General features: G+C 37.4%; 18 protein-coding genes and 1 pseudogene across 20 annotated transcripts; 13 read left to right on the top strand and 6 right to left on the bottom strand.

Moving 5' to 3' along the window:
• Positions 1-2,359: 2,359 nt before the first annotated feature.
• Positions 2,360-4,117, top strand: LOC125218045 (translationally-controlled tumor protein homolog). The gene is made up of 5 exons (XM_048119641.2): positions 2,360-2,490; positions 3,123-3,196; positions 3,272-3,400; positions 3,478-3,635; positions 3,839-4,117. Exons 1-5 carry the CDS (start codon positions 2,463-2,465, stop codon positions 3,954-3,956), a joined length of 507 nt encoding a protein of 168 aa, XP_047975598.1. The 5' UTR covers positions 2,360-2,462; the 3' UTR covers positions 3,957-4,117.
• Positions 4,118-16,088: 11,971 nt separating this feature from the next.
• LOC125223501 (kinesin motor protein-like protein) lies at positions 16,089-22,057 on the top strand. Its single transcript, XM_048126677.2, has 14 exons — positions 16,089-16,285; positions 16,387-16,497; positions 16,620-16,869; positions 17,186-17,413; positions 17,512-17,700; positions 17,814-17,918; positions 18,072-18,149; positions 18,241-18,322; positions 19,483-19,645; positions 19,913-20,251; positions 20,493-20,711; positions 20,811-21,420; positions 21,492-21,557; positions 21,645-22,057. Exons 3-14 carry the CDS (start codon positions 16,663-16,665, stop codon positions 21,825-21,827), a joined length of 2,469 nt encoding a protein of 822 aa, XP_047982634.2. The 5' UTR covers positions 16,089-16,285; positions 16,387-16,497; positions 16,620-16,662; the 3' UTR covers positions 21,828-22,057.
• A 143-nt stretch (positions 22,058-22,200) lies between these two features.
• LOC125219564 (ubiquitin-like-specific protease ESD4) lies at positions 22,201-26,004 on the bottom strand. Of its 2 annotated transcripts, XM_089062343.1 has the most exons (9): positions 24,986-26,003; positions 24,821-24,900; positions 24,647-24,740; positions 24,445-24,543; positions 24,178-24,270; positions 23,951-24,070; positions 23,704-23,807; positions 23,199-23,271; positions 22,201-22,756 (listed from the first exon to the last, which is right to left on the bottom strand). In XM_089062343.1, exons 1-9 carry the CDS (start codon positions 25,745-25,747, stop codon positions 22,694-22,696), a joined length of 1,488 nt encoding a protein of 495 aa, XP_088918469.1. In that variant the 5' UTR covers positions 25,748-26,003; the 3' UTR covers positions 22,201-22,693. The 2 variants fall into 2 exon arrangements, with proteins under 2 accessions (XP_088918469.1, XP_047977533.2); XM_048121576.2 differs by lacking the exons at positions 22,201-22,756; positions 23,199-23,271 and having other exon boundaries at positions 23,717-23,848; positions 24,986-26,004.
• Positions 26,005-28,039: 2,035 nt separating this feature from the next.
• LOC125222591 (BTB/POZ domain-containing protein) lies at positions 28,040-35,333 on the bottom strand. 2 transcript variants are annotated; one of them, XM_048125293.2, is made up of 13 exons: positions 34,802-35,333; positions 34,540-34,723; positions 33,876-33,944; positions 33,696-33,794; positions 33,486-33,565; positions 32,588-33,386; positions 31,523-32,226; positions 31,087-31,171; positions 30,921-30,972; positions 30,778-30,827; positions 30,206-30,253; positions 29,929-30,116; positions 28,040-28,854 (listed from the first exon to the last, which is right to left on the bottom strand). In XM_048125293.2, the coding sequence occupies exons 1-12, from the start codon at positions 35,134-35,136 to the stop codon at positions 29,940-29,942; spliced, it is 2,682 nt and encodes an 893-aa protein (XP_047981250.2). In that variant the 5' UTR covers positions 35,137-35,333; the 3' UTR covers positions 28,040-28,854; positions 29,929-29,939. The 2 variants fall into 2 exon arrangements, with proteins under 2 accessions (XP_047981250.2, XP_088918771.1); XM_089062645.1 differs by lacking the exon at positions 28,040-28,854 and adding an exon at positions 29,544-29,753.
• Positions 35,334-36,590: 1,257 nt separating this feature from the next.
• Positions 36,591-38,046, top strand: LOC125222753 (ARM repeat superfamily protein). The gene is made up of 5 exons (XM_048125538.2): positions 36,591-36,908; positions 36,986-37,092; positions 37,176-37,320; positions 37,404-37,598; positions 37,679-38,046. Exons 1-5 carry the CDS (start codon positions 36,684-36,686, stop codon positions 37,907-37,909), a joined length of 903 nt encoding a protein of 300 aa, XP_047981495.2. The 5' UTR covers positions 36,591-36,683; the 3' UTR covers positions 37,910-38,046.
• Positions 38,047-38,089: 43 nt separating this feature from the next.
• LOC125222752 (ABC subfamily C protein) lies at positions 38,090-40,547 on the bottom strand. The gene is made up of 4 exons (XM_048125537.2): positions 39,315-40,547; positions 38,806-38,972; positions 38,523-38,717; positions 38,090-38,442 (listed from the first exon to the last, which is right to left on the bottom strand). The coding sequence occupies exons 1-4, from the start codon at positions 40,528-40,530 to the stop codon at positions 38,311-38,313; spliced, it is 1,710 nt and encodes a 569-aa protein (XP_047981494.2). The 5' UTR covers positions 40,531-40,547; the 3' UTR covers positions 38,090-38,310.
• Positions 40,548-41,910: 1,363 nt separating this feature from the next.
• LOC125217756 (uncharacterized) lies at positions 41,911-45,792 on the top strand. Its single transcript, XM_048119283.2, has one exon. It carries the CDS (start codon positions 42,065-42,067, stop codon positions 45,638-45,640), a length of 3,576 nt encoding a protein of 1,191 aa, XP_047975240.2. The 5' UTR covers positions 41,911-42,064; the 3' UTR covers positions 45,641-45,792.
• A 216-nt stretch (positions 45,793-46,008) lies between these two features.
• Positions 46,009-51,314, bottom strand: LOC125224111 (putative histone-arginine methyltransferase 1.3). Its single transcript, XM_048127458.2, has 15 exons — positions 51,030-51,314; positions 50,434-50,496; positions 50,016-50,118; positions 49,554-49,697; positions 49,263-49,366; positions 49,085-49,183; positions 48,926-48,995; positions 48,667-48,763; positions 48,151-48,205; positions 47,865-47,948; positions 47,244-47,321; positions 46,944-47,047; positions 46,686-46,858; positions 46,444-46,595; positions 46,009-46,253 (listed from the first exon to the last, which is right to left on the bottom strand). Exons 1-15 carry the CDS (start codon positions 51,201-51,203, stop codon positions 46,194-46,196), a joined length of 1,560 nt encoding a protein of 519 aa, XP_047983415.2. The 5' UTR covers positions 51,204-51,314; the 3' UTR covers positions 46,009-46,193.
• A 4,125-nt stretch (positions 51,315-55,439) lies between these two features.
• On the bottom strand, positions 55,440-57,298 carry LOC125222266 (xyloglucan 6-xylosyltransferase 2 pseudogene; annotated as a pseudogene).
• A 1,258-nt stretch (positions 57,299-58,556) lies between these two features.
• On the top strand, positions 58,557-59,690 carry LOC125221435 (F-box protein At1g11270-like). The gene has a single exon (XM_048123555.2). It carries the CDS (start codon positions 58,557-58,559, stop codon positions 59,688-59,690), a length of 1,134 nt encoding a protein of 377 aa, XP_047979512.2.
• Positions 59,691-75,121: 15,431 nt separating this feature from the next.
• On the top strand, positions 75,122-76,255 carry LOC125221436 (putative F-box protein At3g21120). The gene has a single exon (XM_048123556.2). It carries the CDS (start codon positions 75,122-75,124, stop codon positions 76,253-76,255), a length of 1,134 nt encoding a protein of 377 aa, XP_047979513.2.
• Positions 76,256-80,316: 4,061 nt separating this feature from the next.
• LOC125221437 (putative F-box protein At3g21120) lies at positions 80,317-82,151 on the top strand. The gene is made up of 2 exons (XM_048123557.1): positions 80,317-81,331; positions 82,003-82,151. The coding sequence occupies exons 1-2, from the start codon at positions 80,317-80,319 to the stop codon at positions 82,149-82,151; spliced, it is 1,164 nt and encodes a 387-aa protein (XP_047979514.1).
• Positions 82,152-82,887: 736 nt separating this feature from the next.
• Positions 82,888-86,945, bottom strand: LOC125218068 (putative disease resistance protein At1g50180). The gene is made up of 3 exons (XM_048119664.2): positions 85,875-86,945; positions 83,980-85,789; positions 82,888-83,166 (listed from the first exon to the last, which is right to left on the bottom strand). The coding sequence occupies exons 1-2, from the start codon at positions 86,899-86,901 to the stop codon at positions 83,991-83,993; spliced, it is 2,826 nt and encodes a 941-aa protein (XP_047975621.1). The 5' UTR covers positions 86,902-86,945; the 3' UTR covers positions 82,888-83,166; positions 83,980-83,990.
• A 10,433-nt stretch (positions 86,946-97,378) lies between these two features.
• Positions 97,379-102,836, top strand: LOC125221438 (expansin-B4-like). Its single transcript, XM_089062255.1, has 6 exons — positions 97,379-97,408; positions 98,336-98,493; positions 101,863-102,008; positions 102,094-102,206; positions 102,284-102,474; positions 102,653-102,836. Exons 1-6 carry the CDS (start codon positions 97,379-97,381, stop codon positions 102,834-102,836), a joined length of 822 nt encoding a protein of 273 aa, XP_088918381.1.
• Positions 102,837-104,650: 1,814 nt separating this feature from the next.
• Positions 104,651-105,864, top strand: LOC125221439 (expansin-B4-like). The gene is made up of 5 exons (XM_089062219.1): positions 104,651-104,747; positions 105,050-105,162; positions 105,255-105,445; positions 105,611-105,741; positions 105,833-105,864. Exons 1-5 carry the CDS (start codon positions 104,651-104,653, stop codon positions 105,862-105,864), a joined length of 564 nt encoding a protein of 187 aa, XP_088918345.1.
• Positions 105,865-107,137: 1,273 nt separating this feature from the next.
• On the top strand, positions 107,138-108,918 carry LOC125222150 (xyloglucan 6-xylosyltransferase 2-like). Its single transcript, XM_048124629.1, has one exon. The coding sequence runs from the start codon at positions 107,321-107,323 to the stop codon at positions 108,692-108,694; it is 1,374 nt and encodes a 457-aa protein (XP_047980586.1). The 5' UTR covers positions 107,138-107,320; the 3' UTR covers positions 108,695-108,918.
• Positions 108,919-111,223: 2,305 nt separating this feature from the next.
• LOC125219503 (heat shock factor-binding protein) lies at positions 111,224-113,179 on the top strand. Its single transcript, XM_048121493.1, has 5 exons — positions 111,224-111,312; positions 112,157-112,204; positions 112,481-112,504; positions 112,597-112,639; positions 112,841-113,179. Exons 1-5 carry the CDS (start codon positions 111,310-111,312, stop codon positions 112,978-112,980), a joined length of 258 nt encoding a protein of 85 aa, XP_047977450.1. The 5' UTR covers positions 111,224-111,309; the 3' UTR covers positions 112,981-113,179.
• Positions 113,180-113,871: 692 nt separating this feature from the next.
• Positions 113,872-115,421, top strand: LOC125219386 (small ribosomal subunit protein eS21y-like). The gene is made up of 4 exons (XM_048121358.2): positions 113,872-114,016; positions 114,277-114,356; positions 114,519-114,651; positions 115,183-115,421. Exons 2-4 carry the CDS (start codon positions 114,307-114,309, stop codon positions 115,246-115,248), a joined length of 249 nt encoding a protein of 82 aa, XP_047977315.1. The 5' UTR covers positions 113,872-114,016; positions 114,277-114,306; the 3' UTR covers positions 115,249-115,421.
• An 800-nt stretch (positions 115,422-116,221) lies between these two features.
• On the top strand, positions 116,222-119,814 carry LOC125221441 (putative protein phosphatase 2C 40). The gene is made up of 4 exons (XM_089063287.1): positions 116,222-116,811; positions 117,694-118,745; positions 118,837-119,101; positions 119,464-119,814. The coding sequence occupies exons 2-4, from the start codon at positions 117,696-117,698 to the stop codon at positions 119,592-119,594; spliced, it is 1,446 nt and encodes a 481-aa protein (XP_088919413.1). The 5' UTR covers positions 116,222-116,811; positions 117,694-117,695; the 3' UTR covers positions 119,595-119,814.
• Positions 119,815-137,658: the final 17,844 nt, after the last annotated feature.

The following is a 137,658-nucleotide window of genomic DNA, read 5'->3' as shown; positions in this document are numbered from 1 at the left end:
AAAATCCCACCATAGGGGTTTGACAAAATATAAAATCACAAATCAGGTTTTTTCGGACAATAACACCCTTATGACCTGTAAGGGCATTCTCGCCTATTTACCGACGCCGCCAGTGCAGAGCTGTCTGCATACACCTGCAATATGCAGTTTGGCTGACATCCACCCAATGATGTGACTGAAATATCATGTCTTCTCTCCTCTCTCTCCCTTGAAAATAGTGTGTACCTTAATTGATATTCTATAAAAATTAAATCACATATTTTTCACTTCTCTCTTATTCACTTTCACTTGTAGTCATTTTCGCTCTCTCATCTCACTCCACTCCTGTTTGGTGCTGTGATTTTAGACTTTATATGTTATATTTGTTTGTTTAATTTTGGTATTTATATAATTTTCAAATAACCCTAACAGGAGCATTCCGAGAGGTTTTCCGAATAGGAAAGGACGACGGAGGTGGAATTGGCGACTTGCTTCCTCGAGGAAGGGTGGAATAACGAGCGATCGAAATTGGAATCGCCGGAGAAGAAGTCGTCGTCGAGGGTTCCAACGCGGGAGAGGTGGAGGAAGGCACGACGGCTGCGGAGAGGGGGTGGTGGCGGTGGTGGAGATGGGAGGAGGCAGAGAAATCGAGGCGGGAGAGGAGGGATTTCAAGGAGGGGTCGTTGTCGATGAGGAAGGAGAGGTAATAGGAGGCGCTCTGGACATTGGAGCGGAAGGTGAGGAGGAGAGAGGAGAGGAAGACGAAGGTGAGGAGGTGGGAATTGAACAATGGTGAGGTGTGGCGGAGGATTTGCGCGGTGGTGGTGTGGCGGAGGAGCGACGGCGGATCGCGGTGGCCGTCCATGGTTGAGGAGGGTTTCTGGATTTGGGGACTTTGGGTTTGTGGAATTTTTCAATCTTCAATCTGGGGATTTTGAAATTAAAACAAAAACAAAAGAAAATAGGAAGCTCACTCTCTCTCTCTCCAAAAAGCTTGATTTGCTTTAGTTGGAATTTTATACTAATAAAATAAATGCTGATTTGTTTTTTTTTTTTTTTTTTTCTGTTTTGAAATAATATATTTCTATTAATTGTCACAATAATAGTATTATGGTTGCTTATTTTAAATAATTTTAGCTGTTGGTGTTAATGGATTAACATTTGAGAATGTTGGGGTCTAAGTTTAGCTAAAAATATTAAAATAAGAATATAAGTAGGTTTTTGACTGATAATTATTGTTGTACTATAAAATAATGAATCAATTTGTGGGAAGGCAAAGGCTTTGCTGTCAAATTTCGATACAGCAAGACAACAAATTCAAATTCAAGTCACTATTAACATATAAATTAATGATTTTTATATTTCAATGGAAACAGGTAGGTGATTCAAATAACTTGTTTGATTTTTGACATCTCTTACACATCAGCTTGTAGTCAAAGTCTAGGTGTGCAGAATTCTGCATGTTTGAAGCATATCTAGACTAAATTGCCCTTCAAGCCATTTGGGCATTTTCGTCTGGAAAAATGGCAAAATATGCAAGGTTTGTGATTTTATATTTTGTCAGACCCCTATTATGAGATTATTTTTTGTTAGGGATCAACGGTGCAACAAATCAAAAAGTTAGGGCCCTTTTATGCAGTTCAATCTTATAAAAAAAGTGATACATGTGTTATTTTTCTATAGTAAATAAATTTACATGCATGACGTAACGAAATTTGATAATATATCGTAAAGTACATTGGTACTGGATATCAGACCATTAGTATGGTATACTGAAGCCAGCATGGTAATAATATTGGAAATGCTTCGTATTAAGACTTTGGTATATTGTGATTCGATATATAATTTTTTTTAATAAGATAACGATATGGTTATACCTACATTTTCATTATGTTATATGGCATGACATTTTTGATTTTATATACAATAACTTTCTACTCCTAGAAATTAAATTGTAATTTGGTGAATAGATTATAGATCCACACAAAAATATGAGGAGGATAAGATAACTCAAGGAAATTGAGGTAATTTGACATTTGTTATTTAGGTGGGAATTTTTATGCAAAACATAGCAAATTATTCTTATAATTCTGCCCATCGGAATCAACTGTGATGCCCTACGGGCTAAACCATGAATATATATATGTAGGGGTTGATGATATAATAAGAGTTATCAGACATTCTAACGAAATATTACTAAATTTAAAAGAATTAGACCATTGAATATTTTTTCCATAAATAATTCAAGATTATTGAGAGTTGAGACATCCACTGATACCAATCGATAGAGAGGCCCAGCCCAATATTATATTCAGAAAACGGGTAAATTTGTAAATAAAGGAGAATTCATGTCTTCAATTGTAATTTAGATTGCCATAAACCCTCGCTCTCCATCATCTATAAATATTAACTCTCTCTCCTCTTTTACTTCTCTCGCTCTCTCTCGCAAGCTTGATCGATTGAGAGCTCAAAATCTTGAAATCATGTTGGTCTATCAAGATTTGCTCACAGGTAATTTTGTTATATTGTTTCAATTCATACATATATATTGATTTTATATTGAACTTGAATTTGCTAATAGTGTTAAAGTTTTCCGTGGTCATGTCTAGATCTGTTTTTCAGCCGTTAATTCTTTCAAATTTAATCGGATATTGCCGCTCGATTTCCTCTTTTTCGCTGGTTTTGGGGGAAGGGATTAAGGTTTAAACTAAATATTAGATTTGAGCTTGATTGTGCTTTGTAAATCAATTATTTGGGCTAATGCTATCATTCAGATTTAGGATTCGATGATTCAAGAGTTTTAAAGATTGTTTTTTTGCTGCTGTTACTGATTTTTAAGATTTATTTTACTAACATAAGTCTAACTTTTGAAGAATTTGCCTTCCATATCTTGGCCTATTTATTACTTGTGGTGATCTTGACTGTGCTTTGTAAATGAAATATTTGGGTTAATGCTACAATTCAGATTTAGGAATAGACAATTCAAGAGTTTCAGTGATTGAGGTTTGCTATTGTTAATGCTATCATTCTGTTTTTAAGTTTTATTTTACTTAGGCTAATTGTTAAGCTTATGCTTGTTTTAGTGTTATATGAATTTGCCTTGCATATGTCTTTGGTTGTTAATTGAGCTATGTTATTTGTAGGTGACGAGCTCCTCTCTGACTCGTTCACGTACAAGGAAATTGAGAATGGTTGTCTGTGGGAAGTCGAGGGAAAGGTTTGACTTGTCCACTTTCTGTGATTGATCTATATGTTTCAATTTTCATTCTGATGTGTATTTTCTTATACACAGTGGGTAGTTACTGGAGCTGTTGATGTCGACATTGGCGCCAACCCCTCAGCCGAAGGTGGCGGTGAGGACGAAGGAGTTGATGACCAAGCTGTCAAAGTTGTCGACATTGTTGACACCTTCAGACTGCAGGTTTGTTTTATTTCTATAGTTATTATATTGACAATGGTTTTGTTGGAATTTACGGTCTGACCATATATTTTCTGTAGGAGCAACCTCCATTTGACAAGAAGCAATTTATTGGGTATATCAAGAAGTACATCAAGACTTTGACTCCTAAGCTCGATGCTGAGAAGCAAGAGGAGTTCAAAAAGTCGATCGAGGGTGCAACTAAGTACCTGGTCTCTAAACTCAAAGACCTTCAATTGTATGAATCCTCTCTCTTTCACTTATAAGATTGCAATTGGTATAATATCATTTTTATGTCTAGGAACATACATATACACGCACGCGTGCACACACACACATCATATGTCTATATTTATGGTTGTAAGGTTACAATGTTTGTGCATTCTTTTTCTCAAGCATATATGCTAGAATGATGAATGTACCTTTTCTCTGTGCTCTTAGCTTTGTCGGAGAGAGCATGCACGACGATAGCTCTTTGGTGTTTGCATACTACAAGGAAGGTGCTACCGATCCAACGTTTTTGTACTTCGCCCATGGCTTGAAGGAAATCAAGTGTTGAGTGTTTCTTATTACCACATATTTATATGTTGTTGTCCATTATTATTTGTTGAGACATCTGAATTCGTGTGATTTTCAACTTAAAAACATTAGTAAGGTATTGCAGTTTTGACCTTGAGACAAACATGACATACTTATTGTTTATTTTGGGCTTATTGTTAATTTCTTATGAGTTGCAATTTGTCTATCTATATCCATTAGATTTGAATTATTTTGTTCTAGAATTTAAGCATCTGTGTAGCATATGCTTTTGATTCTCTTTCCTCCTCTTTGAAAAGTATGAATTATTTCTTTATTCGCCTATCCCAGAAAAATATGAACTTTCTAATTTTTAAATATAGAACAACACACCTCCATCGATGACTATGGAGGGAGGGTCACACATAGGACAAAATAAAAATAAATAAAAATAATTCTAAACTAAGTAAACCCATGTCACTCTTCTGCCCAACACATGGCTTTTTCCTATCGGTGCAATATTGAAATACTTTTTACTTTTGTTTCTTTACTTTTATTTATTAATTTATTTTATTACTTCGTGAAGTATATCTTTCTTACTATCACTTTTAATTTGTCATTTGGTTTGTTTATTTTATTTAATTGTACTGTATTTTCTTTTATTTGTGTATTTTATTATATATTAATTCAATTATAAGAAATGTGTAATAAATTTTGTTATAAATTTGAATTATAAAATTTATATTGATTAAAAATATATAACAAAAGGAAAATATTTAATGGGGTTGAGTTCGGATCATTGATGGAAGTAAACAATTAGTAAGTTTGGAGTTGTATATATGGATTAGTGAGAAATGAATATTTTATTAAAACGTTTATTGGGATTGGGTTGAATGGGGAAGGGATCCTTTGCTGTGTTTTTTAACACAGCAGATCCAGTGCTCAAAACGCAGTAAAAACCAAATGAAACGCAGCTTCAAATCCTTTTATTCCTTTTCATTTGATATGCATAATGCATATATTTTATTGTTAAATTACTTTTTCATTTGAACACTCAGTGGATTCTAAAAAATTTGATTGACGATAACTTAAAATACTTTGCTTGTAATTCCAACAATGATTTCATTTTCTGTTTTATAGTATTTCATACTTTGAAATTCTCTTTTTTAAATATTTTTATTCTGTTTTTTGAAATACTTTTATTTATTAAATAATGAAAACTAAATTGTTAGTATCTTTTTAGGATTAAGGACAAGCAAAAATCCCCTCAAAGCTCGGTGATGATATTCAAATTTACCAACCAAACTTAACTGTGAAAGATGGATAAAAAAGTAATTAAATAATAAAATAGATACATATCAAATGAAAAGGAACAAAAGGATTTGAAGTTGCATTTCATTTGGTTTTTGCTGCGAGGGCCCGCTGTGTTTTTTAACACATCAGAGGATCCCTTCCCGGTTGAATGAGAGTCACTATGAGGATAGTCTAAACAATATGAAGTAACATTTAACACTACAATGCTAATAATGTGGAGTCCAGTTTTCTTAACTATTCACACTATCTTTTCTCTCTTTCTCTTTTACATTGTTAATTACTCTCTCCATCTCAGATTTATAGTCACATTTAGTTATGGCACGGGTTTTAAGGAATTGGTGGAGTGTGTAATTAATTAAGTGAGATGGTGGAGTGCGTAGTAAATGAAGTGAGTTAGTTGAAGGTGGATCCCTTTTTGACCTTTTGGTTTTTTATTTTTGTTTTAGTTTATTTTAATGTAGATAATAACATTTTGATGTAATTTTGATAAACAATGGGGTAAAACTAAAATTCTAAATGTGACTCTAAATGTGGGGTGAACTTTTATGGTAAAATGTGACTATAAAATTAGGACGGAGGGAGTATATATTAAAATCCATGCCAAACTAAATATTTATATTTTTAGGGAAGGAGGGAGTATAATTTTTAGGTACCTTTCTTTTACATATTGCCTACAAAACTTTTATTCATGGCATAAAGTTTGCTTTGCTTTTCTTTTCTTTCTTTTTTTCTTCTTTCCTTTTTCCACTGTTTATTTGTCCTCTTTTTTTAGCATAAAGCATGCTTACTTGGAGAACCACGGTTTACGGTTTTCCGTCGGTTTTTTGCGGTTTCAACACGATTTCGGTTCAGAAATTTTTGAACCTGAATCGAACCACGGTTCTTAAACCAACGATTTTGGTTCGGATAAATTGTCACAGTTCCGGTTCAGAACATATTAATGCATTCGAACAAAAGCATTCAAAATACGCTTTGTTGTCGGTGCATCCACCTGATGGAAAAACGTATGTAGAGAGTCAGAGATGAGAAATTACCAAAGCATACTGTGACAAAGGCAATAAGTAGAAAGGTAAGACAAAGTGCAGTTTGTATATTTAAAGAAGTTGATCTCTCTAGCAAAAGAAGGAAACAATGAAATAAAGGCTTCATATACAAGAGAGGTCATTTTGGCTTACGCAGTACGAAGGAATTTCTATAGTTGATCACAATATCATATGCATATTATTACGTACGGAGTAATTAATTACACCATGATTCAGATTCAAAGTTTAGTAACTTTGACAAAATTACCAATGTTAACATTCTGTTTTACATTAGAGGCATAAATTGTACTCCCTCCGTCCACCATTTAAAGAGTCATTTCGACTTGGCACAGATTTTAGGAAATTGTTTAACTTTGTAAAGAAAAGTATAGGGGGAAAGTGAGTAGGATGTGAGACCCATTTAAAGTATTACTCCCTCCGTCCCGCTTAAGATGACACGTTTTCCTTTTTAGTTTGTCCCAACTAAGATGACACATTTCCTTTTTTTGGTAACTTTCTCTCTCCAATTAATACACTCAATCACTTTTTCTCACTCCTATTAAAATATTCATCTTTCTTTATCTCTCTACTTTAATACTTACATCCACCTTCTCTCTCTCCAATTAAACACTTTAACCAATATTTCCTAAAATCTCGTGTCGGCTAAGCAATGTGTCATCTTAGCCGGGACGGAGGGAGTAGTTATATTTCGGATTATGAGTGTGGGATGTGTTAGGTTTGGTATACTGAAAAGCATGTTTCGAGCAAGTTTCGCTCGAATAGAATCTTGCTTGTATACGTAAAACTCTATAATCCACTTTTAACCCGATTCAGTATTATTCGAGCAGTTCCGCACGAATAGAATCACTATTATTATTACATTGTGTTTGCTTGTGCATTTATAAGATGTTTTACGAACATTTAAATGCATAAGAAGTAAACAAAGTCTAAGTCTTTTGCTTAGTAGACCGGTTGTGGGCGTCGTCCACTTTAAGGTAACACGGTTAGATCTATGCAATGCTTTGCAAAAGAAAAAGAATAATTTCACAACCTAGATAGGCTTTGGCTACCTATCGTGAAAGGTTGCAATGTCAGTCCGCATATTTCTAAGCCTTACTGAAATAATTTGACATTGGTGTGGTATAGCACTGAACGGATCTACCAGCAAGATGTGTCTTTATGCTATCTACTGAAAGACTAGGTCTTGATAAAATGTTATTTCTTAATCTACATATGTTAGCATTGAGCATACGGTATTGATTATGCACTACTTTGACTTATCAAATGGTGCGGGTTTTTCGCAACCCAATAATCCTGATATATTGGGTAGTGGTGATTAATATCTAGCGGTGCTAGGATTGCTATTATGTTGAAGCGTGCACGAGGTGAGTCTCGTTTGATAATGTCCACAAGAGGAGCTCGAACAAGGTTTTATTATTCGGAAAACTGGCCAGTTGGAGTTTTATTACTCTATGAATAATAAATAAGTGTTTCTTGCTAAGTCCACTCTTGGAATTAATAAGATATTAATTAATTAAGTCCATAGCAGACATTAATTAATTAATGGACATTTATATCTTAAGCGCGGGAAATAAATAATAAAAGTGGAAACCCGGATTACTTATAATTTCGGATTTGGATGGGGAGAGTTCAATATTACTTCTGTAGTGGCTGCTCGTAATATTCCAATATAAGCTTGTATTAAATTGTGGGTTCAATTTAATTAGTAAAAAGCTAATTGGGCGAGCCCATATCCAAAACCTTCCATAGATCCCTGTCTGGGCCCAAAAGGAACTTAATATAAATAGGAGAATAAAGGAGATAGAAATCATTATTATTATTACTCATATTTTTCGTCTCCCTCTACCTAGAGGAGTTCGAATTTCTCTCCTAATTGGAGTAGGATTTCTTCTATCTTCTTTATTTAAGTCCTAGTATTTTGATAAGATCAGCCCACCTTGATATCGAGATACAGTTCGGGAACCAGAGAGAAGATCCGTGGTCTAGTATTGAAGTTCATCGTGGAGAAGGCGCGAGCAATCGACGATTCTTTGGAGAATCAAATCGGTAACTCTAAACCGTAGAATTCATGTTTTAGGATTTACTTTTTTTGAGCATGAATTATTTGCGTTCTAGCATGCAATTATCTGTTTAACATGTGAATTGATTAATCGCATAATCTGTCAAATAGATCCGTATCTGATTTATTTGTTTTGTACAAGTCTTCCGCTGTGCAAGAGGCTCCTAACCCCAGCAGGATGTGGGGTCCGAATACTAAAAGTGGAATAAAGTAAATGATTCTATAAATCGTGGACAAACCAAAACGGCAAAAAGATTCTTTAAATCAGGGACGGAGGGAGTAGTAGAAAATTGTACAATATATAATGTAGTTGACACATTATATCAAACATGTTGGGACTAATAATACATCTAATAGTAAAAACTAAAATAAAGAGATCGGAAGTACCTTGTCGAAGAAAATTATGCATGGAGAACCTGTCGTTGCTCGACTGAATATTGTGCGGACTTCCCACTCGGTCCTGAGTTCGGGAGATAAAAACAAAATTTTAGTAAAATACTCCCTCCGTCCCCTATTAGGAGTCACTCTTTGACCGGACATGGGTTTTAAGAAATGTAAAGAAAAGTTGGTTGAAAAAGTTAGTGGAATGTGAGACCTATTTTTTTATATTGGTTTTATAATAAAATGTGAGTTAATTGAGTTAGTGGAATGTGGGACCTACTTACTATTTATGGTAAAAATGAAGTGTGACTGTTAATTGGGGACGGACCGAAATGGAAAAATGTGACTCTTAATGGGGGACGGAGGGAGTAATATTTTTCTCCCATTTATATTTATGTACATACTAACTTAAAAGAACCTTAATGTGTGGAAAATTGGCTCCCGCTTCATTAGCCATGACCTTGGCAATCAACGTCTTTCCACGGCCAGAAGGGCCATAAATCAAAAATACAGTTGCTAAGTCCAACCCAAAAGCCTACAACAAGCAGGAAAAGTTTTACAAAAACAGCATACTAGTATGATATACGAGGATAAAAGACAATTAGGAAACAATCAAAGTAATCAAATTTCACTCGTATAACTCAGTTTACGCAGCTGAATAAAGTAGGACTACGAAATAATACAAATTTACCGCATAAGCTTCAGGAAACTTTATACGTCCAACTATATGACGGTCAAACTCCTCTTATTGTATGCTTTTCGGAACAACTCACTTATTTTCCCTTCTGATTCACCTAGAAAGATTACATAAAAACATGAAACCTAAGAAAAGTGAACTAGACGCATTGAAATTCTATAATATTTTTTAGATTCTAGACTACAAACAAGTACCAATAAACTACAAAGTTACATCAGTACTCACAGTGGAGCAGTAATTTCTAACTTAGCAAATGAGACTAAAACTAGGGGTGATGCGGTACGGTATACCGCACCGAAAATGTCATACCGCATACTGTACCGCAAATTGCGGTATGAGAAAATGTCGTACCTATACCTTATCGAATTTTCTGTATGATAAATTCCGATATTGTTACCATACTGTTTATTCGGTATACCACACTTTTACGGTATACCGAAATGATGTATGGCATACCGAGTACGGTAAACCAAAATAATGTATGACATACCGTTATACTTGTATTCCATACCAAAAAAATCATAATTTATAACCAAATATATAAAATAAAATATCACCTATTTTAATAATGTCCAAAACATTGAAACTACAGCACAATCAAATCTTATTCAAAAAATTTTAATAATCAAAACTTCAACAATCAAATTACAATTGACTAGATTTGCATCTCTGCGTGAGTGTGTTTAAGGTTGGGGGTAGAGGAACTAAAATGTGAAAGTAGGGTTAGAGATTTTAAATATTTAACAATTTTTATATAATTTATAAAAACAATATATATACCAAATTTTTGGCAAATACTATATATGCGGTATACCGCGGCATACGCAGTATACGAAAATCTATACCTTTACCGTACCGAAATATATCGGTAAGGTATCATACCATACTACAAATTTGGTATTTTTCGTACGGTAAGTACGGTATTTCGGTATATTTAGCCAACCCTAACTAAAACGTGCAAAAATCCACACAAATACAAACTATAACAAATAAAATTGAAACGGTTTCATACCATAAACTCCGTGAACTCCAGATATCAATTCATGGACACTGATTTTGTATAACGACACTCCCGCCTCATTGGCAATGGGCTCAGCCAACCTCGTCTTCCCACACCCCGGTGGCTTGTGCAATAAAATACAGTTCTTCTTCCCCTCGAAGTGGTCATCTAGCTGCGGATGATAAATCGACATCAAACACTTCATCTTCAATTTCTTAATCACTTTACCAATCCAACCAAAATCCTTAAACATTGGCCTCTTTCCACCTTCCATGTTGCTAACAAGATCTAAACTCAGAAAGTGTGAGGTGGATACACCAAAATCCAAACTCAGAAAGTATGGTAAGTGCGGTATTTTGGTATATTTAGCCAGCCATTTTCAATCAGATTTCCGCTCTCGAACAACAGATCAATGATCATGAAGGAAGGGTCGACAATCAGGTTGAGAATATGAAGTGAGTAGATGTGGTGCTGCTGAAAGATATGGACGAGGTGTTATTCTTCATCACCTACCTTCCTGAGTTCCCTGGTGTAGTTTATCTAAGAAACGATGATCAATTTGTGATGACCGCTTATGTGGCTTTGAAGGAGGTTGAGCAACCTTGTCGCTTGACAAGGGCCGTCGTTGCCCGCCTAAGAGCCTGGGATGCTTAGTTTATTTACCAGGCTTTTACTCGGCTTTCTTGGCACGTGGCTATGTTGCTTTAATTTTGTTTATAGTTTCCAGTTTGTAGTTTTCAGAATAAAAATGTGTTTCGGTTTGTAGGCTTGTGTTTGTTTGTGCTTGTTGGGCTTCAGTTCATGTAGGGGTGTTGTGTTTGCTTTGTTGTTGAGAATTTTGCATAAATAAGAGCAATGTGTTTTGATTAAAAAAAAAGTCAACCCTAACTAAAACGTGCAAAAATCTAAACAAATACAAACTATAGCAAACAAAATTGAAACGATTTCATACCATAAACTCCATGAACTCCAGATATCAATTCAGGGACACTGATTTTGTATAACGACACTTCCGCCTAATTGGCAATGGCCTCAGCCAACCTCGTCTTCCCACACCCCGGTGGCCCGTGCAATAAAATACAGTTTTTCTTCCCCCCCGAAGTGGTCATCTAGTTGCGGATGATAAATCGGCATCAAACACTTCATCTTCAATTTCTTAATCACTTTACCAATCCAACCAAAATCCTTAAACATTGGCCTCTTTCTACCTTCCATGTCGCTAACAAGGTCTAAATTCAAAAAATACGGTAAGTGCGGTATTTCGGTGTATTTAGCCAGCCCTAACTAAAACGTGCAAAATCCACACAAATACAAACTACAACAAACAAAATTGAAACGATTTCATACCATAAACTCCATGAACTCCAGATATCAATTCAAGGACACTGATTTTGTATAACGACACTCCCGTCTCATTGGCAATGGACACTCCTTGACTTTTTTTAAATAATAATCATGTAGATAATATAAGTTATAATATTCAATTCAATTTAAAGTTTTTGGTCGAACCAGTTCAAACATTATTACTTACTTCACTACATAAAGCCAAGAAATAACACAAATCAATCTATTTATAAAAACAGTAGAGAGAAAACATTTCTAAAATCGTCCACAGCTAATACTGGATTTATAAAAACAGTCTAAGAGAAAACAATATGCATTTGGCCCATTTTGAAGTTTGTTAAATTGGAATTTCCCCTCATTTGTTATTTCACTGCAAGATAACGGCGGGAAAGAGAGTTTTGTTTTTTGTTTTAATTATAGGGTCATGAAATGCTACTACTTCATTTATTTGTGTATATGATTAGGCCTAAATTGGGCCTTGAGTTTAACTAAATAGTTGATAAAATTGGGCCGATAATTTAATTAATTGATTTGCCTAATAAGTTTAATGAATTGACTTATTCACATATAAATCTTTCTTTCACTAATGTAAGCATCGAATTACTGAAATTTTCATTGGTTGATAAAGAGTGATAAGCAACAAAGTATTAGCTATGGTATTTGATGAAATCCATATGATCCCTAATGAATCTCGAAATTAATGAATGAGAATTGAGGCCTAATCATATGTAGTACACAGATGTTATTTGAAGAGAGAAATGTAATTAAACCGATGATTGATGACATGTTTTTCTAATACCTTTTGCTATACTTTGCTATAATACCTTTTGTACAACTACAAATAAAGATCACAGTTATTTCAAGATACCATGGGAAACCGATTATTGATGACATGTTTTTCTAAGTAATAGTATCTACGAAATCCCATCATGCCCTACATCTATACAAATCAAGCAAAATAAATCAAACACTAATGACCATTAATGAGAGCATGAAAAATTAAATAAAATTGATTTCACCAAGTACGCTACAAGTATAATAATTATATATATCCATGTACAAAATTGTAGGAGTATAACAATGGAAATAATTTTTTTTTATATACTTCAAATTGTGAAAATATAAACAAAATATGGATGTGAATGGAAACTAATCACAGGTTAACTAAGTTCATGGAATGCTAGCTAGGAACTACTGTATAATTTTATTTTCAAATACTTATATTTAATGGTTAAATTAGAATATTAGATACTTTTAGTCAAAGAAGTACTTCCTCCGTTCCATAATAATAGAATCATTTTGCCATTTTGATATGTTCCATAGTAATAGAGTCATTTCCCTTTTTAGTAAAAGTTAACACATTTTTCCACACCTATTTTACTCTCTCTTACTTTATTCTCTCTTCATCTCTCTATCTTTTTCATTTTCTATTTTACTTTCCCTTTACTTAACACACCTAACACAATTTTTCTTTATCTCCGTACCGAAAAGAAACGCCTCCATTAATATGGAACGGAGGGAGTAGTATTCTTTAGTTAAGAAATAAGTGTACTGCAAGGCATGACTTGTTAGGCTACATCTGACGTGGGCATAACAATATGAAACTTTAATTCACTTCAAAATAAATACTAGGAGTAGTACTACATTTACCTCTTTTTTTTAATCATTTAACCATTCAATTAAATTTTTAATATTTTTATTCCATTAGCTACAAAAAGGGCGCATTCATAAGCTTCCACCACTTAAGCTAATTCATTGTAACATTTGCCATATAACTGTAGAGTAAATATCACTACTTTTTTTTTTCTTAAATAAGATTGATAGTAGTTTCCATTTATGAAATATATCAAGATATATAGTCACATCCCAATTGTATAGGAGTTAAAAAACACACTAAAATCCAAAACATGCAAAATGAAACTCATTTATATAGTTGAAGAAATCAGAGAAATAATTTTGTTGGGTGTAAAAATTCGTACAAAATATTGATGATTGAAAAAACAAATAAATCACATCACAATCAGCAGAAGGATCCAATGTGACAATTTGTTGGGGTAATTATCCTATGCAACTTAGAAAAGCGATTGTTGTCTGCTCCAAATTCTTGGACTGTGCTGGAATTATCATTGAATACAGGGACCCAACATCAAATATGTACGTATTTAATTCGACTAGGGGTAAATTTGTAATTTTCACTCGGATGGAATTAAATATTTGTCCTTTTATTTATACCATATACTAAGTTGCCGCCTAGCACTAATGATGAAATTCATGGCATCTTCGATAATTTATTTAGAAGTGTATTTGTGTACATATTTTTATTACGGAGTATATTTGTAATTTTATGAGTAAAATGACAAATAACAAAGGGGAGGTTTATCGCGTGCACGCACGCACGTTTAGCTCCTAAGGGCGGAAAGAGAGGACAGCAGCAATGAGGAGAGGATGTGGCGGTGGTGGAGGGGGTGGCGATGGAGTGGGAGAGGATGATCGAGGCGGCAATGGTGGCATCAGAGAAGGAGAGAAGGTGTAAAGGAGTGTGTGGATGCGCTTATAAAAAATGCAAAAATAAATTGGCCTTAAATTGCGGATGTCATAAAATAACAAAATGTGTTATAATTTCATAGACAGAGGGATTATAAATTTTGGGTGCTTTCAAGTGGTAGTACCATTTCTTTAACTATGCAAAAAATGTGATTTTTATTATTTTCGTCTGCGTATAAAAACTATGGTGTTTTTATTTTTGATACATATTCCTTTCTACTCTTTCTGTCCCCTAAAAATAGGGACTTTGGAGATATAACATGTTTTGATGCGAAATTGGAAAAATATAAGAGAGATAAAAATAAATTTTGATTGGAGTATTATTAGTGAAGAATGAAGTCGACCTTATAAAAGAGAAGTTTGCTAAATATGAAGTGGACTAATTTTATGGGAAATATCAAATGGTAAAATGAGAGAATTGTTTGGGGATGGAGAGAGTGATGGAGTATATTTTATTGGCGAATACTTAATATAGAACAACACCGTTAAACGTCCACAAAGCAACTATGTATAAGTTTTTTTTTAATTGGTAAGAACGAGATAACTTGTTTTAATTTAAAGATGCCATTTATGGATATTTTTGAAATAGTTTATTATCTCGCGTGTCTGAAGTGATTTGTTTTGTCTAAATTGAATTTCTACATTTTATATATCAATTGTTCAATTTTGAAATCACAAGATAACATGTTTAGAGATGCAATTAATGGGTCTTTCTAAAATAGTTTATAATTTAAATTTCTGAACTTTATAATTATAACCACATTTATACAGGTGCAGACCCTTTAATAATGGTTTTCAAATTACTTGAGGTAAAATAGGAAGATTAAAAAAATGGCCTCATCGAAAGATTTACAGAGGGAAAGTGAAGTTTGGTGGTAACAATTATGAAAGAAATGTTAATGTTGTGTTGCTATTCGTTATGATTAGTAGGGATGCATCAGTTGCAAACTGCATCTTTACTGCAAATTAAATCTCGTGCATTAAATTTTCAGATTTTATGTCAACAGATGACAAGTATAGCACTGTTAATTAGGATTAAAATATTGTTTTGACATTTTTATGAAACGAGTTGACACTCTTATATTTTAATCCTAGATCATGCCATTTGTCATTTGTTGACATCATATCTGAAAATCTAATAGACAAGATTAAGTTTGGAGTGTAATTTGCAGTATACAGTATAGTAAAACCCTATGATTAGTATTTCTAAATTGTGACCATGCCCAGCAGTTTAGAATCATAAAGTTACAATTACTACATGTCTAAAAGTAGCATATTCAATGTTGCATGTGATATCATAATATACATCTTAATATAAGAATTATCAATATTAGGAGAGGCTATCTATAAGCATGTTAGCCTACTTATACCTACAAAAGTTAAACCTCATACCCTAAAAACATAATCTACACACATTTCTGATTTTTAAATTTAATACATACTCCATTGTAAATATAAATTATGTTTCCTTAATATATTTAATGCAAAACTGGTAAAATTCCTTTCCATTATTTATTTGGAACACATGTCATATTAATTTTATCACACCCATTCCTTTACATTATTTAAAATTCATTTCTAATACCTATAAATCAAAGGGCATAAATGTCCGATAATTAAGTTCCAAAATGAGCCGTTTATTTAATAATAGTACTACTACTTTATTTCGAAAAAAATCACCACACATTTTTGTGAGATACACTTTTTTACAGGTATAAATGTATACATACAAACTCATATACGTATATCTGCGTATATTAAAATCCATAAAATGCAATGATGAATAATTTATTCGCCAAAAAAGTTATTGCAAATACACATCAATGTAGCTATACATATATATAATCATCATATATCTGACCCTCCCTTCCACTCTCTCAAGCAATCTCAGAAATCTGCAGAAAATTTCGACCGAAATTGCTCGTGTTTCTGTTTTTCAATAGAAATCTCAGATCTGTCTGCATTTCATGTTCTATTGATTTTGTTTCAGGTAGGATGCTGCGGATTTGTTTTTTGCCATAGCATTGCTTGAATTTGATGTAATTCTGATTGAAATGCGATTAATTTTTGTTTCTGCGATGATCTATGTAGGATATCGTTAGGAATTCGGGAAATTTGTGAGTGAAATAAAGGGAATTGGAATTGGATTGCTGATTTTGGTGGCGGAGCGCGTTGCCTTTTGTTCCGATTTCTCCCCTCTTCGTACGATTTCTGAATTTTGAGCTGTTTTTGTTGTTGAATTCGATTTCTCGATGATGATTTGGTGGTTGGAGCATCGAATTGTTATTGATTTCTGGAATTTTGCTGTGTTTGTTTGCTTGAAGTGTGAAAAACTAGATCTTGAAATTGGCTCCCCAAAAGAGATCGATGCGCCACGGTGCTGGCCAGATGCAGCAGAGCAGCGCGGCTGCGGCCACCACTCTCTATGACAATGCAGGACCAGGGGTGTCCGGCGGAGATGCGGGGGATGCTGTGATGGCGCGCTGGCTGCAATCTGCTGGATTGCAGCATCTGGCCTCTCCGATGTCGTCCAATGCAGTCGATAACCGCCTGCTCCCTAACCTCCTGATGCAGGTGAAGATTAGTTCTTTGAAAATGTTTGCTTATTAATGATTGAGCTATGGTTTTTATCGCATAAGTGCGTGGATGTGGAAATGAGAAGCTTCGGCATCCGTTGCTTTTGTTGGGATTAGTGGCACCATTTGCTTAAGTTAGTTTATAGAATTTTGAATGAATTTCATTTTTTTTACACCATTGAGTGTGGACTAAAACCATATGGTACCACCACCACTCCGTATCCTGTTAAGGATGCCTCTGGGATTGTGATATATAACACTCTGTCTGTATTGGGTGTGTTTATATTAATTGGGAGGCCTGTTGGTGTATGAAGGGCTATGGACCGCAATCTGCAGAAGAGAAACAGAGGCTCTTCAAATTAATGAGGAATCTCAATTTCAATGGTGAAAATGTGTCAGAGCCTCATATCCCAACCCCAACTGCCCAGAGTTCAGGTGCATTTACTCCAACAGAGGGTTATTACGCTCCTGAGTTCAGGGGGGATTTTGGAGCTGGACTTTTGGACTTACATTCTATGGATGACACTGAGCTCTTATCTGATGTATGCTACACTTACTATTGACATTGGAAATTCTATTCTTCCAGTTGTATCTAGATATATCTACTTAATAGTGAACACTTACATTTGTTTATTTTCAGCATGCTATCTCAGATCCATTTGAGTCATCTCCTTTCATGCCTGCTGTGACCAAAGCCTTTGAAACTGATACTGTTGGGGTAAGCAACAAGCAGCAAAGGGGACAGATGGATGCAGAAGCCCCTGTCGGGTCTTTTAATGAAAAAGAATTGAGCACAAGAGAAAATAATGTGGCTAAGATTAAAGTTGTGGTATGATTAGTTTCCCTGGTTGATTTAAATTACCTTCAATTGTGCTTATATGGTGCAATAACTTTACTGATAATCAAGTACAAAGTAAATGTGTTTCTTTCTTTTGATTTTAGGTTCGTAAGAGGCCATTAAACAAGAAGGAACTTGCACGTAAAGAGGATGATGTTGTGGCTGTGTATGATGATGCCTATTTAACAGTCCATGAACCCAAGTTAAAGGTTTGGATATGTTTTTGGCATCTAAAAACATTATTATTATTATACTTGTTTGTGTTGCGTTGATGCTGGTTAGTTAGTATCCTGGGTTTATTGTTTTTTATTTATTTTTTCTTTTCTGAGATTGGGAACTCACTTTTGAGAGTTACTATGAAGGTTGACCTGACTGCATATGTAGAGAAGCACGAGTTTTGTTTTGATGCTGTCCTGGATGAGCAAGTGTCAAATGATGAGGTAATAATATGTTCTTGGATGTAAACTCTTGGTCAAAATTGGGATGAAAATTGTATACATGCACTAAGGTTCTTTTTACATGTGTAAGCAGGTATACCGCAAGACTGTCGAGCCAATAATTCCTATCATTTTTCAACGTACCAAAGCAACATGTTTTGCATATGGTCAAACAGGTGCGAATATTCTCACTGACCTAGCAATGCACCTATTTAACCTGCTGAACCTATTGTGTGATTGACTAGTATAGTACCATCGTTTTATCCATTTGCACAGTGTTTAGACATTCGTCTCGATGCAGTCTAGCTTAGTTATATGTTTTCATGTCAAACATGCTATATTATTGTACTGCTGTATATAAGACCATATCAAATCATATTAAACTATATCATCTTTAGGAGATAATGTAATAGGTGCTTTTCGTAATATTGCATCATTATTGACGCATCTGAAAGATAATTGATAATGGGAAAATGGTTTTTTGTATGAAATTGAACACCACTGATAATTGGTGTATGTGTAGGTTCCCAGATGTAATGTGACGTTCACTTAAATGTAATCTAGTCTTGCCTTTGTTTCATCATTATTAATTGTACAAAGTCCAACAACCCCAGCTGTTAATTTTTCTGTTTATGATCAAATGTCAGGAAATGCGCTTTTTTTTAGTGGGCTGGGGGGGGGGGGGGAGAAAGATTTGTTTGATTGAGTTAGGAAAGAATGTTGCGATGTATAATCATAGAACTATGCTTGGACGAACCAATTCCAGACTATTATATTATCCTTAGATTTCGTGTTCACTGGCCGGCCATTTGGCGACAAGCTCTTGTTGCAATTTTATACACTCTACGACATTAAGATAATTATTAGTGAAGGTCTCTATGTGTGTGTATTAAGATAATGAATGGAATATTAACTATATTATTTATGCTTATAATAATTGATGTATGCAATTATTTGTATATATTTGAATATCTATGATGATTGGAACTTGTAAGGTAGAGTAAGATGACAGAAGAGATTTGAGAACATGCACACCAAACGAAAGTTGAAACCAAGCACAACATGTTTAAAATCTATAGTCATGAAATAATTTCAAGATAGAAAGAGACACTAAGAGTATTTGTTATTGCAGAGCTAATCTGAGGAGCACTTTGGAACATCTTTTTCTACAAGCCATTTTACTTTAGCGTGCTTTCCAATTGTAGAAAAAATGAACTCTCTGAATCTATTTATGCCTGATTTATTGAATATATTTATGTCTGCTTTATTGTAGTATCTGTTTCTGTAAGAGCTCTTATAAATGCTGGTAGATAAAATATGTCTCCCATTTTACCAGGAAGTGGCAAGACATTCACTATGCAGCCGTTACCTCTTCGAGCTGCAGAAGATCTTGTGAGATTGCTGCACCAGCCAGTTTATCGCAATCAAAGATTCAAGCTGTGGCTGAGCTATTTTGAAATATATGGAGGAAAACTTTATGATCTTCTGAGCGATAGGAAGTTAATACTCTTACTTGGTATCCCTTGTATTGAAGTAGTGAATCTTTTTACATTATGTGTGAGAATCTCATTCCTTAATTAACTGTATTTGAAAAATGCTTCTGTTATAAACTAGGTATGACAAAATGACCCTTGATGAAGTTAGCTTAGGCTCCCTTATATCCAAAAAATAAGTTCTAAATATTATCATCAAGATGCAAAATCTATCCTCATAAGTTGGCTTTCTTAAAATAAAATGTTGATTGATTTTGGATTCTTCTTATGTAGGAAACTATGCATGAGAGAAGATGGCAGACAACAAGTCTGCATTGTAGGACTGCAGGAGTTTGAAGTCTCTGATGTGGCTATTGTAAAAGAATATATTGAGAGGGGAAATTCCTCTAGAAGCACTGGTTCTACGGGTGCTAATGAGGAGTCTTCGAGATCTCATGCTATTTTGCAACTGGTTGTGAAGAAGCACCCTGAGGTGAAAGAATCTAGGAGGAATAATTACAATAATGATGGAAATGAATCCAGGGTTGGGAAGGTTGTAGGAAAAATTTCTTTTATTGATCTTGCTGGTAGCGAGAGGGGTGCTGACACTACAGATAACGATCGACAAACACGGTATTAATTTCTTCTGTTACTGGTGGTGCTTCTTTGTATTTTATACATGCACTTGTGTATGCCTACCAACATGAATATTTATCCACTTTCACCATTAGACTCAATTTACATTATTTCTGATGTTCGTCTGATGAGTATCTTTGTTTTGTGCAAAATTTATCTTCTAGGATCATCTTGTAGTTACGGAATTCAGTATTCGGTGATAACTTTTTATTCAGATTGTGTCTTTGTTTCTGTGCAGGATTGAAGGTGCAGAAATTAACAAAAGTTTACTGGCACTCAAGGAATGCATTCGTGCTCTTGACAATGACCAGATTCACATTCCATTCCGAGGAAGCAAGCTTACTGAGGTTCTTCGTGACTCCTTTGTGGGCAACTCAAGGACTGTTATGATCTCTTGCATTTCTCCAAATGCTGGCTCATGCGAGCATACTCTCAACACTTTGAGATATGCTGATAGGTTAGCCCCCCCTCTTGCTGGCTGTCATTTATCCTTTTATCAGTGTGGCCCGGGTGTCCTTTTCACATGATAAGCTAACAAATTGCCATCGACTAACAGGGTTAAAAGTCTTTCAAAAAGTGGGAACCCGAGGAAGGATCAGTCTAGTTCATTGCCGTCAAGTGTCAAGGAAACTTCATCAGCTACAACTTCATCTGCTGCTGCTGCTGCTGAGGCAGAGGACTATTATGAGCAACTTCAAGAATCTAGAGTGATGGATACGAGTAGAAGAGTTTCTGAGAAGGAAACTTCATCCTTCAATAATTCTACTGAGGAAGATAAACCGCCTTCTAGTTTCTCTTCCAATTTTAACTTAAATGGCCGTGATGAGAGCGGGATGGCTGCTGTTGGTATGGAAAAGGAACGGTTTGATGTAAAAAATTCTTTGAGGGGCTCTACCAGTCAGAAGACATTTTCTGCTGGATACCCTCAGAGTTCGACCAATGTAGAAGAGAAGGTGCAGAAAGTATCTCCACCTCGGCAAAAAGCTTACAGGGAGGATAGGCTCGAAAAGCAGGGGCTTGGAATGAGAAGGGACTATGACAATATGGATGTAATGTCGCCCACCAGTTACAAACAACAAAATATGAACACCTCTAATGCAAGTACCCCTGTTGCTAAGCAGAGCGAACCCGAGCCTCGTGATGGAAGTATCAATGAGATACTAGAGGTCGGCTCTAAACTCTTCTAAATACATGACGAGGGCCTTACCTCAAAATGCTAATTATTTTTTGAATACAGGAAGAAGCCGCCCTCATTGCAGCCCACCGTAAGGAGATTGAAGATACTATGGAGATAGTTCGTGAAGTAATAGCCGTTCTCTCTACTTTCTTGTTTACTTTCATCTCTAAGCAGTGAAGTCGAGATACTGAATTTGTATGCTTTGTGTGGCAGGAAATGAAACTATTAGCCGAAGTGGATCAACCAGGCTCCCATATTGACAACTATGTGACACAGTTGAGTTTTGTGCTATCACGCAAAGCAGCTAGCCTCGTCAGCCTTCAAGCTCGCCTCGCCAGGTTCCAGCACCGGCTAAGGGAGCAGGAAATACTCAGTCGGAAAAGGGTGCCCCGCTGAAGCAGCACCATGAAACTTACATTTGTTCTTGTTTATTGTACCGACTATAGCCTACCTTTACTGTCAATTATACATACGAATCGCCCGGTTGAGGTTTGTATTTGTGAAGCTGAAGAAAAGCGACTTAGATAAATGCTAAGAACTGTTGAAAGAAAATATTGTGAAACTAACAAAACTTTGGAATTTTGGGGATTGTACATTTTCTGATTTCTTGAGGTTTATCTCTTGTATATCTCAATGTTGTTACTCCATGATTTTGAGCTTCAGCAGACGAGTGTCTTACCGTGCTGTGTGACAAAGCTTGGCTTAGACATTTTATGAATTAAATGTGTATTATTATGATATAGAATTAGACATTCAAAAGTCAGACAGAAGCCATGCCAATAGTAGATGAAATATCTCCATTAACAGTATCAAACTTTTTCTTTTTTCTTCAATTATGTAGTCTAACTTCCTGAGCAAAAAGGGGAAAAACCGCCTAAGATTTCATACACTTTATAACCCTACAAAAGAATTGTAACAAAATTCTGATAGCTAAGCTGCAAAATTAATATGAACACACATTTACAGGATGTAAAGTGTCAAATCATAATTGATTCATAATCAACCAGGTGGCCATCGCTCAGCACTCCAGTTTCGGTGCTTTTGCTGAATCTCACAAGCAAGCTTGACGAACGAGGCTGGGAACTCCAGCAACTGCAGCGCAGAGTCGAACTTGCAATAAATTACAGCAACGTGAAACCCATCTTTGTACTTTACGGAAAGAGCATCTTATAATATGATAATTCGACATTTTCGATGATCTTCTGCGTTGGAGCCAGCGAAAGTATAGTGTAGGCTAAATGAAAGAGTCAGATCTCTGTTCATCAGTCTGCTCTCAATTTCAAAAGCTCCTTCGCTGTCCTCTGCCTAAAATAAGGCATATTTTCCTATTGCCAAAAAATAAATCAATTAAGCATACTTAGAAAAATGGTTTAATAATTGTTCAGTTTTAGAGGACACTATGCTTTAATAAACCAAGTAAACGTCCACTTAAAAATCAAAGTGAACTACTACACAATGGCGAAGTAAAGGAAGGAAATGTGATGAATTTTACATTGTATATCTATAATGGCTGATGAAGAATACCGTTTAAAACAAAGGTAAACAATAATAAGCTTACTTCTTAAAAGTGTATCTCATGGAAAGCCCAATTTGATGTGCATGAACATGGCACAGAGGACTAGAGGATTCGTGATAAATTGTGTCATATTACTCTGCCGAATGGCAAACAATTCTACTAAATATACCACTAGGCAGTTTTGAGACAAGAACAAGATGAATAGCAAACAAATGCAGAACCTTTTTTACAAGTTACACCGGAATGTTTACCTGGCTAAAGCAGAGTCCAATATCCCTGCTATAGAAGTCGGCATATTTAATCATGAACATGCCACAATCAAACCTGTCCAGGGAGCAATTTATCATAATTACAAACAAAATTAAGTTTTACATGATTCATCAACTAAGAAAGGAATAATTTTTTTTGTTATCTGCGCATAGGTAATAAAGTTCCAGAATTTTGTCCAGCTAAGCTTTTACCTCATTTCTACAGCATATTGACCAATAGCATATCATAGCAGTCTCATTTCACCATGCAAAATATAGTAAAACTATTTATAATGGAAAAACAGAACAACAGAAATCTGAGCATATTAATAGGTATTGGGGACAAGGAAGGACTATATTTTTTACGGATTAACTAAACAGCTAGTGCAGTTCACATTAACTCAGCACAGCAGAATTAACTTGTTCCTTTATGTATATCAATATAACATTCAAGTTTTCACGTTCACAAGCACAAAAATTAAGATACTTGTAATGTTTTGCAAGTTACCCATTTAACTGCTGTGGAAGTTCTGTGACAAATTCTTTCTCCCATGAGTTAAGGTTGATATCCTTTCCACACTTGTCCTTCACCTCATCCTCAAAATACTTGGCCTACATTTAGAACTTCCAAAGAGTCATGCCATAGCAAAACACTACAGAAACCAACAAAAGTTATCTACGAATTGATACATAACATCACTAAAAAATTAAAGACACTAAGAAGTCCAGTCAGCTTAACAAGGAATTAAGCATACCAGTGCATTCAGAACTTGACTGTCACGACCTCCGAGTGGATCAAGATACTGAAACTTTTTATCCTTTTTGTTGATAACTGCCAAACACCAATGGATTTCTTGGTGGATAGGCACAAAAATCTAAAAAAAAGTAAGTAACATCATCATGAATGGACAAATTCAAAGGGATAAGTGGAAACATTGACAAAGAAAAGCTTATGATGAAATCTAAATCCCCAGAAACATACTTTGTCACACTCTAAAAGACTATATCCGAGCTTTTTCTGTGTAGTCCATCTCCGAACTGATTGAAAATTGTAGCCACCACGACTGCTCATAAGCTGAGAAAGCACCAAGTGACTATTAGACTTGAAGTGCACTTCTAAATGTTAGGTGCAGTAAGTGCTTTCTTATCATATTGAAGTGTAAATATAACGTGTATTGGGCATGTCAAGCTAATAATTCAACAAATGGGATATGGTGCTAAAGAATGGATATCCGAGCAATAAGCATACCTTCTTGTAAAAGAAGGTATTAAAGAAATGGCACTTGAGAAACTTCTCTGGTTCCCTCTTTTCCCTTTCTTTCAACAACTCAAAATACACATTAATAACCTGCAATACAATAATATTTTCAATCACAACCTCCCAATGGAAGATACAGCATCTCCAACCAAATTTTATGAAATTCATGCAAAACAAATACAGAAAAAATCACCTCATCATTAAGCCATGCTCGGGGCCCCAAACACTGTAATATTTCTCCAGAAATATCAATGCCAGAATTCGCATGAGAGACCAAAACCTTTTTCCTGCAAATGTTGAGCATATATAAGATGCTGATAAAAGAGTGGCTCACAGATATCCAGTTCAAATGAAGAGGAATAACAACCTGTGGGAATTAGACAAAGCGCGAGAAACCATAGCCCTTTCCTCACGGGTAAGAGGCACGAAGCACTCCTCTGCCACATACTACAAACAAACGCAACCCAATTAAAACATACGACTGAAAATGCAACTGCACAAAGGATAGAACAGTGAAACCAAAGGTGGCCACCTTCTGAATAGGCTCTTCTTTCTTTGTAGTCCGCAACAACCGCAGCCCTTGAATCTGCTTTTCGTGTGAATCTATACGTAAACTAATGTTGACGAGGCCAGAATCCCTTTTGTTCGCCTGATTGTGCAATTTCTTATAAAATGGCTGCTCCAAATCACCAGCCGCAGGGTCCATCAACGACAACCCATTCTTCTCCGTATCATCAACCTTTGCAACTGCATCTGTGATCACATAAGAATCTAAAGACCTCACTTCTTTCCCCACAGCCCCTTCTCCCCCCTTCCACCTTCTCCGTTGGGAATCCACAATCTCCACCTTTCCTATGCTAGAATCTTTCGAGGCAGGATCACAATCACAATCCAGTTCATCGCTGCTATCAATCCTAATCACCTCCTCCTCCTTCTGCTTCCCCGAACCCACGTACCTCAATGATCTCAACGCTGATTCCTTAATTTTTTCGTAGTTCCGATAGAAAAAACCAAATCTCCCCATTTTATCAGCTGGGGAATCCCTAGAACCAGCAGCTAATCTATGACTAACCGGGGCGTGAACTGTTCTCGGAAACCCCAATTTCCTCTCCGGATACTTAGCAATTCTAGCAGCAACCGAATTCCCCACTGACGGCGGCGTAGTTGGACTCATGCAAGCTGAAAGCTTCGGTTTTTTGGAAATGTGGCCGCACGATTTGTCAATCGGGGCCGGAGATGAAATGTGTTTGAAGTAATCGCCTGCTCCCTTCCTGTTGCTGGTTAGAGCCCCCATTATCCAAGCAGCTAGTCAGGTGAAAGCCCCAAATGTTGAATCATCGAAACGCTCGGAAATGTGCAGTAACAGTAGCCTTTTGAATTTGGGGGCGGAGATGAAATTGATCGGGAAATTATGGCGGATTTGAGGCGAATTAGGGTTTCCAACAATCAACAATCAAGTCTTTTGCTTTGTTTAGAAGATTATAATGCTGACATATAACAGAAATTTGGACTAGCATTTTCAGTTCAAAGGTCACAGAGAGCTAATGATTTTATTCCAACTAAACGTATTTTTAAAATTTATTAGACTATAGATTTAAAATATACTGTAATAAAAATTGAGAAATGAATCAGACATAGCATTGGGCTCCGACATGGAACAAATACTCAATTATCAAATTTAATTATTTAAATAATAAATAATGTTTTTAAAGGATTATCATCCTTAAAGTGGTGAATTCATCGGTTTGAGTCTGATTATCTCTAAATCTGATGTGAGAACTTGAAGTATAGACTTCGTCGATAAAACTTATCGCACCTACGGTCCAACCAATTGGAAGAGAATCAATTGATTTCTTTCCGGCCTGCGGGAGTAAATGAGTACTTATGGCAGAACGAGTCAACCCGATATTTCAGAGTAAAGTGATGAACGAAACTACTACTTCATCTGAGCGAAAAAAGATTTTTTTAGAAGATTTAAAATGTAAAGTATAAGTTCTAGATGAAGTTTGTAAATAGAAATGATTCTTATCTGACAATCGGCAAGAAATTTGAATTCATAATCCAATAGGCGCCTTTTTTAAGAATGTCAACTAAGGAGAAATGTTATTCTGGGAGATTGAATTTGAGCGACAGGTGAGCACTTCCATTCCACGTCTGAAAATTCCTTTTTTATCTTTGAATTTCTCTCTCATCAACCTCTCTCCCTCCGTGAACACCGCTCACCATCACTTCTTTTTTACAAAAGCTCCAGATCTCGTTCTTTTCTTCATTTTCTCTCCATTATTTTCACATATATAACCTAGCAATTGCAACATCGTTTTTTTCACTGTGAAATATGAATTCTCAGCACCTGTATTCCTTTCCTTCAATAATGTATCTATTCCTTCCCCAACTTCTCGATATTTGCTACCCCAATTTAATAATTTCATTGAAAATTTTAATCATCTCAACTAATTTCAATATAACTTTATTTTAGATCGCAGTTATTCGACCACCCATTTTTCACTCTTCCATCTCCCCCACATTCTAATCCTTTTTTGTTTTGATGACAGACTTCTACCTCTTTCTTTTCTCTTAAAAAAATCGTTAACATCATAGTTTCTATGTTCATAGATTCAAATTTGAAGATTCGGATATTTGGGGATAAGTCTAGTGGTCGGCGGTGGAATTCCAAATTTGGGAGAGTTGGAATTATCGAAGAAGCATCGTTGTCCTTTTAGAAAAAATGATGGATTGTGGTTTAAGAATTGATAAGAAAGGTTGGAATTCCGCAAGAATGAAGAGCAATTTTTGCAGCTCATTTAGGGGAAGTTAAATTTAACGGAACTTTGTCTATTTGCCATTTTTTCACCTTTTGAGATAAAATTTCAATTGAAATAGTAACCTGAATTTCCCTTGGTGAGCTTTGTTAGACACCTATGTAGTCAAAACAATGGAAGGATAAAATTACGCAGAGTTCAATTTTATAAAAGAATGGTGGAGAGAGATTATTCGATGAATTTCTTTCTCAATTGGAAAAAACAGAAGGAAGTGGAGCGGTGTTGACGAAGGATTGAGGTAAGATAATTTAATATTGATAATAAACGCAAAAGAAGTAAACAGTTGTTTGACGTGGAATGGCGCTCATCTAGCGCTCAAATTAGTCGCCTAGCATAACATTTCTCGTCAACTAAGTATCGTAAGTAAATTGCTCTTGATTGTTCAATCATTTGTGACCATTAACAATTATGGTTGAATGATTAAAACACTCAGCTCATAATTGGGACATTAGTAGTATTTCTTTATTTTAAGACTAATATCATTAATAGCATTAAGTCATGGATAAAAAAATAAGTTTAAAATTTTTGTAGATACGCGTAATGTTGATTCATTAATGTTGCAGAAATACAGAGTTATACTATAAATATCCTAGGTGGGATGTCTTATTCTTTAACATAAAATATCGACAAAAAACATCATGCTATTATATTGCTAACACATGAATTTGGATTTGTTTGGTTTTAATATGTAATTGATCCGAAAATACAAAAGTTGCCAAAAGTTTAATATAATTGAAATAGAAATCCGAAAAAATCCCTACGAAAAGTTTAAAACCCAAAATTCAACTTGATTAAGAATTAATATCGAATATTCAAATTTCGGATATTTTGCTAATCCCTAATTTTACTCTTTTCTTCAAGAAAATCAATGAATCTGGTGACTTAGCCACTCAAATCAAGCATCTAAGTCTTCATCAACACTAGTGCTACGAATCCCAGTTGATCCATTCATGGAAACTAAAAACAAAAAAGTGTTGAAAGGGAAGGTGATCAAGAAGAATATGTCATCCACTTCCATATCTTGATCATCACCCGATACTAGACGAACAAGAGCTGTTGCAGAAGACAAGCATACGAGGAAGAAACTCGAGCTCCAGTACACTCGGACAGGGGACGGGTACGATGGCGCACCCACAGATCTTATTTCCGTGATCATAAACAGAATCACTGCATTGGTCATTGCTTGAAAGAGACAGGACAGAAGATCCACGCCACTCCATTCCGATCCCACTCCTCGACTCAGTGCCGATAGGCTGAGAGCAGCGTAGCCTAGAGCCAAGAGGGCTGTTACATAAACTGTGGCTTTGTAACGAATCGTGGTTATTGAATGAGTACGAGGGCGGATAAGAGGCTCTTCGAGAGGGGTGGTGGGGGCAGAGACGAGCAATGTTTTGAGCCATGGAGCGAGGAGGGATAGCAGGAAAATAAGATCAATGGCCATGAAACGGATCCTCAGCAGACATGGTGCTAGGAAAATGAATTCGAGCCACTGTAGTATCGTTGAGACGAAGCTCCAGCTGTCGAAGGATTGGAAGATGGAGATGGAGCATGAAAGAGACGTAATCCATTCCATGATTTATATCTACGTGTAAAATTGAACTGTTACTATGATAGGAGTTGAACAACAAACTGACGGAAAAGAGAACAGACGAATACTGAAAATAATACTGTAATTGAACTGAAAATACGATTACGAGATAACGCCTTCAAAAAAGCCACACCTCAAATAAGGACAACACACAGTTGGCAAGACTCCACGTTTTGCAAGATCCAACTAAGAAACTTGAAATAAAACTCTAACCAGCGAAAGACTTCTAAACATACTCGAACTAGGAAGCTATGGAGATTTCGAAACTAAAATCCTTCAAATTATCATTGCTCATAGAGCCATAGCCAATGTTAAAAGAGAAGTGAAATCCACGAGTTACTAATTTACAATCTCTTTTGACTGCAATTAATTACCTTTTTTCTGTCACCTTTTCTTCATGAAGATAACTTTACAAAAATAAAGCCTACACTAACATTTCTTGATCAGGAGAAGGTGAAATCTTAATTTTGTAACAAGTTTGGGGTATGATAAATATGGTCTCATGTTCGTAGATAATTACTATGGCATTTATATGTTATATAGTGCAGCTTCCTACATTTGTTGACAACTCAGCATCAAGATCAACGACACACAAAATGAAAAAAATGAAGCATTAATTCGTGTTTTTTTAATTAATCGAGGTCAAACATGCATGTGGTATTTAAAATTGTTAATTCTCACGCTGAGCACAATTTATATAAATATGTCATTAATTAATATACTAATCTTGCAGGCCTGTCACAACATAAAGGAATGAATTTTTTATTTAGATATTCTAATTCCACTATTTCATTCTATTTCCCTCCCAGCACGTTCTCTCTCTCTCACCATATGTCATGATATCTCCCTTGATCTCTGATAGCTACACCATGGCCAGCGATGCAGCAGCCCCCCTAAAAGAATATTCCAAACCTATATTATATGTTTCTAAATAATTTTTATTTTGAGTTTACTACTAAGTCGAGTCAACTAGGAAATTCTAGGCCAACTCAACTTAATTATTCAAGATTATGATGCCACTTAATGTGGTGGAAAGTTCAAGCAATGCCATGAGAAGCTATTAATAACCTTAAGAGGATTCAGATAAGCTGCACTACAGCTGCAACTCGTAGGGTTCCATTTTGGAGTAGATCACCGAGCTCATCAAACAACAATGCTGTACGCCAGCCCCATCCCTTTGGAGCTTTTGGCAGAAGCGTGCCCGTTTGTTTATAGCTCCCAAAAACCAACACCTCTCTCTTCGACGGGCATATCAACTGAAAGTCCAAAAGAGAGAAACAGCTAGTGAACAATGCAAGCCAGTTAATTAGTGGACATTATCGTTGAAACCACCTTGTTACTTCACCTGATATCTAGCAGTAACCTTTTCCCTAGAATCAACGTACATATGGACCTGAGATCACAAGACGGAAACAGTATGAATTGTGTTGTAAAACATATCATCATGATACATTACTTAGAGAAAAGAAAAACGAATTTAAAATGCGAACAAGCAAGACACCTTATCATAAGATTGTGTCAATCATTATTGTGATCATCAGTGACAATGAATTTATTTATCATGAAATACGTAAGATACTGAGACCATAATGTTCAGACCTCATATGAATACAGCAACAAAGTGTTTATTCAATCTTTTCTAAACAGCACATAGGGAGGGATGGTATGAAAGCTCTGAACAATATGACGCAGTTATCTATGTGTATCATTGTTAATTTTTTTTATTGGCATTTCGGAGAATTTAAGGGGATTCTATTTTAGATATGATGTTGCCTAAGTTCTTATCAGAACAAGCTTCTCCAAAATAACTAAAATCACATTTCAGCCTATGATATGGTCCCAGTAACAGAGTACCAAGTGTGTTTCAGGATTGTGCTTGCAGCCCAAAATGCATCATACAAACATGACTTTGAGTACCTTTCTGTGTGGATCGTTGATTTCTGCCTTCCGCCGATGAAGAAACAAGCCTAGTAACATACAATAAAAAAGAGAAAAGCATTGGAAAAAGGCGTTCCTTCAAAATTACAGTTTACTCTAATACAAAAGGTTTAAGAATATACCAAGTGTACGACGACCTTGTGGATCTTCATCACTAAAAGCCTGGACACTTAACTTTAGGATCAAAATGATAAAAATACATAGTTAAATAAATAGCCAAACGTTACTAATTGATGAAAAATTATAAATCAATTTTAGCAGAATTGAGAGAAAGTGTATTTGTCAAACCTTCCACAAGGAACCTGCATAAAATGCTTCAGGGGAGTGCTTGACTTGGCCATCACAGAGTCTATGCACATCCTGGAATTCGACCCTGAAAAACCAGCAGGCAATGATCAGAAACTTACAATAACTCTATCTGATAAACTACAAACTATCAGACATTTAGATATTTCATAAGTTATAGTAGTACATTAATTAGATAAATCAGACACGGAACACATTTCTTCTACTGTAATGCATAGGTTCATCTTCACTCAGAAGAAAACTGAAGAGAAATATAAGGCTCCAATTTTCCAGAAAGTATATGAACTAACACAAAAGAGATAGGACCAGTTAGACAAGCATCATTGACTTTTGTAGCATCAGTGAGACTGTATAACCATGACGGTAAGGACATTCTTTACAAAGCAAAATGGATATGCCAGAACAAGGTATGACTTACGCAAAACGAAGTGGCGGAAAGTGATTCAAAGGTGTTTTCAGGTCCAATGATATAGAACTATTTGCATTCTCCCACTCAACCCCCATAGCATGCTCCGATGAGTCTATCATTTGCATGGGAGTGCCATTGGTAGTTAACCCAGTTGACCCAGTGGCTAAAGATCCCACCTGCCTGCTCTGCTGACCTGTCTCAAATTCTCTTCCTAGTTGTACCTCATGCACGTTAGTGGCATCATTCGATCCCATACTTAGCCCAACCAAAACAGTTAATCCATCCCCAGCAAGGTCCGCATTGCTGTCAGGTCTATTATCTGGTCCATCGTTGGCAGGAGCTTGGTGACTGTTTCGGTTGCCAATACCAAATGGAACACGAGAAAAGACATAACGAGTTGGTGGCCAAGTAGCTACAGGCGCAAATGTAGTTCCGCGACCAATGCCTGCCAGTCCATCAATCGGGCCCCTGTCATGTACACGAACCGGCCTAAAGAGGCCGTTTCTTTCCCCTTGAGCAGAACTATTGACATAGGCATGTCCAATTTCATTTTGGGGTAGATTATTGTGCTCGTGATCTTGCATGTAGTATCCAGGTGCAGTAACTCCAGTTGAGTATCCAAATGGCTGTCTGCACATACATGCAATACTCACGCGGTAGCAATTTCTGCATGTATCAGCACCAACTTCTTGCACTCTTTGGCTTAAGAGCGTCTATAAAACGCAGATGATCATAAGAGTAGTTCATGAGGAGTGAAACTATGTCTAAACAATAATTAAAAAAAAAAATCAGCTTTTCAAAAAATTTAAAATCAAAAAATTCAGTACCCTGGAAACATAAATAAATTACCAAAAGTGGGTATCAAACAAATTCAACTTCCAAAGAGGGATGCAAAAAAGTAAAATAAATGTAGAACGTTACATAGCTTAAACAGCTCAAATAACTAAATGAAATAAGCTGAAGCCAGCTTAGGCAATAAGAGAAGTAAGTGCGCCAGAAAGTACGGGCAATTCACATTGTCAACTGAGTATCCACTTTGTTAAATGACAGTGTATGCAAGAAACAGTAATATACCTGTAGCCATAAACCATCATTCACTGCTTTGCTAGGGAAGCCCAGTTCTTCAAGATGTTTTCTTGCATTTAAGAGGGCCTCAAAGGACATGTTACAGTATAAAAGAGAGCCACCTTCAAACATGTTAACAAAAGAATCATAATCTTCTCTGCTCATCCCACAATTCCGTTTTAGGCAACCATTTACCTCTCTTCTGCCCACAGTCCTACCACCCCATGTCAAAGGTGACATGTTACATCGTTCCCATTCATTAGGCATCAGCATATTACTGGAAGAGTTCATCGAAATGCAGTGTATTTGATTTCCTGGTGCCCAGCTCTTGTTTAATTGGTAGCACGGATCTCCATCTGAAGGCCCTTCTGAAGCCAAATCACTGCTTGCCGATTTACTCTGTCCAACAGTTGAATAAGAACATGAAGCACTAATGTCATTGGTATTAAGTTTATTGCTTGATGAAGGTTGTTGGCCGCTACAATCATAAGCTAACTCCAAACTAGATTCGCCATATAATGTCCGGGCTTCACCAAAGTTGTCAACGCTAAAATGAGAATCCACTATGGAGTCAGCCAGCTCCACCAAAATTTTACGAGCAGTGTACTCGCCTTCAACTTCATCTTTTGATTTTCTGCGCCCCTTTTCAGTTTCCAGCAAATCATTAGTGCTTTCATCGCCCACATATTTTTTGTTTACTCTAGTTGAATCAGTACTGTCTATGACCTCAAAACCTGCACTGTCCTGCTCATTATGTTCTTTGCAAAGTGTGCCTTTTGCAAGAAGAGTGTATAGTGCCAGTTCGAATCTTCCAGAATTTAGGAAGGAAGAAAAAGAAAGATTGAGAAAATTAGAAAATATTTAGCTTTCCTAATAACTTTTAAAATACTACCGCAGTTCTCCTCACCGTTTCTCTTCATTGGGCACCCATAACTCATCTGAGGTAAGTAAAGCAAGCAATGTTTGAGAGGAAAGTTTTGGGAGGACCTGACACAGATAGGAGAATCTTAGAAAATAAAAGGCGGACAAACTATTATATTCTGCCACCATTCTGAAGGTAAAAGAAAATAAATCTCTAAATCTAACAGCATTACAAAATAAGAAGATTGGTACATACCTCTTTCAATTCCTGAGCACCACTTTGACAAAGGTAGCCCCAACAAGCGTTTCTAACACGTTCCCCATGAAAGCCATAATCTTGGCTCTCGGCAAAGACCTACATAACAAAGAATGTGATTCCATTCTAAATGCTTACATCCAAGTGACTGAATGCTTTCATAACCAGAAGGATTCAGACCTGATAAGTTAAGAAGTTGGTAGACCACAATTCAGCAATAATGAAATCTGTGCAAATAGCGCATAAATCCTGCACATAAATATATTATAGAAAAGGGTAAATGCAGTGAACAAAGCCAACAACCGATTGTCAATGTAGGTCTAAGGAACAAGCATAAAAAATGCTTGCATAGCAGATAGTTAATAGAGAAACAGCATTTGCCAGCAAAATGTCTGCAAAAAATAATATTGACTGTAAATCTGTGCAATGAGAAGGAAGATCAATCAAAGAGCTATTTCCAACGATAACAGCTTCAAGTTCATCTATTCGACCCAAATCAGCCTGACCAACAAATTTACAAAATTATGACATGGTCAAGACATTCAAGTGAGCAAGTAGATGCTTGCATTCCTATCTGCTGACCTGAATTCCACAGTATGACAACTGTAATAAGTGACGTCATAGATAAAGTTCTGACAAAATTTACCCAGCTACACTTCTACACAAAAGGATTGAAATGCCATATTTGGAGAACTATGCATAAAATTTACCAGGGCATATTTTGGTTCTAACAAAAGAGGTAGATACCTAAAGGAGCAACTATAAATGCTTATCACTCTTTATCAGCAAGAGCAATTGGTATTGATTAAAGATGAGATTCACAAATTTGGTTGCCATTAGTTACCTGAAGGTCAAGAAAAGAAGCAGCAGCTAGAACTCGAAACGCGTTATTGTCATTAAGCTTGGGATAATGACCATAGAGGTAGGTCAAAGCTATCTCCATCGCTTCACCGTTTACATTGCTATCATCCACATTCAGAGTCAAAACTGGAGCGTTGGCTTCTTTCCAAGGTCCCTGGAGCATATTCCTAAACGATCAAGTGCAGAACTAAACATTAAATGATAGCAACTTCAACAGATTACATAATTCTGGAATGAATGCGAACCGAAAGTAAGAACTCCGGGAGAGTATGAGGCGATGGAGGTGATAGGTGGATCCCATGGCTTTCAAAACGACGTCGGAGAAAACGCCGTTGTTAAACCCTTCCAATTGGATGTGATCACAAAGCGACGCCAGGTTGCAATCCAACGCAGCGCGGCGCATCTCGCCTCCGCCGCGCCTCTCCCCCGAGCTGCTGCTCTCGCTATTCTCCGAGTTGGAATGCTCCTTCGTCATCTCCATCGGCCCGCCGCCCTCGCCGCGGTGGCTGCGGTGGTTGTATCGCCTGACGGAGAAATGCTGCGGTTGCGGTGGCAATAATTGAGGCGGAGGAGGCTCCATAGCATATGCACACGATGAATTGTGTATGCACGGATGCAAATTCAGTGGATGATTTTGAAGAACGAGGATGCAATTGCATGCGATTCCGAATTGATTTGCAGATTTTTTGCAGAGTAGATGAAACAGAAAGCTGTGGGGGAAAGGAAAATTTGGAATTTGCGGGAAAAGGCTCTAACTTTTGGTGTCTTCATGAATTAGTCCATGATTCTTGTTTTATGACTCATTCTCCTCTCCTCTGGACTAAGTACTAGTTCTCCGGTCGTTCGTAATTACACGTCTCATTATATTATTTTGATGCATCCATTAATACTTATTGAAAGCTTATATGGGAATTTGTAAAGGAGAAAGCAAAGCTAAAGGATAATAGAAATAGCCTAGTGAAATTTCATGTTTGATTTATTGAATAACAAACTGTATTACATCAAGAACTTATAGCACTCAATCGAAGGATCTAGAATTCATTGCTAATACATGTACCGGATAAAGTAAGCAAGCTTAATTACAGAACTTAATCACAACAGAAAGGGCTAAGCAATCTTCTTCACTATCTCATTCATCAACACATCCCTCCAAGTACCTTTGTGGTCCTACTCTTTGTCTGTTGAAACATCAACGAATTTCTCAACATTGCAAGGTGGTGCACGCACTATCTTAGCCATCTCTCGTGCTCCAATCGACTTCACGTGATCACCATCCTCCACCATTTCATGCACTCTCACATTATATGCGACCTTAGTATATGCGACCTTAGGTCAATTCTCATTAAGATCTTTGCAAGCCCTCTAAGACTTGCAACTTTTAAAGATATACTCATCAACCAAGAACTAGCTTGGAATCACTTCAAGATTCATACTTATCAACCATTTTCACTATTTAAAATAATGAAAGTTGATGTGGTTTATATATATTTATGTGCTAACTATGTAATTCATAAATATACTTATGTCTAATACTTTTGTTTCAGTAGACAAGGTGATTAGACACAAATGCCCTCTATAGCATGAGATATTTAGATTTGAAAATAGTTAAAAAAAAATGAAGAAGAATAAAAATGTGATTACATCAAAGTCTACAATTCATCCAAAATACTAAAGTCTAGCAATAGTAAAGATATAAACAATAAAGTCATGAACCATTTTTATAGTTCACTCAATCTCAAAATGGATTTATGTGAAATATGGGGCACCCTAAAAATTTACTACTGATACTATTTTATCCAATTTATAGTTTCCGATAATACAATTGATGACATCCAAATTTGAATTTGCCAAAATATAGCTAATTTGCAATCTTCTTTGTGCGACTTCAGCGTTAAAACACTCAACCGGAGCAAACGGCACCGCAGAGAAGCGCGCATTCTAGAAATGACCGTTTCAAAAGCCAAAAATTCAAATTCACAAATGACCGTTGCTCGAATCATTTCACTCCCCTTTATATTCATCAAACCATTTTCACCTTCAATTTAATCAATCTTGTATCAGTATTCATCCCTCTCTCTCTAATTTAAAAATCTCTTGCGAAATCTTGAATAATTTTTTTCAGAAACAATGGCACTGAGGTCTCTTGATAATGCGCTGCCAATCGCCGCCGAGAGGCCTAGAAAGGCAGCGAAGATCGCAATCTCAGATCAGAAGGGGAAGCAGCAGCCCGATCATGTCGTCAACGATGAAAATCAAGTTCCCGTGCCGGTGCCAATATCGACGGATGTGTCCATCGATTACATTTCCTCGGAAAATCTCAAGCCCTTTGAGGACCCTAATTCCAAAATTCAGGTAATTTCCTGCAAAATCAGAGTCCTTTTTTCGATGAATCCGCGGCTGTGGCTGAATTTTTGAAACTCTCTTGTTAGGGTTTGGTTGGGGGGTTGGAGTCGAAGGATTGGTTGAAGGTGTGTGAATCACTGAATGATGTGAGGCGATTTGCGCTCTATCACTCTGCTCTTTTGCAGCCAATTCTGTATGTCCCTCTCTCTCTCTCTCTCTCTCTCTCTGTGTGTCTCTCTAGATTGTGTGGTTTGATGAATTGTGTGGTGAAATTAGGGAAAAAGTGGTGCTGGTGATGGTGAAAGCAATCAAGAATCCAAGAAGTGCACTGTGCAAGACTTCAATCATGGCTGCTTCTGATGTTTTCAATGCTTTTGGTGAAACCCTACTTGAATCTGCTTCTGATGCTTTTAGCCAATTGGTACAAAATCATACCTTGAATTCAATTCCTTTAGCCTTAAAACCCTATGACTAAACTCTCCTTTCCTCTCTCTCTGTCTCCAGTTGTTGCAGCTACTACTAAAAGCCTCACAGGACAAGAAATTTGTGTGTGAAGAAGCAGACAAGGCACTATTGGCAATGACAAAGTCCATGGCTCCTCTCTCTCTCCTCCATAAGCTCAGTTCATACGTCGGGCACATGAACCTCCGAGTCAGAGCAAAGGCTGCGGTTTCAATCTCCAACTGCATCTCAAACATGGTACAACAACTTCACCATTCTTGAATGCACTTATAACTGGGCATTGTGTATAGCTTAACTTTGTATGGAATGCTCCTTAGGATCTGAAAAGCATGGAGGAGTTTGGCTTAGCGGCATTGATTCAGGTGGCGTCGAAGCTGTTGAATGACAAGCTCCCCGAGGCAAGAGAAGCAGCTAGAGGAATTGTGGTCTCACTCTATGGAGCAATGACAGAAGGTGAAGAAGAGAAGCAGGAGTTTTGGCAAAGCTTTTGCCAGTCTAATCTGCCAGCTATTCATGCACAAGCTATGGTCAAACTTGTTTCTTCTTAATTGTTTAATGAGGATCAAGTAGAGTCTGGTTTTTTAGCAGTTTCAAGTTTTTGTTTCGCTGTTATGGATACTTTGATTGCTTTCATGTAAAGATCACATTTACATGAATGTATAATAATGCTATTATTTGATTCCAATTAGTTTCTACTTTCCAACTCTATTTGCCTTCTGTCCACAAGAAATTCAAAGACTTTGTTTACATTCAAATAAACTCCCAAAATAGTGGAGAAATAAGCTACAATAGTGGAGAAATGGAAATAAGCTTACAACAGTGGAGAAATGCTATCAAAATCCAAAACTTCAACTACTCCAAGGAAACATAAATAGTCCACTATTGTATCAACAACACCCAGATGCTGGATTGTAGTCAGGCCGCAGAATGGCAAGTTGCAGTAATCTCATCAGCCTTGCTCAATGATAGCTCGTAATGCCATCTCAACATCGGTAAGTGGCTGGCCTGCATAGAGCTGAAGTTGCCCTCTCTTCACGACAAATGCCCTCAAGGAATATGATTTTACTGCCTCTTTTAGTTCCTAGAAGTTGAGCTCTATCTCAGTAAAGTGTGACTCATCAAGAAATTTGAACTAATACAGTGAGATCCAAGTTCACTTACTTTGACAGTTAGCGGAACAACATCAGCTTTGAAGTCTCCCAAATCCTCAAAGAATGATTCCAGAAGATAACAGAAGTTGGCTGCATCAACGCGATCTTCAAAAGCAACAGTGTACGATGTCTGCTCGTCAGTGCTTGAAAGGCTTTTCAACGTATAAAGCCCTTCACCACCAGTGCCTCTTTGCATAAAAATAGCCTGAATAGCAAAAGTGGCACTATATAACAGTGATGCCAAGCCAGTAAAAATACAAGAAATGAGCACAGGAAGGAGTCTCAGGACATACAAGAACGAAAGGAAGATTGAACCACCAGTGGCCAGTATCTTTTTTGCTTTTCATTGCTGATTTAGCATTTCCAAATCCTTTGCCACTGACAGTACCATTTCCAGTAGACAGCTTATCACTAGCTTTTCCTGATTTCATAGCTTGACTAGCTTCAAGATTTATTTTTCCTGTACATGTGATGATTCCATGAAAACACTTTGGCATTTATACATGAACATTTTGACTACTGGAAACATATCCAGCAAATAGTTATCACTGATGCAGTAGATTGGGTGTTGAAATAGCATATTCAAATGATTTTTGGGTCCCGATTAGAATAGGAAATCAACGCAATCTTTTAAAGAACTGAAAACTTCCAATGGCTACAATATAATCAGATATAAACTTCATAACTTGGAAAAGTAATATAGTATCCGAAACACCAGAAACAACATAACTCGAAGATATAACTATTTAACTATAAAAGACCATCAAAACTCAGATAACGCAAGAGTTTCCAGGGGCACTACCATCTATCACCTTGGGTTTTGCCACGCCCTTTGTCTTTCCTTGCCTGCTCGTCCCCCTTTCTTTCGTCACCTTACTCCTTGTATTCCTAGTGGACTTGGTTACTGCAGACACCCCTTTCTTGTTATCCTCTTCCACTACTCGAACTGCATCAGATACCTTTGAATCATCATTAGACACTTCAGTCTGCCTCTCTCCATTATGATCACCATTCCCACTTCTAAATAACCCATTCCCTTCCTCTACATCATCTCCAATAACTCTACTATCATCTAAACCTACAAAACCTTTGGGTTTCTCTACCGTATCACTAGAAAAATCTTTGAATCTATACTTCTTTTTATATAATAAAGCACCCTTTGCAACCTCATCTCCTCCTCTCTTCGTCTCCCCACTTGAATGCCCAACCAATGGTGTTTTTAAGCGCGAACTCCCTAGCTTCTTCCTCAACTTCACCATTGCACCATCAAGCTCTTCCTCTATCTGACTTTTTACATGTTTGCCCCCATCAGTCCCCTCATCATCCTCATCATCCTCACCATCACCACCATTCCTCTTTGACTGCAATCTTTCCTTTTCCCTGGCCTCCCTCGCCATTACCCGAATCTCTTCAATTTTCCTCTCCATCTCCAACTTTTCCACATCAACATTTCCATCTCCAATAACAACACCTCCCAACCCCTTTTTCAAAATCCCCTTTTCATCCAAAACAGCCCTCAGTTCACTACTCCCATTCACAATTTCCCTTTTATTTTCGGTATCATCCAGACCATAAAAAAGAACAGCTAGAACTGTCTGGAACACGAAAGCTCCAACAAACCACCACCCATATTTCAAGATTGAGTCTTTACCGGCTACACCAATTCCTCCATCAATCTCAACGCCGGCAGGCGGTGAAATCTTAACCTCCTCCAGTTCTTGCAATTCTCCAGCTTCTTCAAATTCAGCTGATTCTGAGTATTCATGCTTCTCAAATTCCTGCTGCTTAGTCTCTTGAGGCGGGTTTTCAATTGGGATTATTGGGTTTGCAGGTGATTTGGGGATAATGGGGTTTTGAAGGGTTTTGAGGATTTTTGGGCGAAGGTGGTTTCTTCTTTGGGCGCGTTTAGCTGGGAATGAAGCGGAAACGAAGAAAACCGGTTTAAGCAGACTGATATTCTCGGAAGTAAATCGACGGCGGTGGAGGCCTGCGGCGGCGTCATGGTGCAGAGCCGCCATTTTGCCATGGGACGGACGATAAACGTGGGATAAATTATTTTTTATAACCTTTTTATTAATTTTATAAATTTAATCTAAACCCAATTACTGAATTCTAATTAGTAATGTTAATCACAAAGGTGATTGAAATTTTAAAGTAAAGATTATGAAATGTTTTCTATTTATAAACGGTTTTAATATATCAATTTCTTATATTTATACAAAAAAAATATTTTATCATTTCATAATATTTTGTTTAAAAAATATCCAGCCTAAATGAATTTTAAACGAATTTATTTTTATTTCTTTTTCTATATTTAAAAATCAATATATTTACTAATACTCTCTCCGTCCACGAATAGGAGGCTCATTTTTCCAATTTGGTCTGTCCACGAATAGGAGTCCCGATTTATAATTACCATAAATAGTAAAAAGACCCCACGTTCCACTAACTCATTCCATTCACATATTATTTAAAATTAATATATACAAGTGAGACTCCTATTTCACTAACTTTCTTCCATCCACTTTTTCTAACATTTCTTAAAATCCGTGCCAGTTAAAAATGAGACTCCTATTCGTGGACGGAGAGTAATTTTTTTAGTAATAAAAAGTTGTGCTCTTTAGTTTGTATCAATAAATTTGAATTTGAATGAGTACTTATTACATCACCTAAATTTCTATTGGATTATTAAGTCATATGTAATATGTATGCATCCAGCCATCCACTAGCATTATCTTTTTGAATTTGAATCCATTGGAATTATATCCTATTTAATGATCGAAATTTAAAACTAATTTATTTGGTTGACTCAATTCGGCACCAGTCCACCACTTCTTAAATTTTGAACAATTTAATTTTCCTTTATATTTTTGGAACTAGGTTTAGATTTCCACATATGTGTAACATTGTTCATCGATTGTTTTTTTCTTTTTGTTCACATGTGATTTTGAATAAAGTACAAAACTAAAATATCAAACAGACATATACAAAAGCACAAAGTAGACTTCTAAAACCTCATGTAACATAGTACTATTTCATTGAAAATTATATTCATTTCATCTAATACTTATAATGATCGACCACCTATTTATTCATTCAATGTTCCTCTAAATTCATTATCAAAAAATTAGGAACATGACTAACTAATTAAACAAATGCTAAATTCATCCTATCCAAAGTCCCAACACAGATCTATCTCTGAAAAATACAGTCTTTAATTAGCAGTAATTTCGAAATGATTGAATTATATGCCGCAGATAAAAACAAGGCGAAAATGCAACCACGACCACTCCCAACTTCCAAGAAAAAAACATGAATCCATGCCATAAAATCCAACCTATGATGTCTCTTCACAACCACACCTAAATCAAAACAAAATTCAAATCCCTACAAAAACCCTCCAAACAAAGACAAAAACTCAATCTTGAAACCCAAGCTCAAAGCACTCTGCACCATTGACCTACCTAGTTCTTTATCAGCATTTTCAAACAAGCCCACAAACAAAACAGCTGCATAACATACACCAAGAGCCTAAAGTTTGCAGCTTTCTTCATGGCCTCAAGCATCCAGGGCGTCCCTCTTTCAGGTATTAGAGCACCTCTAACTTTGGATGACTCCGACTTTGAATCTTCTTTTTCGTCGAAGAGTGGTAGCTATTACAGTGATAGCGAGCTTGAGAATGTTGAGGGTGATGAGGATATGTTAGAAGTTGGTGGTGTTGTTGAGGAAGATGAAGGGGTTTTTGAAGAAACTGAAGTCGTTAGTGAGTTTGTGGCTTCTGGTGGTGCTGTGGTTGGACTGAGTGGAGAAGTAGTTGAGAGTAGTAAGAGCAAGGAGCGAAGATTTGTTCAAGAAAGTGGTGATTTTGATGATTCAGGGTCGTTGTTGAGTGAGTCGAATAATGATGAGCTAGTCGTAAAGTCGGAGAATGGTGCGAATTCGAGCAGTTTTAGGCCTATTGTGGCTGTAGCGGATGAGGGAGTTGAGGAGGTTGGGGAGGTTGAGGTTACACCAGTTATGGGACCTAGAGTTTTGTCAGCAAGAAAGCTGGCTGTTCCTGTTGCCAAGATTTCCGGGGACAGTGATGACGACTCTTATGGCAGCGTGGTTTCGGATGAAGAGGGTTCCTATGCTGGCGTTGCGAGGGTTCCTGGCATTGAAGTGCTGCATAGGATTGGTAGTGCACCGATTGTTAGAATATTGGAGGATGATGATGAAGGGAATGAGAATGAGTCACAAGGTGAGAATGTTGTGGATATGGAGCTTGATGGGAACTTGCCAGATGAGATGGAGCACTCTCTGATCAAAGATAGTGATGCCCTTGATTTCAATGAAGAAACTATGGCTCACTTGTTGGATGTGGACGAAGAGTTTAATCCCACGGCCGAAACAAGGCATGATGGAGAGCTTATTCATTTGGATGAGGATATTAAAGAGGTTGATGTTGTTGAAGAGAGGAAGGAGTGTCTGGAATTGGTTGGCTCCAGAGAGGATGCTGATTTTTCCGAGAGCATAGTTTTGCACGATGTATCTTGTGTTGCTTCGGTTGAAGAAGCTGCAGGAAGTAATACTGGTTTAGAGGATAGTTCTATTATCAATCAGGAGAGTTTGGAATTGGATGGTTCTATAGAGCTTGCTGATTTTACTGAGAGCATAGTTTTGGACGATGTGTCTTGTCTTACTTCGGTTGAAGAAGCTGCAGGAAGTAATATTGGTTTAGAATTAGAGGATAATTATATCTTCAATCAGAATTATGAGAGTGAGAATGTGGAAGGAATGAAGCAGAAAGTTGAGTCCTCTTGCTTTGAAGCTGACCATGAAATTAGCTCCCCTCATCGTTGTGTTGACATCAACGAAGATGCTAGCTCGATATGTGCAGTTGCTGCAAGTCAATCTGTGTTTGATGGTTCAAAATTAGATGAAGAAGAAGAAACTGGGAAAGAAGTTGAAGCCAGTGAAGTATTGTCTAGTGACGTAGAAGAATCGAGCTTTTACTTGGGCATTTGTAAAGCTGAAATGGATGTGATACAAGACTCTACTACTCCTCACACAGGAGGGGTTTTACTTGATCATTCAGAAGAGATTGATAGTGAGGTTCTTGTAGATTTTCACGACGAGGTGGATGTAGGTGGCGGGATGAGTAATGAGATACATACAATTGATGCTGCTGCTCTTTTTGAGGATATAAATAGTGCTGCCTTGGGTGATGATGATGATCTTATCAAAGTTGCGTCAGTATATGGTGTGGAGAATATGTCCCTGGGTACATTCGACTCTGCAAGAACGAGCATCACAGCTGAAACTCATGGGATGAGTAGTGAGACACATACAATTGATCCTGCTGCTCTTTTTGAGGACGTAAAAAGTGCTGCCTCGGGTGATGATGGTGTGGAGAATTTGTCACTGGGTACATTAGACTCTGCAAGAACGAGCATTGCAGCTGAAACTCATGGGGTGAATCCTTCCTCTACCATTGGTGAAGCTTTAAGTGAAAGGGAGAAGATGCGTATCAAGAAAATACAAATGATACGAGCAAAATATCTGTGCCTTCTAGAGAGATTGGGCCATTCCCCTGAGGATTCTGTAGCTTCGAAGGTTTTATACCAGCTGACACTTGCTGCTGGAAGTTTGCATCTTGATTCCTGCAAGAATGCAGCCATGGAGGTTGAAGCACGAACAAAGGACAGTCCGGATTTCCCGTTGACTGTCCTGATTATAGGAAAGACTGGAGTTGGCAAGAGTGCTACTGTGAATTCCATTATTGGAGAAAACACTTCTGCAGTTGATGCATTTAAGCCTGCAACGGCTCGTGTGAGAGAAATTGCTGGCTTGGTCAACGGAGTGAAGCTAAAGATCTACGACACCCCTGGTCTTAGTACTTGTTTGACAGACCAATCCAGCAACAGGAAGATTTTGTCATCCATCAAGAAAGTGATGAGGAAATGTCTACCTGATGTTGTCCTATACGTGGACCGCCTGGACACCAGAAGAGGCGGCCTTGATGATTTGCCTCTTCTGAGGCTGGTCACTTCATCTCTTGGTTCATCAATATGGAGAAAATCCATTGTTGCTTTCACACATGGAGCTGCAACACCTCCAGATGGGCCTGATGGATGTCCTATAAGCTATGAGGCGTTCTTATCTGAGCAGTTGCAGGTCGTTCAAAGCCTCATTTGTCGTTCAGCTGGGGAGCCAGAGCCACTGGTGATGACTCCTGTTTGTGTTATTGAAAATGCAGAAAAGAATGGAGATGGAGAAAAAGTTTTGCACAGTTGGAAATCTCAGCTGCTGCTGTTGTGTTGCTCAATGAAGATTCTATCAGAAGTGGGGGCTCGGAGCCCTCTTGGATTGCTGAGCCGTTCGCCTCCTCAATCTCCCGACCTGTCTTCATTCTTGAAATCCAATGTTCATCCAGGACTATCTAGTGGTCAAAGTGGTGACATTGTTGGATCAGATGCTGAGCTGTGTGATCCATCTGGATCCAATCAGGACGTAGACGTTGAGCACGACAATCCATTCCCGCTGAAGCCACTCGACTCCTCACAGACTACTACTCAGCTCAGCCGTGACCAAAGGGAGGCTTATGGGGATGGAGAAGATCAAGACTCAATGGCCTGCCTTTTCACAAGGTCGGTTCTCACCCCACATGGATGGGACCACGGATGCAGCTACGAATGCCTGCTCGTTGAAGACAGAATCAAGACTGCCAATGCAATGATCTCAGCTTTACTCACAGAAGACAGAAAAGAACTCAAAATCCAGCTGCATTCATCAGTTGGGAAACGAGCAACAGTGGTGGGAAACACCGGCATCATTCAATCTCAAGACGATGCAGCATATGGTGCAAGCTTGTTTTTCAATCAAGACGAAGGCACTGTCGGGATATCGGCAATGAGATGGGGAGATGAACTTATCTATGGCTGCAACCTGCATTCTTGCATCCATATCAGCATGGAATCCAAGCTAGACATCACAGCTGCTCTGGACAGCAGGCTTAGGGGCAAGATTTGTATGAAGATGAGTTGCTCGAATCAGCTTCAGATCGCGGCTCTGGCTTTATTGAAAAACAAGCTTGCACCAATTGCCAGAGCTGCGGTCAAGAAGCTTTTTCGACAGATTGATGGATGATGTGAAGGTAGTTGAGAGTAGAGAATGAACTTATGTATATAGTGAAAAGAGTAATGAAGCAGCTTATATTTGTGAATTAGTAAAGACTTGAACTTGCTTCTTTTTTTCTTTTATAAATTAAAAAAAGATTTAGCCATTGATATATTTCCTTATGTTTAGAACTTTCCCTTTAGTACCGGAGTTTCGAAGTTGTTTGAAGTCTTCCATATCTCTTATCAATAATTTTGAGTTTTTCTTATTTAGAGAATGTTAATTCATGACAAAATTCAATAGTATATATATGCACACCATGCATTGGCTAAATTGCAAGCAAATTAGAAGACTGATTCCTAATTAAACCCTTGCTAAAGTGATAAAAAAAACATAGATGCCCAAAATTTGTAACTTGATAAAAGCAATAATTTCTCAATTTGGTGGAGGATACAAATTAGTAATCCATGTCAAACTAACAGCAAGCTGAAACAATTACAAGAGACATGACCGGGTTCTCTCTCGTACGAGCTTACAATAATATGAATACAATCTTTCGTCGGATGAACTATGGATGCAGAGATCACATAGATTGTTGCAATAGATCTGAGGCCTCTTCATCATGTGATTGTATTTGTAAATCCTGCAACAAGCAAATCCAAATGTTACTATGCTTTAAAAACTGTGTTTTCCTCAAACGATGTAACAGCTGATGTTATGTATAAAAAACTAGGAAGAAACCGAACTTATGAAAAGCATTTCTGGAGTCGTAGATTACTACTCATCATGTATATGTTAAAAAACTAAAGCAGCATGTGTCACAAGTTGCAAACCTGCGTTTGTAGTAATTGATTTGGTTGTTGGTCTTGGGACATTGGATAGGCCTGTGGTTGAGACATCCGATAATAAGGCTCTTTAAGATCAAGCTTTCCTGATGATGTCTGGAGTATTCCTCCTTGTTCAGCACCAGGGCCCCACATTTTAGCTATTGAAAACAAGAACTAGATAGTTAGTGAAGGAAACTAAACATGTACAGAAACAGTGGTCACGCTGAGAATGAAGTTTTAGGACCCACCAGATAGTGTTAGGTTAAGGGTATAGCTCTGAGCTTTATGTGCCACCATATGAAGTCGGCCCGTTATCTCTTGGCCAGGCATCACATATATAGGTTGGGCCAGAACACAACGGAGCTGGTACCAGTGTGTTGTAGGGGCTCCTGGAGCAGTGGTTAGCCACCTTTGTACAGTGCTGCCAATGAGGTAACATGATTAAGTAAGAACATGAGCCAGACTTAAAGACACTGATGTGCACTGCTGTGGTGGTGAAGTATTACCTCCCGTCAAACAATACATCGAACCAACAGGCCAGTCCATGCACTCTGGTGCCGGTTGAAGATACAAATCTCAGCGGAATGTCAAATTCATACAAGTCTTCCTCCTGTTAATTGTCATTTCAAACATCAGCTTAGAATTTTATTAGGCCACATAAGTACTATTTTTTTGTGGGTAGAGAAGATTGCCGGAATGAGGGGGGGGGGGGGGGGAGGGGGAGGGGGGTAGAGAAGATTGCTGGAATGCAGGATTATGCATGCAAATACAATACAAAAGCAGGTAGAGGAGCCAAGAGCATTTACCTTGGCAGAAGTGAAATCTATGACATGTGAGATTGCAGGAGCCACCAATAACCTAGGATCAAATGCATCCACAACTGGCTGCAATGCTCGGAGGAGGCAAAGTAGATTACAGTCAGGTATATTATATGGATAGCTGATGCCCAACTCTTGCGAAACCAAATAGGTGAAAGATCAAAGGATGATTTACAATAGAGAAGATACTTTAACTGTGTCACTTAGGGAAAAGTATGGTTGGTTTTGATAAATAAGTTTGAATAGCTTAAGGAAAAGTTGCATCTCTAGCATAGTCCTTTGTTTTTAGTACTTATATCTAGAACATGTAGAAATTTAGGTGCGCCCTTTGTTTTTATTACTTATAATTCTCTGTGATTGGAAACAGATTTCATTGATATATCTCATATAAGGAATAATTCTAGAGAAGAATGCCATACTAAATACTACTACTATAAAGAAATGATAAAGAAGGAAAACAATTCATACTTGAAATATCTCATCGATAGAAGAGAGTGAAATCAAGAGCACGTAAATGGATTTTGGTAGTGTCAAGCGATAGAATTTGTATATCATAAAAAGACACACGGTTGAACAGACATTAGAGTGAGAAACGGAGTGAGAATGAACCTGCGAGAAGTATCCTTGAAAGGCAGTTCCATGTAAAGGGGTCAAGTTAACACCATAATAATTTTGTTGCTGCCAAAACAAGGCCTGGATTGGGAAACAAAAACAATAAATGTGTATCTTATATGAACAGTAAAAAAATACTGATACAGAAAAAATAAAATTTAAGCTTTTACAACATATTCAACCTTCACATATAATAAAAATTATTCAGGATATTTTCTGTTGATCATTGTAAGCACATGTCAGCAGAGAATTATAGATAACCATGGCAGTAAGAGATGCTTACCTTATTTGCAATTTCTATGTATAAGTACTCATCACTAAATGGCGCCATATGTATTCTACAAGAGCAAATAGTAACAAGTATGAGCACAAGAAGGTATAGAAATATAAATTCAATGGATTACAAATATACCCAAATACATGGTAATTTATTGTTAAAATAGATCCGAAACATGACTAAGTTGTATAAGAGATGAAAATGCAGGCACGAAGAACCATCTATAATTTGAAGTAAGTCCTGTTAAAATAGATCGAAAGAAAAAAAAATGGTAATAGCCAGTCAAACACATCCAAGAACTCTGGAGAGAAGTATCTAAGATTCTAAACCGTAGGTAATATCTAGGAAAGAAATACACAAGGATGGTTTAGTTATAAACTAAATAAATGCATAATCAGGACAAAAAATGGGCAACTTCTGCAGTACAAACTCTCTTTCTTTTGAGAGAAAAAGCATATTTCTAAACAAAACCCCTAACAAAAGCAATTAGCAGAAGAAGGTAGGATCTTGGGAAACCCCTACCTTCCTATTGTTGGAAACATTTTCCCTTTTGGCACAAGGAACCTATCTCTTGCAATTATGTATGATTCTAGCATCCTCTCATTTATTAGCAATGTTCCTGCAGAACAAAGTCAGTTTTCAGTAAATGTGTTCGAATCACATGCTGGATAAAGAGAGTGCTTCACTAGTGTTTCTTCTTTATCTTATCTAGTTAGCTGCATCTCCAATCATCAAGGCCTCATCATAAGATGGTTAACAGAAGAACAAGAATCAAACATACCCATTGGTTCAGATATCAAAATATCTGCTTTTTCAGGTAGTTCAACATCTTCAACTTTACCCTTAATTACCTATCAGCAAAAATATGTAACAGGAAATTGATAGGAGAAGAGACAAATTGGTTCACAAACAGGTGAAAGTATGTAAAAACAACACTTACTGTTATTCTTTCACTGAGTGAAGGGTTTCCAGATATGAGTTGGTTTGCATAATCTGCCATGTCTGATGCTTCTACAGCATAAACATGCTTTGCACCAGCCTGAGAAAAGCATATTAGAAACTATAAATTTCTGATATTTATGATGCTAAGGTATTCAAAAGCATCACATGTATCACACCTGAGCAGCAAATAAAGACAAGATGCCACTACCGGCCCCGACATCAACTACTACACGATCAGTGAAATCGATGCGATTTTCAAGGACTGCAGCATAATAAGATCCTGGAATAGAAATTTCAATCATGTCACCAGATAGGGTTCCCAATTTACTATAGCAACAAGAAAATGCAACAAGCGCTTATCTGCAAAATTTCTTAACATGAAATGAGAAGGCCACAGTTTTAAAGATCTTGGATGTATAATGACAAATAAAACGAGTATTGCAGAACAGGTTGAATAAGTGTGTAACCTGTCCTCACATAGTCCTGCAACATATTTTGTTGATGAAGAAGCTGCCCGTAGTAATGGAAGTACATTTTGGCAGAAGATGCCTCTATTTTATCATCAAACTTGCTTGCAGATGATGACACAGTTCCATTTGGCAAAGATGACCCTGGAACAAAGGAATTGACATATGAATCAGAGCATTGTTTCTTAATGTACACTTCTTCCACCTCAATATTTTATAACACACATTTAGAATTTTCTAAATATTCAGGAAACAAGTTGTTCGACTAAACTTTCTATAAGAATTAGCTTTAATCACATCTTTTATATGAAAAAAAAATAAACCAGTACGTTCCAATAGTAGCATGGTACCAAACACATAGTGATGATATTCATCTCAAGCAAACAAGGTAACAAATACGTAGATAATAAATTAAGAGGCCACATGTGCCATGGCAAACCAACAAAGATACTATATACCAACCTTGAACAGCCACTTCCTTCTTCCATTGCTCAAATGCACGATGGAAGGCCGTACTTTCCTCCTCATTTCTAAACTCTATAGTGATTCCTCTGGAATAGCTTTTCTGATTCACAAGATAAAAGCCAACAGAAAATGCATCAGTTCATACATTAGCATGTAGCAGCAAGTGCACTGTGATATATGGCTATTCACTCTTGAGGCAAAAAAATATTAGAGCAAGCCACATGCCATCACATTACAATTCCATCATCTCAGATAATACTCTATAATTTTTTACATTAATGGAAAACAAAAGAGATGGAAGTCCAACGCAAACATTAGTTTTGAACCTGTAAAGATAAGAAAACTAGTTCCTTCTCCATTTATATATAATCCAGAGGCTATAAATATGATCAATAGGCAATGATATATCTCATACCTCCTTATTTGTATCGGAAGCTTTAGACATACACAAGGATCGAGCCGAACCAAGCTTGTAAAGCTGGAAGGAAAACAAAACATAATAAAACAAACCATCACAACACATAAAAAAGGAGAATAGACATAGTTCAATAACTACACATAAATTGAAGCCAGTGAATTCAATGCGTACAAGCCTGCAATATTGATCAAAAGAAAAGGTTTTCCACTAGATACCCCCCAAAATAGAAAAAAGGCTCAATAGTAGAGAGAGTCCACTCACCATTTGAGATAGAAAACTGCCAACATTTTCAAAAACTGTACAAATACTATTCTATACATAATTTTTCTAATTCTAAACTCAACCTAGACAAGGAAACAAACAAGCTTTCTTCCATTTTCCCCACATTCTAAAGTTTTTAAAACTCAACTCTATCTAATCATCGAAAATTCTCTCATTTCAATAACAAACGGAAATAAATTCACCATAATCGTCGACGAAACACATTCCAACTACACAGCAGACTTAATTTCCACCACCTCGAAATCAAACCAACCAGAAACCGAAACCCTCGGGACAAAATTCAATCACCGCGATGCAGAAAACAAACGAACCTGGCAGTTGCTGAGATCGAACTGAACCGCGCCTTCCGAATCAGACTCGGAGCCGAATAAAAGCGAGTCGGAGCGGAACCGCGCCACCACCGGAGGCGAGGCGCTTCCGGAAATCGACAGCTGCGAGATTGAGGCCACCAAAAAGTCCTGCTCCTTCAGCTTATTGTTCTCCATTTCAGCAAGGACAATTAAGCTGATTCTACTTTAAAAGGAATTAAAAATCGGAAGAAGCTAGGGTTTTCAGTGAGAGTGAAGGTTTTAGTGCGCAGTGGCTTTTGCTGCACTGGTTTTTGTTTGGAGGCGTTGTTGATGAAGGGTTCCGTGATCCACTGCGGCGATGGTGAGTGCGCCGCGTGCAACCGGTGACGTGTCTCCCTGTGATTGGATTGGGCTGTTGTACTTGAAACAAGAGCGAAAAAGCACACACTCGTGAATTAGTAGTAAGATTTTTGGTTTATAGAAAAAATCAAGAAAATATATTCTTTTCTTGAGATAGATTGCTTATCCCCAATCGGGAAATGAAGTCGGTGAAGTCGGATAGCTCGGTGCCGGCATCGGAAGATAAAGGCGGTGCAACGAGCATCGCCGATAATGTACGGCGAAAGCTATAAAAGTCGAATTTAATGGAGTTTTTCAGGATCGACGACGGGGTAGACGATGAAGAGGTTGCGTCTCGATTTTTTTTTAGTATTTTTTTACTTTTAATTTTATGAAATTAGTGAAAAATGAATAGAATATTCTATAAAAACTATAATTTGAGGAGTGAATATTAAAATGACAAATATATAGAAGAAGAAAAAAGTAAAAATATTTCTCAAATAAATATAATTTTTAATTATATTAAGAGTGAATTATACCAATAGTCCTTGATCTTGTCGAAAAATGAATCAATGGTCCTTAAAAAAAATTTATATCATTTTTGATACGATAGACTAAAGTAACCCTATGCATCACTAGTGTTCAGAGGCATTTTGGTACGATAGACTAAAGTAACCCTTTTAATTTTTTTAATTTTCCTTCCATCGTCATTTTCTTTTATAAACTCAATTATACTTTCATTTAAATCATAATCATTTTCTTTTATAAACTCAATTATACTTTCATTTAAATCATATTTGATGCTTTATGATTTCAAAATTTAAATAAGAAACCAAATGTTTAAATTATGCTTTATTTATTTTTAAAATTAAATATGATTTATTATACAACTTAATCTGTATGTTTGCAAAGAAAAAATTATATTTAATAGTAACATTTTTTAATATAAATATTAAAGTGAATTATAGAAAATTATTTGTGGGATTTATTTTTACATAAGAATTTTATTTAAATTTTTTAATTTAAAAAGAAAAAATATTATAGTGAACTATAGTAATTTTTTATTTAAAAATTGTTACTTAAATATTTAAATGTTACTATACTTAAGTGAAAAATAAATATTTTAATCACGTTAATTAAAATATAGTATAGTGAAAATATTTTTTTTAAATATAATAGTAATTAAAATTTAAGTGAATTATATCTAACGTAAATTAAAGCGAACTCTTGCAAGTACCATTTTTTCACTAAAAAATTAAAGTAATTAATTTTTTCATTATAAAGCTTAATCTATACGTTATTCAAGTAATTATTTAAAAAAATTAAGTGAATTAATTCAAAAGAAAATGATATTTTTTTTTTGTAAAATGTGATTTTATGTATGTCCAAAATAATTGCATGATTGAAAAGGTACAAAAACTGTAATTTCCAGATATCAAAAATGCCCTCCATGGCATTTAGTAGATTTTTTGAATGCAGAGGAGTATAAAAGATTGACAAGTACCAAAAATGTATTTTTAGGGATCAAATAGGCTATAAAATTAGTGTAGTTGACCCTTATATTAATGTATTGTACAACATGTTTACTATTTATGTCCTCTGTTAGATTTACTGTACTTATTTAAGTAAACTAACAAATCAATTTAATGGTATTTGAAAATGTTAAAAAGCTTTATTGTTGTATTGACAATATATAGTTGGTCTTAAATATCATTAAAAGAGTATTAAGATGGTACACAAAAAAGTTATTGATGTGGTGTAAGGAATAAATCGACATAATGTAATAATTTTGCATTTATATAGAAAAATAATTCACAATTTATATAGTGTAAAAAAAGGTACTATGTACTATCATAATTATTTTTATTTTATATAAATACCGTAATGCGAAAGCTACAAACAACATTTTTAATTATTCACTAAATATGTCACAGTAGAGATTTGTAAATTCATAATTGTATTCAGATTATATTTTCTTTGTCTAATTCGAAGTGTTTCACTTTTCTATTTAAATTATCATTTTTTAAATTGCTGTAAGTTTACTGCCATACATTTGCCTTTTTTAATTCAAGCCTCTGAAAGTTGAGACTGAAACATTTTAGGTGGTATTCTACAATGATTGAAAACTTACTCATTTTAGGGTTTTCACTCTTTATGGCTCATGATTTGGTCGAAAAGATTCGGTCTCTCATATTTTATCTCAACCAAATTTAATTATTTTAACAATATTTAATTTATTATAAAATGAAAATATTATGATCTAACATAGTACTACTCATATTTGCTTTGAAAAAATATAATCTTAAACATTTAAACTATAATAATCAATTTTTATCTAATAAAAGTGATGGTAAATTTAATACTCTAGTAATTTGACATTTCCATGCTTATGTGGTTCAATGTTAGGAACCAATGGACAAAATCACATGATGCCAAAAGCAGCAACTTATGATTCCTATCTGAAATATCAAGTTTAGCAAAGAATATAGCTATGCTAAAAGCAAAAGCATGTGCTGCCCATCTTTTGCTTTTTCACTATAAAGTGCCAAAATAAGATGCTTCATTCAAACTTTCCTCATTGCCAACTCAAGAATCAATGTGTGTTTAAGAGAGTTCAGAGTTTTATAGTGTGCAAAATTTACAGAAAGTGGTATAATTAGGTGGTATTCTTCAGTTTGATTGATGGATTAAATAAGACCGGGTCTTAAGGATGTTATTCGATTGAGTAATTTAGACATGATTCTTAATCTCGAACAATGCTACATAGAAGTAGTTTTAGCTAGTGAGGAAAATCCCATAACAAGTGGAGTAATAATTGAGCAACTTAAGATTCACAAAGTTTGATCCATTATAACTTTTCAGCACTCAATCATATCTTAAACAATATTCTTTTTGTTCAGGATTAAAAATCTCATTTGCTTTCGGCACGAGTTTTAATGAATTCGTAGAAGTTTTAATGAATTCGTAGAAGCGTGAGTGAAATGTGAGTTCACTTGTCAAGAAACATTCAATTGTAAACACCCAAAATTTGTTTAAAAAATGAGACTTTTAATCATGGCAAGAAGTATATCTAATAAGCTTAAGAGGCTTACACCTTATTCCAATTTTAATCATGGTAAGAAGTACTATATCTTACTAAGCTTAAGAGGCTACACCTATTCCAATGTTCATGGTTCAGTCGATTGGACATTGGACTGATTTCACCACTAGTTGGGCCAAAATATTGTAGCAAATCATTTTAGAGTGCGAGTCGTACGTAACAGACCAAGCACCGATTTGCAAAAGAAGTGCCTTATTCCCTCAGGGCGATGTTGAGCATCTGAATCCGAATCTGAATACTTTCAGACACCCATGTTTCTTGGCATCATCTTTAACAAATATGGAATATGTAGCACCTCATTCCCTTGGGGCATCTGAATCTGAATCTTGCAGCCACCCATGTTGCTTTCCTGTGCAAGCGTCAATCATCATCTTTAGCACACACATGGAATCTATAACGGCCTTGCCTCTCGCTCCACGCCCCAAAAGCCCGTTTTCCCCTTTTTCGCGCAAGTAGTAAATGACACAGAATGCAACTCCACCATTGCAGACATAAAGACAGAGGAGATCAACAGGTAGATGCTAGAACACAAGCTCCCAATACGGTAGGCTGAAAATCCTAAGACAAACAATCATCTCACAACGATGCTAACCCTCGACTACGTTGTCTTTTCAAATCAATCAACACAACCTAATTCATTATTGCATCAGAACTCCACAGAGCAAATAAGAGAAGCTAAGCATCATAGATTAACAACTAGGATATACAAAGCTTTTCTAGTTTTACCTGCAGTGTGAAAAATGGCTCCAAAAAGCAAGCTGCAAAACAAAGAAGATCAAACACTCAGCAACTGTGAGTGTTCTTGTACATAATTTTACCAACTGGCTTCACTGACCTACCAATTTAAAAATTCAAGCAACCTTCCGGAGACGACAACTCAAAGCCAACATCAGCAAGTGATAATACAACAGAAAAGGCATAACCAAAGATCCAAACTACAGTCAAATGTTCAAATCATGACATATGTGGTAAAATTAGATAGCATGGTATAATTAAAGCTCAAGGTAAACTTCCATGGCTAGTAAAGAATTTGATTTGGTGCCTGACCTTTTAAGGCAATGTGGAGAAGAACAATCACCACAAACGTAAAATTACACTATGTCACAAAAGATATCGCCATAATTAAAGGAATACATCAACGGTAACTCTAAGATCACGTGATATAAGTAAAAATGACATGTATTATAACTTAAAAATACAAACCCCAGCACAAAACCCCCTTTTTTCTATGTGCACTCAAGAAGAACCCGTCTTCACAGCCTTAAACGAGGGGTGAAGCAAGCCAAGCTCATCCCTCACTTCAAGAGGCTTGCTCGTCTCATTCCTAATCCTCACCACCTTCCTACTAGAAAGCGACTTATGCGTGAAGCCATACATCTGCAGAATCTGATTATCCCCAAAGTTGAACGCACGGTCCATCTGCTTCAAGCACCTCTCAACAGGGTAATCCCCGAATTTCCCACAAGGCTTGCAACCCACAAAGTGAGTCACAAGAGGCCACCTGTGATCACCAAACCCGGGATGGTAGCTCTCAATCATCTGCTCATACTTATCCACCAAAATCCCCCAATAACCGTGCAGATAATAGTGGTTCTCGAGATAAACCTTGTCACCCCACTTCTCCTTCTCCGTTGCCAAGATATACACCATTGCAGACTGATCATCCGCCTCAAACACCGGCCTGCCAGTCAGCTCCCTCGTCAGAATCTTCCCCGCATCCTCCCTAACCTTCCCCTTCGGCCCCATTGGCGCCCACGTATCAAGAATGTCCAACGACCACTGGCAATTCCTCAACAAGAAACTACCGGTGTTCAATCCAATCCAATTCTTTTCATCGTAAATCATCTCATCCCAACCGTGCATCACAAAGTTGTGATCTTTATACCTCTCCCACGGCACCTCATAAGCCATATCTGTAAACATAGCATCACTATCCATCCACCACAGAAACTCCACCTCAGGGTGAGACAGCAGAAGCTTCCTAATCAAGGGCAATTTCGCCCAAAAACCAGCCATTTCAGCATCAAGCAATGCCATATTATAGAAGATCTCAATCCCATGAACCCTTGTGTAATCAATCTTATTCTTGATCGATTTCAGCAAGTAATGATCCCCAACCGGATTCTCACACGGCGTCGGCGACGAACCCGTCACCAGCAAAACCCTAGGCTTATTCTCAGCGACAAAATTGGGGTAATCCGGATTGTTCTTCAGCCACTCCGATCTCTGCTCATCCCAATCCGAAATTTTTGGGCCGAGGGAGTAAGGCTGCAATGGATCTCGCTTGAATTCGGGGAAGCCGTCGTCCTCATCCTTCAAGATCTTCTTGATATCGAAATCGGCGTAGTTTTTGCTACCAGTGTCCGCATTCCCGGTCGATTTAAGCTCAGAAACCTCCTCCAAGACGCGGCGCGGCTCGGCCCGCTTGCGGATGTGAGAGAAGGTCTCGCGGATGTCGTCGAGGTCCTTCTCCGGCGTGCCGTACTTCCCGGCGCCGATGTTGGCGCGCAGCACGATGAGCGTGAGGAAGAGGCAGAGCACCGTCAGCTTCGCCTTGCGGAAAGCGCGGTGGAGGCGGCGCGCGTTGAGCGGGCCGAGAACCCGATCCAGCATCGCGATTCGGGCCCTCTTTGAGCTGGAGCGTTGATGACTCGGAGAGTAGAATGCGGGATTCGCGAAACCCAGAAATCCTCAGAGCTTTGGATGGAAAGTGGAGATCGGAATCTGGGATCTTCGATGGAGGAAAATGGGGATCTGGGAGTGGATTTAATCGGGTTTTTTTTTGAAGGGGAGACGTGTCGGTGGAGAGTGTGATGAAGTGGTGGAAGGCGAGATGGATGAGACGAGAAGGTGCTTTCAGACAGGAAGTTTTTAATTATAGTGATTAGAGTTGTTAATTGTGTGTTTAATCGCTTTGTTAAGATGCAATTGCGCGTGGAGCCCACTTTCCAGTCAAGGGATGGGACAATCTTTGCTTGCACAAAATGGATATTTTTAGGATATTTTTATAATTTAAATTATTTGGTCATATTCTAATGCTTATAGCGCCCTAATCCAAAATCAAGACCAAATTTTCATCTTTAGATTTTAAAATAAGTGGATAAGATTAAATCTTACGAATCTCAATAAATAATAGATAAAATATCAACAAAAGGGTAATATCGTCATTATATTATTATATGATAATTTTTGTGAATGTTTTTTTATATCAACATAGTGTATTGCAAATATCAACAATATGACATAATAATATCAACACTAGTACAAGAAAATATCAACACATATTTATTGAGATTTTTACATGGTTTTATTGTGATTTTTTGATGTATTTGTTGATAAAAATCTGGTTATCAACATTTACGAAAACTAAAATAAAAAATATCAAATTTCATCATCCGAACGCCGTCGGAACATATGCAATTGAGATCTCATTGGAATCCTTATAAAATTATCTTTAATTTGATATATTTTTTGCGAAAAAATAATTTAAATCGAGAGAGTTACGTAAATTTAAAGTTTTAAGATGATTTTAATGAGAGAGAATTGACATTAATACGCTCTAATTTTATTTATTAATTTTTTTAACTAAAAATATAATTCATGTGGTATTATTTCAATCGCTAGATTTTCTATGCTAAGATTTAGTGTTAGGTTGAGATTGCTAATTAGTTAGCAATTGATGACTCCTCCTTATGTGGTGTATATTTATTTTATTTTTAAAAAGTTACAGTTCATTTATTTTTAAATATTTTCTGAAGAGGGTGAAAGAGAAGTTTGTATTTTATTACACCATTTAGTAGTGGAAGCTTAAAATTGGAGTATTTGGTTGAGTTCGAATGGATTAATAATCTCTTCGTAGTCTTTCTTCTTATATTTGACTCTTTTTTTTGCGTGGAGTAGTAATTTATTGCTGCTCTATTTGTTTTGGGATGAGATCACGGACCCTATAAAATCATTAAATTAAGGTAGGATAGTTTCCATCATTAACCCTCACAAATCTATAAAATAAATAAATACTACTCCAAATAGATTAGTGAAACCTAAAACTCCCTGATCCCCTATCTCTCTATTTATAAACTGAATTCCATCAAACATCAACCATAAAAAAGATGGATTCCAATCTCCTCAACCACGACGTTGTAACAGAAATCCTCTCGCTTTGTCCATTCACATCCCTCTTGAGATTTCGAAGCGTCTGCAAATCATGGCGCGATCACATCGATTCTGAAGCCTTCAGAAAATCGCACATTCTCCACCATGCCGACGACGACAGAGACGGAGAGACGCTACTCATGCAGTTCAGTTTCCGAAAACACGGAGTTCCGGAACTGTCAGTGTTTAACGGCAGCCTGCACAGCAACTCCCTGCCAGCTTCCCAGGAAATCTCGGACTACCTCGCCACGGACTCTACCTGTCACGCTCAAATCGCCGGCCCTGCCAACGGCGTGATCTGCGTCTACTACAGGGCCTCCGACTCACCCGTTGCAGTATGCAACCCTAGTTTAGGCCTCATCGCCATCTTGCCAATGCCACCAAACCCTAGCTCAGAGACCCTTGAGCCAAATCACCATAAGGCCTTGTCTCGTGACCTCGGGATTTGGTTCGATGAGGTCGCACAAGATTACATGGTTGTGCAGCTGTTGTCGTGCCACATAAACGGCCTCTACTTTATGAGCTCACACTTGCACACTTCGGTATACTCAAGAGCCACGAATTCTTGGAGGGAGATGAGCATTATTGATCTTGGCTTGTATGAGTTCAGCCCTATAAATTCACGGTGCAAGAACAGCGCCTTCGCGCACTGGCTGGCGAAAGACAATGAGAGGATTGAGTTGATCTTGTCGTTCGACTTCAGGAACGAGGGCTTCCGTGTCCTGGAGATACCGAATTTGGAGGTTTCGAAGATGTATAGGGATAGGAAGATTTTTGCGGAGGGTGATGACTCTTTTCTTGTGTTTTTTTCGGGTGACGGGAAAGGGCCTGATTGGTTGAACATATTTTGGTTGAGGATTGAAGGGAGCATGCTGCAATGGAATCACATGAAGAGGGTTGGAGTTGGACCATTTGATGGCCTTGTCATACCCAAGGCTTTGTGTGAGAGGGGTTATGTTGTTTTGCAGTCTAAGAATAATGGGTATTTGCTAATTTATAATTATCGTGATGAAAAATATGTTAGATGTTTCGAGATGAATAGGGATGTGCCAGAGATTTTTGAGTATAGGGGAAACTTTGTTTTGCCTTAGGAGTAGAGAAGTACTAGTGTTTGATTTTCTCTCTTTGATAATTAGTACTTTATTATATTAACTTTAATTAGTATCTCAAGTTATTTAATTTACTACTAGTCTACTACTAAATCTTTTGGCTTATGTGATGAGATTTTACTACTAGCTTTTATTTGCTTATGTATGGTGTCGCACAAAGGTTTATGGCACTTATCAAAATGAAAGCTCTATCTACATGTCATCTCCTTCCCAAGAAATGATCTTGCTCGCCCCTAAATACAATTCTCTTAAGGAGGGAAGCTTTAATTTATGCTTCACCTAAAAAAATATATAGACTAGTTAGGATTTTAAGCTTTAATCAATGCATTCTTGTGCAAATAATACCATCACCTGGCGAGGAGATACGTTCGGCATTTCTTTGTAGCCTTTTGTAGGATTGAGGCTAGCGAAGAAGGAGATGTGAAGTGTCTAGGGCCTAGAGAATAATTGTCATCACGCTCGATAAGATTGAACAGCTCGCACAAGACGAAGAGCGGGACTTGATTCTCAAAGAGCATCAGATCATGCACGCTGTTGGCTGTTGATCATGCATCCAGTCCATTTGTAAGATTGGATTAATGTGATGTGACGCAAACTTGCGAAGTAGTTGGATGATGAAACAACCATCTAGAAGAAGATGTTACACTGATATGCTTGTGACTCTTATCCGATCTCCGTTTGTACAGATGCTTCTGCTAGATGGTTGTTGCATCATCCAACTACTTCGCATGTTTGCGTCACATTTTAGTCAGGATATTGATCGAATTTTACAAATGGAATGGATGATCAACAACCTACATCATGTTCTGATGCTCCTTGAGAATCAAGTCCCATTCTTCGTATTGTACAAGTTTTACAATCTTATCGAGCCCCATAACATATTACTTATAAATTATACTATGGAAAAAATAATAGTAAATGTCAATTTGCATACTGTGCTTATTCACATTCAGCTTATTTTTTGTCATTTTTTGAGATCAACTTACCTAAAACTTATATCAATTTCAGATACCACCTATTTATCACATGGGAAATTTAACTACTCTGATCAGGAAAAAAAAGTCTAAACCCAAAGAAATACTTAGGAGATGAATATATTATATAGATATATATAGAGAAATATTGGCATTGCATATTATATTCTTAAATAGTTATATAGCGTATAAATTGATGGAAAACTAAAAGCAATGAGGTGAATTTAGGGTAGCAAAACAATAATACTCCATATGCTAATATATCAAAGAAAAGACAATCCTCAACCACAAAATAGTTGGGCGAGCGAATCGGGGATACAAAACTAACATTAGCAATAGACAAAAGGGCAAAAGAAGCATTCAGAAAACTAATTTCATTTAAAAAAAATATTGTTGAAGAATAAGAAGAATACCTAAAATGGAGAGAAATGGACTATTTGCTACCAAAGGGAAGTATTATATTGCTAACTCAATGCTTAATTGCTAACTACAACTCAATAATAGCCATTAGATATTCAAATTAAATGCCTAGATCATCAACCACGAAATGTCAATACGATAAAAAAAAACGTCAATAAGGCTATAAGATTAATTCCAATAAAAATCAATAGGGGTATTAATGTCAAGTTAGTTATAACTAACTTTTAAAAGAAATCCCAAAACTTTAAATCATATAACATATATCAAATTAAAGATAATTTTATAAGGATTCCAACGATATACTACATGCATATGTTCCTACGTCAAGATTTAAAAAAATTTTGAATTTTTTTTTGAATTTTCGTATTTTTGACGAACAGATTTATGTCAATACACCTTAGAGCACTCCCAATGGTGCCGGCTAAAAGTCGGCGTTTTTTCGCCGTCTATCGCCGAGTTATCGCCGACCAATGGGAGAGGTCGGCGATAATTCGACGATTTTTCCTCCCGTTTTATCGCCAACTGGCGAAAATTCGCCGGATTATCGCCGACCACTGTGGGCGATAATTCGGCGATAAATATTTATATATATATATATATATTTTTAATTTCCCCCCTATAAATACACACATTCTCTTCATTCTCTCCCCATCCACATCCCTTTTCTCTCTTCATTCTCTCCTCATCGAGCACTACAACACGATATGATCGAAAAATTGTGGGCAAATAGAAACCGCGCCCACCGCCCTTGAATTTTTTTACTTTGAATTTTTTTTTCCATTCCTGTACTATTTTTTTTATTAATTTTCGTCGTTGTAATGTTTACCCGTGTTTAATACAACGAACTTTATTACTATTATTTGTTTTGTCTTATAAATTAAATTAGCTAGCTTTATTATATACAAAAATAAAACAATTAAATTAGTGATGATGTAAAAATGAAATGTTGAGTTAAGGAGAAATAAGGGAGAAACCATTGGAGCAGTTGGCTAAAAGTTGGCTAAAAACTGGGGATAAATTATGGTGCAGATGTGGCAAGAGTTAGGGAAAAATAAGGGATGGTTTTAGGGTAACTGTTGGGAATGCTCTTACATAATATGTCAATATTATGTTTGTAAAATGTCAGTATGAAATTGTGTTGACATTATTATGTCTTCGTGTTGATGTATTTCATACACTGTATTGACATTGTATTTTTAAACCCTAAATTTGATAGTTGCTATTATCTTTTTAATATTAAAAATGAAAAACGACATTACACATGGCAAATTGTACACCACAATATTTCTAAAATCTTATGGTTTTAAATTAGTTGTAATTAGCAACTAAGGGATGAGTTAGCAATTGATCACTCCCCTGCTACGAAATGCATATATTTATAGAAAAAAAAGAAGAAGAAGAATTAAGTCCCTCTTCTAGAAATTTATATTTATAATGTAACGCCCCACTTTTTCAAACCCTAATTTTTGGGTTATAAAATTTTTGCATTAAATGCCTTAAATGCTATGATATGTGAATTATCGAATGATTGATTAATTGCATAGTGTCTATGTGACCTAATTGCGAATGTGAATTTTGATTGAGTTGAATAGTCAATTTGTTGAAATGTTGACGTGGCTATTGAATAGTAAAAAATGTGGAAATATGACGTGGCCGTTGAAAGGTCAATACGATGAGAAAATGATGTGGAAGTGAAGAGATGATTGAATTGAATATGTGAATATTTGATGTGGAGAAAGATAATTGTGGGAGAATTATTATTTATTTTCCTAAGGGATGAGTGAGAAAAACAATAGGAATATTATTTTAAAAGCATGTGGAATTTTCGGCCCTTTCACTTATTGGAGAAGAAATAATATTATTCTTGGATTTAATTATTTGTTTGGGATAATTATCCAAATTAAATCCAAAGTCCGGATATACCTAATTTGCTTCATAATTTTCGGCCTCCATGAATTATTCTTCATGAGATTTTCGAAAATCTCATAGGATTGGGAAAAGGGAATTATTTATTATTTTATTGATCCCTTATTTATTCTATTCCATGAATAAATATAAATATGCTAAAATATCCTAGCATATCTACCATATCTTACCATATCCTAATTAAATTAGGATTTGAATTTAATTCTTTGGGAGAGTTGAAAAAGTCACGGTACTTCTCCTTTTAATTTGGGGAGTATTTTATTTTATTCTTGCTCCGTGATATATTATTCTACTCCGTGAAATATTCAAATTAAATCATAGGCTATTAAAATAGCCTACAAAATTCGAAATCCTCATTCTCCTCAACTAATTCAACGCCACTTCTCCTCAAATCTCTACCATATCTTCCAAATATTTATTTATTTAATTATTTGGATATTATTATTTGGAACTCTATAAATAGGAGAAGAAACCCTAACCCTAGAGATCACAATCGGCGCCCCCACTCCTCTATAATTTTCGAAAACTACTCCCCCACTCTCTCCATATTTTCTTCAAGTTTTCTTCAAGATTTCTTCATCAATTGAGAAGAATTCAAGTCAAATTCAAGAAATTATTGAAGAATCAAGACTAGTTCATTGTTTCTACCGTTCGTTCTTTTGGAAAAGGTACTTTAATTATTGATCTTCTCTTCTTCTACCGATTAATCGGTGATTCTTGAATCCACATGCATCTAGAACGAGTGAAAGGGTTTTAATCGGTGAATTTTGAGAAAACAAGGATGTGTGTGAAATTGTGTGTGTATGTACGATCGTGTGTGTGTGTGTGTGCACGCCTCGATCGGCGTGCACATGTGTTGTGTTCGTGTGCATGTGTTGTGTGTGTGGAACACTCATATGTGATACGAATTGTTGGTGATTTTGGAATGATTTTTGTGAATAAAAATGGTGAATTAATCATACTTTGATTTTGATATTTCGATTTTGAAAATAATCAAGGGGAAAAAGGGAAAACGTGAGATCATGCATAATATTGATCCATGATTGAAACTGATTTGTGATACGCCTAATTTAAAGGTGATACTTCACGCTCTCAGCGTGATAAACGAGGAGAAGAGAATCCTATCGAGCTAAACCTGCGAGGTGGGCTTTCTTTTAAAATAAGGACATTGTCCTAAAATGATATTGATGAGAATGAAAGATGTGTTATCATGCCTGGATTTGTTTTGTCGTGCCTATCCCTCGTGGCTATGCCACTATTGTTATAATCGAATTCGGATCCTTGTAGAGCCGCAAACTCTACTTGGGTTAGTGTACACCAATGTTAGACCGAGAGTCAGCGTACGGGTTGGCCGGTCTAGTGACCTGGATTGCGGCCGCATTCCTTGTCATGTAGAATGAGGATATGGTAAACGTCTATGAGAAAAATGGTTGCGCGACCGTGATATTTGAGAAAGAAAGATATTTTGATGCCTCGGGTCTTTCTAAAGTTAAAACCCCGATGGACATCCGGAAATGGCATGATAACTACTACATTTGTGATAAAACTGTTTTCGGCAATGAGCCCATTGAGTATGATTTATCGTACTCAGCCCTGCATGTGTTTTCCTTATGTGCAGGTTGAGCAGTGACGAGCGGCGGCGGTGTTGATCGGGAAAAATAATAAAGATGATATGTTGGTACTTAAAGTGTCGTTGTGTCTTCATACATAGCCTCACTTCTTTCTTGGTCGCTTCCGCTATATTCTTATGAAAACTTATGATCTTTGTTTGGGATAAATGCTTTTACGTTTGTGGGTATGTTTTGGATAATGAACAGTTAGAAACAGTTATTTTTGGGAAATGTTTGAGGATATTTTTGGGAAACATTTATAAGCTTTCATTTCGATGACCTTTGATTAAAGATCTTTTGCTAAGGCATTATTCTTGCTCTACTTAATTGTTCTTTAAATGCTCTAGTTAAAACCTCTTTCAAAATGAAACCCTAGTCTATGATCTTTGTTGCATTTATGTCTACCTAGTTAACGAACGCCGCATTTATTATACCCTAAATGGGCGGGTCGTTACAGTTGGTATCAGAGCCTCAGTTCTTTCCGCTCTGGACCCAAGAGTCTTGTTGAAATAAAATTTGAAAGTTGTATAAAATTGATTAATGGATAATCGTCGAAGACTCAACACCGCAACTCGTCTCCGCTCAACCACGATGAAAGAGGTAACAAGTATCTCTTGAATATTGATTTGAATATATGAAACATTGGAAGTTGAAGCGAATGGGAGAATGTTGATATATTTGGAAATTTGTGTTGGAATATGAAATGCCGATTTTGCGTGCATGAGAAATTGCTATTTGCGTTTATGCAAAATGAATTATGAATATACATGAAAGTGAAAATTTCTATTTGCGACTATGCAAAATGATGAATGATGTGATGCAAGTGATTTTGTGACTAAGATCGTTACGAATCGAATAAATGAGATTCTATATGATTTGTGATTTTCGTGATGAACGACATCTATGAGTATTGATTTGAATTGTGAGATGTTGGAAATTACGATGGGAATATTACCCTGGTGAAAATGAAAATATTTCAATGGTAATAGAAGTTAATATGACGTCTTTGAAAAAAAAAAATATTGCTTGGGAGTGTGAAATGATGTATATGCATGGATATGAAATTGCTAAGTGCGATTATGCCAAGAAGGATGAAGGATGTTGTGTAAGTGAACTTGTATTTTACTCGATAAAGAAAATCGGCGAATATGTGTTAAACTTCTATGTGCTTGGATGAATGAAATCCTATATGATTGTGATTACTTGACTGCTACTAAGCAACTCCTATGGGAAATATGAAGTAAATGCTATGGCTTTTGGAAAATGTTGTGAAGATATGAGATGAGAGACATTATGAGAATATACAAATTGATTTTTTTTACAATGAGGCATGAATGCGTTGAATGTGATGGATATTGAAGTATGATTGTGAACTTGTATTGGTTGATGTTGAGATTTGTTATCACTTCTGCGAAACTAAAGAATTAACTTGAAGGAAATACATGTTGCTTCCATGAACGACAAAACTTTGTGCCTATGTGGTTGAAATTTCATGACTATGAAACTGTGAAAGGCAAAGCATGATACGCGTGTAGTTGCGAGTTGTGATTGTGATGTACATGCGCATGAACTACATGATTTATGAAATGCGATTCCATGAATGATTGATCGACTGGTGTTGCTATTTATATATATATTGACGTACGATGCTTGTTATGCTATGAAACACCAAATGGTTTATATGAATAAACATGTTTGATCGTTGAATATATGGATGACGTTTGATGTGGTGAAAAATTCATGACCGATGAAATACGAGGTATCGTATAGAATCAATATGAGAGTGAAATGTGAAATTTGTGAACTTTGTTGCGAACGTGGAAGCCCTATGAAGCTTGAATAGCATTTAAGTAACGATCGAATATATGTTGAAGTATGAGACTTCAAGCTATGCTTGAAATTATAGGGTGCCTAAGAAGTAGGCCAGACTGGACGTGCTAGAACTCAGTTGCAAGTTGACAACTGCAATATCACTTTCCTGAGTGACAAAACTAACGAAAATATATACATGTTGAACTTGGTGTATCCTTACAATGATGAGATCATACCTAAGAGCTAATAAAACTATGCAGTCTTGCATACCATGCGAAAGTGGCGACGCGACACAAATACGACGACGTTTATGACACATTAAGACCACGTGTATAATGGCAATCGAAAATGACCATGTGGCATGGCAAGAAGAAGACTTTGAAGATGCGACCATCAAATATAGTTATTAATTTCGGTGATACGATGAATCTCAACTGGAATCCACGGTATCATAGAACGATATTGCCATGTTCAGGCTCGGAAAAAAAATGTGCGAGGGAGTGCGACCCTCGTAGCTAGAATGAACGATTATTTTTTTTTAAATCAACAGTACTTACTTGGATCCTAAGTTCTTTTCGGGACGTTTTGAATGACCGTGAGCCATTGTCTATTTAAACTTGGTTGATTCACAATTTGCAAGTAATACTCATTATTTCTTTTCTTATATCGAGTCATGAGTCACTTGACTCGAAGGCTGGTGTTAGCCTTGGTAACTTTGGATATATTGATTGAGTAGTCTCCTTTGATTCATCATAAGGACGATATTTTGAGCTTCCGTCATTGAACTTTGATCCTAAAGTTGTTTGCAGTTATGACCTTCAGTATGATCACATCTCCAGACCTGTTTTCCTCAAATAATGGAATATTCTTCTTGGAATTTTTGTTCACCTCTACATTTTGCCAGTTCTTTCTTGCTAAAGTGAAATTCTTTTAGCACAAGGATTTTTCTTACGCCAACACCAAGTTGAGGCTATGATGCTCTCTTTTTCGTTAACGGGTTCGATTGTGCTAATTTTCTGAAAAGTTCCAATCACTTTGAGTCGCCCTCAACAAACCGTGAATCCATTGATGTAATAACATGATGTCGTTGAACCATTGTTAGTGCTACTTCATGACATTTGTCTATGTTTCTAAATTCTGCCACGACTGATTGTCTTGAGCTTTGACATGATTGAACAATATCATTCGATGCTGTCCGAAATTTTTGCAAATTTTGATCGGGCAGTCGCTATGGAATTTGAGGTTTATTGCAATTTCATCCTGTTTCCATGACCTATCTCATGTTCTTTCGAACCCTCGTCAGAAGTAAACTCTCAAGCTCTATGGGTTTTACTTGATCCCTCTAAAACCATTTAAATTCTCAGACGAGTTAAGTTCAATGGAACTTAGTCCTTGCTTTGTTTCGAACCAATCATCAATGATGATATTTGAAAGTGTCGAGCTAGAAATATTATTCTTGTTTCCTTGATTAAGTTTGGAGCCTTCCAATGAAAGACATTTATGGTGCCTTCTCGAGTTGAAATCAGTTTCTATCCAAGTAAGACTGTTTGATCAATGTTCGAATCATCGATACTAGACTCAAGGAAATGTTAGAGTTGTGCTTTCGGATACACACGAGGGATAAGTTCCTGTTGCCAATCACGCGCGGAAATTTATATACCAACTAAAAGCGTCGACATAAACGAGACGTTAGATATTCTGCAACAACGAAATACCTGCCACGAGCTGCTACAAGATCGAACTTCAACAATAATCTCTTGAGGAAGGAAATATGTGTACGAATAGCTGATGATCAATGCATGAACAGCGAAGCAGAAAATCTAGATATTTGTTGTAATCGGATGCTTGGAGAGAAGATGATGGTGTCCTCACCAGTCGGAGGAATGATAGAAATAGCTAGAACGTGCTCGAACGTCGAAATTGCTATGGGAGAATTTAAAATAGTTGCTCACGACTTGCGAGTCATAAAAATGGAGGATATCGATATAATCTTGGGAATGGACTGGTTGACAACGAACTTTGCGACGATTCGTTGTAAGGAGAGGCTGATATCTCTACAAGCTCCGGGAAGCGAACCCACCGTATATCACGGAATCGCGATGAACCGGCGAACCGCCATCATATCCGCACTTCAAGCGACTACGATGATGAGAAAAGGGCGAACTGCCTATCTTGTCTACCTCCATGGAGAGGAGAAGAACGAAGAGAGGGTGGAAGATGTTGCTGTTGTAAACGAATTTCCCGACGTTTTTCCAGAAGTGTTACCTGGACCACCGCTAGATCGGCAATTGGAGTTCACGATTGACCTTGAACCGGGAGCTGCACCTGTATCCAAGGCACCATATAGAATGGCGCCAAAAGAGTTGGAGGAATTAAAGATACAACTCCAGGAGCTTATGGACTTAGGTTTCATTAGACCTAGTGTTTCGCCATGGGGCGCACCAGTCCTTTTCGTGAAGAAGAAGGACGGATCGATGAGGATGTGCATCGACTATAGGGAGCTAAACAAGTTGACTCTTAAGAACAAGTATCCACTACCAAGGATAGATGACTTGTTTGATCAACTTCGAGGAGCAGGAGTCTTTTCAAATATGGACTTGAGGTCCGGATATCACCAATTACGAGTTCGAAGAGAAGATATACCGAAGACTGCATTTAGTACGAGATATGGACACTACGAGTTCGTGGTGATCCCGTTCGGCCTAAAGAATGCCCCAGCAATATTCATGGACTTGATGAATCGAATATTCCATCCGTATTTGGATAAATTCGTTTTAGTTTTCATAGATGACGTTCTAGTCTACTCAAAGGACGAGAAGGAGCACGAGGAGCATTTACGGATCGCTTTAGAGACTTTGAGAAACGAGAAGCTATACGCCAAATTCAGCAAGTGTGAATTTTGGCTAAAAGAAGTGAACTTTCTAGGACACATTGTGTCAGCTGAAGGAATTTGAGTGGACCCCGCCAAGGTTGAGGCGGTACAACAATGGAAGTCGCCGTCTACACCAAACGAAATTCGGAGTTTCTTAGGTTTGGCAGGATACTACCGAAGATTCATTGAGGGATTCTCCAAGATAGCGAGACCAATGACGCAACAACTCAAGAAAGGAGTCAAAGTGAATTGGGCTCCGGAGTGTGAAGCAAGCTTTCAACTCTTGAAGGAAAAGTTGACAACCGCGCCAGTTTTAGCTGTGCCCGAGTCTGGAGTGAATTATGTAGTCTATACCGACGCTTCGAAGGTTGGATTAGGATGCGTATTGATGCAAAATAACAAAGTGATCGCCTACGCGTCGCGACAATTAAGACCACACGAGTTGAACTACCCAACACACGTTTTGGAGTTAGCAGCCGTGGTTCATGCCCTAAAGATTTGGAGGCATCATCTCTACGGAGTGAGATGTGAAATCTTTACGGACCACAAGAGCTTAAAGTATTTCTTCGAGCAGAGAGATTTGAATATGCGACAACGAAGATGGCTCGAACTAGTGAAGGATTATGATTGTGGTATCAACTACCACCCCGGCAAAGCAAATGTAGTGGCAGATGCTTTGAGCCGAAGAGATCATTCGCAATTAGCTACCTTCCTAACGGAAGAGGAAAGTTTGATACGAGAGTTTAGCAAAATGCGATTAGAAGTGATAGGAGCACCCGAAACAGTGGAAGGATGAATTGCCACTTTGGTGGTTAAACCAGATCTGAAGACGAGAATCGTTGCAGCGCAACGAATGGATGCGGAACTCGAGGAGATTCGAGTAGAAGTGAGAACCGGCGAATCCGGAAAATTTAGTGAGGAGTCCGACAACGCCCTCACCTTCGAAGGAAGGTTGTGTGTGCCGAACAACGAGGAACTCAAGAACGAGATTTTGAGTGAAGCTCATGAAACTCCATACACTGCTCACCCTGGAAACACGAAGATGTACCAAGACTTGAAAAAGTCATTTTGGTGGAATGGCATGAAGAGAGATATCGCGGCTTTTGTGGAACGTTGCTTAGCCTGCCAACAGGTGAAAGCACTACATCAACGACCGCATGGGAAATTACAACCATTGGAAATACCCGAGTGGAAATGGGAACATATCGCTATGGACTTTGTGACGGCCTTGCCGAAGACCCTAAGTGGGAATACCGCAATTTGGGTGATTATAGACCGACTCACCAAGAGTGCGCATTTCATACCGATTCCGGTAACTCATGGATCGAGCAAGCTGGCTCGTATCTACATAAAGGAGATTGTGCGATTGCACGGAATTCCAAAGACAATTACGTCCGATCGTGACCCGAAGTTCATATCGAAATTTTGGATTAGTCTACAGCGCGAGTTGGGAACGCAATTGAATTTCAGCACGGCATTTCACCCGCAATCTGATGGGCAATCCGAGAGGACGATTCAAACTCTCGAGGATATGTTGAGAGCCGTGATACTCGACCGCGGTGGAAGTTGGGAGACTGTACTACCGCTAATCGAATTTGCATACAATAACAGCTTCCAAGCAACAATCAACATGGCGCCTTATGAAGCCTTATATGGAAGAAAATGTAGATCGCCGCTCTACTGGGATGAAGTTGGCGAGCGACGGGTGCTAGGACCCGATGCAGTCGAGCAAATGATTGAAGTCGTACGACAAATTCGTGCGAGGATAAAGGAAGCTCAGGACAGATAAAGTCATACGCTGACGTCCGACGGACCGACTTGCAATTCCAAATCGGTGATAAAGTCTTTCTTAAAGTGTCCCCATCGAAAGGGATAACACGTTTTGGTGTTAAAGGAAAGCTGAAACCACGTTTTATCGGGCCTTACGAAATTCTAGAAGGAATAGGACCCGTAGCCTATCGATTGCCTTTACTGCCAAGTCTTGCAAACGTGCACAACGTCTTTCATGTATCGCAATTGCGAAAATATGTGTTTGATCCAAAGCATGTGATTCACTACGAAGAAGTCGCGTTGAATTCCGACTTGAGCTATGAAGAGAGACCCCAAATGATCTTGGACCGGAAGGTTCAGAACTTGAGAAATAAATCCATTGCTAGCGTGAAAGTGCTTTGGAGGAACCACGAATATGAAGAAGCCACGTGGGAGCTTGAGGACAAGATGAAGGAACTGTACCCGGAACTTTTTCCATGAGGTACCAAATTTCGGGACGAAATTTCTTTTAAGGGTGGTGGAATGTAACGCCCCACTTTTTCAAACCCTAATTTTCGGGTTATAAAATTTTTGCATTAAATGCCTTAAATGCTATGATATGTGAATTATCGAATGATTGATTAATTGCATAGTGTCTATGTGACCTAATTGCGAATGTGAATTTTGATTGAGTTGAATAGTCAACTTGTTGAAATGTTGACGTGGCTATTGAATAGTAAAAAATGTGGAAATATGACGTGGCCGTTGAAAGGTCAATACGATGAGAAAATGATGTGGAAGTGAAGAGATGATTGAATTGAATATGTGAATATTTGATGTGGAGAAAGATAATTGTGGGAGAATTATTATTTATTTTCCTAAGGGATGAGTGAGAAAAACAATAGGAATATTATTTTAAAAGCATGTGGAATTTTCGGCCCTTTCACTTATTGGAGAAGAAATAATATTATTCTTGGATTTAATTATTTGTTTGGGATAATTATCCAAATTAAATCCAAAGTCCGGATATACCTAATTTGCTTCATAATTTTCGGCCTCCATGAATTATTCTTCATGAGATTTTCGAAAATCTCATAGGATTGGGAAAAGGGAATTATTTATTATTTTATTGATCCCTTATTTATTCTATTCCATGAATAAATATAAATATGCTAAAATATCCTAGCATATCTACCATATCTTACCATATCCTAATTAAATTAGGATTTGAATTTAATTCTTTGGGAGAGTTGAAAAAGTCACGGTACTTCTCCTTTTAATTTGGGGAGTATTTTATTTTATTCTTGCTCCGTGATATATTATTCTACTCCGTGAAATATTCAAATTAAATCATAGGCTATTAAAATAGCCTACAAAATTCGAAATCCTCATTCTCCTCAACTAATTCAACGCCACTTCTCCTCAAATCTCTACCATATCTTCCAAATATTTATTTATTTAATTATTTGGATATTATTATTTGGAACTCTATAAATAGGAGAAGAAACCCTAACCCTAGAGATCACAATCGGCGCCCCCACTCCTCTATAATTTTCGAAAACTACTCCCCCACTCTCTCCATATTTTCTTCAAGTTTTCTTCAAGATTTCTTCATCAATTGAGAAGAATTCAAGTCAAATTCAAGAAATTATTGAAGAATCAAGACTAGTTCATTGTTTCTACCGTTCGTTCTTTTGGAAAAGGTACTTTAATTATTGATCTTCTCTTCTTCTACCGATTAATCGGTGATTCTTGAATCCACATGCATCTAGAACGAGTGAAAGGGTTTTAATCGGTGAATTTTGAGAAAACAAGGATGTGTGTGAAATTGTGTGTGTATGTGCGATCGTGTGTGTGTGTGTGTGCACGCCTCGATCGGCGTGCACATGTGTTGTGTTCGTGTGCATGTGTTGTGTGTGTGGAACACTCATATGTGATACGAATTGTTGGTGATTTTGGAATGATTTTTGTGAATAAAAATGGTGAATTAATCATACTTTGATTTTGATATTTCGATTTTGAAAATAATCAAGGGGAAAAAGGGAAAACGTGAGATCATGCATAATATTGATCCATGATTGAAACTGATTTGTGATACGCCTAATTTAAAGGTGATACTTCACGCTCTCAGCGTGATAAACGAGGAGAAGAGAATCCTATCGAGCTAAACCTGCGAGGTGGGCTTTCTTTTAAAATAAGGACATTGTCCTAAAATGATATTGATGAGAATGAAAGATGTGTTATCATGCCTGGATTTGTTTTGTCGTGCCTATCCCTCGTGGCTATGCCACTATTGTTATAATCGAATTCGGATCCTTGTAGAGCCGCAAACTCTACTTGGGTTAGTGTACACCAATGTTAGACCGAGAGTCAGCGTACGGGTTGGCCGGTCTAGTGACCTGGATTGCGGCCGCATTCCTTGTCATGTAGAATGAGGATATGGTAAACGTCTATGAGAAAAATGGTTGCGCGACCGTGATATTTGAGAAAGAAAGATATTTTGATGCCTCGGGTCTTTCTAAAGTTAAAACCCCGATGGACATCCGGAAATGGCATGATAACTACTACATTTGTGATAAAACTGTTTTCGGCAATGAGCCCATTGAGTATGATTTATCGTACTCAGCCCTGCATGTGTTTTCCTTATGTGCAGGTTGAGCAGTGACGAGCGGCGGCGGTGTTGATCGGGAAAAATAATAAAGATGATATGTTGGTACTTAAAGTGTCGTTGTGTCTTCATACATAGCCTCACTTCTTTCTTGGTCGCTTCCGCTATATTCTTATGAAAACTTATGATCTTTGTTTGGGATAAATGCTTTTACGTTTGTGGGTATGTTTTGGATAATGAACAGTTAGAAACAGTTATTTTTGGGAAATGTTTGAGGATATTTTTGGGAAACATTTATAAGCTTTCATTTCGATGACCTTTGATTAAAGATCTTTTGCTAAGGCATTATTCTTGCTCTACTTAATTGTTCTTTAAATGCTCTAGTTAAAACCTCTTTCAAAATGAAACCCTAGTCTATGATCTTTGTTGCATTTATGTCTACCTAGTTAACGAACGCCGCATTTATTATACCCTAAATGGGCGGGTCGTTACATATAATCTAGAAAATATTTTATTCATAAATATTTTGTGGAGTAGTAATTTAGTTCTGCTCAATTTGTTTTTGGGATGAGATCACGGACCCTATAATTTCGGAGCATACCAGCCAAGATATACATGTAGAGTTTAATGATCGAATATATCATTACTTTTAGTCATTTTATCACTTTTACCTAGTAATTTGGTAAAAATGATCTACTAAGGCATAGTTGCAAACATTGAAAAATAATTTTTAAATTAAAAAGGATGGGATCCAATTGTTACTAAAAGTTCGGATAATATTGATAAATTTCATAGTTGTCATAGATTTGATAAAATCATTAAATTAAGGTAGGATAGCTTCCATCATTAACCCTAAAAAATCTATAAAAAAAATAAATACTACTCCAAATAGAATTAGTGAAACCTAGAATTCTCTCATCTCCTACCTCTCTATTTTGTTGGAAAAATATGGGATATATGTTGGAGGAGAATAATTTAGTTTGGAGGAAATATTTGAGAGGAGAATAGATGGAATATGTAAAAATGGTTTAGGAGATGTTTTGATGCGGGGAAGAAAGGAACACTCAATTTCTTCAAACTTTCTAAACTTCTCAACTACTACAAAATGTTACAACTCTCCCCTATTTATAGGGATTCACTTCACATTCTAGAATTCTCTATAATATTTTTATATCTAGATTTTTTCTCCATAAAAATCTAGATATTTTCCTAACATTCTAGGAAATTCTACTAAAATATCTAAATATTTTAATACATCCTAATTCTAGAGAATTCTACAAAATATCTATAATCTAGATAATTCTCTTAAAATATCTAGATATTTTAATACCTACTAATATCTAGATAATTCTACTACAAAATCAAGTTTAATTATTTATTCCAACATATTATATATAGAGAAGAATTCCATCAAAAATCAACCATAAAAAAAACACAATTAGATGGATTCCAATCTCCTCAACCACGACGTTGTGACAGAAATCCTCTTGCACTGTCCATTCACATCCCTCTTGAGATTTCGAAGCGTTTGCAAATCATGGCGCGATCACATCGATTCTGAAGCTTTCAGAAAATCGCACATCCAGCACCATGCCGACGACGACAACACGCGGCTACTCGTGCAGTTCAGTTTCCGACAAGACGGAGTTTCGGAAGTGTCGATGTTTAACGAGAAGCTGCACAACAACTTCCTGCCAGCTTCCCAGGAAATCCTGGACTACCACCACACCACGGATGCTGTCTGTCACGACGCTCAAGTCGCCGGCCCTTCTAACGGCCTGATCTGCGCCTACTACAGGAACTCCGACGCACCCGTGGCAGTATGCAACCCTAGTTTAGGTCTCATCGCTATCTTGCCAATGCCACCAAACCCTAGCTCAAAGTCCCTTGAGCCAAATCACCATCGGGCGTTGTCTCATGGCTTCGGGATCTGGTTCGACGAGGTCGCACAGGATTACAAAGTTGTGCAGCTGTTGACGTGCCACATAAACGGCCTCAACGTAATGGGATTACACTTGCACGCTTCGGTATACTCAAAAGCCACAAATTCTTGGAGGGGGCTGACCGGCGTTATTGATCTTGGCTTGTGTCAGTTCAACCCTATAATTTCACGGTGCAAGAACAGCGCCTTCGCGCACTGGCTGGCGATAGACGATGAGGGGATTGAGTTGATCTTGTCGTTCGACTTTAGGAACGAGGGCTTCCGTGTCTTGGAGATACCGAATTTGGTGATTTGGAAGATGTATTGGGATAGGAAGATTTTTGCGGAGGGAGATGACTCTTTTCTCGTGTTTTTTTCCGGGGATGGGGAAGGGCGGCCTGATTGGTTGGACATATTTTGGTTGAGGATTGAAGGGAGCATGGTGGAATGGAATCACATGAAGAGGGTTGGACCGTTTGATGGCCTTTTCATAGCCAAGGCTTTGTGTGAGAGGGGTTGTGTTGTTTTGCAGTCTAGGAATAATGGGCAGTTGCTAATTTATAATTATTGTGATGAAAAATATGTTAGATGTTTCGAGATGAAGAGGGATAGGCCAGAGATTTTTGAGTATAGGGGAAACTTTGTTTTGCCTTAGGATTAGAGAGTACTAGCTAGTGTGTGATTTTCTTTCTTTACTCTATTATGTTAACTTTGAATTAGTATTTATCTCAAGTCATTTACTACTACTATTAAATCTTTTGGTTTATGTGATGAGATTTTGTTAGCTTATAGTATGTGCTTATGTATGGTGTCGCACAAAATATATAGACTAGTTAGGATTTTGAGCTTTAATTAAAATGCATTCTTGTGCAAATAATTAACATCACCTGGCGAGGAGATACGTTCGGCATTTCTCTCTGTAGCCTTTTATAGGATTGAGGCTAGAGAAGAAGGAGATGTGAAGTGTCTAGAGCCTATAATAATTGTCATCGCGCTCGATAAGATTGAACAGCTTGCACAAGACGAAGAACGAGACTTGATTATCAAAGAGCATCAGATCACGTTGTTGGCTGTTGATCATCCAGTCCATTTGTAAGATTGGAATATGGTGTGACGCAAACTAGCGAAGTAGTTGGATAATGAATCAACCATCTAAAAGAAACATTCATACGAACTGAGACCGAGTAAAACTATCAGGCATATCATTGTAACATCCTCTTGCTTCAGCTTCAACGGTGGCTATAGCGACGGCGTATGTTTGAACATTGCCAGGTGGGTTATTTTTGTGAAGCAGAAGGTCTGGATAGTGCAACTTGTGGCGTTCCATGGCCTTCAGATGTTCCTTATCGTGATGATAAGGGCCTATTAACCTAATGTGATCGTTATAGGCCCTTATCATCACGATAAGGAACATCTGAAGGCCATGGAACGCCACAAGTTGCACTATCCGGACCTTCTGCTTCACAAAAATAACCCACCTGGCAATGTTCAAACATACGCCACCGCTATAGCCACCGTTGAAGCTGAAGCAAGAGGATGTTACACTGATCTTCCTGAGACTCTTACCCGATCTCAGTTTGTACAGATGCTTCTTCTGGATGGTTGTTTTATCATCCAACTACTTCGCATGTTTGCATCACATTTCAGTCAGAATATTGATCCAATCTTACAAATGGAATGGATGATCAACAACCTACATCGTGTTCTGATGCTCCTTGAGAATCAAGTCCCATTCTTCGTATATTGTGCAAGTTGTAGAATCTTATCGCGCCCCATAACATATTACAATTCAATACAATGGAAAAAATAATAGTAAATGTCAATTTGCATACTGTGCTTATTCACATTCAGTTTATTTTTTTCATTTTTTGAGATCAACTTACCTAAAACTTATATCAATTTCAGTTACCAACTATTTGAGGTAGGTATAATACTAACTATCACATGGGAAATTTAACTACTCGATCGGGAAAAGAAAGTCTCAACTCTAAGAAATACTTAGGAGATGAATATATTATATAGATATATAGAGAAATATTGGCATTGCATTAGTATATTCTAAGATAGCAATATGAGGTGAACTAAGATAGCACAACAATAAATGCTAATATATGTATCAAAGAAAAGACAATCCTCGGGGATACAAAATAAACATTAGCAATAGACAAAAGGGCAAAAAAGCATTCAGAAAACTAATTTCATTTGTAAGACAATATGGTTTAAGAGTAATGGAAATTCAGTGAATAACGTAATGGATAAAAAAGATAGAAAGAGAATGGACTATAAGCTACCAAATGCATATATTTATAGTAAAAGAAAGAATTAAGTCCCTCTACTAGAAATTTATATTTATAATCAAGAAAATATTTTATTCATAAATTTTGAAAATAAATCGATTGTTTTCTATAGATTGAAAAATTAATGTGCATGCACACCAATAAAGTGGAAATATTATATACTTTAATTGGGTTTTCAATTGTCATTTACGTCTCAAAACATAATGCTGTAAATTGTAATTAATCTCTTCATTTCCAAATCTTCTACTTAAATTAATTCGTATAGTAACTGTTGGACAATTGAGAATGAAACAATGTATTTTCCAATAATAAAATACATATTCCTATTTAAATATTTTGAAAGTGAATTAAATTGATGTCAATGGATAGTTTTATACGTGTAAGGCCTCAACCGATCACTCGCCATTATAAAAGGACAGGGGATCGATTCCTGCCTTTGGGTATGGAACAGCTTTAAATCCTTGGGCCAACTGTCTCACCCATTGAGGTGCCTACAGATCGACGCGGGGAATAGTCACTTGGCCCGCCGGTGGGATACCCTTGGTAATTACCAAAAAAAAAAAAGTGGCATATTATAAATTACGTATGGCCACAATTGATATCTAAATATTTGATAGAAGTTTTGTACATTAATCTTTATATAAATAGAAGAATTCAATTAAAGATACAGCTTTTGATTTATTACATGGTCATTATTAATGTTGCAGCTAAGAATATTCTTTAATAAAAACTACTACTATTAAAGATATGCAGGAGAGAAATCTGGGGTATTATTGTTATACATTTCTTTTAGTTTGGAAAATTGGGCATTTGAAGTTTTGCTAACCACATAATGCAGCACCTTAAGTCATATACTTCCACTTATGTCCATTGCAAATGTTGGCAAATGAAGAGTAAAGGCCAAAACTCTTACGGTTTTATCCAATTTTGACCGATTAAAGCTCTAGATTGTTGTGTAGCGTTTATAATATTACTGTATATGTGGTGTCACAATGTCACTTTAAGAGGTGTTGTCATTTTAACACAAACTTATGGACATATTCGTAAATAGTTATATAGCGCATAAAGTGATGGAAAATTAAAAGCGATGAGGTGAAGTAAGATAACACAACAATAATACTCCATATGCTACTATATCAAAGAAAAGACTATCCTCAACTGTTTTATGCTAATATCTCAATGAAAAGACAATCCTCAACCACAAAACAGTTGGGCGAGTGAATCGGGGATACAAAACAAACATTAGTAGTAGACAAAAGGGCCAAAAAAAGCATAGAAAACTAATTTCATGTGTAAGATAATATTGTTGGAGAGTAAGAAGAGTACCTAAAATCGAGAGAAAGTTTTGCATAAAATACAGTGAATAACGTAATGGCAAAAGATAGAAAGAGAATGGACTATAAGCTACCAAATGCATATACTTATAGTAAAAAAAAAAAAAAAAAAAAAAAGAACTAAAGTCCTTCCTCTTGAAATTTATATTTATAATCTACAAAATATTTTATTCATAAATTGTTTTTCTATAGTACGTGTTGAAAAATTAATGTGCATGCACGCCAATAAAGTGGAAATATTCATAAATTAATATTTTCTATATATATACTATAGTTGGGTTTTCAATTGTCATTTACGTCTCAAAACATAATGTTGTAATCTCCATTAAGTAGCAGACTGGAAGATTAAACAATTATAAATTGGAGTATTTGTTTGAGTTCGAATGGATTAATCTATTCGTAGTCTTTCTTCTTATATTCAAGCGAGATTTACAAACTTTCAAAAAGTTGAGTTTTTCCCATAAACTTTAAAATTAGTAAATAATATCACGAACTTTATCCCGAGTTTGTTTTTTTTTCCAGTAATGAAAAAATTCATGTTATTTTAATAGATTTTGAAGAACAATTTTGGAGGATGTGCTTCAAGAAAAACTATCTTCAAAGATTGAAAAACTTGAAGCTCTCAAAATTGTTGTCGAGAAATTACGGAAAAAAATCTGTATCATAAGTATTATTTGTGGGAATTTTTTCATATGGAGAAAAAACAAACTCGGAGTAAAGTTTGTGATATTATTTGCTAATTTTAAAGTTCGTGTGAAAAACCAACTTTTTGAAAGTTTTATGAAGACCTTTTTTTTGGAATTTATTGCTGGTCAATATTATCACGGACCCTATAATTTCGGAGCTCCGTTATGTACGAGTACGACGACCTTTGCATTAATTTTTAATATACTACTAATATTGTGATAGAATTGATAAAATCATTTAATTAATTAGGATAGTTTCCATCATTAACCCTAAACAATAAATAAATAAATAAATACTACTCCAAATAGAATTAGTGAAACATAAAATTCCCTCATCCCCTATCTATATAAACTGATCAATTCCATAAAAAATCAACCATAAAAGCAAACACACATATGATGGATTCCAATCTCCTCAACCACGACGTTGTAACAGAAATCCTCTTGCACTTGCCATTCACATCCCTCTTGAGATTCCGAAGCTTCTGCAAATCATGGCGCGATCACATCGATTCTAAACCTTTCAGAAAATCGCACATTCACCACCATGCCCACGACGACGACGACGACAATACGCTACTCGTGCAGTTCAGTTTCCGAGAAGACGGAGTTTCGGAAGTGTCAATGTTCAACGGCAAGCTGCACAACAACTCCCTGCCAGCTTCCCAGGAAATCTCGGACTACTACCACACCACGGACATTGCTGTCTGTCACGCTCAAATCGCCGGCCCTTCCAACGGCCTTATCTGCGCCTACTACACCGATCCCGACGCACCCGTGGCCGTATGCAACCCTAGTTTAGGCCTCATCGCTATCTTGCCATTGCCACCAAACCCTAGCTCAAAGTCCCTTGAGCCAAATCACCATCGCGCGTTGTCTCGTGACTTTGCCATTTGGTTCGACGAGGTCGCACAAGATTACATAGTTGTGCAGCTGTTGTCGTGCCATATAAACGGCCTCAACGAAATCGGCTTACACTTGCACGCTTCGGTATACTCAAGAGCCACGAATTCTTGGAGGGGGCTGAGCATTGTTGATCTTGGCTTGGGTGATTTCATCCCTATAAGTTCACGGAGCAAGAACAGCGCCTTCGCGCACTGGCTGGCGATAGACGATGAGGGGATTGAGTTGATCTTGTCGTTCGACTTTAGGAACGAGGGCTTCCGTGTCGTGGAGATACCGGATTTGGGGATTTCGGAGATGTATAGGGATAGGAAGATATTTGCGGAGGGTGATGACTCTTTTCTTGTGTTTTTTTCCGGGGACGGGGAAGGAGGGACTGATTGGTTGGACATATTTTGGTTGAGGATTGAAGGGAGCATGGTGGAATGGAATCACATGAAGAGGGTTGGACCGTTTGATGGGCTTGTCATAGCCAAGGCTTTGTGTGAGAGGGGTTGTGTTGTTTTGCAGTGTAAGAAAAATGGGCTTTTGCTACTTTATAATTATTGTGATGAAAAATATGTTAGATGTTTCGAGATGAAGAGGGATGTGCCAGAGATTTTTGAGTATAGGGGAAACTTTGTTTTACCTTAGGAGTAGAGAAGTACTACTAGCTAGTGTGTGATTTTCTTTCTTAACTTTATTATGTTAACTTTAAATAGTATTTATCTCAAGTCATTTACTACTACTATTAAATCTTTTGGTTTATGTGATGAGATTTTGTTAGCTTTTATTTGCTTATGTATGGTGTCGCACAAAATATAGACTAGTTAGGATTTATAGCTTTAATTAAAATACATTCTTGTGCAAATAATAACATCACCTGGCGAGGAGATACGTTCGGCATTTCTCGCTGTAGCCTTTTTTAGGATTGGGGCTAGAGAAGAAGGAGACGTGAAGTGCACTCGAAAAGCTGATTGAACAACTTGCACAAGATGAAGAACGGGATTTGATTCTCAAAGAGCATCAGATCACGCTGTTGGCTGTTGATCATTCAGTCCATTTGTAAGATTGGATTAATATGATGTGACACAAACTTGTGAATCAGTTGGATGATGAAACAACCATCTAGAAGAAGCATTCATATGAACTGAGATCGAGTAAGAGTATCAGGCATATCATTGTAACATCTTCTTGCTTCAGCTTCAATTGTGGCTATAGCGGTGGGCATACATTTGAACATTGTTGAGAGGGTTATTTTCATGAAGCAAAAGGTGCATATGGCACATCTTGTGGTGTTCCAACTTCCATGGTCTTTAGATGTTCCTTATCGTGATGATAAGGACCTATAGCGGTCACAAGTTTTCGGGTTCAAATCGTGTAACTGTGGTGGACTTCGTGTATCGAGCATTTTGGAGGTATACTGGATAGTCCAACAAGTTCTACTTCCAAGTTGGAACATAGTACCTCCAATTTGGAAGCAAAACTGGCTGAACTCTCCGGTACACATCCAAAATGCTCAATACACAGTCCATTGACAGTTGCGTGATCTAAACCTGAAAGCTTATGAACCTGTGTGATCGCTATTGGTCCTTATCATCACGATAAGGAACATCTGAAGCCCATGGAACACCACAAGTTGCGCCATGTGCACCTTCTACTTCACGAAAATAACCCTCCCGACAATGTTCAAAATTCAAATGTATGCCACCGCTATAGCCACAGTTGAAGTTGAAGCAAGAGGATGTTACACTGATCTACCTGATACTCTTACCAGATGGCAGTTCGCACATATGCTTCTTCTGGATGGTTGTTTCATCATCCAACTAATTCGCATGTTTGCGTCACGTTGATCCAATCTTACAAATGGAATGGATGATCAACAACCTACATCGTGTTTTGATGCTCCTTGAGAATCAAGTCCAGTTCTTCGTGTTGTGCAAGTTGTACAATCTTATTTCAACCTCATAACATATAATACTATTAATTCAATAAAATGGAAAAAATAGTGAATGTAAATTTCAAACTGTGCTTATTCACATTCAGATTAATTTTTTTTTTTTTCATTTTTCGAGATCAAACTTACCCTATAGAGAAATATTGGCATTGCATTATTATATTCCTAAATACTCCATTTCATAATACACTATTCACATCATACATAGAATACTACATTTCATAATACACTATTCACCTCATACATAATATACTACATTTCATAATACACTATTCACCTCATACATAATATACTACATTTCATAATACACTATTCAACTCAACTCAACTCAAAGACTAGACTTCATTAGCAAATGTTATTTTGCACTCCTATATGAGAGCTGTTCTCACTTCAAAAGAGGGATGTTCATCCTGTAATTAAATCAACAATAAGATGGAAATATCAAATACAGTAAAAAATAATGGGATTCGATCTAAAATATGACAAATTAACCCAATGCCTCTGTAACAACTCTTAAGTTGCATCAAAAAATATTTTACTTGAAGGATATATAGTATTTACTACTCCCTCCGTCTCGGCTAAGATGACACATTGCTTAGCCGGCACGGAATTTTAGGAGTTATTGGTTAAAGTGTTTAATTGGAGAGAGAGAAGGTGGATGTAAGTATTAAAGTAAAGAGATAAAGAAAGATGTATATTTTAATAGGAGTGAGAAAAAGTGGATGAGTGTATTAATTGGAGAGAGAAAGTTACCAAAAAAGAAAATGTGTCATCTTGGGACAAACTAAAAAGGAAAACGTGTCATCTTAAGCGGGACGGAGGGAGTAGTATTTTACAAGCTAGAAGAATGAACAAAAAATCTTCTTTTGTGTCTTGAGAATACAAATATGTGTGTGTGTGTGTGTTGTAACTAAACTTGAGGGAATCAAATGTAGGAGGTCTGACACTTATAAAACTCAAACTACAAGAAATTTTGTACTAATACAAGTTAATTATCTAGGCATATATCGTCTACGTTTCTTATAGCACGATATAAGATCTGATTCTGAAATAATCTTATGTAATCATTTCAGTGTTTTTTTAACCATATTCATCTTTAGATATATACTAGTTAAAGATGAGAATTAGAAATGACAAGCATGACAGAATAAACTCTAATCACCAAAACAGAACCAACAATATTACAAAAGAAATGCTGAAAACTTAAATAGATAAGTGAATACCTGAGTGGTGGCTAATTTATGATAATTGAAGGGACATGACGAACTTTGTGAAAATCCACACCCCCTTGACCTGATCCCCAAACCCTTTTCCTCAATCCTGGCACACCATAAATCACCAATTTTTGAAGAGTTTGAATGCTACTAAATCCTTCTGGAACCTTCCAGAAACGAGGACAACGACCAATAATTATTTCAGTAACAAGGGGCATGGCTCCTGGCTCCACTATCCACTCCCTCCAGTTTGGTAATCTATTTAGAGAAACCTTCTTGAGCAAAGGAAAACTGAATGCAGGACATGTCATCTTCTTCCCAAGAAATGATCTTGGCCCTAAATACAATTCTCTTAAAGAGGGAAGCTTTCCAAGAATCCCCATTGGATCATGCTCGATCTCGCAATCTAACAGTGATAACTTCACAATTTTTGAAGTCACAATGTCGCTTATGCACTCTTCTAGAAGGTTCCCTAACTTGACACAGATTCTCAAGGCATAAAGATTGGGACATGTGAATGCTTGCTTAAACTTCATCAACCCTTCTTCATTTGAAGTGAATTCACAGCCCTGTTTCATTGAAAACGTACAGTATGATAGCTTGTTCCACTTGGTGGCGATGGCATTCGTCAGAGCTGATAAGCTTTCATTGTCGCATACTGATGCTGATAAACGTCGTAGATTATTCGTACTTGTAATATGTTTCAATTCGTGCACTGAACTATCATAGCCTATTAGGCTCTCCAGCTCATCAACACAATCATCCAATTTCAATTGGTAATTTCCAACTTTTTCCATGTCATAGAGAGGAAGGAGCAAATGTTTTAATCTGGACATCTTGCTCAACACATTTGGAATTCGAACATTCCTAGACAGATATAAATCAAGGGTATCTAAGTAGGTCAAATTGCTTATAGAAGAGGGCAGGCTATCAAGTTCACATTCTCGCAGACGCAAATATCTAAGGTGAACAAGATCAGTGATTCCCTTAGGTAACCTTTTGTCCACAAATTTGAACCTCAAGATAACTAGACCTCTAAGCAACTTGAATTTCCGAAAGTCAACTATACATTGTGGGGGGAATTCAATAGTTTTCTTTTCAATATCACAAAGTATTTCAAGAGATCTAAGAAGCTTGCTACTATCATTTGCACAAGTGACAGTAAGCTCATCACGCTCTACCTGAACCTCTGTTTTGAAATGGATAGTCAAATGTCGTGTCTTTGCACGAGACAGAGCTTCCTGTAGTGAAGTACTAAACTTCCCACCTTGATAATCCAAGACTTGTACACCAAATTCCTCCTTTTCCCCCATTGATAAACATAGCTCTCTTACCACATCATGAAGTTTGCATGTCTTAAACTTCTGCTTGGGTATAACATCCTCAGTTTCAACTTGAACAATACACCTCGAAGCCAACTCACTTAAGTAGAGCTCTGCAGTGTCGGTTAAAGTTACACCATTTTCTTTAACATTCTCATCAGAAATCAGGCCTTGTGCTATCCACATCCTATATAGATCAGGAGCATATATGGTTTCATCCTCTTTAAGTCTACCCAAATAAAGAAAACACGGCTTCAAACAATAAGGTAGATCTTGATAACTCAGATTCAGCACTCCATCAATCTGATTTTCCTCTCCACCATGCCCCACACCTCTATATATAGATGCATTGATATTTTCATTCACCAACTCCCACTCTCCCACACAAGTTTTCTTACTCAAGACCCCTCCGAGTAAAGAAATTGCTAACGGCAAAAAACCACATTTTCGAACCATTTCTTTCCCAATTGTTATGACATTTTCTTGCAATGCAAATTCTGTATTGAAATCATGAATCTAAATCAACTAAAAGCATATAATGAGAATGATGAATTGAAGATACACGTTGAATCAGTGATGTACCTGGAATTTTCTTGTGTGGAAATGTTTTCTTTTTCAGTAATTCCCATGAATCCTCCAAATTAAGCAGGCCAAGCTCCACAGAGAATCCAATCTCTGCTACACTCTGTTTGCGCGTGGTCACCAAAATCTTGGTCTTCAAATTCTGAACAAGAAAGGCATGCTTGAGTCCATCCCAGTGACAAATTTCCCAAAGATCATCAAGCACAATCATGCATCGCTTCCCTCTCTGAATTTCACACAATTTCTCCACTAACTGTGTGTCGCACAGACTCGAAACGCCCTCCCCTTCCTGTGGATCTAGCTGCTTCATAGCATCCTCCAAAACCGATCGAATTTCACACTTCTGAGTAATGCAAACCCATGCGAAGGAATCAAATCGACCATTTCCAGCCTCAATCATGTGATTGTACACCTTTTTGGCAATGGTTGTCTTGCCTATACCGCCCATTCCCCACACCGAAATCACTCGATGCTCGTCGTCGTGGAGCAGGATCGAAACTAGCCTCTTCAGATCATCCTCTTTCCCAACAAAGCAATCTTCAATTTCGAAACTGGGGAAGGTCTTCCTCGCCCAATTTCGGATGCCTGCGGCGGAGCTCCCATCTCCGTCGACGATTCTACTTATGCCGTAAGCATTCATATCGCCGGAGACTCTAGCGAGCTCCGATTTGATGTACGAGATCTCCGAGCCTAGGCGGTGGAGCGAGAAGCAGAGGCGCAAAAACCTAAACCTGCGGAGGAATAGTTTAAAGCCGCGGCGGCGGCGTCCATCGGCTGAGATTCTGACGGCGTATTCTAAGATGACGCCTTCAGCTCTGTACGAGAGATCTCTGATCTGTGAGAGCCAATTCCGCACGGTTTCGCATTTGTGATGCCGTCTGTCGGCGTCTCTGAGGAGACACTTGATCTCTTTGAGCTGCGTTTGAAGCGCCTTCACCTTCCCGCCAACGCCGACTAACAGCCTGCCTTCTTCTACCAGCAGATCTCGTAGTGTTTCTAGAGCTACGGCCACGATTGCTTCCGCCATTGTTGATCCAGTTTGAGAATTTGAAATGGAATAGTAGAAGATAATTAGGTGGACAGTGTACTCTTCTACGTGGACTCCCTCCGTCCACGAATAAAAGACTCTTTTTTTTCATCCGTTCGAATAATAGTCCCAGTTCATTTTTTACTATAAACTGTAATTGGATCTCAGAGCATCCACAATGGCAAATAGGTCAGTCATAGGTCAGCCATTATCTCCCCTGCCACGTCAGCAACACTCAAAAAACCCCCTGCCACATCAGATTTAGGCCAGCCATAGGCCAGCCGCAATAAAAATAATTCAAAATACACTACATTTACGGAATTAAAATACGGAATTAAATGTACGACACATATACGGGAAAATTCATTAAATACATTTAAAAAAAGTTACATAGATTAAAAACAAATTACAAAAATGATAAAGAAAAAAAACTATCGCCGAGTCCTCCGTGCCCACAACTCTTCAATTATATCCTTCTGGAGTTGAATATGAGCTTCAACTTGGCGCATGTTGGCAAATTCCTTGAGGCGGCCGGCTTCATCGAGAGGTACCCCATGTCGTACACTAGGGGTGGCCGTTCCGTGGCTTGGACCGGCTTCATCGTCACTGACCCAACTAGTCAGTTGTACGCCTTCGTCTTCGACAATCATGTTGTGCATGATAATGCAGGCGTACATTATTTCGGAAACGCATCCGACATCCCACAAACGCGTGGGACCCTTAATTGCCGCCCATCGAGACTGGAGCACACCAAATGCGCGCTCCACGTCCTTGCGCGCCGACTCCTGTCGTTGCGCAAAGTAGGCCTTCCTTTCATCGCTTGTTTGTCGGATCGTCTTCCCAAAGACCGGCCACCGAGGGTATATCCCATCCGCTAAGTAGTAGCCCATATCATGTCGGTTGTCGTTGGCCACAAAAGAGACGGCTGGACCGACGCCCTGGACCGATGTGGAGGTACTCATCCCACATGTCTGTCGTGCCTCCGTAGGCCAACTGCCTGATTGCCGCCGTGCACTTTTGAATAGGTGTGTGGCCGGGTCTGCCAGCCGCATCGTGCCTGAAGCGGAAACACATATAGCGACGCTCCAATGCGTCAACGATGCGCATAAACAACTCCCTACGCATTCGAAAACGCCGCCAAAACATGTTGGCGGGAAAGCGCGGGTGCTCTGAAAAGTAGTCGTCGTACAGCCGCTGGTGTGCAGCAACGTGATCCCGCTCAATCACTGCTCGGTGGTGGATAACCGGCGGAGGGCGAGGTATCCCCTGCTGTTCCACCATACGCATGTACCGCTCCATCCCGCGGTCCATGTAGGCATTCATGGCCTCGTTCATCCTCCGCTCGTACTCCTCAGCATCACAACCACTACCGCCACCATCACCGCTACTACCCGCGTTACTCATCGCTAGAAAATGCTCTTGTACAGAAAGTTAGAGAGAGAGAAAACTCGTTAAAACAAGTGGTGCAAATGAAAATGAAACGAAAATCGCGTTTATATAGGATTTAAAAAAAAAAAAAAAAAAAAAATCGGAAATTGCCGCTGGCCGGTCGCTAGCCGATCGGGCCTCTGCAATGGTGGCCAGCGCATCGGCTAGCGCATCGGCCAGCGACGAGCGATCGGCCAGCCCACGCCGATGCGCTCGCCGATTTGCCGCTCGCCTACTGCAATGGTTCGGCTAGCCGATCGGCTAGCGCGACGAATCGGCTAGCCGGTCGCTAGCCGACCATTGCGGATGCTCTCAGAGCATCCACAATGGCAAATAGGCCAGCCATTCTCTCCCCTGCCACGTCAGCAACACTCAAAAAACCCCCTGCCACAACAGATTTAGGCCAGCCATAGGCCAGCCGCAATAAAAATAATTTAAAATACACTACATTTACGGAATTAAAATACGAAATTAAATGTACGACACATATACGGGAAAAATAATCCATTCCATTAAAAAAAAAGTACAAATATTTTAAAAAAAAAAATACATGATTTTTTACTAAAAAAAAGGGGCTTCAACACACGGGCCCCGCCGCTCTCACTCCTCGTCGCCGTCGCCGTCTCCGTCGCCGTCGCCGCTGCCGCTGCCGCCACCCGTGGTATCTGAGCCCACGTCGGAAGCCGCTAGCCGTGCCCTCGCGGCGGCTAAATCGGCACGCATGCTCCCGAGCATCTCCTGAAGAAACATCTTCTCCGTGGGGTCTATGGCGGCCCTCCACTCCTGTAACACCTTGTACATCTGATCCCGCGTATGGTTACGCGAATGGAGAGTGTACTCGAGTGGGGCGGGCGCGAGGGAGGCGGACTGGACCTCGCGGGGCGATAAGGGGGATCCGCCCCTCGCAGCTCGCTGCGCCCGCTTGTGGCCAATCGGGCGGGGGCGACCTGTAAATGAAGGAGGAGCCGGGAACTCCTCGACATCCGGGGGGAGGTCGTGGGATCCGCCGCTGCTGCCGCTATAGTCGCCGCTATAGTTCAGTCGCTGCTTCTTCTGCCACCCAGCGTCGCACCCCGCCCGGAACTTCTCGGAGTCCTTCAGCAACAAGAAGCACTCCCAGAAGGTGAACTCCTTATACTTCCCCTCCAAGGGGAACTGACTCGCGGCTATCCTCCGGGCGTCCTCCTCGTTCTGCCCACTCTTGAGCTGACGGAGGGCGTTGGCGTACAAATTCGCAAATCGGCCCACCGCGGCCCTGGTGCGCTCCCACCCCTTCCGGACCTCCTCGTTGCTGAAGTCCTTCCCCTGCGGGCAGTGCCTCCTATAGGCAGCTCTGATCTTCGCCCACATGTTGACGACCCGCTGCTCGTTCGCAACCAGCGGATCGTCGCACACCTCCAACCACCCCCTGGCCACCCCGGTGTTCTCATCCTCCGTCCACTTCCTCCGGGTCGGGGTGTGGTCAACAGCGGGCTGCGATGACTCGCCGACCGCCTTCGCCTTCCCCCTCGTCTTCTTCTTCGGCGCGGCCCGCCTCGCCGGAACGGGAGTATCCGGATCATCGAGATCGATCCCCATATCATGCAACGACAGAAGGTCGTCGCCAGTGAACTGCGTCTCCGCCGGGGTCGACGTGTGAGACGAAGCCGTCAAAAAATCAAGGGAGGGCCGATAAACCGCGTCCCCTCCCGGTGACCCCTGCACCCCCCCTGCATACCGGGATACATACCGTACTGCCCGCCGCTCCCCTGCCCCCCGCCCTGCCACATCATCCCCATCATCTGCTGCAGCATCATCTGCTGCTGCATCTGGGGCATACCCCCCCATCCGGGCGCTGACTGCCCGCCGCTCCCCTGCCCGCCGCTACCCTGGCCGCCCGTCATCCCCCACGGCATACCCCCCGGCATCCCACCAGACATACCCCCTCCCGGCGCACCAGCCATCATCCCCATCATCTGATTCCAAGGGATGTTAAATCCCGGGCCCATCTGCCCCCATCCAGATCCCACAGGTACTGTGGGAGTCTGAGAGCCACTCGTCGCCGGGCTGGACTCGTTGTTGTGATCCATCGCTCGATTGCTCTTGTACAGAAAGTTAGAGAGAGAGAAAACTCGTTAAAACAAGTGGTGCAAATGAAAATGAAACGAAAATCGCGTTTATATAGGTTTTTAAAAAAAAAAAAAAAAAAAAAAAAAAACGGAAAAATGCGCTGGCCGATCGCTAGCCGATTTGGCCTCTGCAATGGCGGCCAGCGCATCGGCCAGCGACGAGCGATCGGCCAGCCCACGCCGATGCGCTCGCCGATTTCGCGCTGGCCGATTGCAATGGTTCGGCTAGCCGGTCGCTAGCCGACCATTGCGGATGCTCTCATATTCGACTAACTCATTTAAATCACATTTCATTTAAAACTATTCCCTTCGTTCCATAATAGTAGAAACATTTTTTTCGAAGATTAAGAAAAGTTGGTTAAATAAAAGAAGAATAAAATAAGAAATGAAAAAGGTAAAGAGGTGAAGAGAGAGAAAAGTAAATAAGAAGAAATGTGTTGACTTTTACTAAAAGAGAATGACTCCACTACTATGAAACGGGGAAAATATGTAATTAGTACAATAAAAAATTAATTAGTAAAATAAAAGAAATAGATAAACTATGAGAAAAAAAAATTGAAAGTATTTTCTTAAAAAAATAAGATAATTTTTGTGGACACAAAATAAATACACTAATTTTTGTAATAAATTGATTGTTTTAAAAACTTAGTTTGTTAAACATGAGCGTTGTTATCAATAAAATAAATTGCTTTTATAAATAAAATGGATAATTGTTATTTATATTAACTTTTAGTTGAATTTTAGTTAGTGTTACAATTTTTAAAATAGAAATAAAATTGTTGTTATTCGTGTGTAACTACGAACTCGAGTCCTAGTCAAATTTGACAAGTGTAGTATTTGTGTGAGACTTTAAAATGTTCAAAAGACCCTCAATTTTATTCCTCCAGTTGAGAGTTTTGCAATTTGCATATACTTCATCTTGGAAATATATATTCATTAAAGTAGAAACAAAATAGATTGGCAATTGTTCTACAAAATACATGGATACACAACCTTATTTTCTGTATTTTTTTAAATTTTATTCTCTTTTGTTTTTGGTGGAGCCTTATGAGGAGGATTCTAGATAAGAAGATATTTAATTTATTGGTCATGGTGGGATCACGCAAAGATAATACTTGTTGAGGTATGCTGTCGGTGTATTAATGTCTTGAATTGCCAAATTGCAGTATAGATTATTTTATTTTTTTAATTCTAGGAGATTAAGTTGATCTCATTTATGGGAATATCAAGTTGATACGAGTATCATTTCTTACCATGTGTATGGTACTATGGTTCTTGTTTTCTATGAAATAATGGATAATTTATGAGAAAGAAATAGAAAAAAAATGATGAAAGTATTTTCATAAATAAAAACACCAATTTTAGTAGACCGACGGATATGATTGTAATTATCAATTAAACTAATTATTCATAAAACTTAAAAATAATTTTATAAATAAAAAATTATTTAAACCATTCTAGTTGACTTCTTATTATAGTTATTCTAAAACCAAAATAAAAAATGACCCTGTCAAACTTTAATGTGCTTTGTGCGTGTGTGTGATCATTTAAAATTAGACATGTGCATGTCTGTGTGCGACGCTTTAAAATATTCAAAGATAACAGTTATTAACACCTCAGTTGTGCCTCAAATTCCTTTTAGCAAGATTTATACATAAAAATAGAAGAAAAAAATTGTCATATTAATGTTTTCACATTACTTGCGTATTTTTTCCAACAATAAATATGGATACAACCTTATTTACTATACATAAAAACATGATTCCATGAATTTAAAACATAAATTATGAAGTAAAAGAAAAACATAGGGTTATTTGCCTATAAATACATAAACTTTAAATTTTGAATATAAATACATGAACTTTTGATGTTTCTGATTTTTCTCCAATATCCCAAATCAAAACACATGTGACAATCAAAATTACACCAACATTTGTGTATTAACTAATAAAATAATAAATTTTAATTCCACGTAAGCATCTTTTGTGGACCACACTATTCATGCTTATTCTTGTCGAGCTCTTCACGAAGGCTATTGGGATATTGGGATATTGGGATATTAGTGTGTTTTGATTGCCACATGTGTTTTGATTTGGGATATTGGGATATTAGTGTGTTTTGATTGCCACGTGTGTTTTGATTTGGGATATTGGGATATTAGTGTGGTCCACATGTGTTTTGATAACCAACAATTTACAAAAGAAATGCTGAAAACTTAAATAGATGAGTATTTACCTGAGTGGAGTACTATATATTTCTAACATCACCTGGCGAGGAGATACTGTTCGGAATTTCTATGTAGCCTTTTATGGATTGAGACTAGAGAAGGAGATGTGAAGTGTCTAGAGCCTAGAACAATTGTCATCGCGCTCGATAAGATTGAACAGCTTGCACAAGATGAAGAACGGGATTTGATTCTCAGAGAGCATCAGATCAAGCTATTGGCTGTTGATCATCAGTCCGTTTGTAAGTGGATTAATATGATGTCACGCAAACTTGCCAAGTAGTTGGATGATGAAACAACCATCAAGAAGAAGCATTCATACGAACTGAGATCGAGTAAGAGTATCAGGCATATCATTGTAACATCTTCTTGCTTCAACTTCAACTATAGCCCTTCAGCTTCAACTGTGGTTATAGCAGTGGCATACATTTGAACATTGTCGAGAGGGTTATTTTCATGAAGCAGAAGGTGCATATGGCGCAGCTTGTGGCGTTCCATGGCCTTCAGATGTTCCTTATCGCGATGATAAGGACCTATAGCGATCACATCAGGTTCAAAAGCTTTCGAGTTTAGATTGCGTAACTGTCGATGGACTTTTTGTATTGAGCATTTTGGAGGTGTATTGGAGAGTTCAACAAATTTTGCTTCCAAGTTGGAAGCAAAACTGGCTAAACTCTCTCGTACTCCTCCAAAATGCTCAATATACAAAGTCCATCGATAGTTACGCAATCTAAACCACAAAGCCTATGAACCTAATGTGATTGCTATAGGCCCTTATCATCGCGATAAGGAGCATCTGAAGGCCATGGAGCACCACAAGTTGCACTATCTGGACCTCCTCCTGCTTCAAGAAAATAACCCACCTAGCAACGTTCAAATGTACGCCAGCTCTGTAGCCACCGTTGAAGTTGAAGCAAGAGGATGCTACAATGATTTGCCTGATACTCTTACCCGATCTCAATTTATACATATGCTTCTTCTGGATGGATGCTTCATCATCCAACTAATTCGCACATTTGCGTTACATTTTAGTCAAGATATTGATCCTATCTTAAAAATGGACTGGATGATCAACAACCTGCAACATGATCTGATGCTCTTTGAGAATCAAGTCCCGTTCTTCGTATTGTGCAAGTTGTACAATCTTATCGAGCCCCTTAGCATATTATAATTCAATACAATGGAAGCAAAAATACTAAATGTCAATTTGCGTACTGTGCTTATTTACATTCAGTTTATTTTTTCCATTTTTCGAGATCAACTTTAAAACTTATCCGTTCTAGTTACCACCTAGTTATCCGTTGGCAATGCATTATTATATTCTTAAACATTATATGCGCAAAATGTCGATGGAAAATTAAAAACGATGAGGTTAAATAAGATAGCCCAACAATAATACTCCATATGCTAATACAATATATCAAGAAAAGCAATTCTCAACCACAAAAACAGTTGGGCGAGCGAATCGTGGATACAAAACAAACATTATTACTAATAATAGATAAAAGGGCAAAAAAGCATTCAGAAAACTAATTTCATGTGTAAGACCATATTGTTTAAGAGCTACGGGCTTGTTCACTATGCATGAGTGGGTTCTCAAGATATGAAACAAGAGCAGAAATACGATTGTTGGGCCCACCTAATTGACAACTTAATGGGGCGTTCAGTTAATAAGAATTGGACTGCAGTTTAGACCCAATTTTTTTTGCCATTTATTTTTTGCTGCTTTTTTCGGGACAAAGTTATTGCTTTGCCGTTAACACCACTAGTTTTACCATCCGTGCTATGCACGGGCCAAGTTATCTTTAAAAAAAATCAAATATATTTTTTAAAAATATAATATTGTTGAATTTTTTGCAATTTAAGAATAAAAACTACTGAAATATTGTTTGTATAAATATGATTATTAACATTTCAAAAAACATACTTTTACTTCTAAATATATTAATTTATCGATCCACTTTAACAGAAAGATATGAGGGAAAAAAATATAAACATCCTTCAAGAATAACTAATATAGAGAAAACAATTATTGGTAATAAACTAATACCGACTAAGTGGTAGTTTTGACCATGTAAATGGCAAATAGGCGATGAATGACAGATGTTCAAACTATTATCAATTTTTTCAACCATAGAGGTAAATCAAAACATCGACTTATATGAACGAATGTTTTTAGAGTAGTGAGCACTTTTCAAATTATTAGAGAACATCAACCGAAGATGATCTTAGGAGGACATATCATCTTTAGGAATCTCAACATTCTCAATCATATAATAAAGTGAATATTTTCAATTTTTGGTTTATTTAGTTTCTCAAGACGTTCCTCGTACCAAAATAATGCACCACAATGTGAACAGAAGAACAAAGCATCACCATTATGTGAATAGTGTGCAAATAAAAAAATGAATGCCCATAAAAAGTCAAATTATTTACATATTTCTATAACAAAATAGCAAATCCATTTTAACAATATGCGGATTTAAATATTATTATAGTTGAATGCTCCAAATAGTTATGAAAGTAATAATTACTAATATTTAATACAAAGGATTATAAAAAATACCTCCATTTTAATTTAGTTACGACGAAACAAAATTAATCTCGCTCACAATAGGTGAATCACGTCATCACGAACAAAATCATCTATAATAATAGGGCTTTCAACGAAACCACCAACACCGTAAGATAAAAAAATTATTATTAGTAAACCAAATTAAATAAAAGATGTCTCGCTTTCTGTTTTAGTTTGTCCCACTAAAAGTGTCACAATTCCATTTTTAGAAAACTAGTATCACGCCTGTGCTATGCACAGATTAATATATTTTTAAAATATTAATTTTCAATAGTAAATTAATTAAATAATATCAGAATCAATATTAACAATGAACGTAACAATTTTTGTTATATGAGAATAAAAAATCTATACAAATTGAAGCATAATAAATTTGAAACAAATAACATTATATAATGTTTAAACATTAAATCATGGAGTAGGAAGATAAAAATCTATTACAATAAAGAATTAAACCTCCCACTCACTCCACGTACTTAGGGCCCAATTCTAATTCCATAATCAATCTTGCATATTCATCTGCTTGCTTCTGAATATTTGACAGCTTGTTCGCGGAGGCACTTATTGTAATAACCTACAATTAATTATATTATGAATTATGATGATCGAGAGTCAGTGTATAAACATTAATAAATCTCACTTCTCACACTAAAACTGTACTGTAAGAAATGCATACACCAATAGGAGAAATCCAATCACCCATTTTTTTTTATTCTCCAAGGAGATCTGTTCGGTCAAATATATAAGTAGATTAATAGGGCACCAAACTCTGATCTGCATAGGACAATCCTAAATCACTCTTCCCAGTTTCGCTATCTACGACCATTGATTTCACCATGTGCGGCGCGGCACGATTTATCAAATGCTCACACTCTGCCTTGGACTATCAACAAAAGATCGAGCAGTCAAACGAAAATCTATATCACGTCAAAGGAGCAATAATGTAAACTGCAATTAGATTCAAGAAATTTTCCATAAAACACATGCATCGCTCTAAAGCAATGATAATCTAGGATTACAGAAATAATGAATTAAAAATGATTTAAAATGAAATTCAAATAACATAAACACATTGAAATTAAACAATGGGGCATTTAAACTAAAATGTTTGCATGCCTGTCCCCGTGTGTGATCCTTAATTCCTTATATTAGTATTAATTATAAGCCTCTGCTACAAATATAAATTATAAATCTTTTACATCAAAAGTAATTAAACACTATGTTGAGTACTAATGAGTAATTATGTCTCATGAAATTGGATATTTTGTTAAAAGCTCAAGAAAATAAATTTAGATGTAATTTATTTAAATTTCGTATAATCAACATTGATGAGGATTTAACATGTAGATGTAATCAACTATTTTCACTAATATCAGTACATCCAAATCTCCAACTCTATATTGTATACAACATCTCCAATCCTAACATCTTCTCTAAAATGTTGCTGTAACTTGAACCTCATGTGATTCAATCAAAATTCAATTAGAGTTAAAATCAATCAAATAACTTGAACTCGCTCAAAATCCTATTCGCAATTCTAGCTCCTAAGCAAACTAATTAAAACGAATATATAAAAAAACTCACCAAAAAATTGTGGTAGATGAAAGCTCTAGGCTCCCACGATACACCTCCGTCCTCTGTTCTCCTCTTTCCCCCAATCCTTCACCTCCATTGCTACTACCACCACAAAATCAAATGGAAAATGCGCATCACCAACACATCGAACTAAACCGCGAATAAAATTAAATAAAAGAAGAAATTACTCGTCTAAAATCATGCGATTGATACGGATATATCCACAAATATCCAATATCTCTATTATTTAGTTTAGTAGTATTATTTAGCATATCTTTCCATATATTCTTAGTATCTTTATTTCTAGTTCCCTAAGTCAGAATAGTCTTATAAATATGAGATATTGTAACTTTCTATGACATTCAAGAGAATCAAATTATCTTATTTTCCGTTTATCGTATTTTAATTTCTTTGTTTGGTTTGATCGACGGGCAAAGCTCCCGCGACTACCGTTTATCCCTAAATTTGATGCCGGATTGATCGACGGGCAAAAGCTCCCGCGACGTTCGACGCGAATTATCCGAGTTAAGGAACTTCATCCTTAACAGCGATTCAGTCTTATCGGCGATGAATCCTCTTTCGAGCCAGCAGGAACAGGTAATCCAAGTTCAAGCAGCATTAATAGCAACACCGCAGCCAAAGGATTACAAATATTAGAGAACAATATGCAACATTATGCCACTAACTATACCACTCATGCACTAACTATGGAAACTAAATAATTGGCTCTAAATCAAAACACGTTCTCTTCAACATTCATGTTTATATATAAATAATAATATCTATTTTAAAAAGGCATTATTCTAAATACCCAAAACTCTCCTTATTTCCCGAAATACCCTCAAAACTCCCCTTTTATATATTGTATAGATTATATCTCACAACAATATAAATATTATTTTTTTCTTTCTACCTAACACACAAAATAAACCTCCTAAAATTTCGTGCAGTCCCCCAAGTGTTACATTTTTTACGGGACAGAGAGAGTAATTCTTTTCATAATATGCAAAAAAATCGAAATGTACTTAATTAAGTTGTAAGAAATAATATAATAGTAGTTCAACTAAAGCATAACAGAATTATAAAATATTATACTATTATAGTATAAACTTCCAAACAAAAGGGCGGAAAATAATTTATACACCTACCCAAATACAATAGAATAACTCAATAGCCCATTCAAAATTAATATGCATAGCCCAAACTTTCTAAAAAGTGAAAAGGCCGAACACATAAGCCCAATTCAAAATAAAATTCGAAATTGGTCACTATAAATCTATAATCATATTGCAGCTAATTAAACTAATTAGACTAAGTTTACCAAAATTAATACACTTAGTAATTTTAAAGTATAATTTATACCGCGTATAAAAACAAAAATCCTCATTTCTCCCGATTGCTGGCCCATCTAATTGACAACTTAATGGGGCGTTCAATTAATAAGAATTGGGCTGCAGTTTTGACCCAATTTTTTTGGCCATTTATTTTTGCTGTTTTTTTCGGGATAAAGCTATTGCTTTGCAGTTAACACCATTTCAGCAAAATGAGAGTTTGAAGGACACAAGAGACTTTTGGCACTCAATTTTGGACACGGTCTACGATGTTGCTCCAGTTAGCACCATCTTGTCAATAAATGCAAATTGGGTTATTATGGGTGCAACCGTGCAGGCCGAACTTCTATTGTAGGGCCTGGCATAGTTGAATGATGCATAATGAACATCAGTTTTTGGTAAGAAATAGAGCCTACTCACTATCTCATGTATAGAAGAATAGCTGAAATCTAGAGAAAATTTTGAATGCGTGATGGTAAAAAAGATAGAAAGAGAATGGACTATAAGCTACAAATGCATATATTTATAGTAAAAAAAAATTAAGTCCCTCTTCTAGAAATTTATATTTATAATCTAGAAAATATTTTATTCATAAATTTTGAAAATACATCGATTGTTTTCTATAGTATTGAAAAACTAATGTGCATGCGCACCAATAAAGTGGAAATATTCATAAATTAATATTTTCGAAATATATAGTACTACTTTAATTGGGTTTTCAATTGTCAATTACGTCTCAAAACATAATGCTGTAATATCTTCATTTCCGAATCTTCTACTTAAACAAATTCGTATATTAACTGTTGGACAATTGTGACTTGAGAGTGTAACAATGTATTTTTCCAATAATAAAATTATTTAAATATTTTGCAAGTGAATTAAATTGATGTCAATGAATAGTTTTATGCAAACGGCCTCTCAATTGATCACTCGCCATTATAAAAGGTGGCATATTATAAATTACGTATGGCCTCAATTGATATCTTAATACTCCTTCAAAGAGATATCTTAGAAGGATTTAATCATTAAGCTAGTGAGTGAGTTTGATCATAGATAGGATACAATGAATAGCTAGTTTTTGGTGTATGTTTGTAGAGCTTTGTGTTCGAGTTGGATGCTCTGTTATAACTGGTTTATAATTGCGATCAATAAAGCTCTCTCATTCTCTCGTGGACATAGGTTCCAAGTAATCGAACCACGTATATGCAGCGGCGGAGCCAGAATTTTAACAGTGGAGGGTCCAAATTACCATTAAAATATATTAAGTGTGTTTAGTGCTAACAACATGGAAACAATTCGAACGTGAAAAATATAAAAAACCGTAGATGAGAAATGGATGATGAGAAAACTAATTAGCGAATAGATTTTTTAGAAAAACTATTTTATCACATAATTTGATAGTATTTATAATTAGATCAAAGAATTATTATCTACTAGTATAATATTTTGTTTAATAAAGAGCATCACATTAAAATTGATTTTATTAATATTATAATATTTAACAATATTTATGAAATCAAAGAATTATTTTATCTTCTTAAATTATAAAAACCATTCTTTATGATTAAAATGATTTATGTACAAAATTACTAGTGAAACAATCAATAAAAGTTACTAAAGTGAAAAAACCCATAAGACATAAACAAAGAGGAAAAAATTAACAAAATTTACTGATATGAAAAATAAAAAGTTACAATGAATCAGTAACTCTAGATTGGAGTCGAACTTGGTACTAAGAGGCTGAATATCAATCCAATTACGCTACCACTTCATATTTAAAACAATAATTATATATAAAATATATAGTAAATATTGAAATGGGTGAGGGGCCCAAGGGCCCCCCTGGCCCATCGTGCCTCCACCACTGCGTATATGTCCGGTGTATTTTCACTCTTTGTATTTTCACTCTTTGCATTTTGGATGCTCTGTTGTGACTGGTTTATAATTGCGATCAATAAAACATTTTTCTCATAAGTATGTAAATATGTGAAGTTAAAATTTCAATTTTTTAAAAATTATTTCAAAATAATTAATATGTAAGGATAATTTGTTTCAAATCAATTAATATTTATAAACTGATGTTCACTATAAAATATAAATTTATCACTAACTGATTGATTATTTGAATGGATACTTATACCATCTCCAATAGTACTGGAAAACCTAAAATGCAGTAGAAAAACACCTCCAATAATACTGCAAAACCAATCCTATTATAGGTTTTTGAAGAAAAAATACCTATATCTAGGTTTGCACTAAAAGTATACCAAAAACACTTTTTGTAGTTTGAGTGATTGCATTCAAGTCCAAATCAATTTATATTTATCGAAATAGAAGAAGAGAAGGTAGAAAAATTAAAATACTGAGATTGAAAAACTTACACAGACATTTCAGCGGCGTGATGAAGAAGTTTGAAGTAATAACCTAATCCAATTTTATTCATATTTGATTAGTTATAAAAATAGTGGGCTGGCCTATATTATTATTATTATTATATTATTCAACATATTTAAAAAAAATCTATTATTTTAAGAGCCGTTACTTTTCAATACAGAATCAAAATGTGAGTTTAGATGGATTAAAAACTTATCGGTGCACATAAATATTTTTATATAGTATTTTATTTGTAATTAAATTTTTGAATATTATAATTTATTATTTAACAAATAATAGATTTCATATTTAGTTATATTAATTAATAAATCTTACTATATTATACTTATTTAATTTAAGATATCGACAAAGTGTCATGGGTTAGTGTGTAATTTTAGATAAAATATATAGGTAAGATTGAAAAGTATAAAAAGTTAGTGGGTAATGAATATTCTTTTAGGTTTGAGTTTAGTGTAAATGGTTGGAGTAAAATCAATGTTTTGTGTGACATTTACACTAAAATAGGTTTGAGTTTAGTGTAATGGTTGGAGATGCTCTTAGTCACATTGCTTTTTGCGAAGACGTTGGAAAATGTCAACCATCATTTGTTGATGAACGTAATAAAATAATAAATTATGTTTATTTCATGTCATCTGAACATAAAATTTAATGGTCGAAATTTTTTTGATCTTTGGTAATTTTATTAACTTTATTATAATTTTTACAATTTGTGGAGTAATATTTATCTCAACTTTTAGTAATTGTGTCAATTATATCTTAAATATTTAATTTATTAATCCGATTTCAATCTTTTCAACTTATTTCAATTTGATTATTAATGATTTTATCAATTTTATTATAATTTTTACGATTTGTCAATTGTATCTCAAACAAAGAAACTGATATCATAAACCTCAAGTTGGACATGGATTTGAAAAGTGATTTTGAAGAATGATTGAAATAAATTAAAACTATAGTACTACTATGGTTCACTCATCTACATCTTTTAATACAAAATTAGTAAAATTAAATATCATTATAGAAAATAAACTATTATAAATATTGTTAGTGAAGTATAGTAGTACACTATATGAATGTATGTTTGAGAAGGGACTAAGAATGATTTCGACACACGTACATTAGTAATATAATTAGCATTTCATATGGAGTACTATATATTGAAAGAAACATGATATGCTATAATATTGCCAAAAAGGCAAAATCTATTTCATATATATTCGTACAATTTTCACAAGAAATTACCTTATAAATACGAGAACAATGTGGGTAGAATAAACATTAGGTCACCATGTCTATTTCTAACAACTATAATCGTTTCATTAATAGGAGTATTTTCTTATTTGTTTTGGTCGTCTCAATCGACTTAGGACTTTGCATAGATTCCATAGTGAATGTGAACGCGACACTCAGTAAAGCTCGTTTCTTACCGGCGGTGGCAACATGGTACGGCAGCCCCACCGGATCAGGAAGTGGTAATAGTAGTACTATAACCTAATTTAAATTATTTTAATCGAATGTGAATATGTGAAATTGTGAATTTATTTTGTGATTTTGTAGGTGGAGCTTGTGGTTTGGAAAATGATGTGATAAATGCCCCTTATTACGGCATGATTTCTGCCGGTAATGCCAATTTATTCCGTTCTGGTGTCGATTGTGGGACTTGTTATATGGTACTATTCAAATTTATTTTTGAGAGATTGAAAAATATTTATTTTTATAGTATTATTTTTTTTAATATTATTTTTAGGTGCGATGCAGAGATCATCCAGCTTGTTCAGGATCTCCAATTCATGTGACAATTACAGACGAATGCCCTGGCCTTTGTAATAATGAACCTTTTCACTTTGACTTAAGTGGTAAAGCTGTTGGTTATTTAGCAAAACCTGGTCATGAAGAAGAGTTAAGAAAAGCAGGAAGGATCAACATTCAATATACAAGGCAACTCTCTCTCTCTCTCTCTCAACTTGATTCCTATAATTATTAGGGTTAGAGTTTTATCCAAAACAAATAGTATAATCATGACTTGGTAAACAATTTATTGTGTTTATCTTGCTATATTAGTGATGACTTGCAAGTTTATATTTCCTTACTTCTTGAATTGAATATGGTTATGCAGCGTGAGATGCCACTACAAGGCTCATTTAGCAGTGAAGATCGACGCGGGATCAAACCCTTACTATCTATCCATGGTTGTGGAGAATGTGAATGGAGATGGTGAAATAGATCGAATTGAGATCATGGGACAAGGTTTGCAATCATGGGGATGGAGGGATATGCAACGTGATTGGGGTGAGACTTAGAAATTTAATGTGCCTAGTGGAACCACCGGACCCTTTTCAATTAGGTTTACAGATCGCAGCTCAAGATCAGTTGTGGCTTATAGGATCATACCAGCAAATTGGGCTCCTGGAAAGACATATTATTCGGGAACTAATTTCCTTTGATTTTGGATCGTTGGAGTTTTAAATGTATGAAGTTTATAGTTTTTGATCATGATGTAATCATATTTTATACATAGATCTTATAAAGTCACATGGAAGTTGGTTTGAATAATTCAGAAAAAGGTCTTGTTGTCTAACGATCATTAAATCAGAAACACTGTATCATTATAGCATACAATGCCATTCCTTATAATTGGAAAATTGGAAGACAATAATATATTTTTTCAATATATGTTTTGATTATACTATTATCACAAGTTTAGATTATTAGTCACTTAATTAGTTAATTACATTGCTGTCTGTTTGGAAATGCCGGCGTTGGAAAATGTCAACCCTCTTTGTTGTTGAACGTGATAAATTAATAAATCATGTTTATATTTAGTTATTTACTACTATTAAACTATCACACCATTGGGGCAGGCCCATAAACTCACAGATTTAGTTGTTTTATCTTTTAATAATTTTAATAACTCTAACAAATAAAAAATAGAGATATTGGTCCCTAAATTTAGGGACTTTGGCATAATAATGGTAACTATTTTCACGAATTTTAAAATCTGTCTAAAATGTTACTACACATTTTACATTCCATGTGTTAATTCCAACAACGGGCCATCATTATATTCGACTAATGCACGTAACTTTTTTCATATAATACTTGACACAATGAAATCAATGTACATTGCTACGTAATTTTTTGTTCCACTTGTCATGAACTTAAATAGTGGTCTAAAATATCATAAACATTTCACGGTTGTACGTAAAATAAGTTTTCTCAGAAATATCTTATTTGGATTAGATTGAGAAATAACATTTTGTAATATTTTAAAACAATTTAAAAGGTTTTAGAAAATACCAGAATTATGCCAAAATTCAAGGTTTTTAGTACCAATATTCCTAAAAATTAGTACATCGCTTATGTTTTTTTTATATATATATGTAGCTATCTATAAAACTTAGCTTATCTTTATTTTTTAATAAGTTTCTTTCGGTGTAATTAAGTCTAATTTTTCACTAACAATACCTATTAAGTAGTGGGTTTTTTTCTGTTTATCTTAGGAGTATATTTTATTAAACTTTGCACTTGTTTCATTCATTATACCGAGTCAAGACCATTGTTAGTGGACGAAGGTACAATATGAATGTAGAAATTATATGGAGTAATTTAAATTTATTGCAATTATAATCACTTTTCAAATCCACGTCCAACTTCAGGCTTAGCAACTTTCTTTGTTTTTTCAATTACTTTAATTGATAAAGCATATGAGTGAAATTTGTAAGTATAATCAACAAAAAAGAAAAAGCCAAATCAATAGTACATTTGTAAGAAGTGACTAATTAGGTATTGAAATACTATATAAAATGGATTTACTGAAAACTGAATAATGCTATACCATCCTAGATTTGAGAAGGTATTGAAGAACGTATACAATAAATTATAATTATATAACTTGCATTTCATATACTATATATGGAAAACAAATATGACATACTATTGCCAAAAACCCTTTCCGATATATTCATACAATGTTGATAAGAAATTACCGTATAAATACGATTACTAGGTAGGTAAAACAAACATTAGGGTCACCATGTCTATTTCTATCAAATATAATCGTTTCATTAATATTTTATTATTGATTTTGGCCGTTTCAAACGACTTATGCCTTTGCATGCATTCCACAGTGAATGTGAATGCGACACTCAATAGAGTTGGTTTCTTACCGGCGGTGGCGACTTGGTACGGCAACCCCACCGGAGCAGGAAGTGGTAATAATATAATTTTAAATTTATTTTCATTGAAGAGTCACACTTTGACTGGGCACGGGTTTTAAGAAATGTAAAGAAAAGTTGGTTGAAAAAGTTAGTGGAATGTGGAACCCACTTTTTTATATTGGTTTTATAATAAAATGTGAGTGAAATGAGTTAGTGGAATGTGGAACCTATTACCATTTATGGTAAAAATGAAGTGTTACTCTTAATTGGGGACGGACTGGAAAAGTGTGACCCTTAATCGGAGACGGAGGGAGTAATATATATGAAAATGTGAATTTGCTTTTGTGATTTTGTAGGTGGAGCTTGTGGTTTGGAAAATGATGTGATAAATGCTCCTTACCACGGCATGATTTCGGCCGGAAATGGCAATTTATTCCGCTCCGGTGCCGGCTGTGGGACATGTTATATGGTATTATTACAAATATATTTTTCAGAGATTGAAAAAAGAATTAATTAATTTTTTTGATACTATTATTGTTATTACGATTACTCCATTTATAGGTGAGATGCAGAGATAATCCAGCTTGTTCGGGATATCCAATTCATGTGACAATCACAGACGAATGCCCTGGCCTATGTAACAATGAACCTTTTCACTTTGACTTAAGTGGAAAAGCTTTTGGTTCTTTAGCAAAACCTGGCCATGAAGATCAGTTGAGAAATGCAGGAAGGATCAACATTCAATATGTGAGGTAATCTTTTTTCTTTAATCTCTTTTTCTCTATCACTCTCATGTTGAATATGGAGCCGGAAAGAAAGTGAATTAGTCCGGGTAAACAATTTATTTGTTTGTATGTTACATATGCGATGACTTGTATGTTTATTTCCAACACCTTGAACTGAATATGGTTATGCAGAGTGAGATGCCACTACAGGGCTCATATAGCAGTGAAGATCGACTCGGGGTCAAACCCTTACTATCTAGCCATGGCTGTGGAGAATGTGAATGGAGATGGTGAAATCGATCGAATTGAGATATTAGGTCAAGGTTCGAAATCATGGGAGGCTATGCAACGTAACTGGGGTGAGACTTGGAAATTTAATGTGCCTAGTGGAACTATTGGACCATTTTCAATTAGGTTCACAGATCGCAGCTCAAGAACAGTTGTAGCTAATAGACTCGTGCCGAGAGATTGGACTCCCGGAAAAACATATTACTCAAGAATTAATTTCCGTTAATTATCGAATGCAATGTTTGTTGTTTAACATCCTTGTCTTGGACTAGTACTTTTTTGATGAATGCTAGCATTATAAAATAAATGCAAGTTAGGATACAAAAATGTGTGTTAATAATTAATATATTAGGGTGAGACTTATTAATCATTTTAATTAATTATAAATTAAAGAAATTGGATTTTGTTTACAAGTAAATGTGATGAAATGGTGTGGAAATTGGACTAATGATTCAGAGAAATCGGTGTTTTGATTGAAGATAAATGAAAATTCATAAGTATATAGAAGATGGATTTAAGTTGGAAGCAATAAAAAAGAACCCTATTACTTTGTAGTGAATATTGATTTATTACAATTTTGTCGTAACATTTTTATATCCAAATACGTCTACTCATTTTTGAAGAATTATTAATACATTGAACTAAACCAACTACTCCAATTCATATTTGTTTAAGCTTCCACTTCTTATTTCAAAATATACTACTACTAATCTACTATAAACGTCTCTCTATTACCCTCTCTTGTCTTAACAAATAGTCCATTTTTTAGAAAACATTTATAAAACATCTAACAGTGGAGTAATTCCTTATTTTATACCACCCATCTATCTTTATTTCGAAAATGGAAATGAAAGATTTGTTTATTAGAACGAGTAAAATCAAAGTGTCTCAATTTACAAGCCATTCAACTTGAAAGGTCAAGAGCTCAAGGCAGGCTGTATAATGCGTTCTTAATACTTCAGTTTCAATAAAAATAAGAACATTTTCTATTTTGAGATGTTCTATAAAAATATCTCATTGTATTTTTAAGAAATTCATTCCCTTAAATAAAGTATTCTGTTATTTTATTAATTGTGCGTTAATTTTCATGTTCCATATATATATGATTGAATGAATATGATATGATAAAATATAATTAAATCAATTGGATTTTCGACAACTATTAAATTTGGATTAATTGATTGTGATTCTGTGAATCTGTAATGTAGAATGAGGTGATTTAATTTTGGAAAAAATACCCCTAAAACATCCAATTATACCATTTACCTTTTTATTACAATGAAAATCCTAGAAGTATTTTCCAAAATCTTGACCGGCAAGTGGGCCCCACACGCAATTGCATCTTAACGAAACGCCTAAACACACAATTAACAACTCTAATCAAAACTAATTAAAAACTTCCTGTCTGAAAGCAACCTCCATCTTGCCTTCCCCACTTCATCACTCTCTCCACCGACACCTCTCCCCTTCAAAACCCTTTTTAAATTCAGCAATTGACCTCTGCGTCCCAATCCCAGATCCCCATTTTCCTCCATCGAAAATCCCAGATTCCGATCTCCACTTCTCACCGAAGAGAATCACCAACTCCCCAGCTCGAAGAGGGCCCGAATCGCGATGCTGGATCGGGTTCTCGGCCCGCTCAACGCGCGCCGCCTCCAACGCGCTTTCCGCAAGGCGAAGCTGACGGTGCTCTGCCTCTTCCTCACGCTCATCGTGCTGCGCGCCAACATCGGCGCCGGGAAGTTCGGCACGCCGGAGAAGGACCTCGACGACATCCGCGAGACCTTCTCTCACATCCGCAAGCGGGCCGAGCCGCGCCGCGTCTTGGAGGAGGTCTCCGAGCTCCAATCGACCGGGAATGCCGACTCCGGTAGCAAAAACTACGCCGATTTCGATATCAAGAAGATCTTGAAGGATGCAGACGACGGCTTCCCCGAATTCAAGCGAGATCCATTGCAGCCTTACTCCCTCGGCCCAAAAATATCGGATTGGGATGAGCAGAGATCGGAGTGGCTGAAGAACAATCCGGATTACCCCAATTTCGTCGCTGAGAATAAGCCTAGGGTTTTGCTGGTGACGGGTTCGTCGCCGACGCCGTGTGAGAATCCGGTGGGGGATCATTACTTGCTGAAATCGATCAAGAATAAGATTGATTACACTAGGGTTCATGGGATTGAGATCTTCTATAATATGGCATTGCTTGATGCTGAAATGGCTGGTTTTTGGGCGAAATTGCCGTTGATTAGGAAGCTGCTGCTGTCTCACCCTGAGGTGGAGTTTCTATGGTGGATGGATAGTGATGCTATGTTTACTGATATGGCTTATGAGGTGCCGTGGGAGAGGTATAAAGATCACAACTTTGTGATGCACGGTTGGGATGAGATGATTTATGATGAGAAGAATTGGATTGGATTGAACACCGGGAGTTTCTTGTTGAGGAACTGTCAGTGGTCGTTGGACATTCTTGATACGTGGGCGCCAATGGGGCCGAAGGGGAAGGTTAGGGAGGATGCGGGGAAGATTCTGACGAGGGAGCTGACGGGCAGGCCGGTGTTTGAGGCGGATGATCAGTCTGCAATGGTGTATATCTTGGCAACGGAGAAGGAGAAGTGGGGCGACAAGGTTTATCTCGAGAATCATTATTATCTGCACGGTTATTGGGGGATTTTGGTGGATAAATATGAGCAGATGATTGAGAGCTACCATCCCGGGTTTGGTGATCACAGGTGGCCTCTTGTGACTCACTTTGTGGGTTGCAAGCCTTGTGGGAAATTTGGGGATTATCCCGTTGAGAGGTGCTTGAAGCAGATGGACCGTGCGTTCAACTTTGGGGATAATCAGATACTGCAGATGTATGGCTTCACGCATAAGTCGCTTTCTAGTAGGAAGGTGGTGAGGATTAGGAACGAGACGAGCAAGCCTCTTGAAGTGAGGGATGAGCTCGGCTTGCTTCACCCCTCGTTTAAGGCTGTGAAGACTGTTTCTTGATCTTGAGTGGACATAGAAAAAAAGGGGGTTTTGAACTGGGGTTTGTATTTTTAAGTTATAATACATGTCATTTTTACTTATATCACGTGATCTTAGAGTTATTGTTGATGTATTCCTTTATTTATGGCGATTTCTGCTGTGACATAGTGTAATTTTACGTTTGTGGTGATTGTTCTTCGCCACATTGCCTTAAAAGGACAGGAACCAGATCATATTCTTTACCAGCCATTGAAGTTTACCTTGAGCTTTATTTATGCCATGCTGTCTAGTTTACCACATATGCTAGGATTTGAACATTTGATTGCTATGAACTGCTCTAGTTTGGATCTTTGGTTATGCCTTTTCTATTGTAATATCATTTGCTGATGTTGGCTTTCAGTTTTCGGAAGCTTGCAGCTTGCTTCTGGAGTCATTTTGCACACTGCAGGTAAACATAGAAAATCTTTGCCTATCATTAGTTGTTAATCTATGATACTTAGCTTCTCTTATCTTGTTTTGTTTGGATATGGTTCTGATGTGATTATTAGGTAGTTGATTGATTTGAAAAGGCAACATAGGTGAGGTTTAGTTTAGCACTGTAGTGTGATGATTGCTTGTCTTAGGATTTTCAGTTCACCCATATTTGAGCTTGGGTTCCTAATTTGTGTTTGGTTAAAATTTTGGTTCATTGTTTATGGGCTTGCACTTTTTTGGTATGAAACTAAATTTTGAAAGACATTATTGTCCTCCATTTGAATTACTATTTGTTACAAAAATGTCCTTTGTTAATTCTGCCAATATATTTAGCAGCCTATTTCCCCCAATATGTTTAGTTCTTCATGTTGAATTACTCTCTGTCTCTATCTTGTTACTCGGTGTGCTAGGCAACGTATTTCTCGGGCTCCTTGTTCTTGTCATAGATCGGAGGGCCATCAACTTGTTCATCGCCATTCTTGGACTTCAAGCAGGTCTCGACGTGTCAACGAGAGCGTTTTGTCGTAGCTAAATGAATACGTTCAACGTTTTGAAGTGTTTAATTAAGACAAAGTTTTGTTATCCATAGTAATACTAATAATCGCTATTTAGCTTGAATATTTAAGCATGTCTGACTAATTTAAGTTAATTTTAATCCTTAACTAATACTTTTTCTGTCCCGTCATAAGCGAGACACTTCTTCCGAGCACCAGATATAGAAAAATGATTAATATTTAAAATAGAGATAGATAGAGTACAGAGAATAATATAGAAAAGAAATTCGCTTCTTATTGAACAGAGGGAATGGTTTTATTAATCAAGCTTAAGTTTTAACTCATACAGAAAGCAAAATGTACAATGTATGCATGGAACATGCTAGTACAAATATTTAAAAAAAAAATTTAATCAATGTATCAAACACTATATTTAATTTAGTACCTAGGGATGTCAATCGGGCTAATCCATTCGGGTTCGGGCCAGTCCACTCGGGTCGTCGGACTATTTAGGTGCGGGCCATTTGGGTTATGGATTTTTCGGGTCATAAATTTTCAACCCTAACCCTAACTCGTCCGGTTTTGAGCTAACCTATCGGGCTATTCGGGCCTAAAAGCTTTCAAAAATAATCTCTTGTATCAAAATTTTCTTCTATAAAATGATTTTAAATTTTAGATACTTTTTTTTTCTTTTCAGTTTGGAATTATATAAAATTTTTAAATTTTTATAGTTTTCTTCAAGAATACTTGAAAAGAAGCCTTTCATTTCGATCAACTACAACATAAATTAAAGCTTGTGTTCGTGTCATTATTCTGACATTGTTTGTAACTAATTCTTTATGAAAATAAAAAAATCATATCTTACAAGAATCATTATTAAAATGATAAATATATTGAGATTTTGATGGGTTGGTTCTTAATTTTGTCTTGATTGGCTTTGGTGTTGGTAAGACACTATTGGTAGATGATGGGACAGTGCAATAATGAGTTGAGGTGGAACTTGAAAGCTGATATTGCGGGATCAAGTGGAAAAGTAGAAAATGAAAATTGAATAAGACTAATAACTGTGTAGAATAAAGATTTAGGATTCAAAAATATAAAAAAAAACTCTTAAAACTTAATATTTTTTAATTAAAACTCGCAACCCATCGGATCAACCCGCAACCCGTTTGGGCCAACCCGTTTAACCCGTCAACCCATTCGGGCCAACCCGTTTAGCCTGTTTTGTATTCGGGTAATTAAATTACAGCCCTAACCCGCTCATTTTATCGGACTGTTCGGGCTGGCTCATGAGTTTCGGGTTGAATTGACATCCCTAATCCCACCATATCTTAATTTCAACATATATTACTTGATACTCCATACGTCCTACAAATTTGCAGCACGTGTCCTCATTTGACTCGCGAGTTTAAAATGTAAAATAGTTAGATAGAAAAAATTAATGCAATATTAAAACTCACGGGCTCAAATTATTTGGTAAATGGGCCGTTGCAGATGGAGCCCAGTCGTTGGAAAATCGACCCGCCCGGCCCGGCCCAGTAAGATTAGATCCATTCGATTAAATTAAAGCTCAGTCACAGATTCACATTTCAGAATTCAAAATCTCAAAAATTTCCATCCCAAATTCTCTCTCTAGGGCATTTCCATCGAAGATTTAACTCCCAAATAATGGTAAATCACTCGATCATTCTCTCTCGATTTTCATCTCGAGTCGTTGATCCTGCGTCTGGATTCTCGTTTTTGTTTGTTTTTTCTCCGTTCAGCTCCCGCATTTTTATTTCACCGGTTGTTTTGGATGTGATGTATGTGGAATCGCTCGATTGTATGATCAAATTGCTATCGCATTGTACTTTTCCGAATCCGATTTGATTATATGATGCGACTGTTGTTGACATTTCATATTGAATTTTTCGCGGTTGCAATTTGAATAATCGAATGTTTAAGGCCTGTTTTTGTGATTGTGGAGCCACGTATAATGCATAGGTGAGATGACTATTCATATTGTTGGAGGATAAGGATGCATCACAAATTATGTTGCTATTCTTATTTTGCAGCCAATAGTTCGTATATATTCCTAATCTGTACTGTTAGGATTTATTTGTTGTATGATATCTAACACATCTGTGCGATATTATATGAGTTGTCTAAGCTTCCTCTTCTTCAGTGAGTTAGTTATTATGAAAGCCACGAATCATGTTATGCGATATTGATGAAATTGTTTCACACGGCTGTGTTATCGAACTTCTTGTATTCTGATCAAGGGTTACAATGTTTCTTTCAGATGATAGTGTTATGAATACTAAAATATAGTGCTCTTGTTTGTAAATATAGTATTTCACATTTACAATTAAAGCCCTTTTGTGGATGTTTTGGTATCCAGTTGATAGGTTCTTGTTCAAAACCTCTCTTCTGTTCAACATACAGCGTTGTTTTTAATAGTTCTACCACGTGAACTTTTCTTTTACTTACTGTTTATGATGGGGTATTACTTACAATATTTATACTTCAATTGCAGGATGGTCAAGATGACGCCAAACAAAGCACGGCTGACATGACTGCATTTGTAAGTTCTCTTGTATGAACTAAAATTTATGGTTGATTTGTCAGTTATTTTCATTCACTCAAGATGTTAATCAGCCAGGTTTTGAATTCTGTTATTGGTTTCTGATTAGTTGGCAGTATGAATCTCATTGTTATCTTTGCATCTTTACTTCTATTATCTTTCCTTTATGCTAATGGAGAGTGGGTATTTGCTTGTTTCTCTTACATGGAGCATGTGACTAGATTAATGGCTATTTTCCACTGTTAGTTGTGCTAATTTCTCTCTTTTACTACATAGGTGCAAAATCTTCTTCAGCAAATGGTGAGTAGCTATTGTTAATATGAATCTAAGTTTCCATTCATGTATTTTTGCTCTTTGGTTCTTCCTAATTTATTTCCTTTCTCATTGTGCAGCAATCGAGGTTTCAGACAATGTCAGGATCTATCATCTCTAAAAATATCCTTCAGTAGTCGGCATAATTGTGTTGTTTTAGGGATGCTACCTGTTTTTCTTTATGAACAAAAGAGTAAATCATCAATTAAACTTGGAGATGGGTTACCATGGCATTTATATGACTCTTGATAACTGAATACTTCTTTGTTTTTCCGTTCATATTCAATTGATACATATTGCTTGAGTTCCTTAACAAGACTGCACTTGATGAGATGGGCAACCGGATTGATGAGTTGGAGCAGAGCATCAACGATCTTAGGACCGAGATGGGTCAAGAAGGCTCTGCATCGCCTTCAAATCCAGCAAAGACTGGAGAAGAACCAAAGTCCGGTGGAGATAGTTAAAGAAATGAGTGTACATTTATATCCGGAGTATTGCTGATGCTATTTCTTGCTTGCTTATGATTGTTATTTGTATCAATTCACAGTGTCTCAATTACTGTTGAGGAGACATTATACAAGAATCACTAGCTCTAGGAGCACAAACTTGTGATTGATATTCGACTGTGTTTTCTAATCAGAGATCCGTTTGCAGTTATGCTAATTATTAGTACTACTTGTAGTTTTTATGTAAAACATGTTATATAGGCAAAGAAATTATATAGATCTATCGTTTAGGTAAAACTATACAATGATGGAGTATGTTTTAAAGAAATTCCATCATGTTGTTAATTACTCTAATCTTAATGAAAAATATTAACTGGATTACATTGTTTATATTCCATCCCCTATTTAAGTATAATTCGTGTAAATAATTGTGGTTGGTTCATAAAGGCACAATATATTTTGTTTTATACATTTAATTGATTTCAATAATTTAAATTAGAAAATGAACAAATTTAGTATAAATTTTTTGTGTGATTTGTAAAAATTAATAATCCCTCCGTCCACCAAAATTTGTCTCATTTTTTCATTTCCGTTCGTCCCCCAAAATTTGTTTCATTTCACTTTTACCAATTTGGTAGTGGACCTCATATTTCACTAACTCATTCCTACTCACATTTTATTATAAAACTAATATATAAAAGTAGGACCCACAATCCACTAACTTTTTCAACTCATTTTTCATTACATTTCTTAAAACCCGTGCCCGGTCAAATCGGGACGAATTTTCGTGGACGGAGGGAGTAACATTTATCAGACGGTAGAAATAAAAATTATAGATAGTAGAAGTAAGTGGGACTCATATAAAATTAATCCTATAATAACTGGATTTAATTGTGAATACAAATTATTGTGGGCTCAATTCAATGGCTAGATCCAGGCCCATATAATCAGCCCAAATACAGTAAATATATTGGGCAGGATTCAAGAAACTAGGGTTTCACTCGTCGTTCAGCTTCCGTCGTCTGCTCTTCTTCGCCAGCTTAGAATTATTCAGGTATGGATCTCGCCCTTGAATTTTAGCTAGTGAGATACGGTGATTGTTGAACGTATTTTTGATGGTTTTTGTCGTCGATTCCTTTTCTTTCAGAAATCTATCCATTATTACTGCCCTTGCTTCGTATCCATATGGAAGTTGAGCATAAAATAGCTACTAGAATTTTAGGTCAATTGATGTTGATTAATCGTAGATGTATTTAGAAATCGTGACTACTGTATTCCTACGTATTTATCTTCGAATTTTGTTTGTTTTTACAGTCGACCTAGTGTTCAAAGAGACCTGCCAAAATGCAGAATGAGGAAGGGCAAAACATGGATCTTTACATCCCGCGGAAATGGTATGATGCACATTGATAGTATTTTACAGTTTAGATTCAGATTTTTTTGAGATGCACTGAAATTATTCTGATCTGCTCCAAAATCTGATGATGTAGTAGTGAATTTGTTTGATGTGCCCATTGTATTATGAATTGAAGCTGATAGTTGTCTGTTATGTTTAGCTCCGCTACCAACCGTCTGATTACATCCAAGGATCATGCTTCGGTGCAGCTTAACATCGGGCATTTGGATGAGAGAGGCGTTTACACTGGCCAATTCTCTACTTTTGCCCTATGTGGTTTCATCCGTGCCCAGGTACTTTGTTAGTTGAATCATGTCATGCAAATGCCGTTTATTTGTCGCCTGACTTGTTTGTTGTTGCTACAAATTGAGTAAAATGGTTGTAAGAGTAGCTGTTTCGTAGCAATTGCAGTAAACTCCTGGTTACGTTGCCAAGGATACTGCTCTGTTTTTTTTTTTTTTTTGTATTTAGTTATCTTGGAACTTGGAAGTCCTTTCACCTGTTAAGATTAGTATCAATTAGCTTAGTTAGATCTTCTGTTCAAGTGAGATGTTATGTGTGCTTTATGGATGTGGACGATTGCATCGACCTACTTTTTATCTTGATTTCAATGTTTCGACTGAACCTCTCTCTCCTATATATGTATATCAAAACTAAGTCAAAAACTCAGTTCCTGCAACAATTTTGTGTCATATGCTCTTGCTTTCACGTTACTCTCATTTTTGGTTTTGGGAACGGGATGTCTTTCTCTTTCGAGCTATGTGACCAACATCAGAGTTTCAGAACTTTTGGAACTAAAACATGTTCTTGATTTCTGACTCCAGGGTGATGCGGACAGTGCTTTGGATCGCCTCTGGCAGAAGAAGAAAGTTGAGGCCCGACAACAGTAGGCCATTTTGTTCTCGTCCTTCGGTCTTTAATGTAGCACTGGGTTCAACAACTTGCTCATTCTTGGATGTTTCTCTTTTTGCAAATTGTGTGTTAGTGACTTTGATGTGGATGCAATTTTGTGCCATTACTCATTGAGCTATTCTAATATTACAATCATTTTGGGCCCAAGTTATATTTCAGTTTTTGGCATCTACAATGCATACAATAATTAGCAAAAATATTACCTTCTGTCGATTCATCATGTTAGAGATGTTGGCTGTGTTGTAATGCCAATTAACATATTCATGATTGATTTTAATTCTTTACTTGCATTTTACCTTTTTATATAGCGTTTGGCAATTAATCATGGATGATTGACAAAGAATATAATTACATTCTATTATTAACACTGTTCATTGGTCATTGCCATATTTACATAAATAATGTCAAATGAATTTGTAATAATTGTTTGTCCCCAAGAGGACAGTCAACACGTACATATTTCATCACTTTGGGGTTCAAATGTCAGTTTAAAAATTTAAAATCTTTTGTAAATATTTCGATGGTGCGTCCTAACCTAAATATTTCTTTTGTAAATATTACAAATAAATTATAGTAGTACTAATTTTATTTAATTTATGACAAGTATCTTTAAGAACTAACGTGCAAAGTGGAGAGTCATTTTTTTTGTAGTATAAGAACAAAAACTGAATTATTATGCTAGGCTTCGATTAAATCAAACAAGAAAGAATTGTCTTCTACTGTACCAATAAATTATTCACTCCACTTGCGCACACACAAACGTCATTACATTAAATTATTAAATGAATATACAGCACTTCCGAAATCAAATCAACGGTAATGATCGTCTCAGTTTATAATGGTTAATTAAAGCGCAATAAGAAATTAAAGCTGACTTTTTTATTTTGATACCAAAATCAAGACTTGATTTTTATGGATTTGTATAACTATATAAGGCATTGTGTGTGTTTAATTTAATGAATGCAGATCAACTCGACAAAAGGAGAGAGGTCAAGGTAGAGAGAGAAAGGAAAAAGAGTGGAGGGAAGAGCATCTGAGAATGGGGGAATTTATCTGAAGAGGGGAGAAGAAAGAGGGAAGAAAAGAAAAGTCTTTTGCGAACAAAAAAGGGGGAATTTTTTTCCTTAGGGATTCAGCTAATTTCCACAAAAGACTGATTCTTGATACCTAGTTGGTACCGGTTTTGCCATTGGTGAATCATAGCACATTTTGACCTCTTTCTAGCTACAAACACCACCCTTCAATTTTCCTCTATATTTAGCGCGCTCCCTCCTCTCCATCCACCTCTCTCTCCCTCCCCTTTCTCTCTCTTCTTGTGCTGTGCTAATACTTCCAAAAAAGATTTGCCTTTGTGCTTTATTGCACCTCGCTAACAGTGTGTGTGTCTGTGTTTGGGCCCAATCACAGTTTCACATATTCATCAACCGCGTCCTTTCACGTTTGTTGTGTGTGTGAGAGAGAGAGAGAGAGAGAGCAGAGTTGGCATTCTGAGGTCTGAAGGTTTGTGGGTGGATTCTTGGTTTGCATATACAGTCAAGAAGGTGAGTTGTGTGCTACATAAGATTTGATCTACTTTTTGTTGTCTGGAGTGATGGGATTGTGTTTCTTGATTTAATTTTATGTTTTTTGTATTGAATTTGCACTTTTGATCTTCTGCTTCAGGGAGTAGTTTGGATTGTGTGAATTGTCATTTGATTGGTATTGACTTCTATAGAGAGTTTTTATGTCATCAAAGATGTAGTATTAGTATATACATATAACTAAACATCCTGTTTCAGTTGCTATATCTGAAAAAAAATTGAATCTTGTTTCTTCTTGAGAATCAATTTTGAGAAAATATGAGCACATACCTGAAAATTCATGTTTATTGATGGTATGTTCCAATCTAGCAAGTAAGATAATGGTAATCTATGCTCTTCAGATTCCCAAATATACAGTGATTAAGCTATTATTGTTTCAATAAATGTGAGAAAATCACATTCCAGAAAGTTCATGTTTCTTGATTGTATGGTGATCCATGCTCTGCAAATTCCCAAATGCGGTGATTAACTTGTTATTGTCGACACTTTTTGCATTTTGATAGAGCTCATGTACATAATCCTGTTATAGGGCAGACTATTTAGAGATGTAGCCTGATTTGATCTCTCTGTAGTTTACTTCATTAGTGTCATTTCGGGCTGCTGGTATTTCAATAGCATTTTTTTTTTGTCTGTAAAACTGATCATGGAAAAGTGGATGTTGCTTCTGTATTGTGCAAGCAGTCATTAAAAAGTGGTTACGGCTTCTCTGTTAAATCTATTTAGCATAAATTCCACAATGATTCTGTATTTGCTGTGACCTATTGTATAGCTGTAGTATTTAATTGCACTTGTATGTTAAGTTTCAATCAACTGGATGAAGATCTTCTTGTTTGTGCTTCTCAGCTATGATGATGCATGGTGAAACCATAAGCAATTCCGAAGGGGAGATTAAAGTCAGTTTTGGCTATCATTGCAACGGTGAGAACGATAGTTCTTGGGATAGGCCTAATTATATTGATATCCCGTCTTCTGGTGGGCTCAGAAGAGCCAATAGTTCTTTCTCTTGCCTCTCCGGTGCTGCATTGAGTGCTAATGCTACGTTAGCTAACACAAATATTTGCAATGGGCTGATTGCCTCTGAGATACTCCCGACTCTGGACTCTCCCAATTCATTCAGGAGGATTCCATCTCTAACAAATATGGACCTGCTCTCGTCTTCTCTCCAAAGCAACATGTCGATCCTGAGCTTAAGCCCGTCCTCACCAAGTGAGACGCTTGATTATGAGTCCTTTTCGCTCAAGTCCATGAGCGCTCCTTCGAGAAGTGAAAGCTTTCTCAATGCAATGGAATTGCAAATTGCTGGAGGTGCAGCTGGCGAGGATAGAGTTCAAGCTGTTTGCTCTGAAGAGAACGGTTGGCTTTTTTGTGGTATCTATGACGGCTTTAATGGAAGGGATGCAGCTGATTTTCTGGCAGGAACGTTGTATGAGACAATCACTGCTCACCTCAACTTGCTAGAATGGGATCTGGATCAGGGTTTGTCGAAAGGCGCTGATGAATGTTTCAAGCAGAGCGTGCTTAGCAGCCTTCAACGCGCGCTCAATCAAGCGGAAAGTGAGTTTCTTTACATGGTTGAACAGGAAATGGATGACCGTCCCGATCTAGTATCTATAGGATCTTGTGTGTTGCTTGCTCTACTTCACGGGAAAAACTTGTACTTGCTCAATCTTGGTGATAGTCGAGCGGTGTTGGCTACCTATAATAAGGGGAATGAGGCGAGGGACAGTGAGGGGCTCCGAGCTGTCCAGCTCACCGATAGTCATACTGTCGACAACGAGGATGAAAGAATCCGAGTTCTGAATGAGCATCCCAATGACCCTTCTACACTTGTGGCTGGAAAAGTAAAAGGAAAACTAAAGGTTACAAGGGCTTTTGGGGTTGGTTACTTGAAAAAGGTACGACTTTGCACAATCTAATTCGTTTAATGGCTTATACTATGTAGAGTCGACTTACCCTCTTCGCTCATTCAACTCGTGTTTCCTGCAGAAAGACATGAATGATGCTTTGATGGGTATTCTTAGAGTCCGTGATCTCATAAGTCCTCCTTATGTATCTGTTGAACCTTCTGTCGTCGCACACGAAGTATCAGACTCTGATCACTTCGTTGTGCTCGGGAGTGATGGCTTGTTCGACTTCTTCAGCAATAATGAAGTCGTGAATCTTGTGCATTTCTACATGCTAAGGAACCCTTCTGGTGATCCAGCAAAGTTCCTAGTCGAGCAGCTCGTTTCAAGAGCTGCAGATTCAGCAGGTATGCCACCACACTTCTCTTTCGTTTCGTATCTTGTTTGCGGTTAATGACACTTGCTTGGTTATTTTTATACTCCATATTTCATCAAAAATATATTAACTACTTGATTCGCTTATGTCACCTTGACTATTGAATAGTTGTTTCTTCTGCATACTTCCTTTTTCGAGTATTGACGAAATTATATTGTAATGATCTACGACATCAGCATTATATGGTAGGCCAGATTAAATAATCATAATTGCAACTTGCAAAACTTCTTATGCTTCAAACAGTAATCAAACTAAGCAAAAGTCTTGAATTAAGTCTTTTTCAGTTACGCGATTTTTGCTGAAAATATTGCATTATATTATTATTATCTACAGGCTTTAGCATGGAAGAGCTGATGAGCATCCCTGCTGGCAGAAGGAGAAAATATCACGACGACATCACAGTGATTGTTATCGTCTTGGGGACGAACAAACGCACCTCCAAGGCATCAACGTTGTGTCTGTGAAACATTCACAGGCCAACCTTTTGCAGCTTCTTAGCTTTAGATTCCCTCATTAGGTATGTGATAGCATACATAAATCTTTTATAACGTGTTGTTCGTTGCGAAAATCACCTGCTTTGTATGTAGAATGAATGTCTTCATCTGCAAGGCGCAATGCCTTTGCCATTCTTTGTTGCTTCTTCCTTTCTTTCATCAAGAAGATTATTGAATTTGTGGAATACTACTTTTTTGTGGATGAAAATAGAATTTGCAGAAATGGTGTTATATCAACAATCTCAAGAAAATGTTTCTCCAGAAAATATATCAGAATATATTCATGGTTTTCAAGAAAAGTTTTTAGCCCTTTGCTAGATGTTGAATTTATATTATTCTGCCATTGGTCAAAATTAATAACTATTCCAATTTATTAGTGCTACAAATTTGATTGAGAACTTGAATAACAGTGACGAGATGAAGAGCACATATATATTTTCAAGAACAGAGATGAATTTTGGGAAATTTGATCAAGAATAAAAAAATTCGAAAGAGATTTGGTTGAAAAAATGTTTCTCTCACAATCATAAAAATCAAATTTGAACAAAAACAGTGTGCCCATAGATTCTTAATTGCAATGAAAATAAGGGTAGAGAGATATGTTAATTGCAATGAGAGAGAGACGTTTAAGGAGAAGGGTAGTAAAAGAATTTTTGCGTTTTCTTACTTCAACAGTGTATTTTCCTACCAAAATCCGGCACGGCCTAATAGATTCTTGTCGGTCCGGATCACCTAATACTTTTCCTACGACATTTCCTATTCCACCTCTCACAAACATGAGTAATGGACCCACCATCATATTTTATGTTTGTGAGGGGTCGTAGGAAAAGTATTAGGTGATCCGGACTGGATTCCTGGGCCTTGGAGATTTTCACGGGCTTTTGTAGAAAATATAAAATCGTATCAAACCATGAATCTCTCAACAACGCCGTCCATCCTCCAAGCACTCCAGTTTCACGCCTCCACACCAGAAGAAGGTAAAACTCTATTTAAAAATTGTTATCATGTCTCTTGGTTTTGATTTGTGAATTTTAAAAAGCATGGAATCAAATTAATACTATTAGATAGTGTTAGGTTTGCAAGATAAAATAATACCAAGATATCATTTAGTATTGAGTTGTGAGATTATTATTTTAGTTATAAGGGATTAGCTATGACTAATTATTCCATCTAGGGTTGAGTTGTTGAAGGGTTGAATTTCATGAATCAAACACACTATGAACACTACGAATTTAATCCCGGATGCAATCCTGCAAACCGAACGCCCCTTAGTAAACATGCTCATGTACATTGTTTAAGGATTTAAGTGGTATTAGTGAAGTGATTGAGGAATTGAAAACGGGTGTCATCTTGTCGTTGTATCAGCCACAGCTGGATCACCACCTCGGGGTCAAGCCCATGGGTGGGATTTTATTGCACGGGCCGCCGGGTTGTGGGAAGACGAAGTTGGCTCACGGCATCGCCAATGAGACGAGAGTGTCATTTTACAAAATTGGTGCCACTGAACTGTTGTCTTGTCTGGTATGAAATCATGTTTACATATGTTAAACTTTCATTTTGTTTGCTATAGTGATGCATTGTTGCTATATTTAGATGAATTGGAAGGGAGCATAAGGGAGTTGTTCCGAAAAGCATACAGGACAGCACCATCTATAGTCTTCATTGATGAAATTGATGCAATTGCTTCAAAAAGGGATAACTTACAGAGGGAAATGGATAAACGCATCGTGACACAGTTGATGACTAGCATGGATGAATCACACGTGCATGTAGAACCTGCTGGCATTGATTTGACTTCTGCAAGCTCTAATAGCAGACCAGGCTATGTACTTGTGATTGGAGCAATGAATAGACCAGAAGCCGTGGAACCTGCATTGAGGAGGCCTGGGCGATTTGGTCTGAAAGTTGGGTTAGGTGTTCCTAATGAAGCTGCCCGGATTGAAATTCTCACCACCTCGGGGTTGTGGGAAGACGAAGTTGGCTCATGCCATCGCCAATAAGACGGGAGTGCCATTTTACAAAATTGGTGCCACTGAATTGTTGTCCGGAGTTGCTGGTATGAAATCATGTTTTTACTTATGTTAAACTTTCAATTTTGTTTTTTACAGGGATGCATTGTTGCTATATTTAGGTTATTGTATTTGTATCGATTTTTCGTGTTTTAGTCTCTCATCTGGTTATGGACTAATTCACTTAAGTTTAGAAATTCTGTTTTGTAGTATTATACTTCTTTATAGTCTAGAATTAGTTCACTTTTCTTAAGTATCTGTTATGCAAAATCTTATTGTTTTTGACATGAATCTTTCTAGGTGAATCGGAAGGGATTTGGTTGAAAAAATGTTTCTCTCACAAGCATAAAAATCAAATTCGAACAAAAACAGTGTGCCCATAGATTCTTAATTGCAATGAAAACAAGGGTAGAGAGATATGTTAATTGCAATGAGAGAGAGACGTTTAAGGAGAAGGGTAGTAAAAGAATTTTTGCGTTTTCTTACTTCAACAGTGTATTTTCCTACCAAAATCCGGCACGGCCTAATAGATTCTTGTCGGTCCGGATCACCTAATACTTTTCCTACGACATTTCCTATTCCACCTCTCACAAACATGAGTAATGGACCCACCATCATATTTTATGTTTGTGAGGGGTCGTAGGAAAAGTATTAGGTGATCCGGACTGGATTCCTGGGCCTTGGAGATTTTCACGGGCTTTTGTAGAAAATATAAAATCGTATCAAACCATGAATCTCTCAACAACGCCGTCCATCCTCCAAGCACTCCAGTTTCACGCCTCCACACCAGAAGAAGGTAAAACTCTATTTAAAAATTGTTATCATGTCTCTTGGTTTTGATTTGTGAATTTTAAAAAGCATGGAATCAAATTAATACTATTAGATAGTGTTAGGTTTGCAAGATAAAATAATACCAAGATATCATTTAGTATTGAGTTGTGAGATTATTATTTTAGTTATAAGGGATTAGCTATGACTAATTATTCCATCTAGGGTTGAGTTGTTGAAGGGTTGAATTTCATGAATCAAACACACTATGAACACTACGAATTTAATCCCGGATGCAATCCTGCAAACCGAACGCCCCTTAGTAAACATGCTCATGTACATTGTTCAAATCTAATTCCCTAATTCTAATTTATCCCTTTTGCTCCAGCAGCCACCGATATGGGAAGGCGACGCGGCGGTTGCAGCTCTGGGAAACCGCATTCGAACAATGACCGAATTCTCCGCCGCCACATTGAATCCGCGGGGAAAAGCTACTCGACCGTCGACGAGCTGGTGGACCACCCCGCTCCTCCTACCCGCAATACTCCCGCTACAAGCTCCGTCCGTTCACGAAGCAGGTGGAAAGAGTGATTGCGGACATGGACCACTCAAACGACGACGGCGATACTCCAATCGTGATCAAACGAAGGAAGATAGACGATAAAGAGCAAATTGAAGCGGAACACACGATCGACGGCTGCTCATTGTCCTCGCTCGCGTCGTCTTACTCTTCTGGAGGCTTCGGTTCTTCTAATGAAGAGGCGTCGAAGGTTGAGTCGGAGTTTGATTTGATGAAGTCGATGTTGAGGGAGGGTTCGCGTCGGAAATCGAAGAAACTTGGGGTGGGAAGAGCTGTTAATAAGGAGTCTATTGAGCTAGAAGTGGTGCATAAAAGGGTATGAAGGAGGTGAATTTGATGAATGAGCAATCTAAATTAGGTCATGGTGTCAATAAGGATGATAGCAAAAATGTGAATAAGTATGAAGGAGGTGAATTTGATGAATGAACAATGTACATGCTCATGTACATTGTTTTTGACATGAATCTTTCTAGGTGAATCGGAAGGGATTTGGTTGAAAAAATGTTTCTCTCACAAGCATAAAAATCAAATTCGAACAAAAACAGTGTGCCCATAGATTCTTAATTGCAATGAAAACAAGGGTAGAGAGATATGTTAATTGCAATGAGAGAGAGACGTTTAAGGAGAAGGGTAGTAAAAGAATTTTTGCGTTTTCTTACTTCAACAGTGTATTTTCCTACCAAAATCCGGCACGGCCTAATAGATTCTTGTCGGTCCGGATCACCTAATACTTTTCCTACGACATTTCCTATTCCACCTCTCACAAACATGAGTAATGGACCCACCATCATATTTTATGTTTGTGAGGGGTCGTAGGAAAAGTATTAGGTGATCCGGACTGGATTCCTGGGCCTTGGAGATTTTCACGGGCTTTTGTAGAAAATATAAAATCGTATCAAACCATGAATCTCTCAACAACGCCGTCCATCCTCCAAGCACTCCAGTTTCACGCCTCCACACCAGAAGAAGGTAAAACTCTATTTAAAAATTGTTATCATGTCTCTTGGTTTTGATTTGTGAATTTTAAAAAGCATGGAATCAAATTAATACTATTAGATAGTGTTAGGTTTGCAAGATAAAATAATACCAAGATATCATTTAGTATTGAGTTGTGAGATTATTATTTTAGTTATAAGGGATTAGCTATGACTAATTATTCCATCTAGGGTTGAGTTGTTGAAGGGTTGAATTTCATGAATCAAACACACTATGAACACTACGAATTTAATCCCGGATGCAATCCTGCAAACCGAACGCCCCTTAGTAAACATGCTCATGTACATTGTTCAAATCTAATTCCCTAATTCTAATTTATCCCCTTTGCTCCAGCAGCCACCGATATGGGAAGGCGACGCGGCGGTTGCAGCTCTGGGAAACCGCATTCGAACAATGACCGAATTCTCCGCCGCCACATTGAATCCGCGGGGAAAAGCTACTCGACCGTCGACGAGCTGGTGGACCACCCCGCTCCTCCTACCCGCAATACTCCCGCTACAAGCTCCGTCCGTTCACGAAGCAGGTGGAAAGAGTGATTGCGGACATGGACCACTCAAACGACGACGGCGATACTCCAATCGTGATCAAACGAAGGAAGATAGACGATAAAGAGCAAATTGAAGCGGAACACACGATCGACGGCTGCTCATTGTCCTCGCTCGCGTCGTCTTACTCTTCTGGAGGCTTCGGTTCTTCTAATGAAGAGGCGTCGAAGGTTGAGTCGGAGTTTGATTTGATGAAGTCGATGTTGAGGGAGGGTTCGCGTCGGAAATCGAAGAAACTTGGGGTGGGAAGAGCTGTTAATAAGGAGTCTATTGAGCTAGAAGTGGTGCATAAAAGGGTATGAAGGAGGTGAATTTGATGAATGAGCAATCTAAATTAGGTCATGGTGTCAATAAGGATGATAGCAAAAATGTGAATAAGTATGAAGGAGGTGAATTTGATGAATGAACAATGTACATGCTCATGTACATTGTTTTTGACATGAATCTTTCTAGGTGAATCGGAAGGGATTTGGTTGAAAAAATGTTTCTCTCACAAGCATAAAAATCAAATTCGAACAAAAACAGTGTGCCCATAGATTCTTAATTGCAATGAAAACAAGGGTAGAGAGATATGTTAATTGCAATGAGAGAGAGACGTTTAAGGAGAAGGGTAGTAAAAGAATTTTTGCGTTTTCTTACTTCAACAGTGTATTTTCCTACCAAAATCCGGCACGGCCTAATAGATTCTTGTCGGTCCGGATCACCTAATACTTTTCCTACGACATTTCCTATTCCACCTCTCACAAACATGAGTAATGGACCCACCATCATATTTTATGTTTGTGAGGGGTCGTAGGAAAAGTATTAGGTGATCCGGACTGGATTCCTGGGCCTTGGAGATTTTCACGGGCTTTTGTAGAAAATATAAAATCGTATCAAACCATGAATCTCTCAACAACGCCGTCCATCCTCCAAGCACTCCAGTTTCACGCCTCCACACCAGAAGAAGGTAAAACTCTATTTAAAAATTGTTATCATGTCTCTTGGTTTTGATTTGTGAATTTTAAAAAGCATGGAATCAAATTAATACTATTAGATAGTGTTAGGTTTGCAAGATAAAATAATACCAAGATATCATTTAGTATTGAGTTGTGAGATTATTATTTTAGTTATAAGGGATTAGCTATGACTAATTATTCCATCTAGGGTTGAGTTGTTGAAGGGTTGAATTTCATGAATCAAACACACTATGAACACTACGAATTTAATCCCGGATGCAATCCTGCAAACCGAACGCCCCTTAGTAAACATGCTCATGTACATTGTTCAAATCTAATTCCCTAATTCTAATTTATCCCCTTTGCTCCAGCAGCCACCGATATGGGAAGGCGACGCGGCGGTTGCAGCTCTGGGAAACCGCATTCGAACAATGACCGAATTCTCCGCCGCCACATTGAATCCGCGGGGAAAAGCTACTCGACCGTCGACGAGCTGGTGGACCACCCCGCTCCTCCTACCCGCAATACTCCCGCTACAAGCTCCGTCCGTTCACGAAGCAGGTGGAAAGAGTGATTGCGGACATGGACCACTCAAACGACGACGGCGATACTCCAATCGTGATCAAACGAAGGAAGATAGACGATAAAGAGCAAATTGAAGCGGAACACACGATCGACGGCTGCTCATTGTCCTCGCTCGCGTCGTCTTACTCTTCTGGAGGCTTCGGTTCTTCTAATGAAGAGGCGTCGAAGGTTGAGTCGGAGTTTGATTTGATGAAGTCGATGTTGAGGGAGGGTTCGCGTCGGAAATCTAAGAAACTTGGGGTGGGAAGAGCTGTTAATAAGGAGTCTATTGAGCTAGAAGTGGTGCATAAAAGGGTATGAAGGAGGTGAATTTGATGAATGAGCAATCTAAATTAGGTCATGGTGTCAATAAGGATGATAGCAAAAATGTGAATAAGTATGAAGGAGGTGAATTTGATGAATGAACAATGTACATGCTCATGTACATTGTTTTTGACATGAATCTTTCTAGGTGAATCGGAAGGGATTTGGTTGAAAAAATGTTTCTCTCACAAGCATAAAAATCAAATTCGAACAAAAACAGTGTGCCCATAGATTCTTAATTGCAATGAAAACAAGGGTAGAGAGATATGTTAATTGCAATGAGAGAGAGACGTTTAAGGAGAAGGGTAGTAAAAGAATTTTTGCGTTTTCTTACTTCAACAGTGTATTTTCCTACCAAAATCCGGCACGGCCTAATAGATTCTTGTCGGTCCGGATCACCTAATACTTTTCCTACGACATTTCCTATTCCACCTCTCACAAACATGAGTAATGGACCCACCATCATATTTTATGTTTGTGAGGGGTCGTAGGAAAAGTATTAGGTGATCCGGACTGGATTCCTGGGCCTTGGAGATTTTCACGGGCTTTTGTAGAAAATATAAAATCGTATCAAACCATGAATCTCTCAACAACGCCGTCCATCCTCCAAGCACTCCAGTTTCACGCCTCCACACCAGAAGAAGGTAAAACTCTATTTAAAAATTGTTATCATGTCTCTTGGTTTTGATTTGTGAATTTTAAAAAGCATGGAATCAAATTAATACTATTAGATAGTGTTAGGTTTGCAAGATAAAATAATACCAAGATATCATTTAGTATTGAGTTGTGAGATTATTATTTTAGTTATAAGGGATTAGCTATGACTAATTATTCCATCTAGGGTTGAGTTGTTGAAGGGTTGAATTTCATGAATCAAACACACTATGAACACTACGAATTTAATCCCGGATGCAATCCTGCAAACCGAACGCCCCTTAGTAAACATGCTCATGTACATTGTTCAAATCTAATTCCCTAATTCTAATTTATCCCCTTTGCTCCAGCAGCCACCGATATGGGAAGGCGACGCGGCGGTTGCAGCTCTGGGAAACCGCATTCGAACAATGACCGAATTCTCCGCCGCCACATTGAATCCGCGGGGAAAAGCTACTCGACCGTCGACGAGCTGGTGGACCACCCCGCTCCTCCTACCCGCAATACTCCCGCTACAAGCTCCGTCCGTTCACGAAGCAGGTGGAAAGAGTGATTGCGGACATGGACCACTCAAACGACGACGGCGATACTCCAATCGTGATCAAACGAAGGAAGATAGACGATAAAGAGCAAATTGAAGCGGAACACACGATCGACGGCTGCTCATTGTCCTCGCTCGCGTCGTCTTACTCTTCTGGAGGCTTCGGTTCTTCTAATGAAGAGGCGTCGAAGGTTGAGTCGGAGTTTGATTTGATGAAGTCGATGTTGAGGGAGGGTTCGCGTCGGAAATCGAAGAAACTTGGGGTGGGAAGAGCTGTTAATAAGGAGTCTATTGAGCTAGAAGTGGTGCATAAAAGGGTATGAAGGAGGTGAATTTGATGAATGAGCAATCTAAATTAGGTCATGGTGTCAATAAGGATGATAGCAAAAATGTGAATAAGTATGAAGGAGGTGAATTTGATGAATGAACAATGTACATGCTCATGTACATTGTTTTTGACATGAATCTTTCTAGGTGAATCGGAAGGGATTTGGTTGAAAAAATGTTTCTCTCACAAGCATAAAAATCAAATTCGAACAAAAACAGTGTGCCCATAGATTCTTAATTGCAATGAAAACAAGGGTAGAGAGATATGTTAATTGCAATGAGAGAGAGACGTTTAAGGAGAAGGGTAGTAAAAGAATTTTTGCGTTTTCTTACTTCAACAGTGTATTTTCCTACCAAAATCCGGCACGGCCTAATAGATTCTTGTCGGTCCGGATCACCTAATACTTTTCCTACGACATTTCCTATTCCACCTCTCACAAACATGAGTAATGGACCCACCATCATATTTTATGTTTGTGAGGGGTCGTAGGAAAAGTATTAGGTGATCCGGACTGGATTCCTGGGCCTTGGAGATTTTCACGGGCTTTTGTAGAAAATATAAAATCGTATCAAACCATGAATCTCTCAACAACGCCGTCCATCCTCCAAGCACTCCAGTTTCACGCCTCCACACCAGAAGAAGGTAAAACTCTATTTAAAAATTGTTATCATGTCTCTTGGTTTTGATTTGTGAATTTTAAAAAGCATGGAATCAAATTAATACTATTAGATAGTGTTAGGTTTGCAAGATAAAATAATACCAAGATATCATTTAGTATTGAGTTGTGAGATTATTATTTTAGTTATAAGGGATTAGCTATGACTAATTATTCCATCTAGGGTTTAGTTGTTGAAGGGTTGAATTTCATGAATCAAACACACTATGAACACTACGAATTTAATCCCGGATGCAATCCTGCAAACCGAACGCCCCTTAGTAAACATGCTCATGTACATTGTTCAAATCTAATTCCCTAATTCTAATTTATCCCCTTTGCTCCAGCAGCCACCGATATGGGAAGGCGACGCGGCGGTTGCAGCTCTGGGAAACCGCATTCGAACAATGACCGAATTCTCCGCCGCCACATTGAATCCGCGGGGAAAAGCTACTCGACCGTCGACGAGCTGGTGGACCACCCCGCTCCTCCTACCCGCAATACTCCCGCTACAAGCTCCGTCCGTTCACGAAGCAGGTGGAAAGAGTGATTGCGGACATGGACCACTCAAACGACGACGGCGATACTCCAATCGTGATCAAACGAAGGAAGATAGACGATAAAGAGCAAATTGAAGCGGAACACACGATCGACGGCTGCTCATTGTCCTCGCTCGCGTCGTCTTACTCTTCTGGAGGCTTCGGTTCTTCTAATGAAGAGGCGTCGAAGGTTGAGTCGGAGTTTGATTTGATGAAGTCGATGTTGAGGGAGGGTTCGCGTCGGAAATCGAAGAAACTTGGGGTGGGAAGAGCTGTTAATAAGGAGTCTATTGAGCTAGAAGTGGTGCATAAAAGGGTATGAAGGAGGTGAATTTGATGAATGAGCAATCTAAATTAGGTCATGGTGTCAATAAGGATGATAGCAAAAATGTGAATAAGTATGAAGGAGGTGAATTTGATGAATGAACAATGTACATGCTCATGTACATTGTTTTTGACATGAATCTTTCTAGGTGAATCGGAAGGGATTTGGTTGAAAAAATGTTTCTCTCACAAGCATAAAAATCAAATTCGAACAAAAACAGTGTGCCCATAGATTCTTAATTGCAATGAAAACAAGGGTAGAGAGATATGTTAATTGCAATGAGAGAGAGACGTTTAAGGAGAAGGGTAGTAAAAGAATTTTTGCGTTTTCTTACTTCAACAGTGTATTTTCCTACCAAAATCCGGCACGGCCTAATAGATTCTTGTCGGTCCGGATCACCTAATACTTTTCCTACGACATTTCCTATTCCACCTCTCACAAACATGAGTAATGGACCCACCATCATATTTTATGTTTGTGAGGGGTCGTAGGAAAAGTATTAGGTGATCCGGACTGGATTCCTGGGCCTTGGAGATTTTCACGGGCTTTTGTAGAAAATATAAAATCGTATCAAACCATGAATCTCTCAACAACGCCGTCCATCCTCCAAGCACTCCAGTTTCACGCCTCCACACCAGAAGAAGGTAAAACTCTATTTAAAAATTGTTATCATGTCTCTTGGTTTTGATTTGTGAATTTTAAAAAGCATGGAATCAAATTAATACTATTAGATAGTGTTAGGTTTGCAAGATAAAATAATACCAAGATATCATTTAGTATTGAGTTGTGAGATTATTATTTTAGTTATAAGGGATTAGCTATGACTAATTATTCCATCTAGGGTTGAGTTGTTGAAGGGTTGAATTTCATGAATCAAACACACTATGAACACTACGAATTTAATCCCGGATGCAATCCTGCAAACCGAACGCCCCTTAGTAAACATGCTCATGTACATTGTTCAAATCTAATTCCCTAATTCTAATTTATCCCCTTTGCTCCAGCAGCCACCGATATGGGAAGGCGACGCGGCGGTGGCAGCTCTGGGAAACCGCATTCGAACAATGACCGAATTCTCCGCCGCCACATTGAATCCGCGGGGAAAAGCTACTCGACCGTCGACGAGCTGGTGGACCACCCCGCTCCTCCTACCCGCAATACTCCCGCTACAAGCTCCGTCCGTTCACGAAGCAGGTGGAAAGAGTGATTGCGGACATGGACCACTCAAACGACGACGGCGATACTCCAATCGTGATCAAACGAAGGAAGATAGACGATAAAGAGCAAATTGAAGCGGAACACACGATCGACGGCTGCTCATTGTCCTCGCTCGCGTCGTCTTACTCTTCTGGAGGCTTCGGTTCTTCTAATGAAGAGGCGTCGAAGGTTGAGTCGGAGTTTGATTTGATGAAGTCGATGTTGAGGGAGGGTTCGCGTCGGAAATCGAAGAAACTTGGGGTGGGAAGAGCTGTTAATAAGGAGTCTATTGAGCTAGAAGTGGTGCATAAAAGGGTATGAAGGAGGTGAATTTGATGAATGAGCAATCTAAATTAGGTCATGGTGTCAATAAGGATGATAGCAAAAATGTGAATAAGTATGAAGGAGGTGAATTTGATGAATGAACAATGTACATGCTCATGTACATTGTTTTTGACATGAATCTTTCTAGGTGAATCGGAAGGGATTTGGTTGAAAAAATGTTTCTCTCACAAGCATAAAAATCAAATTCGAACAAAAACAGTGTGCCCATAGATTCTTAATTGCAATGAAAACAAGGGTAGAGAGATATGTTAATTGCAATGAGAGAGAGACGTTTAAGGAGAAGGGTAGTAAAAGAATTTTTGCGTTTTCTTACTTCAACAGTGTATTTTCCTACCAAAATCCGGCACGGCCTAATAGATTCTTGTCGGTCCGGATCACCTAATACTTTTCCTACGACATTTCCTATTCCACCTCTCACAAACATGAGTAATGGACCCACCATCATATTTTATGTTTGTGAGGGGTCGTAGGAAAAGTATTAGGTGATCCGGACTGGATTCCTGGGCCTTGGAGATTTTCACGGGCTTTTGTAGAAAATATAAAATCGTATCAAACCATGAATCTCTCAACAACGCCGTCCATCCTCCAAGCACTCCAGTTTCACGCCTCCACACCAGAAGAAGGTAAAACTCTATTTAAAAATTGTTATCATGTCTCTTGGTTTTGATTTGTGAATTTTAAAAAGCATGGAATCAAATTAATACTATTAGATAGTGTTAGGTTTGCAAGATAAAATAATACCAAGATATCATTTAGTATTGAGTTGTGAGATTATTATTTTAGTTATAAGGGATTAGCTATGACTAATTATTCCATCTAGGGTTGAGTTGTTGAAGGGTTGAATTTCATGAATCAAACACACTATGAACACTACGAATTTAATCCCGGATGCAATCCTGCAAACCGAACGCCCCTTAGTAAACATGCTCATGTACATTGTTCAAATCTAATTCCCTAATTCTAATTTATCCCCTTTGCTCCAGCAGCCACCGATATGGGAAGGCGACGCGGCGGTGGCAGCTCTGGGAAACCGCATTCGAACAATGACCGAATTCTCCGCCGCCACATTGAATCCGCGGGGAAAAGCTACTCGACCGTCGACGAGCTGGTGGACCACCCCGCTCCTCCTACCCGCAATACTCCCGCTACAAGCTCCGTCCGTTCACGAAGCAGGTGGAAAGAGTGATTGCGGACATGGACCACTCAAACGACGACGGCGATACTCCAATCGTGATCAAACGAAGGAAGATAGACGATAAAGAGCAAATTGAAGCGGAACACACGATCGACGGCTGCTCATTGTCCTCGCTCGCGTCGTCTTACTCTTCTGGAGGCTTCGGTTCTTCTAATGAAGAGGCGTCGAAGGTTGAGTCGGAGTTTGATTTGATGAAGTCGATGTTGAGGGAGGGTTCGCGTCGGAAATCGAAGAAACTTGGGGTGGGAAGAGCTGTTAATAAGGAGTCTATTGAGCTAGAAGTGGTGCATAAAAGGGTATGAAGGAGGTGAATTTGATGAATGAGCAATCTAAATTAGGTCATGGTGTCAATAAGGATGATAGCAAAAATGTGAATAAGTATGAAGGAGGTGAATTTGATGAATGAACAATGTACATGCTCATGTACATTGTTTTTGACATGAATCTTTCTAGGTGAATCGGAAGGGATTTGGTTGAAAAAATGTTTCTCTCACAAGCATAAAAATCAAATTCGAACAAAAACAGTGTGCCCATAGATTCTTAATTGCAATGAAAACAAGGGTAGAGAGATATGTTAATTGCAATGAGAGAGAGACGTTTAAGGAGAAGGGTAGTAAAAGAATTTTTGCGTTTTCTTACTTCAACAGTGTATTTTCCTACCAAAATCCGGCACGGCCTAATAGATTCTTGTCGGTCCGGATCACCTAATACTTTTCCTACGACATTTCCTATTCCACCTCTCACAAACATGAGTAATGGACCCACCATCATATTTTATGTTTGTGAGGGGTCGTAGGAAAAGTATTAGGTGATCCGGACTGGATTCCTGGGCCTTGGAGATTTTCACGGGCTTTTGTAGAAAATATAAAATCGTATCAAACCATGAATCTCTCAACAACGCCGTCCATCCTCCAAGCACTCCAGTTTCACGCCTCCACACCAGAAGAAGGTAAAACTCTATTTAAAAATTGTTATCATGTCTCTTGGTTTTGATTTGTGAATTTTAAAAAGCATGGAATCAAATTAATACTATTAGATAGTGTTAGGTTTGCAAGATAAAATAATACCAAGATATCATTTAGTATTGAGTTGTGAGATTATTATTTTAGTTATAAGGGATTAGCTATGACTAATTATTCCATCTAGGGTTGAGTTGTTGAAGGGTTGAATTTCATGAATCAAACACACTATGAACACTACGAATTTAATCCCGGATGCAATCCTGCAAACCGAACGCCCCTTAGTAAACATGCTCATGTACATTGTTCAAATCTAATTCCCTAATTCTAATTTATCCCCTTTGCTCCAGCAGCCACCGATATGGGAAGGCGACGCGGCGGTTGCAGCTCTGGGAAACCGCATTCGAACAATGACCGAATTCTCCGCCGCCACATTGAATCCGCGGGGAAAAGCTACTCGACCGTCGACGAGCTGGTGGACCACCCCGCTCCTCCTACCCGCAATACTCCCGCTACAAGCTCCGTCCGTTCACGAAGCAGGTGGAAAGAGTGATTGCGGACATGGACCACTCAAACGACGACGGCGATACTCCAATCGTGATCAAACGAAGGAAGATAGACGATAAAGAGCAAATTGAAGCGGAACACACGATCGACGGCTGCTCATTGTCCTCGCTCGCGTCGTCTTACTCTTCTGGAGGCTTCGGTTCTTCTAATGAAGAGGCGTCGAAGGTTGAGTCGGAGTTTGATTTGATGAAGTCGATGTTGAGGGAGGGTTCGCGTCGGAAATCGAAGAAACTTGGGGTGGGAAGAGCTGTTAATAAGGAGTCTATTGAGCTAGAAGTGGTGCATAAAAGGGTATGAAGGAGGTGAATTTGATGAATGAGCAATCTAAATTAGGTCATGGTGTCAATAAGGATGATAGCAAAAATGTGAATAAGTATGAAGGAGGTGAATTTGATGAATGAACAATGTACATGCTCATGTACATTGTTTTTGACATGAATCTTTCTAGGTGAATCGGAAGGGATTTGGTTGAAAAAATGTTTCTCTCACAAGCATAAAAATCAAATTCGAACAAAAACAGTGTGCCCATAGATTCTTAATTGCAATGAAAACAAGGGTAGAGAGATATGTTAATTGCAATGAGAGAGAGACGTTTAAGGAGAAGGGTAGTAAAAGAATTTTTGCGTTTTCTTACTTCAACAGTGTATTTTCCTACCAAAATCCGGCACGGCCTAATAGATTCTTGTCGGTCCGGATCACCTAATACTTTTCCTACGACATTTCCTATTCCACCTCTCACAAACATGAGTAATGGACCCACCATCATATTTTATGTTTGTGAGGGGTCGTAGGAAAAGTATTAGGTGATCCGGACTGGATTCCTGGGCCTTGGAGATTTTCACGGGCTTTTGTAGAAAATATAAAATCGTATCAAACCATGAATCTCTCAACAACGCCGTCCATCCTCCAAGCACTCCAGTTTCACGCCTCCACACCAGAAGAAGGTAAAACTCTATTTAAAAATTGTTATCATGTCTCTTGGTTTTGATTTGTGAATTTTAAAAAGCATGGAATCAAATTAATACTATTAGATAGTGTTAGGTTTGCAAGATAAAATAATACCAAGATATCATTTAGTATTGAGTTGTGAGATTATTATTTTAGTTATAAGGGATTAGCTATGACTAATTATTCCATCTAGGGTTGAGTTGTTGAAGGGTTGAATTTCATGAATCAAACACACTATGAACACTACGAATTTAATCCCGGATGCAATCCTGCAAACCGAACGCCCCTTAGTAAACATGCTCATGTACATTGTTCAAATCTAATTCCCTAATTCTAATTTATCCCCTTTGCTCCAGCAGCCACCGATATGGGAAGGCGACGCGGCGGTTGCAGCTCTGGGAAACCGCATTCGAACAATGACCGAATTCTCCGCCGCCACATTGAATCCGCGGGGAAAAGCTACTCGACCGTCGACGAGCTGGTGGACCACCCCGCTCCTCCTACCCGCAATACTCCCGCTACAAGCTCCGTCCGTTCACGAAGCAGGTGGAAAGAGTGATTGCGGACATGGACCACTCAAACGACGACGGCGATACTCCAATCGTGATCAAACGAAGGAAGATAGACGATAAAGAGCAAATTGAAGCGGAACACACGATCGACGGCTGCTCATTGTCCTCGCTCGCGTCGTCTTACTCTTCTGGAGGCTTCGGTTCTTCTAATGAAGAGGCGTCGAAGGTTGAGTCGGAGTTTGATTTGATGAAGTCGATGTTGAGGGAGGGTTCGCGTCGGAAATCTAAGAAACTTGGGGTGGGAAGAGCTGTTAATAAGGAGTCTATTGAGCTAGAAGTGGTGCATAAAAGGGTATGAAGGAGGTGAATTTGATGAATGAGCAATCTAAATTAGGTCATGGTGTCAATAAGGATGATAGCAAAAATGTGAATAAGTATGAAGGAGGTGAATTTGATGAATGAACAATGTACATGCTCATGTACATTGTTTTTGACATGAATCTTTCTAGGTGAATCGGAAGGGATTTGGTTGAAAAAATGTTTCTCTCACAAGCATAAAAATCAAATTCGAACAAAAACAGTGTGCCCATAGATTCTTAATTGCAATGAAAACAAGGGTAGAGAGATATGTTAATTGCAATGAGAGAGAGACGTTTAAGGAGAAGGGTAGTAAAAGAATTTTTGCGTTTTCTTACTTCAACAGTGTATTTTCCTACCAAAATCCGGCACGGCCTAATAGATTCTTGTCGGTCCGGATCACCTAATACTTTTCCTACGACATTTCCTATTCCACCTCTCACAAACATGAGTAATGGACCCACCATCATATTTTATGTTTGTGAGGGGTCGTAGGAAAAGTATTAGGTGATCCGGACTGGATTCCTGGGCCTTGGAGATTTTCACGGGCTTTTGTAGAAAATATAAAATCGTATCAAACCATGAATCTCTCAACAACGCCGTCCATCCTCCAAGCACTCCAGTTTCACGCCTCCACACCAGAAGAAGGTAAAACTCTATTTAAAAATTGTTATCATGTCTCTTGGTTTTGATTTGTGAATTTTAAAAAGCATGGAATCAAATTAATACTATTAGATAGTGTTAGGTTTGCAAGATAAAATAATACCAAGATATCATTTAGTATTGAGTTGTGAGATTATTATTTTAGTTATAAGGGATTAGCTATGACTAATTATTCCATCTAGGGTTGAGTTGTTGAAGGGTTGAATTTCATGAATCAAACACACTATGAACACTACGAATTTAATCCCGGATGCAATCCTGCAAACCGAACGCCCCTTAGTAAACATGCTCATGTACATTGTTCAAATCTAATTCCCTAATTCTAATTTATCCCCTTTGCTCCAGCAGCCACCGATATGGGAAGGCGACGCGGCGGTTGCAGCTCTGGGAAACCGCATTCGAACAATGACCGAATTCTCCGCCGCCACATTGAATCCGCGGGGAAAAGCTACTCGACCGTCGACGAGCTGGTGGACCACCCCGCTCCTCCTACCCGCAATACTCCCGCTACAAGCTCCGTCCGTTCACGAAGCAGGTGGAAAGAGTGATTGCGGACATGGACCACTCAAACGACGACGGCGATACTCCAATCGTGATCAAACGAAGGAAGATAGACGATAAAGAGCAAATTGAAGCGGAACACACGATCGACGGCTGCTCATTGTCCTCGCTCGCGTCGTCTTACTCTTCTGGAGGCTTCGGTTCTTCTAATGAAGAGGCGTCGAAGGTTGAGTCGGAGTTTGATTTGATGAAGTCGATGTTGAGGGAGGGTTCGCGTCGGAAATCGAAGAAACTTGGGGTGGGAAGAGCTGTTAATAAGGAGTCTATTGAGCTAGAAGTGGTGCATAAAAGGGTATGAAGGAGGTGAATTTGATGAATGAGCAATCTAAATTAGGTCATGGTGTCAATAAGGATGATAGCAAAAATGTGAATAAGTATGAAGGAGGTGAATTTGATGAATGAACAATGTACATGCTCATGTACATTGTTTTTGACATGAATCTTTCTAGGTGAATCGGAAGGGATTTGGTTGAAAAAATGTTTCTCTCACAAGCATAAAAATCAAATTCGAACAAAAACAGTGTGCCCATAGATTCTTAATTGCAATGAAAACAAGGGTAGAGAGATATGTTAATTGCAATGAGAGAGAGACGTTTAAGGAGAAGGGTAGTAAAAGAATTTTTGCGTTTTCTTACTTCAACAGTGTATTTTCCTACCAAAATCCGGCACGGCCTAATAGATTCTTGTCGGTCCGGATCACCTAATACTTTTCCTACGACATTTCCTATTCCACCTCTCACAAACATGAGTAATGGACCCACCATCATATTTTATGTTTGTGAGGGGTCGTAGGAAAAGTATTAGGTGATCCGGACTGGATTCCTGGGCCTTGGAGATTTTCACGGGCTTTTGTAGAAAATATAAAATCGTATCAAACCATGAATCTCTCAACAACGCCGTCCATCCTCCAAGCACTCCAGTTTCACGCCTCCACACCAGAAGAAGGTAAAACTCTCTATTTAAA

This window comes from Salvia hispanica, chromosome 1, assembly GCF_029641045.1.
Source record: "Salvia hispanica isolate PSC_SH4W2 chromosome 1, Shi_PSC_v1, whole genome shotgun sequence".
In the NCBI taxonomy this organism is placed as follows: Eukaryota; Viridiplantae; Streptophyta; class Magnoliopsida; order Lamiales; family Lamiaceae; genus Salvia; species Salvia hispanica.
This window is presented reverse-complemented; position numbering and strand designations above follow the sequence as displayed.

Excerpts from the sequence above, each read along its gene's own strand:
- LOC125219503 (XM_048121493.1), top strand. Across the intron at positions 112,505-112,596 it reads AAAATCTTCTTCAGCAAATG|CAATCGAGGTTTCAGACAAT; the intron begins GTGAGTAGCTAT and ends CTCATTGTGCAG. Across the intron at positions 112,640-112,840 it reads AGGATCTATCATCTCTAAAA|TTGATGAGATGGGCAACCGG; the intron begins ATATCCTTCAGT and ends ACAAGACTGCAC.
- LOC125218045 (XM_048119641.2), top strand. The coding sequence starts at position 2,463 with ATGTTGGTCTATCAAGATTTGCTCACAG. Across the intron at positions 3,197-3,271 it reads TGTGGGAAGTCGAGGGAAAG|TGGGTAGTTACTGGAGCTGT; the intron begins GTTTGACTTGTC and ends TCTTATACACAG. Across the intron at positions 3,401-3,477 it reads TTGACACCTTCAGACTGCAG|GAGCAACCTCCATTTGACAA; the intron begins GTTTGTTTTATT and ends TATTTTCTGTAG.
- LOC125221437 (XM_048123557.1), top strand. The coding sequence starts at position 80,317 with ATGGATTCCAATCTCCTCAACCACGACGTTGTAACAGAAATCCTCTTG. Across the intron at positions 81,332-82,002 it reads GGGTTGTGTTGTTTTGCAGT|CTTCAATTGTGGCTATAGCG; the intron begins GTAAGAAAAATG and ends TTCTTGCTTCAG.
- LOC125221436 (XM_048123556.2), top strand. The coding sequence starts at position 75,122 with ATGGATTCCAATCTCCTCAACCACGACGTTGTGACAGAAATCCTCTTG.
- LOC125222753 (XM_048125538.2), top strand. The coding sequence starts at position 36,684 with ATGGCACTGAGGTCTCTTGATAATGCGCTGCCAATCGCCGCCGAGAGG. Across the intron at positions 37,093-37,175 it reads GCTCTTTTGCAGCCAATTCT|GGAAAAAGTGGTGCTGGTGA; the intron begins GTATGTCCCTCT and ends TGGTGAAATTAG. Across the intron at positions 37,599-37,678 it reads CCAACTGCATCTCAAACATG|GATCTGAAAAGCATGGAGGA; the intron begins GTACAACAACTT and ends AATGCTCCTTAG.
- LOC125219564 (XM_089062343.1), bottom strand. The coding sequence starts at position 25,747 with ATGGGGGCTCTAACCAGCAACAGGAAGGGAGCAGGCGATTACTTCAAA. Across the intron at positions 24,544-24,646 it reads GAGCATGGCTTAATGATGAG|GTTATTAATGTGTATTTTGA; the intron begins GTGATTTTTTCT and ends ATTGTATTGCAG. Across the intron at positions 24,071-24,177 it reads GTCTTTTAGAGTGTGACAAA|ATTTTTGTGCCTATCCACCA; the intron begins GTATGTTTCTGG and ends ACTTTTTTTTAG.
- LOC125221441 (XM_089063287.1), top strand. The coding sequence starts at position 117,696 with ATGATGATGCATGGTGAAACCATAAGCAATTCCGAAGGGGAGATTAAA. Across the intron at positions 118,746-118,836 it reads GGGTTGGTTACTTGAAAAAG|AAAGACATGAATGATGCTTT; the intron begins GTACGACTTTGC and ends TGTTTCCTGCAG. Across the intron at positions 119,102-119,463 it reads AAGAGCTGCAGATTCAGCAG|GCTTTAGCATGGAAGAGCTG; the intron begins GTATGCCACCAC and ends TATTATCTACAG.
- LOC125223501 (XM_048126677.2), top strand. The coding sequence starts at position 16,663 with ATGCGCCACGGTGCTGGCCAGATGCAGCAGAGCAGCGCGGCTGCGGCC. Across the intron at positions 17,919-18,071 it reads TCCATGAACCCAAGTTAAAG|GTTGACCTGACTGCATATGT; the intron begins GTTTGGATATGT and ends GTTACTATGAAG. Across the intron at positions 18,150-18,240 it reads AGCAAGTGTCAAATGATGAG|GTATACCGCAAGACTGTCGA; the intron begins GTAATAATATGT and ends ATGTGTAAGCAG.
- LOC125221439 (XM_089062219.1), top strand. The coding sequence starts at position 104,651 with ATGCATTCCACAGTGAATGTGAATGCGACACTCAATAGAGTTGGTTTC. Across the intron at positions 104,748-105,049 it reads CCCCACCGGAGCAGGAAGTG|GTGGAGCTTGTGGTTTGGAA; the intron begins GTAATAATATAA and ends GTGATTTTGTAG. Across the intron at positions 105,446-105,610 it reads ATCAACATTCAATATGTGAG|AGTGAGATGCCACTACAGGG; the intron begins GTAATCTTTTTT and ends ATGGTTATGCAG.
- LOC125218068 (XM_048119664.2), bottom strand. The coding sequence starts at position 86,901 with ATGGCGGAAGCAATCGTGGCCGTAGCTCTAGAAACACTACGAGATCTG. Across the intron at positions 85,790-85,874 it reads TCCACACAAGAAAATTCCAG|AATTTGCATTGCAAGAAAAT; the intron begins GTACATCACTGA and ends ATTTCAATACAG.
- LOC125221438 (XM_089062255.1), top strand. The coding sequence starts at position 97,379 with ATGAATCCTCTTTCGAGCCAGCAGGAACAG. Across the intron at positions 98,494-101,862 it reads GTGCAGGCCGAACTTCTATT|GAGTATTTTCTTATTTGTTT; the intron begins GTAGGGCCTGGC and ends TTTCATTAATAG. Across the intron at positions 102,475-102,652 it reads ATCAACATTCAATATACAAG|CGTGAGATGCCACTACAAGG; the intron begins GCAACTCTCTCT and ends ATGGTTATGCAG.
- LOC125224111 (XM_048127458.2), bottom strand. The coding sequence starts at position 51,203 with ATGGAGAACAATAAGCTGAAGGAGCAGGACTTTTTGGTGGCCTCAATC. Across the intron at positions 50,119-50,433 it reads CTTCCGATACAAATAAGGAG|AAAAGCTATTCCAGAGGAAT; the intron begins GTATGAGATATA and ends CTTGTGAATCAG. Across the intron at positions 48,764-48,925 it reads TTTGATATCTGAACCAATGG|GAACATTGCTAATAAATGAG; the intron begins GTATGTTTGATT and ends TTTGTTCTGCAG.
- LOC125221435 (XM_048123555.2), top strand. The coding sequence starts at position 58,557 with ATGGATTCCAATCTCCTCAACCACGACGTTGTAACAGAAATCCTCTCG.
- LOC125219386 (XM_048121358.2), top strand. The coding sequence starts at position 114,307 with ATGCAGAATGAGGAAGGGCAAAACATGGATCTTTACATCCCGCGGAAA. Across the intron at positions 114,357-114,518 it reads CTTTACATCCCGCGGAAATG|CTCCGCTACCAACCGTCTGA; the intron begins GTATGATGCACA and ends TGTTATGTTTAG. Across the intron at positions 114,652-115,182 it reads GTGGTTTCATCCGTGCCCAG|GGTGATGCGGACAGTGCTTT; the intron begins GTACTTTGTTAG and ends TTCTGACTCCAG.
- LOC125222752 (XM_048125537.2), bottom strand. The coding sequence starts at position 40,530 with ATGGCGGCTCTGCACCATGACGCCGCCGCAGGCCTCCACCGCCGTCGA. Across the intron at positions 38,718-38,805 it reads TCAATCTTCCTTTCGTTCTT|GCTATTTTTATGCAAAGAGG; the intron begins GTATGTCCTGAG and ends TTTGCTATTCAG. Across the intron at positions 38,443-38,522 it reads TTGTTCCGCTAACTGTCAAA|GAACTAAAAGAGGCAGTAAA; the intron begins GTAAGTGAACTT and ends CTCAACTTCTAG.
- LOC125217756 (XM_048119283.2), top strand. The coding sequence starts at position 42,065 with ATGGCCTCAAGCATCCAGGGCGTCCCTCTTTCAGGTATTAGAGCACCT.
- LOC125222150 (XM_048124629.1), top strand. The coding sequence starts at position 107,321 with ATGCTGGATCGGGTTCTCGGCCCGCTCAACGCGCGCCGCCTCCAACGC.
- LOC125222591 (XM_048125293.2), bottom strand. The coding sequence starts at position 35,136 with ATGGAGCCTCCTCCGCCTCAATTATTGCCACCGCAACCGCAGCATTTC. Across the intron at positions 33,566-33,695 it reads GTGCTCAGGAATTGAAAGAG|GTCCTCCCAAAACTTTCCTC; the intron begins GTATGTACCAAT and ends TATCTGTGTCAG. Across the intron at positions 30,973-31,086 it reads ATGCAGGTTCCTTGTGGAAG|TTAAGTGTCCAGGCTTTTAG; the intron begins GTTTGACAAATA and ends TTGATCCTAAAG.